This window comes from Oncorhynchus keta, chromosome 2 (genome assembly GCF_023373465.1).
Source record: "Oncorhynchus keta strain PuntledgeMale-10-30-2019 chromosome 2, Oket_V2, whole genome shotgun sequence".
Taxonomy (NCBI): Eukaryota; Metazoa; Chordata; class Actinopteri; order Salmoniformes; family Salmonidae; genus Oncorhynchus; species Oncorhynchus keta.
This window is the reverse complement of record NC_068422.1, coordinates 12027207-12156382: the sequence shown is the minus strand read 5'-3', so window position 1 is coordinate 12156382 and position 129176 is coordinate 12027207. Positions and strand designations below refer to the sequence as shown.

Sequence of the window (129176 nt, the reverse complement as noted above, 5' to 3'; positions counted from 1 at the left end):
GTGATTGATTTTACATAATGAGAGTTATACTTTTTGTTGTTGTTGCTGAAATGCAACCTTAGTGTCTTTTCAGAGATATAGGAGCAGGCCAAAACTGTTGAGAGGTATTCAGTTGAGCCGGTCCAACTGGGTTGATCAGTCTTATGAGATGAAGTTCAAGTTAGCAAGGTGTCTCATAGTGGGTCTGCCATGTGGGCAGTTCCATGGCTGCTCTATCTCCCCCATATGAATAACTGCAGTGGCACTGCCCTCTTCTGTACACAGACTGGTTCGTCCACCTTAGATCCAGAGGATCCCTCAGAGCCCGCTGAATGTGTGATCTTTGTACACAGACTGGGGCATCCAAGTTAGACCCAGAGGATCCCTCAGAGCCCGCTGAATGTGTGATCTTCTGTACACAGACTGGTTCGTCCACCTTAGATCCAGAGGATCCCTCAGAGCCCGCTGAATGTGTGATCTTCTGTACACAGACTGGGGCGTCCAGGTTAGACCCAGAGGATCCCTCAGAGCCCGCTGAATGTGTGGTGTTGTTCTCTAAGAAACCACCATCCTCTAGTTAGGCCTTCTTGACGTTGGGACAGAGGCTCATCTCCTCAGACGTCTCTGAAAGATGTGGTTCAATTTGCCGGTCAAAGTGCCAAACTGTGAGTTCCTTGTCCAAAGGTTCATTGAGCGCCTCGTTTTTTATACTGGGTTCGCTGTCAACTGTGATGTCTGGCGTGTTGAACCCTGTAGTAGCAGAGGTTCTCTGGGGGAGCTGTGCTCCGAGATCATCTGGGACTTGGAATCACAGGTTCAAAATAATATCCAGGTTTGCGAGGCGTTGTCTCAGATGGAACCACCTGAACCTTCCATGTCAGACGGAGGCTCTGCTGGTCTGTAGGAACCAAGTGAAAAGGTCAAACTCAACATCCATTCAAACCGATGAAACATAGCAGCATCAAATCAAATGTTATTTGTCAAATGCGCCAAATGCAACAGGTGTAGACCTTACAGTGAAATGTTTACTTTACAAGCCCTTAACCAACAATGCAGTTAAGAAATATACCTACAAAAAAGAAAGAAATAAAAGTAACAAATAATTCAAGCGCAGCAGTAAAATAACAATAGCGAGGCTATATACAGGTGGTACCGGTACAGAGTCAATGTGCAGGGGCACCGGTTAGTCAAGGTAATTGAGGTAATATGTACATGTAGGTAGAGTTATTAAAGTGACTATGCATAGATAGTAACAGAGAGTAGCAGCAGCGTAAAAGAGGGGTGGAAATGCAAATAGCCTGGGTAGCCATTTGATTTGATGTTCAGTAGTCTTCTGGCTAGGGGGTAGAAGCTGTTTAGAACCTAGACTTGGACCTAGACTTGGCACTCTGGTACTGCTTGCCGTGCGGTAGCAGAGAGAACAGTCTATGACTAGGGTGGCTGGAGTCTTTGACAATTTTTAGGGCCCTCCTCTGACACCGCCTGGTATAGAGATCCTGGACAGCAGGAAGCTTGGCCCCAGTGATGTACTGGGCCGTACGCACTACCCTCTGTAGTTGTCACGCCCTGACCATAAAGAGCTATTGTTTCTCTATGGTATAGTAGGTCAGGGCGTGAATAGGGGGTGATCTACTATTTCTATGTTTATCTTGCGTTCTCGTCTCTTTTCTATGTATGATTCCCAATTAGAGGCAGCTGGTAATCGTTGTCTCTAATTGGGGATCATATTTAAGTCGTTATTTTTCCCACCTGTGTTTGTGGGATCTTGTTTATGTTTAATTGCCTGTTAGTACTTCATTGACTTCACGTTTCGCTCTTTCTTTATTGTTTTTTTGTGCGTTTTCACTAAATAAATATGTGGAAACCATATCAAGCTGCAACTTGGTCCGATGATTCTAACGACGATTGTGACAGAAGATTGCACCAAACCAGGACCAAGCAGCTTGTTCACCAGGTGAGGGAGTTTTGGACATGGGAAGAAGTCATTGGAGGATGCAAAACCCTTCCTTGGCGGCAGACGGAAGTTAAGGAGGGAGGACAATGACGACGCCGGGGTTCGCGGCCACAGAAAGCCCAAGGACAACCCCAAGATTTTTGGGGGGACTAGTAACCGAAAGGTTGCAAGTTCGAATCCCCAAGCTGACAAGGTACAAATCTGTCGTTCTGCCCCTGAACAGGCAGTTAACCCACTGTTCCTAGGCCGTCATTGAAAATACTGACTTGCCTAGTTAAATAAAGGTTAAAAAAATAAATGAATAAATGAAAACCTTCAGCGAGGGTCCACAGTCCGGAACCTCCAATGACAGTCCACAGTCCGGAACCTCCAGGAACGGTCCACGGTCCAGAACCTCCAGGAACGGTCCACGGTCCAGAACCTCCAGGAACGGTCCACGGTCCAGAACCTCCAGGAACGGTCCACGGTCCGGAACCTCGAGATGGTCCACGGTCCGGAACATCGAGATGGTCCACGGTCCGAACATCGTTCAGAACGTCCGAGCTTCCAAACACGGCGCCCAGTTCAGCTCCATGGCAGGAGCCCTCCATGGCAGGGAGCCCTTCGCGCCGATGCCCGGTCCAGACACGGCTCCATGGCAGGAGCCCTTCTCTCTGCCGATGCCCGGTCCAGACACGGCGTCCAGTTCAGCTCCATGGCAGGAGCCCTTCTCTGCGCCGATGCCCGGTCCAGACACGGCGTCCAGTTCAGCTCCATGGCAGGAGCCCTTCTCTGCGCCGATGCCCGGTCCAGACACGACGTCCAGTTCAGCTCCATGGCGGTGCCGGTCCAGACACGGCGTCCAGTTCGCTCCATGGCAGGGCCCTCAACGGTCCAGTTCAGCTCCATGGCTTCCAGCCCGGTCCAGACACGGCGTCCAGTTCAGCTCCATGGCAGGAGCCCTTCTCTGCGCCGATGCCCGGTCGACACGGCGTCAGTTCAGCTCCATGGCAGGAGCCCTTCTCTGCGCCGATGCCCGGTCCAGACACGGCGTCCAGTTCAGCTCCATGGCAGGAGCCCTTCTCTGCGCCGATGCCCGGTCCAGACACGGCGTCCAGTTCAGCTCCATGGCAGGAGCCCTTCTCTGCGCCGATGCCCGGTCCAGACACGGCGTCCAGTTCAGCTCCATGGCAGGAGCCCTTCTCTGCGCCGATGCCCGGTCCAGACACGGCGTCCAGTTCAGCTCCATGGCAGGAGCCCTTCTCTGCGCCGATGCCCGGTCCAGACACGGCGTCCAGTTCAGCTCCATGGCAGGAGCCCTTCTCTGCGCCGATGCCCGGTCCAGACACGGCGTCTTCAGCTCCATGGCAGGAGCCCTTCTCTGCGCCGATGCCCGGTCCAGACACGGCGTCCAGTTCAGCTCCATGGCAGGAGCCCTTCTCTGCGCCGATGCCCGGTCCAGACACGGCGTCCAGTTCAGCTCCATGGCAGGAGCCCTTCTCTGCGCCGATGCCCGGTCCAGGGCGTCCAGACAGCTCCATGGCAGGAGCCCTCTCTGCGCCGATGTTCCAGTTCAGCTCCATGGCAGGAGCCCTTCTCTGCGCCACGGCGTCCAGTTCAGCTCCATGGCAGGAGCCCTTCTCTGCCCGATGCCCGGTCCAGACACGGCGTCCAGTTCAGCTCCATGGCAGGAGCCCTTCTCTGCGCCGATGCCCGGTCCAGACACGGCGTGCCTCGGCAGGAGCCCTTCTCTGCGCCGATGCCCGGTCCAGACACGGCGTCCAGACACGGCGTCCAGTTCCTCCACACGGCGTCCCAGACACGGCGTCCAGTTCAGCTCCATGGCAGGAGCCCTTCTCTGCGCCGATGCCCGGTCCAGACACGGCGTCCAGTCCCACCCACTCCATGACAGGAGCCTTCCTCGGCACCGATGGTTGGAGCCAGGATCGCCCGGATGGATTCCAACTAGTCAATTAGCCCAGTTGAACGGCTGGCGACTTGTCACCACGTAAGCTAAATTCTAGTGAATTTTTAAAGCCTTTGATACCGTAATTTGTAAAGCCTTTGATACCGTAATTGATTGATATTAGATATATTTAATGTGCAACCTAGCTAGATAAAGGGATCTCTAGTTAATAGCCCCTATGTGACATGAGATGGACTTTTACAGAATGTTCATTAGGACTATAACTTTTCCCAAAGTTGGTTTAAAATCCTTTTTTAATGATGCAATGTTACCAAATGAAAAAGTTTGGGTGCCTTCTGCTCTGATGAAGGTTGGCTGGTCTTCTCCAGGTACCCTTGTTGTTCAAGACAGTTACAGTCACTCACACTCATTAAATTCTTATTGGAATCACTTACACTCTTAGCAAAAAGGGTTCCAAAAGTGTCCTTCTGCCTGGACCCCTTTGGGGAAAAGGTTATACATGGAACCAAATAGGGTTCTACTTGGAACCAAAAGGGTACTAACTAGAACCAAAAGTTTTTTTTTCTCCTATGAGGACAGCCGGAGAACCCTTTTAGGTTCTAGATAGCACCTTTTTTTCTAAGAGTTGGCCTGGGCTACAGTTTATTGATATAGTCATAGACTGAATTGTACTGTTTCAAGGCATTGTTAATGATGGTTGATGAGTATTACAATATAATTAGAAGAGCATAATAAACGGTAATGAGGTAGGTATATTAACTAGATAGAATATGTCGGTGGAATTTCAAGTTACACACAATATTGATAATTATTTTGAATTATTTTTCAGATTCTTGGCGACAAGGGACTCTTACAGGACCATTGGATTCAGCTTCCTAGTTGGATGGTCCACGGTGGCAGGCATTGTCCCCTCTGTGGCACAAGCCATTTGGGACTGTTTGGTTGATGAATACATGCCTGTCCCCAAGGAGGAAGACTGGAGGGCCATTGCTGCAGAGTTCCTGGAGAGGTGGAATTTCCCCAATTGTCTTGGCTCCATTGATGGGAAACATGTAATAATCCAGGCTCCACCGTGCTCAGGTTCGCAATTCTACAACTACAAGGGTACATATTCAGTTGTACACTTGGCTGTTGAAGATGTCTTCTACTGTTTCCGTGTCATTGATGCTGGTGCTTACGGCAAGGTAAGATATGGCGGGACCCTCCGGGGACTCTGCCTTCGGCCAGGCACTTCAGAATGGCACATTGGAGAGTCCACCACCTGCATCAATCCCTGGGGCTGAAGACCTGGGACCCGTTCTTCATGTCTTCGTCGGCGACGAGGCCTTCCTTTGAGACCCAACCTCATGAGGCCCTACGCTGGACGCCGTCTGCCATTGCCAAAGCCTGTAAGGCTCTTTAGCAAATGACTATCCAGGGCAAGGTTGGTTGTTGAATGCGCCTTTGGGATTCTGGCAGCTGGTAGAGAATGTATCAGTGTGCTTGGAATCAGCCCTCAAATGTCACTGCCTGCATGAAGGCCAAGTATGTTCTCCACAACTACCTGCAGAGGTCATTCCAGGAGCCGTTCCGGATGGAGACGGCACACCAAATGGTCGCCTACCTGATGTCACCAGGGCAGGTGCCAACAACGCCCCCAGACAGGCACTCCAGGTGAGGGAGAAGCTGACCATCTACTTCTCACCCCTAGAAGGTGAAGTCCCATGGCAGTATGCCGTGGAGTGAAACGTCTCTTTTAATGCCCCCTAACACCAAGGTTATTTGAAGAACCATCCACATTTGTCCATAAAATATAATTTCCCCCCCAGATTTTATGTCTCCTTGTCTCTCTTCAATTGGAAGTTATATTTAAGTGAAATTTGGGAGTAAAGACCACACCTTAACCCCTACCCCTCTCCCATTAACATCAGTATTATACACACCTGACATGGTACATCAGGTGAGCAGGACCTCTAAGGTTATACGACATACAGTTAGTATGAGAACAATGGGAAAAGGTAACCTAGGGTCCATACAAATAGTATAGTTTTCCACCATCTTCACTGGTCTGACAAAATGCAGGTGGAAAAAAACAATTATTAGGAAGAGAATGTGTTTTTATTTTCATCTTGTCTTAGATCTGCAAAGGTGTTGGGAAGAAATAAGCAGATGAATTCTAAATGAGATATTAATAAAACAAATGAAACAACTGACAATGAAAACATAATTTAATAAGTATTCAAGTACAGGAAAGAACATGACAGGTATGCGTTATAAAAACTATTGAGAGGTGTGTGTACTGTATGTGCCTGTAAAAATATAAAAATGAATGTGTAATCTGTAATCTGTAAGAGAACAACAAGAGCATGTATTTTTTGCATAACTGCAGACAGATACAGGGACTACACATAAAGCCTAGACATAGTAGGGGAACTTCAGACATGGCCATAAAGAGAGAGGGCAGGGCACTGGAGATCTGAGGTACATAGAGGAGTGGAGGAGGTGTGTGTGTCTGAAAACTAAAAGTGAATGTGGAGCCACAATACAGGTAAACACATATTTCACCTTTAGTCTTGTAAAAGAACAACAAGAGCATCTGAATTCTCTGGTGTGTCAGTTTCAATTCAGTCAATTTTAATGCAATCTATGTACAACTAATAATGAATGCTATCCTAAGTATTGAGAAACTACTAACAAGGACAAGGACATAGTAAGCGCAATAAGAACAGTTACAACATCTCAGTTGAGGACAGTGGGAAAATCTCAGTTGCAGTTCCTTGATTCCTCGCGTCCTTTCCTTACCTCCCGCTCAAAACCCATGGAGGAGAAGGTCAAAACAACAACCAGACAATCTCCTCTTCCTGTCCTTCCTATGAGCTGGTCTGACTCCATCTCTGGAAGGGATGAGGAAAACAACACTTACAAGCATTACATAATATAACACCATAAAAGGTGAGATATATGTTAACTAAATACTGCTTGTATAGTGTAGTTAGTGGCATAAATATTTGAACAGTGTTGTAAAGTTGGTAATTCTTGCTGTTTACTAGTGGAATTTATATTTCAGATCAAAAGATGAATATGACAGGCAAATATTTAGACAGCAAACTGTTTTAGGATATTTTCTAACGTAGAAACAACAGCTATACATTTGCCTCATATTAATCTGACATACCAATTAGCCTACATGAGTATACTGTAAAACTTACCTACTTCACTGTCGCAATACTTATGACACCACCTGTGTTGTGGAGAAGAAGAAAAAAGCATACCATTGAACTCGGCATAGAAAAGCAGCTGATGAATTTGAACCTTGAATGCTGCTTTTCTTTGCTGAGGCAGCCTCTTCAGGGTTAACACCAGGCTCATGGCAAAGAGGGTCTCTTCATCCTCCTTCCTGTGAGCATCAGGTTGGGCTGCATCCCTCTCGATGGCTTGGAGGAGACTCTGCTGAAATGAGTTGAGTGGATCTGGGGGCTGGTACCGCCGGTGGCGCCTGGTGTGACGTTGGTCCTCTTGGTTTCTCTCCACGGCCACATCCTGTTCAACAAGGTCCTCAGTGGTCACTTCCCGTGAGGGTCTTAATAATCTCAGGTGGTCATAGATCCAGAGGTGCTTCCTCCATTTCATCATCTTCCATGGCTGCACCGGTGGTGGTCATATTTGTGGATGATGTAGAGGGTCCAGAAAAGAAAGAATGTGGAAGAAGCGCCAAGGCTGCTAGCATGAAGCTGCTGACCCAGACCTCTTCTCTTTCTCTGCCCTTCTCTCTCTGATACTTGTCCCTGAGTCCTATCCACTTCTTCATACAGTCTTCTTCTACATAGACATGAACATGATAAGCCAAAACATCACCTAGCATAACTATAGTTATTAGATAGCTATCATTGACATGTCACCTACTATACACACACGGTTATCTGACCAAATTATTAGGGGTACAGTAGTATCTACCATTTCTATTTATCTGACATACACACTCACACTTTTTCAAGCATGATTATTTGGGCAAGTTATCAGGGGTAGTAACCAGCATAATTTATATTACTATTTCTTTGTCACACACACACACACACACACACACACACACACACACACACACACAGTTGGCTCGGGAAGCTAGCTAGCTAGCTAACTAACTAGCCACATATAGCACAAGCTCACTACTAAACTGACCGGGCAATGGTACTATCGTGGACACTTGTCTCCAAGCAGCATTTTTTGTGGTTATGTCCCTGTAGCTGTCAGCAGTTGTGTCAAAAAGACACGGTTTTGAGGATACTGAACAGGATTCTCTCCTCCATGTGTCCAACCGCATGAGACCGTCCGCAAAAGATACCTGCATCAGTATAGTTGCATAGCCGCGCAAAATGTTATGCAGGGTTGATGCATTTAACATTCGGTGTGTTCGAACCGTTAAAGTAGTCCTCCGCCTCCTCATGTTGACGCATGCGTCTCTCCGGCCTCGCGCTCTTGTTGAGATTGTTCGCGAGTGATTCTGTGTAGAAAGCGCAAGTCTGCCACTCACCTTTGAAAAGAAAAGCCTGTGTCAGTCAGTGATGGGCTACGATGACGATACATTATCAACATGGTATATATACAAGACAATAACATTTACACATTTATTCTTGACACCACACATCAGAAAGAATACGCATTTTAGAGATGGGCTCAAACGAAAAAGTACTCACTTTTTCAATGATTCACCCCAAAGTTATATATTTCGTCTATATTGTATTGCTTCTGGTTCACCCTATTTTTAAAAAAATATCTCAAGTTTGTAATTGTATGTCACCAATAAACATTTGTAGCGTTTCATCGTCATCATTTGCTAGGATCACATGATAAGGAACGAAGTGAGATGAAACGCTACAGGGACTATCTGACGTGTCCCACAAAATAATAAAACGAACAAGATCGAGTTAAATGTATTGCATAAATGGATAGAGTTACTAAATGTGATACAATCTCATCAATATATGATGGTACAAAAGAAATCAGACTTAATTCGTAAGCTTCTCACAGTGGACATGAAATTATTCAACTGAATTTATGTTCAGCTCGTGGTGTTTTAAGACAAGACTTCACTCCCTTCATGTGTGTATTGTTCGGCAATGCTGAAACTAGACCGTATGGGGCTCTTCTGACGTGATTCTTTTTGAATAACCTTAACTAGTTATGATTCATGCGGAATGGAAAATATTAACGCCTAAGTATTCTAAAAGTTAGGTCATATTTAATAGGTTAACAAGCTGAATCTTCCTAAATCGCCATGTTTAGCTCTCTGAACGGGCAACGAGGGGTAAGTTCAAATAGCAGCAGCGTGATCAACCGAAATCTAACCACCACCACAACCGGACATGAGTGCAGTGTGTTTAATTTGACCAACAGTGAAGATGACGACGAGGTTATATTTGACAGTAAGTTGACAGACACCAGACACTGTACAAATATGTTCATGCTAACTCGCTCGGCAGAATTGAGAAATCATGTGTGGGGCTGTGGGCGCAGTCTTCCTGTCAGCAAACCTCTCAACCTACCTGGACAGTTTTGGGGGCTGCTTTTGATCCACACCACCTTCACATCACCACGGGGCAGATAGATAGCTAGTACATCACAGCTGTGGCTACATCCCTCCTCACATTTTTGACAAATAACTAATTTAGCTATGACCAATCAGCTAAGTGAGAGATTTTTCTATAATGTTGTTTATAGCCATGTCTTTCCTTCACTCCTATTGGCTTCATGACCAATTCTGCAGCCCTAAAAAGATAACCTTCTGAGTCATAACCCTCTCACCTGATGCAACCAGGTGCTAAAGGAGCATCTTAAACTTGACCCTAAAAAAACATCTGGGTCAGACGGTTTACACCCTTTCTTCTAGCCTATCTCTGACCTTTTTAACCTCTCTCTCCTCTCTGGGGAGATTCCCATTACTTGGAAGGTAACCCCGGTTCATCCTTTATTTAAAGGGGAGATCAAGCTGATCCTAACTGTTATAGGTCTATTTCTATTTTGCCCTATTTATCAAAAGTGTTGGAAAAACTTGTCAATAATCAACTGACTGGCTTTCTTGATGTTTTAGTGTTCTCTCTGGTATGCAATCTGGTTTCTACTCAGGTTATGGATGTGTCACTGCAACCTTAAAAAAGGTCTTCAATGATGTCACCATTGCCCTTGATTCTAAGCAATATTGTGCTGCTATTGTTATTGACTTGGCCAAAGCTTTTGATACGGTAGACTATTCCATTCTTGTGGGCCGGCTAAGGAGCATTGGTGTCTCTGAGGGGTCTTTGGCCTGGTTTGCTAACTACCTCTCTGAGTGCAGTGTATAAAGTCAGAATATCTGCTGCCTCAGCCACTGCCTGTCACCAAGGGACTAGCCCAAGGCTCGATCCTAGGCCCCACGCCCTTCTCAATTTACATCAACAACATAGCTCAGGCAGTAGGAAGCTCTCTCATCCATTTATACACAGATGATAGTTTTATACTTAGCTGGCCCTTCTCTAGATGTTGTGTTAAATGCTCTACAACAAAGCTTTCTTAGTGTCCAACAAGCTTCCTCTGCTCTTAACATTGTTCTGAACACCTCTAAGGTCATGTGGTTTGGTAAGAATAATGCCCCTCTCCCCACAGGTGTGATTACTACCTCAGAGGGTTTAGAGCTTGAGGTAGTCACCTCATACATGTACTTGGGAGTATGTCTAGACGGTACACTGTTTTTCTCTCAGCACATATCAAAGCTGCATGCTAAAGTTAAATCGAGACTTGGTTTCCTCAATCGTAATCACTCCTCTTTCACCCCAGCTACCAAACTAACCCTGATTCAGATGATCATCCTACCCATGCGGATACCCAATTATAGATCGGCAGGAAAGGGTGCTCTCGAGCGGCTAGGTGTTCTTTACCATTCGGCCATCAGATTTGCCACTAATGCTCCTTATTGGACACATCACTGCACTCTATACTCTTCTGTAAATTGGTCGTCTCTGTATGCCTTCGCAAGACCCACTGGTTGATTGCTTATTTATAAAAGCTTCTTAGGCCTCATTCCCCCCTCCCCCTATCTGAGATACCTGCTGCAGCCCTCATCCTCCACATACAGTGGGGAGAACAAGTATTTGATACACTGCCGATTTTGCAGGTTTTCCTACTTAACAAAGCATGTAGAGGTCTTTTTTTTAATCACAGGTAAACTTCAACTGTGAGAGACGGAATCTAAAACAAAAATCCAGAAAATCACATTGTATGATTTAAGTAATTAATTTGCATTTTATTGCATGACATAAGTATTTGATCACCTACCAACCAGTAAGAATTCCAGCTCTCACAGACCTGTTAGTTTTTCTTTAAGAAGCCCTCCTGTTCTCTACTCATTACCTGTATTAACTGCACCTGTTTGAACTCGTTATCTGTATAAAAGACACCTGTCCATACACTCAATCAAACAGACTCCAACGTCTCCACAATGGCCAAGACCAGAGGGCTGTGTAAAGACATCAGGGACGTCATTCTTTGGGGATGCTTTTCTGCAAAGGGGACGGGACGACTGCACCGTATTGAGGGGAGGATGGATGGGGCCATGTATCGCGAGATCTTGGCCAACAACCTCCTTCCCTCAGTAAGAGCATTGAAGATGGGTCGTGGCTGGGACTTCCAGCATGACAACGACCTGAAACACACCGCCAGAGCAACTAAGGAGTGGCTCCGTAAGAAGCATCTCAAGGTCCTGGAAAGGCCTAGCCAGTCTCCAGGCCTGAACCCAATAGATCATCTTTGGAGGGAGCTGGGGCAACAGCCCCGAAAGCTGAAGGATCTGGAGAAGGTCTGTATGGAGGAGTAGGCCAAAATCCCTGCTGCACACACTGCAAACCTGGTCAAGAACTACAGGAAACTTATGATCTCTGTAATTGCAAACAAAGGTTTCTGTACCAAATATTAGGTTCTGCTTTTCTGATGTATCAAATATTTATGTCATGCAATAAAATGCAAATTAATTACTTTAAAAAATCATACAATGTGATTTTCGGGATTTTTGTTTTAGATTCCCTCTCTGACAGTTGAATGATAAAAATTACAGACCTCTACATGCTTTGTAAGTAGGAAACCCTGCAAAATCGGCAGTGTATCAAATACTTGTTCTCCCCACTGTACAACACCTGTTCTGCCAGTCACATTCTGTTAATGGTCCCCAAAGCGCACACATCCCTGGGTTGCTCGTCTTTTCAGTTCGCTGCAGCTAGCGACTGGAACGAGCTTCAACAAACACTCAAACTGGACAGTTTTATCTCAATCTCTTCATTCAAAGAACCAATCATGGACATTCTTACTGAAAGTTGTGGCTGCTTTGCGTGATGTATTATCTCTACCTTATTGCCCTTTGTGCTGTTGTCTGTGCCCAATAATGTGATATCAGATTTTATTTGTCACATACACATGGTTAGCAGATGTTAATGCGAGTAGCGAAATGCTTTTGCTTCTGGTTCTGACATATCATATATACATATGATATGAGTAAGGTATGTAAACACTAAAGTGGCATTGTTTGAAGTGACTAGTGATCAATTTTAAGTGGCCAGTGATTGGGTCTCCATGTAGGGAGCAGCCTCTCTGACACAACACTCCGAGTGTCCTCACCTCCTCCCTGTAGGCTGTCTTGTTGTTGGTAATCAAGCCCATTACTGTTGTGTTGTCTGCTATCTTGATGATTGAGCTGAAGGTGTGCATGGCCACACAGTCGCGGGTGAACAGGTTGTACAGTAGGGGGCTGAGCACGCACCCTTGTGGGGTGTTAAGGGTCAGCGAGGTGGAGATGTTGTTTCCTACCTTCTCCTCCTGGTGGCGGCCCGTCAAAGTTCAGGACCCAATTGCACAGGGTGGGGTACTATGGTGTTGAATGCTGAGCTGTAGTCAGTGAACAGCATTCTTACATAGGTATTCCTTTTGTCCAGATGTGATTGTGCAGTGTCATGCCTATTGCATCGTCTGTGGACCTGTTAGGGTGGTATGCAAATTGAAGTGGGTCTAGGGTGGCTGGTAAGGTGGAGGTAATATTATCCTTGACTAGTCTGTCAAAGCACTTCATGATGACAGAAGTGAGTGCTACAGGGCGGTAGTCATTTTAGTTAATCTCTTTGCCTTCTTGGGTACAAGAACAATGGTGGCCATCTTGAAGCATGTGGTGACAGCAGACTGGGATAAGGAGAGATTGAATATGTCCGTAAACACACCAGCCAGCTGGTCTGCGCATGCTCTGAGGACACGGCTAGGGATGCCGTCTGGGCCAGCAGCCTTGCGAGGATTAACTTGTTTAAAGGTTTTACTCGCATCGGCCACGGAGAAGGGAGGGCGCAGTTCTTGTTAGCGGGCCGCGATGGTGGCACTGTATTATCCTCAAAGCAGGCAAAGAAGGTGTTTAGTTTGTCTGGAAGCGTGATGTCTGTGACGTGGCTGGTTTTCTAGACCCTGCCACATACGTCTCGTGTCTGAGCCTTTGAATTGCGTCGCCACTTTGTCCCTGTACTGACATTTCACTTGTTTGATTGCCTTGCGGAGGGAATAACTACACTGTTTATATTCAGCCATATTCCCAGACCTGTTTCCATGGTTAAATTCGGTGGTTCACGCTTTCAGTTTTGAGCGAAGGCCGCTATCCATCAACAGTTTTTGGTTACGGTAGGTTTTAATAGTCCCAGCGGGTACAACATCTCCAATGCACTTCCGTATAAATTCACTCAGAGCCAGTGTATAGGTCAATGTTATTCTGTGAAGCTGACCGGAACATATCCCAGTCCGCGTGATCAAAACAATCTGGAAACATGAATTCCGATTGGTCAGACCAGCGTTGAATGGTTCTAGTCACTCTTATTTTATTTTTTTATTTTATTTATTTAACCTTTATTTAACTAGGAAGGGCTCATTGAGATTAACATCTCTTTTTCAAGAGCGCCCTTGCCAAAATGGGCAGCACCAAGTCATTACAAAAACATTACAGACAGACAACATGAAAAACAAATGAGTATTTTGTAAGGTGTTCCAAGACGATGGAGCAGAGTACATAAAAGCCTTTTTACCAAATTCAGTTCGGACATTAGCAGGATAAAGTCCAGCGGACGAAGAGAGTACCCACCACATTTCTGAACAATAAAAATGCACAAATAAAAAGGTAGTAAACCCAAAAGGCTTTGTAAATAAAAGTATACCAGTAACTGAGCCTACGAGTGACTAGAGAAGGCCAGCCAACCCTGGTATACAAAGTGCAGTGGTGCGTAAGAGTTTTGCAGTTTAAAATAAATCTCAAAGTGCCATGGTAAAGAGTGTCAATTGATCTCAAACACTGAGCGGAAGCATTCATATATAAAATACCCCCATAGTCTAGTAAAGGCATAAATGTAGCTGATACTAGCCTCCTGGCTTCAAAAGAAAAACAGGCCTTATTCCTAAAATAAAATCCCAATTTCAGCTTCAATTTTTTTGTAAGTTGTTGAATATGTAATTTAAAAGATAGGCCGTCATCAATTAAAATTCCACGATATTTATGAGGTTATTACCTCAATCTCCTTGCCCTGACAGGTAGTAATAGGTGAAAGGTTCAGAGGTCTATTTCTTGCATTATAAAACACCATTAGTTTAGTTTTGTCAGTATTGAGGATAAGCTTCAGTTGACACAAGGTATGTTGAACAGTATAAAAAGCAGTTTGCATGTTCTGGAAAGCTTTTGTAAGAGACGAGGCACAACAGTAAATAACAGTATCATCAGCATAAAAATGAAGTTGTGCATTTTGGACATTTTTGTCTAAAACATTTATATAAATAGTGAATAAGAGAGGACCAAGTACAGAGCCTTGGGGCACACCATTCAAGACAGACAATTTAACAGACATAAGCCCATCAAATTGAGTGCACTATCAGACAGATAGTTAGCAAACCATGCAACTGCATGCTCTGAAAGACCTACACTCGACAATCTCTGCCTTATTATAGCATGATCAACTGTATCAAAAGCCTTCGAGAGATCAATAAAAAGTGAGACACAGTGCTGTTTTTTGTCAATGGCTTCAGTGATATCATTTAAAACCTTCATGGCTGCTGTAATTTTGCTGTGCTTCTTCCAGGAAGCCCGATTGGTACATTTATCAAATAGAGTTAGTAAATAACTATCTTAGCTGTTCACGTACAAGGGTTAAGTATTTTCACCAGGGGTGACATCTTTGATATTGGCCTATAATTAAGAGTTGAATCTCCCCCTTTTAAAAGTGGTAGGACAAATGCTGATTTCCAGATCTTTGGAATTTCATTACATTCCAGGGTTAGAATGAACAGAGATGTAAGTGGTTCAGCTATGAAATCAGCTGCCAGATTTAAAAAGCAGGGATCCAAAAGATCAGGACCTGCAGGCTTTCTCTGATTTAAGGATTTCAGGGCATTATGTACCACCTGCACTGAGAATGGCAAAAAGCTAAAAGTTTGACCAGCTCTCACTGGTTCATCCACACAGGGTTGTACAGAGACAGAGGACACTGAATCAAACAGCCTACCAGATGATACAAAGTGTTCATTTAAACAATTCAGCATTTCAGGTTTGTCATATATAGCAAAACTGAAATGCTGAATTGTTTCAATGAGTCACTGGCCATCCTGTTTGAGTTTCTGCCTATAGTGGCAGACCAGGGGATTTGGTCATGACGTTTACACAGATCGGACATGGACAGTAGGATTAGCTCGGTTTCAAGGGTGTTTATTTAAATAATAAATCAAAAGGATCGGTCTCCTCCGGGATACCGTCTTCTGGGCTCTGGGTCTTGCTGTAATCCTGTCGGGCACAAAAACTGAACTCCCTCCTTTTAGCTCGGGAACCGTCTCCAACTATACGGAAGTCACCTTTCTTCCCTCATTCCCTCTCCTTGTGTGCTGCCCTTCTGGCAACTTTATGGGACTCGTACAGCTGGTGAGCAATCAGCCCTTGATTACCCACCAACCACAATCAGCCTCAATTAGTCCTGGCCGGAGAGCCTGTCGAGACCTGGCACATCCAGCAGAGGGAGCCATCGCCTCGTGATGTTGACTCCGTCTGCCACCAGGCCTCGACGAGTCTCCCCCTGGTGGCTGACCTGCTGTACGCCACACAATACATTAAGATGGTAGGAGCAAGATGGCATCGTGGTCGGATTTTCTCAAGGGTTGGTGGGGGAGGGCTTTGTATGCTAAAAAAAGAGAGTAGTAGAGTAGCAGTGGTCGAGTGTATTACCCCTACGCGTAGGGTAATGTATCAAAATAGATTTTATATTTGAGATTCTTCAAAGTAGCTACCCTTTGCCTTGATGACAGCGTTGCACACTCTTGGCATTCTCTCAACCAGCTTCACCTGGAATGCTTTTCCAACAGTCTTGAAGGAGTTCCCACAAATGCTGAGCACTTGTTGGCTGCTTTTCTTTCACTTTGCGGTCCAACTCATCCCAAACCATCTCAATTGGGTTGAGGTCTTGTGATTGTGGAGGCCAGGTCATCTGATGCAGCACTCCATCACTCTCCTTGGTCAAATAGCCCATACACATCCTGGAGGTGTGTTGGGTCATTGTCTTGTTGAAAAACAAATGATAGTCCCACTAAGCGCAATCCAGATGGGATGGCGTATCGCTGGAGAATGCTGTGGTAGTTATGTTAAGTGTGCCTTGAATTTTAAATAAATCACAGACTGTGTCACCAGTAAAGCACCATCACACCTCCTCGTCCATGCTTCATGGTGGGAGCCACACATGCAGAGATCATCCGTTCACCCACTCTGCATTTCACAAGACACGGAGGTTGAAACCAAACATCTCAAATTTGGACTCATCAGACCAAAGGACAGATTTCCACCGGTATAATGTCCATTGCTCGTGTTTCTGGGCCCAAGCAAGTCTCTTATTATTATTGGTGTCCTTTAGTAGTGGTTTATTTGCAGCAATTTGACCATGAAGGCCTGATTCACGCAGTCTCCTCTAAACAGTTGATGTAGTCTGTGACTTGAACTCTGTGAAGCATTTGTTTTCCTGTGGTGGTCTTCATGAGAGCCAGTTTCATCATAGCGCTTGTTGGTTTTTGCAACTGGACTTGAAAGCTCTTGAATTTTCCAGATTGACTGACCTTCATGTCTTAAAGTAATGATGGACAAACTTGGTCTTTTACCAAATAGAGCTGTCTTCTGTATACCACCCATACCTTGTCACAACACAACTGATTGGCTCAAATGCATTAAGAAGGAAAGAAATTCCACAAATTCACTTTTAACAAGGCACATCTGTTAATTGAAATGCATTCCAGGTGACTACCTCATGAAGCTGTTTGAGAGAATGCCAAGAGTGGGCAGAGCTGTCATCAAGGCAAAGGGTGGCTACTTTGAAGAATCTCAAATATAAAATCTATTTTGATTTGTTTAACACTTTTCTGGTTACTACATGATTCCCTATGTGTTATTTCATAGTTTTGATGTATTCACTATTATTCTACAATGTAGAAAATAGTAAAATAAAGAAAAACCCTTGACTGAGTAGGTGTCCAAACTTTTGACTGGTACTGTACATAAACTGTTGCCAAATCCAATGAGTACAGTATAAACCAACAGTCATTACATTACATAGCGTTTTTGGCATGTTTCTCACACCTCTTCTTCCCTTATATTTTCCTCCACGTTAGCGACCTTGGGTGGAGGGTCCTGTGTGTACTGTTGTAGACAGATAAGCCCTACTACTGAGCACACCCCAGCATGCATAAACATGATGGGCTGGCTGACTTTGAAGTGGTTAGGTTAATCTTGCATTAGTGTTGGAAGTGTTTCATATTGAGCTAATATCACACATACCGTTAGACAAAATGGACCTAGGGGAGAAAGAAATTGCAGCGCTAATTGCCAAAGTTATTGCCGAAGGTAAGATACATTTGCTCTTTCAACTGTTAACTATAAATCTTATTTTCTTCATAAAAGCGGTTCTAAAGTGATCACACACATGTTGGTGATTATTTTTTATGCAATGTTGGCCATCTGGCTACAGGAAGTTTTGGAGGGGGCTGTTCGCCATTGAGACACACAACTTAGCTTTCTCCCATTTATTACATAATCAATAATCTTGTTACAAACACTTACCACTCACTTCTCTGTCCTGTTTCTCATTCTCCTCTATGTAAACACAGCGTCCGACTTGGATAACAACTGTGAGGTTCTGATAGCTGGCAAGCAGTACCTGTCCACCCAGGAGTTTGCCTCCGCCATCCCCAACCACCTTCTGCTTGGGTCCCTGCTGGAACACCTGTGCTTTGTCTACGAGAGCGACCCGACCCGCTCACGTATGCTGTTCAAAGGTAAAGAGGATCAACTAAACTCTTTCTCGGTCAATAGAATATTAACATTCTCTGGTTGTTGTGTAGAGGGAGGTTAGGATATGATTTTTTTTTAAACATCACTGACTTCTGTAAAAAAAATATTTTGTTGTGTGAAAAATCATGAGAAGAAAAAAAGAACTTGTGAACAACAAACACTACAGTGAATAACTGCCCTCTACAGTCATTGGTCAGCGTTTAGCAGCGATGAACCTCCTCTCCCCATTGGCCATCAGTGAGGAGTTCAGTTCAGTCAGACTCCAGCACAACAGAGCCTTCATTGAACTACTGGATGCTGCCAGCACCTCCCTGTTCCCACAGGTAACACTTGATGTGGCCATTTAGTGATAATGTAGTGTGGGACATGCGTGGTCAAGTTTCTTGTTTATCATTGATATTCACTCAATGACAGTTTCTTTTCCTGCCATTTCAGGGTCAAAGATTATGTAATACAGATAGCCAGAGCCTTACGCTAAGGTAAGATTAGTACAGAAAAAAAATGGCACTTGTCTTTTTCTACTAGTGTTGACTTGTCTCACTAAGCTACTAGTGTTGTCTCACCTAGCTATCTTAAGATAAATGCACTAATTGTAAGTTTCTCTGGATAAGAGCGTCTGCTAAATGACTAAAATGTCAAAATAAATGAAATGTACTGCTGTGTACGTTGTGTTGTGAAAGGATCTTGAGGATCTGTCTCTGCTTATTATCCTCCTCACCGTAGACCAACAGAAGGTCTGTTCCAGGCACAGGCGTCGCGCTACCTCAGCGAGTTTGAAGAGCTCTCTAGACTTGGAAAAGGATCCTATGGCAAAGTCTTTAAGGTATCGTCTAGTCAAAATAAAAATGATACCAGTGCATTAATATAACCTACAGTGGAATAATTTCTCCCTCTTCGTTTTGGTCATGTGCTTTCCAGGTAACAAACAAGCTGGATGGCCAGAAGTATGCTGTGAAGAAAATTCTCATCAAGAATGTTTCACGGGAAGACTGCATGAAGGTATGTTTTATTTATATATATATACACACACACACACAATTAATTTAAAATGTATTGTGTTTTAATGATCCAAAAATGCAGTATACTTCAGTGCACTATTCGATAACGGACACAAGTGAGTTTGTCATTGAGTATTTTCCTGTCTTTGTTTCAGGTTCTCAGAGAAGTTAAAGTGTTATCCAGTCTTCAGCACATCAATGTAGTGGGCTACCACACTGCCTGGATGGAGCATGTCGCACCTGCTTTTATCAGTGACTTCCGTTACTTCTCTCCTCTGACGTGTTCGAAATTCAAATTATTTCATTTATTCATAGCTAACCTCTCTTCATTATTGTTTGTTTTTTCATTTACATTTCTCTATTTCAGACCCTGCATCAATACTGCCAGCACTGGAAACGCCTGCGCAGCCAGAACGGTACCATTATTATCTCATATAACTGAATTACAAGACCAGTTATGATTGAATATCATATTAGATTCTGAAACATGTATTTTCCCACTCTCACAGCACTGAGGAGAGTACCGGCAGTAGCAACAGCTCCTCAATAGTCTTTGAGAACTCAGATCACTCGAAGGAGCCAGTGGCCATTGCAAAAGTACCAGAGATCCTCCGGGTGAAAGCCCTGGCCCCTAAAGAGGAGAAGAGCACACAGGCGGTGTGTCCTAAAACCATGCGCCACACCCGTGTCTCCGAGAACTTTGTCCCCTGTGTGTTCCTGGGACGGCGTGGCCTGACACCGGACGGTTGCCCTGTGGTCAGCTGGGATGGCTCGGCCCTGTCAGAGGAGGCCTCAGGAACCAGGAACAAGATGGAGCTGAACAACAACTCCTACATCGACGTGGGGAGCGAGGAATGGGACACGAAATGCTCCACCAAGGAGGTATTGATACTGTGTAACCTGTATAATGTAGCTCGGTAGGGCCTCTTATCCTGTTGTTTTAACACAATCCTCTAACCTTCCAACTCTGACATCTACAAATGTCCCCTGTATATACACTACCAGTCAAAAGTTTTAGAACACCTACTCATTCAAGGGTTTTTCTTTATTTTTTACTATTTTCTACATTATAGAATAATAGTGAAGACATCAAAGCTATGAAATAACACATAGGGAATCATGTAGTAACCAGAAAAGTATTAAACAAATCAAAATATATTTTATATTTGAGATTCTTCAAAGTAGCCACCCTTTGCCTTGATGACAGCTTTGCACACTCTTGGCATTCTCTCAACCAGCTTCAACTGGAATGCTTTTCCAACAGTCTTGAAGGACTTCCCACATATGCTGAGCATAACATATCACACTGCGGTCCAACTCATCCCAAACGATCTCAATTGGGTTGAGATCTGGTCATCTGATGCAGCACTCCACCACTCTCCTTGGTAAAATAGCCCTTATACACCCTGGAGGTGTTTTGGGTCATTGTCCTGTTGAAAAACAAATGATAGTCCCACTAAGCCGAAACCAGATGGGATGGCGTATCGCTGCAGAATTCTGTGGTAGCCATGCTGGTTAAGTGTGCCTTGAGTTCTAAATAAATCATAGACAGTGTCACCAGCAAAGCACCACCACCCCTCCTACATGCTTTATGGTGGAAAATACACATGCGGAGATCATCCGATCATCCGTTCACCCACACCGTGTCTCACAAAGATCCAAAAAGACTCATCAGACCAAAGGACAAATTTCTAACTGTCTAATGTCCATTGCTCGTGTTTCTTGGCCCAAGCAAGTCTTCTTCTCATTGGTGTCCTTTTAGTAGTTTTTTTTGCAGCAATTCAACCATAAAGGCCTGATTCACACAGTCTCCTCTGAACAGTTGATGTTGAGATGTGCCTGTTACTTGAACTCTGAAGCATTTATTTGCGTTACAATTTCTGAGGCTGGCAACTCTAATGAACTTATCTGCAGCAGAGGTAACTGGGTCTTCCATTCTTGGGAGAGACAGTTTCATTATAGCGCTTGAGGGTTTTTGCGACTGCACTTGAAATGTTCCATATTGACAGACCTTCATGTCTTAAAGTAATGATGTACTGCTGTTTCTCTTTGCTAATTTGAGCTGTTCTTGCCATAATATGGGCTTGGTCTTTTACCAAATAGGGCTTTCGTCTGTATACTAACCATACCTTGTCACAACACAACTGATTGGCTCAAACACATTAAGAAGGAAAGAAATTCCACAAATTAACAAGGCACACCTGTTAATTGAAATGTATTCCAGGTGACTATCTCATGAAGCTGGTTGAGAGAATGCCAAGAGTGCAAAGCTGTCATTAAGGCTAAGGGTGGCTATTTGAAGAATCTCAAATGTATAATTTTTGGGGGGGGATTACTACGTGATTCCATATGTGTTATTTCATAGTTTTGTTCTCTTCACTATTATTCTACAATGGAGGAAATAATAAAAAATAAAGAAAAACCCTTGAATGAGTAGGTGTTCTAAAACTTTTGTCTGGTAGTTTATAGATTCTCTTTTTGTCAAACTGATTTTACTGGACACTATTCTATGGCTACCTCAGGTGCAGTTCCACCTCATGCTGTATATTCAGATGCAGTTGTGTGAACGTTCACTCAAAGACTGGATCTCCGAGAGAACCACCGAACACATCTCACAAAGTGAGCATATATAACTTGCACAATAAGATGCACCCCTTTGTTGCTTTCACTCTTCATTCAACATTATCAATGTTTTGATTGTTTCTATTCTGCAGAATTTGTTAAGAGTATGTTTTGGCTTTTGTTTTACAGATCCTTATGGGTCTGTGGACATCAAACAAACCCTTAGCATTCTACATAAAATACTTGAAGGAGTGGAATACATTCACTCTAGAAGTATCATGCACAGAGACCTGAAGGTATGTTCTTTACAAGTGTATTATTTAAGTGTATATTATTTAATTTCACAAGAATAGAAGTACACAATCAAATGGTCACAAAGGAGGTTTTGCCTCAGGTAGATCACATGAGGTAATGCGTGTTAAAATGTAAAAGTAACATGCTTTCACCTTAATGGACAGGGGGAGTTAGACTCTTTTGAGGCATTGTGAAGTCCTCCATATTGGGAAAGCGGGGGAACCGAGGTGGGACTTCATCACCCTCCTTAACAAATGTGACATTCTGGTCGAAGTACAATTTGCTGCAGAGCACCCTGAGGCACTTTACAAACCATAATATAACTGCCTCAATGGGCACTTTGGAAATCAAGTTAACTAAGTAACATGGCTATTATGCATCAGTTACAGTGGCTTGTGAAAGTATTCACCCCCTTGGCATTTTTACTATTTTGTTGCCTTATAACCTGGAATTAAAATGGATCTTTGGGGGGTTGTATCATTTGATTTACACAACATGCCTACCACTTTGAAGATGCAAAATATTTTTTATTGTGAAACAAACCACAAATAACACAAACTAAACTTGAGAATGCATAACTATTCCCCCCCCCCCCAAAAAAAAAAAGTCAATACTTTGTTGAGCCACCTTTTGCAGCAATTACAGCTGCAAGTCTCATGGGGTATGTCTCGAAACTTGGCACATCTAGCAACTGGGATTTTTGCCCATTCTTCAAGGCAAAACTGCTCCATCTCCTTCAAGATGGATGGGGTCTGCTGGTGGACAGCAATCTTTAAGTCATAGCACAGATTCTCAATTGGATTGAGGTCTGGGCTTTGACTAGGCCATTCCAAGACATTTAAATGTTTCCCCTAAAACCACAAGTTTTGCTTTAGCAGTAAGCTTAGGGTCATTGTCCTGCTGGAAGGTGAACCTACATCCCAGTCTCAAATCTCTGCAAGACTGAAACAGGTTTCCCTCAAGAATTTCCCTGCATTTAGTGCCATCCATCAATCCTTCAATTCTGACCAGTTTCTCAGTCCCTGCCGATGGAATAACATCCCCACAGCATGATGCTGCCACCACCATGGTTCACTGTAGGGATGGGGTGATGAGAGGTGTTGGGTTTGGACCGGACATAGCATTTCCTTGATGGCCAAAAAGCTCAATTTTAGTTTCATCTGACCAGAGTACCTTCTTCCATATGTTTGGGGAGTCTCCCACATGCCTTTTGGCGAACACCAAATGTGTTTGCTTATTTCTTTTCTTTAAGCAATGGCTTTTTTTCTGGCCACTCTTCCATAAAGCCCAGGTCTGTGGAGTGTATGGCTTAAAGTGGTCCTAAGGACAGATACTCCAATCTCTGGTGTGGTGCTTTGCAGCTCCTTCAGGGTCATCTTTGGTCTCTTTGTTGCCTCTCTGATTAATGCCCTCCTTGCCTGGTCTGTGAGTTTTGGTGGGCGGCCCTCTGTTGGCAGGTTTTTTGTGATGCCATATTCTTTAAAACATTTTAAATAATGGATTTAATGGTGCTCTGTGGGATGTTCAAAGTTTCAGATATTTGATCTGTACTTCTCCACAACTTTGTCCCTGACCTGTTTGGAGAGCTTCTTGGTCTTCATAATGCCGCTTGCTTGGTGGTGCCCCTTGCTTAGTTGTGTTGCAGATTCTGGGGCCTTTCAGAACAGGTGTATATATACTGAGAACATGTGACACTTAGATTGCACAGAGGTGGACTTTATTTAACTAATTATGTGACTTCTGAAGGTAATTGGTTGCACCAGATCTTATTTAGGGGCTTCATAGCAAGAGGGGGAATACATACCACTTTTCAGTTTTTTTTCCCATTTCACTTCACCAATTTGGACTATTTTGTGTATGTCCATTTACATGAAATCCAAATAAAATATCTACTTAAATTACAGGTTGTAACGCAATAAAATAGACAACTCCAAGGGGGTGAATACTTTTGCAAGGCATTGTATATCTACAGAAGATAAAGTTTGCTTCTGTTTCCTGTTAGTGTTTGTTTAATAGCCTACTGATTCTGTGAGCACCAAGCCTCATGCAATGGCAAAATGTCGGATTCGGCAGTTTTTAATCTTTGCTATGCTGTAATAAAGGCTTTACTATTTTTTTGTCATTAGAATAGGCTGGTATTACTTAATTACAGTTGTTTACAACTGTTCCAAACAGGCAGATAAATAATATTGTAATCTAACAGCACCTGTTTGTCACACATAATATGCACACAGCTCTCGTTCCTATACACTCCTTTTTCTTGATCTCCTTCTGATTGTTATTATTACAATTATTATTATAATCATCACTATAACAATAAGTAATGTCGTTTTCATTAGTAGGCTTAATATAGCAGCGTTGTATAACCACCATCAAGCTGTAGGCCAAAGAGTACATCCTGTTTAGTCTTAATACCGTAACTTACTTAGGCCTGTATTTCAATACTTTATATAGGCTACTGTATCATTTATTCATTCATGTCATCACACAGCATACGAGTCATTCATGATTTGAAATGCAATCAAGCATTTTAGTTTTAAAATTAAATAATAAAAAGTGAGCTTTGAATAATTAGCCGAAACAATAAATAAACCACAATTCATGAATGCATGCAACTGTTTTTAGTCTGCTGTAATAAAGGCTTTATATTATATTTTCTCCTCGTTAGAACAGACTCTCTGGTACACACATTTCCATATCATAATATTGTAATCTAACCGCAACTGTTTGGCACACACAATACTTATGTAACACTTACTCCTTTACCCTCCTTTTTCTTGATTTCCAATAGTTTCCACAACTAAGTGAAATTTCTTCCAAAGATCTAACTTCCCCAACCCTCCTGAACAACCTGTAAACATTGTCCCGTTTCGAGTTTCTTTTTCATGTCCTCTGCATCCATTTTGCCATTGACATTACTGCGTTCGGAGTTTGTTATAACCAATTTATTGATGTAATTATGATAATATGCATGTGTCACGTAAAGAGAGAAAGGGTTGAGGGAAGAGGGAATCTCCTAAACAAATGAGGGATATCGGTAACAAGTTTTCAGTCAGAAACAAGTAAGAAACTAAATGGCTGAAATGTTGCTGCTTCAGCACGGACAGCGCAATAAACACTTGCTGTGTGTGCTGTGGTGCCTTTTCGCTGCAGTAGGTAGGAGAGCGAGACAACGTGCGGGCACTCACTGTCTTTTTTTTTTTAACACAATGTGACCATCGTGCTCTTTCTTGAGTAATTTGTGTGTCTTAATTAGTTAATCAAAGGTGTGCTTAAAGCATCAAACAAGCTCAGTTTATATGTAGTTGGGTTTTATTCAAACACACAGGTTGTGTCTATCCTATATATGGAAAAATAAGTTTAAACATTTCGAACAATCGATCGGTTGACCAATATTTTTTTGTTTTCAGGGACAGCCCTAAATTTAGCATCTGAAACATTTACGTTCGTTTCGAAGAAGATCCTACTAAAGCATTTGTCGCTTTGCTTTACAAATCAGTGTTTTACAAACTAGGGGTCGATTTTAAAATGGGGTCCCGAGAGGAGAAAATCCTAAAAATAATATTTTAAAAAATGCGCTTGTTTCATAGTTCCCGGGGTTATGTCAGTAACCTCCGGTAGCCGCTAGATGCGGTTGTAATAAACAGAATGTTTTTTGTTTTCTTCCTACCAATGTGGCTCTATCACGTGTATATGTCTTCTGTTTCCCGCTACAATTTTTACAAGTCTTATTAGAACAGAATGGACAAGACCAGGCGCTAAATTAGACTGGGGGAAAAAGATCATCATTGATGATGTTCTAGTCTACACAAAAGATCATAAAAAAGTATTGCCTGAGGATCTTCTGAATTTCCCAATACCTTTCTGATGCATTTCAGCAGGGGCGCAACTTTCACTGGGGACATGTCCCTCCCACCCCCACATTCTGAAATAAAGATGTTGCCCCCCCCCCCCAGTTTTATCATTGGAATGTGATACAAAATGAGGCAAAGGTGTGCTTTAGGACCATGCGGACACCTCCGAGCGGTCGGATAGGCTGTTTTGGAGTGTTTATCCAACTGTTTGTCCGACTTCTAAAACCAAAGTTGCGCCCATGCATTTGTCACTTCAAACCATACTTTACGTTTTAAATACTGTCAAAAGTACTGTCTGACTGATTTGTAATAGACTTTCATAGCCAAAATTTTTTTACATGGTGGGGTTGCACAATTTTTTAAAATATCAAAATGGGGTCGTGGCCCAAAAACGTTTGGGAACCCCTGCTCTACATTATTGAAAAGTTGCGTGTTTGGTTATCGTGAAATCCTGGTTTTCAGCCTCAAAAGTAGCCTCGGAACAGCCAATTCCAGCGCTGTACTCTGTCAGTGCTCTGATGCTGTTTCTGAAGAATTGGCAAGTTTGGAAACATCAACATTCTTCATTGCTGGTGACGTCGATATGAATTAGATTTTGGTGACGACCCGTATTTTCTATTAGATTTAGGCCTATCCTACCTGAGCTATATTATTTTAATAATAATAATCACTTGAGTTGTAAAGTGCTTTTTAAACATAACACATAGATGCATTGCATTTGTGCAGCTGATATTTAGAGCGTTTTGAGGGGCCAAGGAAAGGGGTCACCGCAGTCAGGGTATCAGACCCTGTGACTGATAACGCACTGGCAGATATTTAGAGCGTTTTTGAGGGGCCAAGGAAAGGGGTCACCGCAGTCAGGGTATCAGACCCTGTGACTGATAACGCACTGGCAGATATTTAGAGCGTTTTGAGGGGCCAAGGAAAGGGGTCAGGATATCAGACCCTGTGACTGATAACGCACTGGCAGATATTTAGAGCGTTTTGAGGGGCCAAGGAAAGGGGTCAGGGTATCAGACCCTGTGACTTATAACGCACTGGCAGATATTTAGAGCGTTTTGAGGGGCCAAGGAAAGGGGTCAGGGTATCAGACCCTGTAACTGATAAAGCACTGGCAGATATTTAGAGCTTTTTGAGGGGCCAAGGAAAGGGGTCAGGGTTTCAGACCCTGTGACTGATAACGCATTGGCAGATATTTAGAGCTTTTTGAGTGGCCAAGGAAAGGGGTCAGGGTATCAGACCCTGTGACTGATAACGCACTGGCAGATATTTAGAGCTTTTTGAGTGGCCAAGTAAAGGGGTCAGGGTATCAGACCCTGTGACTGATAACGCACTGGCAGATATTTAGAGCTTTTTGAGTGGCCAAGTAAAGGGGTCAGGGTATCAGACCCTGTGACTGATAACGCACTGGCAGATATTTAGAGCTTTTTGAGGGGCCTAGTAAAGGGGTCACCGCAGTCAGGGTATCAGACCCTGTGACTGATAACGCACTGGCAGATATTTAGAGCTTTTTGAGGGGCCAAGTAAAGGGGTCAGGTTATCAGACCATGTGACTGATAACGCACTGGCAGATATTTCAGCTAGAAAAAATGACATGTTTTTAAACACTTGCCTGTCTTTGAAGTGTAGAAAAAACAGTACGGTATTTCCAAATCTGAACAGGTTCGTTGACGGGTGAGATTTAAAAATGTGATAATACTAGACACATCTCCTTTAACTATTGCTTCATTAATTTTAAACGGCATATCATCAAATTGAGTTCCACCCCCTTTTGCCCTTAGAAAAGACTAAATTCGTCAGGGCATGGACTCTAAAAGTTGTCGAAAGCGTTCCACATTGTGTTTGGCCCATGTTGACTCCAATGCTTCCCACAGTTGTGTCAAGTTGGCTGAATATCCTTTGGGTAGTGGACCTTTCTTGATACACATGGGAAACTGTTGCATTTCTTGACACACTCAAACCGGTGCGCCTGGCAGCTGCTACTACATCCCGTTCAAAGGCACTTGAATCTTTTGTCTTGCCCATTCACCCTCTGAATGGAACAAATACACAATCCACGTCTCAATTCTCTTAAGCAAGGCTTTAAAAAAATCCTTCTTTGACCTCTCCCCTTCATCTACACTGATTGAAGTGGATTTAACAGGTGACATCAATAAGGGATCATAGCTTTCAACTGGATTAGCCTGGTTGGTCTGTCATGGAAAGAGCATGTGTTCCTAATGTTTTGTACACTCTGTGTACACCGCATGCATTAGGGGTTAAGACATGGTTTGTTACTAATATTACACATTTGAAATTACATTTAAAAAAATTAAAAAGTTTAACAATATACTAAAGCATTAATGTGGCCTAGTGGTAATGACAAAATAGAATTGCATTTTAGAGTAGAATCCTTCTTTTAGAATCTCCTATAGCATTATGACCTCACACTCACCATACAAATATGATATATAAATGTTTTACATTTTGTATGCTTTTGTTTTATAGCCCAGAAATATTTTCCTGCATGGACTTGACTGCCATGTGAGGATTGGAGACTTTGGGCTGGCTTGCAGGGATATAATAATGGATGACGAGGCAAAGCCACCCTCCACCTCACAGAACACCGGTGAGAAACAGATTTAATCCATTTTTCTAATGTGTCTATCAGCACAAGCTCAGTGGTTGTAACAGTTGTTACGATATATATATATATATGTGTGTATGTAAACATTCAACATCTCAAAGATGTATACAGTGTATCAAATCAAAGTGGACACTTGTAGGTATAGGTGTAATTCCTCTAATCGCCAGTAGATGGGGCTATGGCTCTGCATCCAAATCCCATTCTATGACAACATTTTGCCTGGTTGGTTCTGGTACTGTATATTTTTGACACTGCTTGAAATCTTTCTGCAGGTTCCTCACACACCACTGGAGTGGGGACATTTGTTTATGCTGCACCTGAACAACTGGAGGGCTCCCACTATGATTCAAAGGTAAATCATCTCCATTTCAGAAATATTTGACATACCAAAATTACTTGGCACAATTATTTATTTAACCTTTTATTTAACCAGGTAGGCAAGTTGAGAACACGTTCTCATTTACAATTGCGACCTGGCCAAGATAAAGCAGTTCGACACATACAACAACACATGGAGTAAAACAAACATACAGTCAATAATACAGTGGAAAAATGTCTATATACAATATGAGCAAATGAGGTGAGAAGGGAGGTAAAGGCAAGAAGGAAAAACAGGCCATGGTGGCGAAGTAAATACAATATAACAAGTAAAACACTGGAATGGTAGAATGCAGTGGAAGAATGTGCAAGGTAGAGAGAGAAATAATGGGGAGCAAAATAAATAAATACAGTAGGGGGAGAGGTAGTTGTTTGAGCTAAATGTATAGATGGGCTATGCACAGGTGCAGTAATCTGTGAGCTGCTCTGACAGCTGGTGAGGGAGATAAGTGTTTCCAATTTCAGAGATTTTTGTAGTTCGTTCCAGTCATTGGCAGCAGAGAACTGGAAGGAGAGGCGGCCAAAGGAAGAATTAGTTTTGGGGGTTGTCACGATCCGGCTCAAAGCCCGTAACAAAGGGAGACAACGTGGAGATAAGGAGTAGCAAAATATGTATTTATTAACTAAAGCAACTAAGTATAATATACAATGGTGTGTGTAATCAGTAGTGTAAGTGAGTGTTTTGCATGCATGAATGTGATAATGCAGGGTGATGAAAGGTGCCAAAGCAAACAAACAAACAAAAGGCCACCAAGAACCACAACACAAAAGGAGAGAGTCTCCTCCATGAATGGGGAAGTGGTGTATTTATCCTGGGAGACACCGGGCCCAGGTGTTTCCCATGTAGCTGACGACCCTCCCAACTCCGCCCACCAGCATCCTAATAAGGAAATAACAGAGAGAATACGGCAGACAGAGTGGGAGGGTCGTCACAGGGTGACCAGAGAGATATACCTGCTGGAGCGCATGCTACAGGTGGGTGCTGCTATGGTGACCAGCGAGCTGAGATAAGGGGGGACTTTACCTGCCAGGTTCTTGTAGATGACCTGGAGCCAGTGGGTTTGGCGACGAGTATGAAGCGAGGGCCAGCCAATGAGAGCGTACAGGTCTCAGTGGTGGGTAGTATTTGGGGCTTTGGTGACAAAATGGATGGCACTGGGATAGACTGCATCCAATTTATTGAGTAGGGTATTGGAGGCTATTTTGTAAATGACATCGCCGAAGACGAGGATCGGTAAGATGGTCAGTTTTACAAGGGTATGTTTGGCAGCATGAGTGAAGGATGCTTTGTTGCGAAATAGGAAGCCAATTCTAGATTTAACTTTGGATTGGAGATGTTTGATGTGAGTCTAGAAGGAGAGTTTACAGTCTAGCCAGACACCTAGGTATTTGTAGTTGTCCACATATTCTAAGTCAGAACCGTCTAGAGTAGTGATGTTGGACAGGCGGGCAGGTGCATGCAGCGATCGGTTGAAGAGCATGGATTTAGTTTTACTTGTATTTAAGAGCAATTGGAGGCCACGGAAGGAGAGTTGTATGGCATTGAAGCTCGCCTGGAGGGTTGTTAACACAGTGTCGAAAGAAGGGCCAGAAGTATACAGAATGGTGTCGTCTGCGTGGATCAGAGACTCACCAGCAGCAAGAGCGACATCATTGATGTATGCAGAGAAGAGTCGGTCCAAGAATTGAACCCTGTGGCACCCCCATAGAGATTGCCAGAGGCCTGGACAACAGGCCCTCCGATTTAACACACTGAACCCTATCAGAGAAGTAGTTTGTGAACCAGGCGAGGCAATCATTTGAGAAACCAAGGCTATCGAGTCTGCCGATGACGATGTGGTGATTGACAGAGTTGAAAGCCTTGGCCAGGTCAATGAATACGGCTTTCTTATCGATGGCGGCAGCGTAGCCTAGTGGTTAGAGCGTTGGACTAGTAACCGGAAGGTTGCAAGTTCAAACCCCCGAGCTGACAAGGTACAAATCTGTCGTTCTGCCCCTGAACAGGCAGTTAACCCACTGTTCCCAGGCCGTCATTGAAAATAAGAATATGTTCTTAAAGGTAAAATTTAAAAAATATATATATATCGTTTAGGACCTTCAGCGTGGCTGAGGTGCACCCATGACCAGCTCTGAAACCAGATTGCATAGTGAAGAAGGTATGGTGGGATTCGAAATGGTCGGTAATCTGTTTGTTTACTTGGCTTTCGAAGACCTTAGAAAGGCATGGTAGGATAGATATAGGTCTGTGGCAGTTTGGGTCAAAAGTGTCCCCCCCTTTGAAAAGGGGGATGACCGCAGCTGCTTTCCAATCTTTGGGAATCTCAGATGACACGAGAGGTTGAACAGGCTAGTAATAGGGGTTGCAACAATTTCGGCAGATCATTTTAGAAAGAAAGGGTCCAGATTGTCTAGCCTGGCTGATTTGTAGGGGTCCAGATTTTTCTGCTCTTTCAGAACATCAGGTGAATTAGTGTGAGTTGTCTACATAAAACAAAAGTATATAGAATTATAATACGGACAATATAAAATGTGTATTTATAAACCAATTGATACACAGTATATCAATACATAAAACATATTTACACATCAAGGACAACAACCACCCGAGCCACTGCCTGTTCACCCCACTATCATCCAGAAGGCGAGGTCAGTACAGGTGCATCAAATCTGGGAGAGAAGCTGTTTTTCAGTCTCTCGATCTCAAGGCCATCAGACTGTTAAATAGCCATCACTAGCACATAGAGCCTGCTGCCTACATACATAGACTTGAAATCACTGGCCACTAATAAATGGAACACTAGTCACTTTAATAATGTCTACATATCTAGCATTACTCATCTCATATGTATATACTGTATCTTATTCTATGCCGCTCTGACATTTCTCATCCATATGTATATATTCTTTATTCCATTAATTTACTTAGATTTGTGTGTATTGGGTATATGTTGTGTAATTGTTAGATATTACTGCACTTTCAGAGCTAGAAGCACAAGCATTTTGCTACACATTTTGCAATAATATGTGCTGATTTGATTTGGATCACTATGCCTTTTCTTCTGGCCTGCAGTCAGACATGTACAGTGTAGGAGTGGTGGCCCTGGAGCTGTTCCAGCCCTTTGGGACAGAGATGGAGCGCGTGCGTACACTAGGAGACCTCCGTGAGGGGAAGGTCCCAGACTCCTTCTCCCAGTGCTGGCCTGTTCTGGCCAAGTACATTACACTGCTGACCAGCAGAGACCCCTCATTACGACCCAGCGCCACACAGCTGCTGCAGAGCGAGCTGTTCAGCAGCAAAGACATGGTATGGATGAACAGGCTGGCTGGGAACGAGACTACCATTTTGATAGATATGTGCTTGATGTACTTCTTGAATTTCAGCTTGCCATATTTACGCTGCTATTGATCAAGTTCAAACAGACATGAGCCAAATGCTAGTAGCATTGCTTGGCTATAAATATTTGCCCTAGGTCACTTTGACACTGCAACCAGGTTCAATCTGGTGCCAAACTACTAAAAGTAAATATCAGGAGAAGAGTGTTAAACATTTATCACAGATCAAACATCTCCAATGGCCCTCTTCTCTTTCCAGGTTATCCATGGCTTGCAGAGAAGGGTTGAAGAGCAGGAAGAGGAGATAGTTAGACTCAGGAGACAGATCAGTCAGCTACAGACTCAGAGCACGCAACAGGCATCCCATCCAACCGACAAGACCTGACATCAACCACCTCTGCCCATCTTCAAACCCAATATATTCAAACCCTTTACCTTACCACATTAATAATTTGGTGCACATGGTTGAATGTGTGTGTGGATCTAACACTGTGACATTAACGTTTTAAAACTGTACAATAAATCTTATTTAATTTACTCCTCTCTCATTGTAGACAATATTTTTTATCCGGTCAAGATTAATTTACATAATTTGTGGTTACGACTAATATACTCATATGATGAAGGTAATCAAGCCAACAAGGCTTGTATTTGTTTCACCACTTGAATTCCAGGAAATGAATTAGACACACTCACTAATTGTTGTTCTGCATGCCTCAAACAGTCAAGAATCGTCTGGGAGCACAGTTGTTGTTTTTAGCTTTGCTTAAGAACGATCCAAATCCAATATAATGCACAAAAACAATCATTTAACGGTTTACCCGTTGCATCTCATCATAAAGGTCAAGGCGTGTAAGTGCTTTCTACGACTCCCGTGAACACGTTTCACACTGAGCCTCAGCGAATCAAGAGTTCCTTTCATCCGTAGTACCCGGATTTACCCGTAGGGAAATTAGCTACGTCATTGTTCACGGACTGACTACAGCTGGAAATAATACATGGACATGCACGTATAATAATATATTTATTAAAAAAATACAGGTAAGAGCATTTATGATGTATTAAATACTGAGCATTGTATTCGTCTAGTTGGAGAAATCCAAATGATTTAACCCATTGGGTTTTTCTGTAGTTAGCCTATACCGGGCGGCTCACTGGGTGTCATGTCGGAGGCGAGCGCTCAACCACCGGTGAATTTTAAATCTTGAGCCCCTCTTTAGAACGTAGTTAGCCTAGCAGCTAGCTAGCCATCTTTCCCATAGATAAACATGTGAATGCTAAAATGGTTCGGCGTTAAAGTCTCAGGTTTATCAAGGAACCATACATAAACACCACATGTATTGTTTGACCACCGAAAAGGTCAGCTACCTTGCATTGTACCAATGATTGCTAACCAACGTAGATCGTTATTGTTGCACATAGCCCAATTTGGGCAGTATTGTTAGCTACGTTTTGCCGTTACCATGGCGTTTGTGGTTACCATACGTGCACACCTCAGAATAAGACATTCTGAACGTGTTCATAAGAAATACGACATTATTTACTTTCCTAACATTTATTTCAAAAACAGGGTAAGAAAGTTTGAAATTATATTTTCTGATCTTTTGAATTACGTGTTAGAGGCCTATCGCGTTCGCTAAAGCCTCAGCCAGCCAGACTGCCAGGCAGAGGTGGGACTTGGGAGGAACAGTTGTCGTAAACGTGCGTGTAAAAAGTCAACCTTAATGGTTAACATTATTTGTTTGAAACGAGTGTCGCTTGAAAGTCCTAGGAATACTACTTTGATTTATTGATAACTTAAAATCCATGTAGCTAATTTTGCTTTTGATTTGTAATCATTAGCTAGTTTGCTACCGCAATTTGGGAATTTGCGTATCTGCTAGGTAAAAATGGGGAAATAGTGTCCCTGCTAGGTACTGTACTAACGTCAGAACGCTTTCAACTAACGTTAGTTAGTAGCTATGTGCTAAAAAATGCTAGCTAAGTCAGCTTCTTGCACAGACAGCAGAGCGGTACAGTATATTAGAAAGCAGGATCAGTTACATGTGATAAACAACAGATTAGTTTCTGTTTCATTAAGAAAGCAAAACATATGTTTGGTTGTTGAGTCATGTTTTTTTCAAAAAACTAAAATGCCTCATGAGCTTAGTTCAACTGTCATACTCCATCAGAACCCAAACTATAAGCATGTTTTACTCCAATGTTTGTAAACAAACACTATATAGCCTCAATTGTTGAAACTATAATTGTGATATCATGGATGGTCTGGTCTTGCATTCATAGCGCTGTTTACCGAAACAGGGTCGGGGGTTTTGTTATTGTTTCGAATGCTGATTGCCCCTTTAAGATCAAAGCTTCCCTATTCTGATTTTGGAGAAAGATGGTTTCTTTCCCTGGAAATCTTTCACCAAAGATGGTGCATAAATTAAAATGTCTTACTCAGGTCTTTTACCATTGAAATAATTCTCAGTTTTGGTCTGCTTAGTTGTATGACTATATGAACCAGAAAAAATGAGGGCGTGAGATTGTCTCGCTTCCTCATCCGTCTCTGGTTTCACTTTAGTGTTTGTTCCTGTATGTCACGTGTAATTACTGCTAGCTACAATGTTGTCCATACCCTGCTCTATCCCTATTTGTAACTGATCAAACCAGCAAGGATATCAACAAAACTTTCCTAGACTTTATATGGAAAAATAAACAACACGCATGTAAGAAGTCTGTAATATCAAACCAAAGAGCTGATGGTGGGCTTGAAGTACCAGATTTCTTTGATATCAACAATACCTTTTAAAGTGAACTTGATAAAAAGATGTACGATTAGCTCAGAATCTATATGGTACTTCATTCCCTGTCATATTTTATTGTGGGCTCTTCAATTTTTGTGGAAGTGCATTTATTCTCCAGCTGAATTACCCATCAAACTGTCCAAATTTCATGAACATGCCCTTTTAGCCTGGAAACTGTCATGTCCTCCCCACACCAGGCACTTCTGTAGAACAACAAAGATATTGTTGTTAAAAACAAGTCTTAGTTCTTTCCTAAGTGGGTCGCAATAAATATTATATTTGTGCTTGATTTATTTGATAAAGAAGAAAATATACTCTCTTATAGAAAGTTCTTAGAAACATAACTTCCCAATCCATTATAAATAATTGTACTCTATATGCAAAGCAATACCTGCAGGACTGATTCAATTAATGAAATCTCATTTGTGTTTTGGTGAACATGTCATGATAGATGCACAACTTATGTTAGGTATCCCCCTGCTGGATAAGAAATGTAATACATCCATAAAGAACTTTTTCACTCCAAGAACAAGATCTCTTGTGGGATATTCTTCTGGAACGCACATAGTACTGAAATTGAATGGAAGAAAGCTTGGTTGCTTCCTCACAAATTCTGTATATCAAATAAAGTAAAATAAATTAACTTTAAAATCTTGCACAAAGTATATCCTTGCAATAACCTGTCTAAATTAATTGTTTTAGAGGACAAGAGGATATGTATTTTATTTGATAAAGAAGGAGAAACTATAATACACATTTTGACTCTGAAGTAATTTTGGAGCGAGTTAAGTATTTACATTTTTAATTTCATCAATAAGACCCATGAATTTACAATGAAAGATGTGATATGTTATTATTCAAATGAAAACAAAACCACTGAATTAGTAGTTAATTTCTTCGGTAAATTTTATATACACAAACTAATATTTGAAATCTGTCTCTAAATCCAATATCCAATAAAATCCCTAGAATTAGTCAATAACAACAAAAAAAACATTTTTACAGCTCTATCATATATAAAACTGTAACCCCTGGTTTTGTTATCCTTTTTTTTAGGAACTTAAACTTTTGAAAGTCAATCCTTGTGATTTTTGTTTATTCAGAAAAAATATACATGTAGAGATGTCGTATGTTTGTATTGTAATTTGAAATGTTATATAAAAATCAAATGTTGTCCATGTGACTTCAGTAGTAGATAACTACACTGAACAAAACTAAACGCTACATGCAACGATTTCAAAGATTTTACTAAGTTTATATAAGGAAATCAGTCAATTGAAATAAATTCATTAGGCCATAATCTATGAATTTCTCATGACTGGGAATACAGATATGCATCGGTTGGTCACAGATACCTTAAAAAAAACTTAGGGGCGTGGATCAGAAAACCAGTCCGTATCTGGTGTTACCACAATTTACGTCATGCAGCGTGACATCTCCTTCGCATACAGTTGATCAGGATGTTGATTGTGACCTGTCGAATGTTGTCCCACTCCTCCAATGACTGTGTGAAGTTGTGGGAATTGGTGGAAACTGGAACACACTGTTGTACACGTCGATCCAGAGCATCCCAAACATGCTCAATGGATGACGTCTGCTGGCTATGCAGGCCATGGAAGAACTGTGACATTTTCAGCTTCCGGTATCTTTGTGTATTAAAATGTAATTGATCTAAAATGAAATTGTGTTCATTGCCCATAGCGTATGCCTGCCCATACCATAACCCCACCGCCACCATGGGGCACTCTGTTCACAACATTGACATAAGCAAACCGCTTGCCCACACAATGCCATACACACTTTCTGCCATCTGCCCGGTACAGTCGAAACTGTGATTCTTCCGTGAAGAGCACACTTCTCCAGCGTGCCAGTGGCCATCAAAGGTGAGCATTTGCCCACAGAAGTCAGTTACAATGCTGAACTGCAGAAATTCTTGGGTTCTCCAAACCCACAGTTTCATCAGCTGTCCGGGTGGCTGGTTTCAGATGATTCCGCAGGTGAAGAAGCTGGATGTGGAGATCCTGGGCTGGCGTGGGTACATGTGGTCTGCGGTTGTGAGTTCGGTTGGACGTACTGCCAAATTCTCTAAAACGAGGTTAAAGGTAATTTATGGTAGAAAAATTAACATTCAGCTCTGGTGGACATACCTGCCAATTGCACATGCCCTCAACTTGAGACATCTGTGGCATTGTGTGACAAAACTGCACATTTTAGTGCCCTTTTATTGTCCCCAGCACAAGGTGTACCTGTGTAATGATCATGCTGTTTATTCAGCAGCTTGATTTGCCACACCTGTCAGGTGGTACGGATATCTTGGCAAGGAGAAATGCTCACTAACAGGGATATAAACAAATTTGTGCACAACATTTTAGAAAGATGTTTTTTGAGATGTTATTTCAGATCAGGAAAAATGGGACTAACACTTGTTGTATTTATATTTTTGTTCAGTATAATAACATTATACAGTGCTAGCTGTGCCACCAGAGACTCTGGGCTCGAGCGGCGCACAATTTTTTTATTTTTTATTTCACCTTTATTTAACCAGGTAGGCTAGTTGAGAACAAGTTCTCATTTGCAACTGCGACCTGGCCAAGATAAAGCATAGCAGTGTGAACAGACAACACAGAGTGAACAGACAACACAGAGTTACACTTGGAGTAAACAATTAACAAGTCAATAACACAGTAGGAAAAAAAAGTCTACATACATTGTGTGCAAAAGGCATGAGGTAGGCGAATAATTACAATTTTGCAGATTAACACTGGAGTGATAAATGATCAGATGGTCATGTACAGGTAGAGATATTGGTGTGCAAAAGAGCAGAAAAGTAAATAAATAAAAACAGTATGGGGATGAGGTAGGTAAAAATGGGTGGGCTATTTGCCGATAGACTATGTACAGCTGCAGCGATCGGTTAGCTGCTCAGATAGCAGATGTTTGAAGTTGGTGAGGGAGATAAAAGTCTCCAACTTCAGCGATTTTTGCAATTCGTTCCAGTCACAGGCAGCAGAGAACTGGAACGAAAGGCGGCCAAATGAGGTGTTGGCTTTAGGGATGATCAGTGAGATACACCTGCTGGAGCGCGTGCTACGGATGGGTGTTGCCATCGTGACCAGTGAACTGAGATAAGGCGGAGCTTTACCTAGCTACCTAGCATGGACTTGTAGATGACCTGGAGCCAGTGGGTCTGGCGACGAATATGTAGCGAGGGCCAGCCGACTAGAGCATACAAGTCGCAGTGGTGGGTGGTATAAGGTGCTTTAGTGACAAAACGGATGGCACTGTGATAAACTGCATCCAGGTTGCTGAGTAGAGTGTTGGAAGCAATTTTGTAGATGACATCGCCGAAGTCGAGGATTGGTAGGATAGTCAGTTTTACTAGGGTAAGTTTGGCGGCGTGAGTGAAGGAGGCTTTGTTGCGGAATAGAAAGCCGACTCTTGATTTGATTTTCGATTGGAGATGTTTGATATATGAGTCTGGAAGGAGAGTTTGCAGTCTAGCCAGACACCTAGATACTTATAAATGTCCACATATTCAAGGTTGGAACCATCCAGGGTGGTGATGCTGGTCAGGCGTGCGGGTGCAGGCAGCGAACGGTTGAAAAGCATGCATTTGGTTTTACTAGCGTTTAAGAGCAGTTGGAGGCCACGGAAGGAGTGTTGTATAGCATTGAAGCTCGTTTGGAGGTTAGATAGCACAGTGTCCAAGGACGGGCCAGAAGTATATAGAATGGTGTCGTCTGCGTAGAGGTGGATCAGTAAATCGCCCGCAGCAAGAGCAACATCATTGATATATACAGAAAAAAAAGAGTCGGCCTGAGGATTGAACCCTGTGGCACCCCCATAGAGACTTCCAGAGGACCGGACAGCATGCCCTCCGATTTGACACACTGAACTCTGTCTGCAAAGTAATTGGTGAACCAGGCAAGGCAGTCATCCGAAAAACCGAGGCTACTGAGTCTGACGATAAGAATATGGTGATTGACCGAGTCGAAAGCCTTGGCAAGGTCGATGAAGACGGCTGCACAGTACTGTCTTTTATCGATGGCGGTTATGATATCGTTTAGTACCTTGAGCGTGGCTGAGGTGCACCCGTGACCGGCTCGGAAACCAGATTGCACAGCGGAGAAGGTACGGTGGGATTCGAGATGGTCAGTGACCTGTTTGTTGACTTGGCTTTCGAAGACCTTAGATAGGCAGGGCAGGATGGATATAGGTCTGTAACAGTTTGGGTCCAGGGTGTCTCCCCCTTTGAAGAGGGGGATGACTGCGGCAGCTTTCCAATCCTTGGGGATCTCAGACGATATGAAAGAGAGGTTGAACAGGCTGGTAATAGGGGTTGCGACAATGGCGGCGGATAGTTTCAGAAATAGAGGGTCCAGATTGTCAAGCCCAGCTGATTTGTACAGGTCCAGGTTTTGCAGCTCTTTCAGAACATCTGATATCTGGATTTGGGTAAAGGAGAACCTGGAGAGGCTTGGGCAAGTAGCTGTGGGGGGGGGGGGAGCTGTTGGCCGAGGTTGGAGTAGCCAGGCGGAAGGCATGGCCAGCCGTTGAGAAATGCTTGTTGAAGTTTTCGATAATCATGGATTTATAGGGGGTGACCGTGTTACCTAGCCTCAGTGCAGTGGGCAGCTGGGAGGAGGTGCTCTTGTTCTCCATGGACTTCAGTGTCCCAGAACTTTTTGGAGTTGGAGATACAGGATGCAAACTTCTGCCTGAAGAAGCTGGCCTTAGATTTCCTGACTGACTGCGTGTATTGGTTCCTGACTTCCCTGAACAGTTGCATATCGCGGGGACTATTCGATGCTATTGCAGTCCGCCACAGGATGTTTTTGTGCTGGTCGAGGGCAGTCGGGTCTGGAGTGAACCAAGGGCTATATCTGTTCTTAGTTCTGCATTTTTTGAACGGAGCATGCTTATCTAAAATGGTGAGGAAGTTACTTTTAAAGAATGACCAGGCATCCTCAACTGACGGGATGAGGTCAATGTCCTTCCAGCATACCCGGGCCAGGTCGATTAGAAAGGCCTGCTCACAGAAGTGTTTTAGAGAGCGTTTGACAGTGATGAGGGGTGGTCGTTTGACTGCGGCTCTGTAGCGGATACAGGCAATGAGGCAGTGATCGCTGAGATCCTGGTTGAAGACAGCGGAGGTGTATTTGGAGGGCCAGTTGGTCAGGATGACGTCTATGAGGGTGCCCTTGTAATTGGCCTAGCATCGTCCGGGTTGGGGAGGGTTTGGCCGGCAGGGATATCCTTGTCTCATCATGCACAAGCGACTCCTGTGGCAAGCCGGGCGCAGTGCACCCTGACCAGGTCGCTAGTTGTACGGTGTTTTCTCCGAAACATTGGTGCGGCTGGCTTCCGGGTTGGATGTGTGTTGTGTTAAGAAGCAGTGCGTCTTGGTTGGGTTGTGTTTTTGAGGACGCAATAGATCTCGACCTACGCCTCTCCCGAGTCTGTGCGGGAGTTGTAGCGATGAGACAAGACACTAACTACTAACAATTGGATACCACGAAATTGGGGAGAAAAAGGGGGTTAAAAAAATAAATTAAAAATAGTTTAGACTACTGACCTGTAGTGATAATGTGATGTAATTTGGCGGCGTTTTAGTAAAGTTGTGTGTGTGTGTGTCTCAGAAACGCATTTACTATATATGCAACCCAGATGCCAGGTGTCGAAGATGCAACTCAAACGCTGAACCAAAGACCCCTAGACTCACTCGGGTAGGACGCTAGATTCAGCCGCGGGCCGATTTTAGTTGGAGCGGATGGTCGAAGCATATTAATTTCCACTGCAAATTGACCACAACTAAGCCATAAAAGAGATGTTTTTTTCAAATACAATAATTTCATACCTAGATTACCTTGAAACACGATCACATACTTTTGTATATATAGTGTATGTTGACACCCCTTCAAATTAGTGGATTCGGCTATTTCAGCCACATCCGTTGCTGACAGGTGTATAAAATCGAGCACACAGCTATGCAATTTCCATAGACAAACATTGGCAGTAGAATGGCCTTACTAAAGAACTGTGACTTTCAATGTGGCACCATCATAGGATGCCACCTTTCCAACAAGTCAGTTTGTCACATTCCTGCCCTGCTAAAGCTGCCCTGGTCATCTGTAAGTGCTATTATTGCTTAAAAATTGTCTGTCCTCAGTTGCAACACTCACTACCGAATTCCAAACTGCCTCTGGAAGCAACGTCAGCACAAGAACTGTTCGTCAGGAGCTTCATGAAATGGGTTTCCATGACCGAGCAGCCGCACACAAGCCTAAGATCACCATGTTCAATGCCAAACGTCGGCTGGAGTGGTGTAAAGCTCGCCGCCATTGGACTCTGGAGCAGTGGAAACGCATTCTCTGGAGTGATGAATCACTACACCATCTGGCAGTCCGACGGATTAATCTGGGGTTGACGGATTAATCAGGGTTTGGCTGATGCCCGAATGCATATTACCAACTGTGAAGTTTTTTGGAGGAGAAATAATGGTCTGGGGCTGTTTTTCATGGTTTGGGCTAGGCCCCCTAGTTCCAGTGAAGGGCAACCTTAACGCTATAGCATAAAATGACATTCTAGATGAATCTGTGCTTCCAACTTTTTGGCCACTGTTTAGGGAATGCTCTTTCCTGTTTCTGCATGACAATGCCCCTGTGCACAAAGTAAGGTCCATACAGAACTGGTTTGTCGAGATCAGTGTCGAAGTACTTGACTGTCCTGCACAGAGCCCTGACCTCAACTCCACCGAACACCTTTGGGATGAATTAGAACGCCGACTGCTAGCCAGGCCTAATTGCCCAACATCAGTACCTGACCTCACTAATGCTTGTTGCTAAATGGAAGCAAGTCCCCGCTGCAATGTTACATTGCCTTCCCAGAAGAGTGTAGGCTGTAATTACAGCCCATGATTTTGGAATGAGATGTTCGACGAGCATGTGTCCACATACTTTTGCTCATCTACTGTATGTCTTTTTATTTTTGCGAACACTTGAACATATTTCCTAAATCATGTTTTTTTGTTTGTTGCTGAATTCCTGGATTTTAGTCTTGACTAAGGCAAAAATCATACATTTCCTGTCATTCTTTCAGATCTCCACTGGGGCATAGGATCCATTTAGGATTGCTGTTCACTTTGTTGTAATGTTCTTCTATAACTTGCAGTCACTAAATGTGTCACTAAACCAAACTTCAAAGCTTTGTCTCTATGTTGCATGTACATTCAATGCAAAACCTAAGCAAAGCATGCCTTTGGGGCTTCTACACTGTCTGCAGAACTTGTTTTCTCACTCTGAGAAATACTTTTGCTTTTATATCCATTGGGTTGTCTGCATGACTTTTATATGACCCATTTACACCACCAGACAGACCACCTGCTGGTAATTGAGCAGGTCAATCCTGGTTGATGCTCTGTGTGATTGAGGCTACTTACATAGTGAAATCCTACCCAGGATAACAATCACTGAAAATGTTAGTCACATTGTGACACTCAGAACATAAATGTTTATGACAATCATAATCTTAACTGTTGCTGTGTAAGATAGGTTCTAGGAATACATTTAATTTTTGTACGGTGCACTGAATTTGCCACAATCTGCATCTTCAAAGTGGATGGTAGCACTTAGAGGTCGACCGATTAATCGGAATGGCCAATTTAATTTTTATTTATTTATTTATTTACTTTTCTGCTCTTTTGCACACCAATATCTCTACCTGTACATGACCATCTGATCATTTATCACTCCAGTGTTAATCTGCAAAATTGTAATTATTCGCCTACCTCCTCATGCCTTTTGCACACATTGTATATAGACTGCCCATTTTTTTTCTACTGTGTTATTGACTTGTTAATTGTTTACTCCATGTGTAACTCTGTGTTGTTTGTTCACACTGCTATGCTTTATCTTGGCCAGGTCGCAGTTGCAAATGAGAACTTGTTCTCAACTAGCCTACCTGGTTAAATAAAGGTGAAATAAAAAATAAAAAAATTAGGGCCAATTTCAAGTTTTTATTTATTATTTATTTATCTAACCAGGTAGGCAAGTTCTCATTAACAATTGCGACCTGGCCAAGATAAAGCAAAGCAGTTCGACACATACAACGACACAGAGTTACACATGGAGTAAAACAAACATACAGTCAATAATACAGTATAAACAAGTCTATATACGATGTGAGCAAATGAGGTGAAATAAGGGAGGTAAAGGGGGAAAAAAAGGCCATGGTGGCAAAGTAAATACAATATAGCAAGGAAAACACTGGAATGGTAGATTTGCAGTAGAAGAATGTGCAAAGAAGAAAAAATAATGGGGTGCAAAATAAAATAAATACAAAAATACAGTAGGGAAAGAGGTAGTTGTTTGGGCTAAATTATAGGTGGGCTATGTACAGGTGCAGTAATCTGTGAGCTGCTCTGACCGTTGGTGCTTAAAGCTAGTGAGGGAGATAAGTGTTTCGAGTTTCAGAGATTTTTGTAGTTCGTTCCAGTCATTGCCAGCAGAGAAATGGAAGGAGAGGCGGCCAAAGAAAGAATTGGTTTTGGGGGTGACCAGAGATATACCTGCTGGAGCGCGTGCTACAGGTGGGTGATGCTATGGTGACCAGCGAGCTGAGATAAGGGGGGACTTTACCTAGCAGGGTCTTGTAGATGACATGTAGCCAGTGGGTTTGGCGACGAGTATGAAGCGAGGGCCAGCCAACGAGAGCGTACAGGTCGCAATGGTGGGTAGTGTGTGGGGCTTTGGTGACAAAACGGATGGCACTGTGATAGACTGCATCCAATTTGTTGAGTAGGGTATTGGAGGCTATTTTGTAAATGACATCGCCGAAGTCGAGGATTGGTAGGATGGTCAGTTTTACAAGGGTATGTTTGGCAGCATGAGTGAAGGATGCTTTGTTGCGAAATAGGAAGCCAATTCTAGATTTAACTTTGGATTGGAGATGTTTGATGTGGGTCTGGAAGGAGAGTTTACAGTCTAACCAGACACCTAGGTATTTGTAGTTGTCCACATATTCGAAGTCAGAGCCGTCCAGAGTAGTGATGGCGGGCAGGTGCAGGCAGCGATCAGTTGAAGAGCATGCACTTAGTTTCACTTGTATTTAAGAGCAATTGGAGGCCACGGAAGGAGAGTTGTATGGCATTGAAGCTTGCCTGGAGGGTTGTTAACACAGTGTACAAAGAAGGGCCAGAAGTATACAGAGTATACAGTATTCATAACAATCGGAAATGTGTATTTTTGGGAGCCGATTTGCCGATTTAAAAAAAAATAATAATAATAATAATAAATAAAAAAAAATGCCAAGTCAGTTAAAAGAACACATTCTTATTTTCAATGACGGCCTAGGAACGGTGGGTTAACTGCCTCTTTCAGGGGCAGAATGACAGATTTTTCTCATTGTCAGCTCGGGGGATCCAATCTTGCATTTAACTAGTCCAATGCAATAACGACCTGCCTCTCCTCTCTCTGGTTGCACTCCACAAGGAAGACTGCCTGTTACACGAATGCAGTAAGCCAAGGTAAGTTGCTAGCTGGCATTAAACTTTTCTTATAAAAAAACAATCAATCATAATCACTAGTTAACTACACATGATTGATGATATTACTAGATATTATCTAGCGTGTCCTGCGTTGTATATAATCTGACTGAGCATACAAGTATCTGACTGAGCGATGGGAGGCAGAAGCAGGCGCGTAAACATTCATTCAAACAGCACTTTCGTGCGTTTTGCCAGCAGCTCTTCGTTGTGCGTCAAGCATTGCACTGTTTATGACTTCAAGCCTATCAACTCCCAAGATGAGGCTGGTGTAACCGAAGTGAAATAGCTAGTTAGCGCGCGCTAATAGTGTTTCAAACGTCACTCGCTCTGAGCCTTCTAGTAGTTGTTCCCCTTACTCTGCATGGGTAACGCTGCTTCGATGGTGGCTGTTGTCGTTGTGTTGCTGGTTCGAGCCCAGGGAGGAGCGGGACGGAAGCTATACTGTTACACTGGCACTACTAAAGTGCCTATAAGAACATCCAATAGTCAAAGGTTAATGAAATACAAATGGTATAGAGAGAAATAGTCCCATAATTCCTATAATAACTACAACCTAAAACTTCTTACCTGGGAATATTGAAGACTCATGTTAAAAGGAACCACCAGCTTTCATATGTTCTCATGTTCTGAGCAAGGAACTGAAACGTCAGCCTTCTTACATTAGCACATATTTCACTTTTACTTTCTTCTCCAACACTTTGTTTTTGCATTATTTAAACCAAATTGAACATGTTTCATTATTTACTTGAGGCTAAATTGATTTTGATGTATTATATTACGTTAAAATAAGTATTCATTCAGTATTGTTGTAATTGTCATTATTACAAATAAATAAATACAAATCGGCCGATTTAATCGGCATCGGCGTTGAAAAATCATAATTGGTCGACCTCTAGTAGCACTGACCCATTAGAGTTCCAGGAAATAATGTGAGTTTGAAATGGAAAGTAGGATGCTTTTGGGTGGTTTATGGGCGGTTACAGTTTCTGTAAAGCTCTTTCATCCTCTTCTAGAGCTACAGAGCTAGTCTTGTTCAAGATGTTTACTTTTATATTCCTAGGTGTTACTTCATGTGTTCTACCTCCAGGGTGATTTTTGACACAGTTCAGTACTCCCAACTAGGCCTAGGTTAGTATCTAAAGAAACATTGCCTAACATCACCCTCTCTATTTGTATTTTTTTGTCCAACAGCAATGAACAATGACCATAGTTGACAGATCTTCAGAGAAATCTGACCTAGAGTCAGTCGGGTGCAAGCGCTCAGGATCGCTGAACTTTCCCGGCGGTGACGGGAACGGGATGGACAGTGGCTGCTCCAGCTGGGGGGCGGGGGGGCCCTCGTCCTCCGACGCCCCCAGGGTGAAGACGGGGGGCTGCATGGGTCCCACTCCTGGAGCCACAGTCAACAGCAGCAGTGCAGACAGGCCCAAGGAACAAGGTGTGGAGGGTTGGTGTGCTCAACTCAAATATTTTAACTCATAACAGATATAGTAGACAATGTATCTTTGGTTGCAGGATTCCCAAGTGTATAAAATTAATCCCGGAACATATTCCAGTCTGTGCTAGCAAAACAGTCCTGCAGTTTAGCATCGGCTTCATCTGACCACTTTTTATAGACCGAGTCACTTGTGCTTTCTGCTTTAATGTTTGCTTTTAAAAAAGAATCAGGAGGATAGAATTATGGTCAGATTTGCACGAGTCTCTGTGTATGGACTAAAGGTGGTCTGGATTTTGTCCCTCTCTGGTTGCAAATTTAACATGCTGATAGAAAATAGGTAAAACGGATTTAAGTTAGTCTGCATTAAAGTCCACAGCCACTTGGAGCGCTGCCTCTGAATGAGCATTTTCCTGTTTGCTTATGGCAGTATACAACTCATTGAGTGCGGTTTTAGTGTCAGCATCGGTCTGTGGTGGTATGTTGACAGCTACAAAAAATACAAATTCAAATAAACCAAATGTTATTGGTCACATACACATGGTAATGCGAGTGTAGTGAAATGCTTGTGCTTCTAGTTCCGACCATGCAGTAATATCTAACAAGTAATCTAACAATTTCACAACAACTACTTTATACACGCAAGTGTAAAGGAATTAATAAGAATATGTACATAAGTATATGGATGAGCGATGGCCGAACGGCATAGGCAAGATGCAGTAGATGGTATAGAGTACAGTATATACATATGAGATGAGTAATGTAGGGTATGTAAACATTATTTAAAGTGGCATTGTTTAAAGTGACTAGTGATACATTTATTACATCCAATTATTAAATTGGCTAGAGATTTGAGTCAGTATGTTGGCAGCAGCCACTCAATGTTAGTGATGGCTTTTTAACAGTCTGATGGCCTTGAGTTAGAAGCTGTTTTTCAGTCTCTCGGTCCCAGCTTTGATGCACCTGTACTGACCTCGCCTTCTGGATGATAGCGGGGTGAACAGGCAGTGGCTCGGGTGGTTAATATAATAATAATATATGCCATTTAGCAGACGCTTTTATCCAAAGCGACTTACAGTCATGTGTGCATACATTCTACGTATGGGTGGTCCCGGGAATCGAACCCACTACCCTGGTGTTACAAGCGCCATGCTCTACCAACTGAGCTACAGAAGGACCAGGTTGTTGTCCTTGATTATCTTTTTGGCCTTCCTATGATATCGGGTGGTGTAGGTGTCCTGGAGGGCAGGTAGTTTGCCCCCGGTGATGCGTTGTGCAGACCTCACTACCCTCTGGAGAGCCTTTCGGTTGTGGGCGGAGCAGTTGCTGTACCAGGCGGTGTGCATCTGTAAAAGTTTGATGTGTACGCCAAATAACTTTCTACCTTCTCCACTACTGTCCCGTCGATGTGGCTAGGGGGGTGCTCCCTCTGCTGTTTCCTGAAGTCCACGATAATCTCATTTGTTTTGTTGACGTTGAGTGTGAGGTTATTTTCCTGACACCACACTCCGAGGGCCCTCACCTCCTCCCTGTAGGCCGTCTCGTCGTTGTTGGTAATCAAGCCTACCACTGTCTTGTCGTCTGCAAACTTGATGATTGAGTTGGAGGCGTGGGTGAACAGGGAGTACAGGAGAGGGCTGAGAAAGCACCCTTGTGGGACCCCAGTGTTGAGGATCAGCGGGGTGGAGATGTTGTTTCCTACTCTCACTACCTGGGGGCGGCTCGTCAGAAAGTCCAGGACTCAGTTGCATGGGGTGGGGTCGAGACCGATGGTCTCAAGCTTAATGACGAGTTTGGAGGGTACTATGGTGTTAAATCCTGAGCTGTAGTCGATGAACAGCATTCTTACATAGGTATTCCTCTTCAGATGGGTTAGGGTAGTGTGCAGCGTTATTGCGATTGCATCGTCTGTGGACCTATTGGGTGGTAAGCAAATTGGAGTGGGTCTAGGGTGTCGGTTAGGGTGGAGGTGATATGATCCTTGACTAGACTCTCAAAGCACTTCATGATGATGGAACTGAGTGCTACGGGGCGGGCGATAGTCATTTAGCTCAGTTACCTTAGCTTTCTTGGGAACAGGAACAATGTTGGCCCTCTTGAAGCATGTGGGAACAGCAGACTGCGATAGGGATTGATTGAATATGTCCGTAAACACACCAGCCAGCTGGTCTGCACATGCTCTGAGGATGCGGCTAGGGATGCCGTCTGGGCCGACAGCCTTGCGAGGGTAAACGCGTTATGTTTTACTCACGTTGGCTCCGGTGAAGGAGAGTCCGCAGATGAACACTCTCTAGGTAGATAGTGTGATCTACAGCTTATCATGAGATACTCTACCTCAGGTGAGCAAAACCTTGAGACTTCCTTAGATATCGTGCACCAGCTGTTAACATATATGCATAGGCCCCCGCCCTGTGTCTTACCAGAGGCTGCTGTTCTATCCTGACGATAGATATTGTATAACCCACCAGCTGTATGTTCTTAATGTCGTCGTTTAGCCACGACTCAGTGAAACATAAGATATTATAGTTTGTAATGTCTCGTTGGTAGGATATACGTGCTTTCAGATTGTCCCATTTTCCAGCGATTGAACGTTAGCTAGCAGGACGGAAGGCAAAGGCAGATTAGCCACTCGTCACATGATCCTCACAAGGCACCCTGATTTTTTTCTCCTGCGCCATCTTCATATCTTTTTCCACATTTTGTTACGTTACAGACTTATTCTCAAATGGATTATACATTTTTTTCCCTCATCAATATATACACACAATAACCCATAATTACAAAGCTAAAACAGGTTTGTAGAATTTTTTTGCACATTTATTAAAAATATAAAACAGATCCCTTATTTACATTAGTATTCAGACCCTTTGCTATGAGACTGGAAATTGAGCTCTGGTGCATCCTGTTTACATTGGTCATCCTTGATGTTTCTACAACTTGATTGGCATGATTTGGAAAGGCTCACACACCTGTCTATACAAGGTCCCACAGTTGACAAGAATTGTCCATAGAGCTCCGGGACAGGATTGTAATCGAGGCACAGATCTGGGGAAGGGTACCAAAAAGTTCTGCAGCATTGACGGTCCCCAAGAACAGTGGCCTCCATCATTCTTGAATGGAACCACCAAGTTTCTTCCTAGAGCTGGCCACCCAGCCAATCGGAAGAGAAGGGCCTTGGTCAGGGAGGTGACCAAGAACCCGATGGTCACTCTGACAGAGCTCTAGAGTACCTCTGTGGGAGAACCTTCCAGAAGGACAACCATCTCTGCAGCACTCCACCAATCAGGCCTTTATGGTAGCTTGGCCAGACGGAACCACTCCTCAGTAAAAGGCACATGACAGCCTGATTGGAGTTTGCCAAAGGGTACCTAAAGGACTCTGACCATGAGAATCAAGATTCTCTGTTCTGATGAAACCAGGATTGAACTATTTAGCCTGAATGCCAAGCGTTACGTCTGTAGGAAACCTGTCACCATCCCTACGGTGAAGTATGTGGGTGGCAGCATCGTGTTGTGGGGGTGTTTTTCAGCAACAGGGAATGGGAGACTAGTCAGGATCGAGGCAAAGATGAATGGCACAAAGTACAGGGAGATCCTTGATGAAAACCTGCTCAGGACCTCAGACTGGGCCAACGGTTCACCTTCTAACAGGACAACGGCCTTAAACACACAACCAAGACAACGCAGTAGTGGCTTCAGGACAAGTCTCTGAATATCTTTGAGTGGCCCAGCCAGAGCCCGGGCTTGAACCGGATCGAACATCTCTGGTGCGACCTGAAAATAGCTGTGCAGCGACGCTCCCCATCCAACCTGACAGAGCTTGAGAGGATCTGCAGAGAAGAATGGGAGAAACTCTCCGAATACAGGTGTGCCAAGCTTGTAGCATAATATCCAAGAAGACTCGAGGCTGTAATTGCTGCCAAAGGTGCTTCAAAAGTACTGAGTAAAGGGTCTGTATACTTATGTAAATGTCATGAGTTAGATTTTTTAAAATATACATTTGCCAAAAAATCTAAACCTATTTTTGCTTTGTCATTATGGAGTTGTGTGTGGATTGATGAGGGGGAAAATAATTGTATCCATTTTAGAATAAGGCTGTAACGTAACAAATTGGAAAAAGTCAAGGGATCTGAATACTTTCTAAATGCACTGTATTTCAAGCCTCTCCACACAGAGAGTGCTGAGTTGAGTAGCTGTAGTTTCCCACATCTCTTCTCATAAGTGACTGCCTGAACCGGTTCTCATAGGTGTTTTATGTTGCGGTCTTTTATAATGGCCCAGTTATGTAAACATATTGTTCTGAGGGGGTTTAAATCAATAGCCTGATGTACCCTGAACCATAGATCCGGTGGCACCACATGTTATGTCAGTAAACAAGAAACACATGATTTTCCTGCCGTCCCCCACCCATCAAATATGCCCTAGCTTTGAATTGAAGTCTTTTCAGATTCTCTCAAAAATTGATTGTCAATTTCATCGTGCCTTCAAGTTGGACGCAGTCAAAAACAACTTTTCCTTAGACGACCTTCAGAGATTTATTCCCACTGGGTTATCTATCAGGCAACACTCCTTTTGTCATGTATTTGACCATTTCTTTCCCCTTCCCCTTTGCAGTGGTGCTGACCAGTGGGGACGGCATCGCCCTGCCCCAGAAGGTGCTGTTCCCAGCCGAGCAGCTCAGCCTGAAGTGGAACCAGGTCCACCGCATCGGATCAGGTCTCCAGAACCTGGGAAACACCTGCTTCCTCAACTCTGCTCTGCAGTGTCTCACCTATACCGCTCCCCTCACTAACTACATGCTGTCCCGGGAGCACTCTAAAACATGTATGTGGGTAATAGAACCAGGGGCTCTGTTACATTTTCATAGCAGGAGAAGGTTAGAAAGAGAAAGAAAATAAGTTATATTCGACAAACTGAGACTTCAGAAAGTATTCATACCACTTGATTTATTGCACGTTGTGTTACAGCCTGAATTCAAAATGGATTCATACATAAGGTACCACAGTTAACATGCATGTCAGAGCAGAAACTATACCATTAAGTCCAAGGAACTGTCTGTAGATCTGACATAGAATTGTGATGAGGCATACAGTACCAGTCAAAAGTTTGGGAACCTACTCATTCAAGGGTTTTTCTTTATTTTTACTATTTTCTACATTGTAGAATAATAGGGAAGACCTCAAAACTATGAATGCTGTGGTAGCCATGCTGGTTAAGTGTGCATTGAATTTTAAATAAATCACTGAGTGTCACCAGCAATGCACCATCACACCACCTCCATGCTTCATGGTGGGAACCACACATGTGGAGATCATCCGTTCACCTACGTCTCAAAGACACGACAGTTGGAGTTAAAAATCGCAAATTTGGACTCATCAGACCAAAGGACAGATTTCCACGTGTTTAATGTCCATTGCTCGTGTTTCTTGGCCCAAGCAAGTCTCTTCTTCCCATTAATGCCCTTTTAGTGGTTTCTTTTCAGCAATTCGACCATGAAGGCTTGATTCACGCAGTCTCCTCTGAACAGTTGATGTTGAGATGTGTGTGTTACTGAGCTCTGTGAAACATTTTATTTGGGCTGCAATCTGAGGTGCAGTTAACTCTAATAAACTTATCCTCTGCAGCAGAGGCAACTCTGGGTCTTCCTTTTCTGTGGGGGTCCTCATGAGACCCAGTTTCATCATAGCGCTTGATGGCTTTTGTGGCTGCATTTGAAGTAACTTTCAAAGTTCTTGAAATTTTCCAGATTGACTGACCTTAAAGTAATGTAATGATGGACTGTCATTTCTCTTTGCTTATTTGAGCTGTTCTTGCCATAATATGGGCTTGGTCTTTTACCAAATAGGGATATCTTCTGTATACAAACCCTACCTTGTCACACCACAACTGACTCATGCATTAAGAAGGAAAGGCACACCTGTTAATTGAAATGCATTCCAGGTGACTACCTTGAAGCTGGTTGAGAGAATGCCAAGAGTGTGCAAAGCTGTTAAGGCAAAGGGTGGCTATTTGAATAATCTCAAATGTATAATATTTTATTTGTTTAACACTTTTTTGGTTACGATATGATTCCATATGTGTTATTTCATAGTTGAGGTCTTCACTATTATTCTACAATGTAAAGAAAGAAAAACCCTTGAATGAGCAGGTGTGTCCAAACTTTTGACGGGTACTATATATCTGGGGAAGGGTATAAAACAATTTGAGTGTTGAATGTTTCCAAGAGCACAGTGGTCTCCATCATTGGGAATTTAAAAAAATATGGAACTATACAGACTCTGCCTAGAGCTGGCCGTCCGGCCGAACTGAGCAACCAGGCAAGAAGGACCTTGGTCAGGGAGGTGACCAAGAACCCAATGACCACTCTGACAAAATTACATTTACATTTAAACTACACAGTTCCTTGGCTGAGATGGGAGAACCTGCCAGAAGGACAACAGTCTCTACATGACAACACACCTGGAGTGTGCAACCGAGATCATAAGACAAAAGATTCTGTGGTCTGATGAGACAAAAATTGAACTATTTGGCCTGAATACAAAGCGCTATGTCTGGAGAAAACCAGGCACAGCTCATCACCTGTCTAACACCATCCCTACTATGAAGCATGGTGGTGGCAGCATCATGCTATGGTGATGCTATTCAGTGACTGGGAGACTGGTAAGGATAGCGGGAACAATGAATGGCGCCAAATACAGGCAAATCCTTTACTGAGAACCTGCTTCAGAGTGCAAACGACCTCAGACTGGGGGCGAAGATTTACATTCCAACAGTACAATAACCACAAGCAGACAGCCAAAGCAATGCTCAAATGTTTTCAGAACAAGAGTTTGAAAATCATTGATTGGCCCAGCCAAAGCGTAGACTTGAATCCTATTAAATCTGGAAAGACTTGAGGGTTGCCGTTCCCCATCTAACTTAACATAGCTTGAGAACATTTGCGAGAAAATCCCAAAAGTTGATCAACATATTCAAGATGACTCAAAGCTGTAATCGCCACCAAAGGTGCTTCTCCAAAGTATTGACTCAGGGGTGCGAAGATTTATGTAAATTCAAAATTTTTTCTATTTAATTTTCAATAAATTTGCTACAAATTCAAGAACCATGTTAACTTTTTATTATGGAGTATTGTGTGTAAATGAGAGAAATCAAATGAATCCATTTTGAATTCGGGCTGTAACATAATGAGGAGTAAGTCAAGGGGTGTGAATACTTTCTGGGCACTGTATGTTGGTTGTTTGCTTAAAGAGATACTTGGGGTTTTGGAAATTTGTGATGGGGTAAAAAAAAAAAAAAATACATATCGGGATATTATTTTTACGATATATTTGACATATTTTCGCTAGTTGGCTGTACCTGCACCAAGACTCTATGGTATAAACTTTAATTGCGCTAATGATAGTTCGCATCGGCTCACAAAACTACTTCTAACTTCCTTCATGCCGTTTATCTGACTCCGGGGAAGTAGATAAAAGGGCTTCATTGCCAAAATCCCAAAGTATCCCTTTAAAGGCCAAGTGCAGTCAACTATTTATGTGTTTTATATACATTTCCACCCTAAAAGTTGGAATAATACTGTGAAAATTATGATATTGCCCTTTAAGTCTAAGAGCTGTTTGAAAAGACTGCCTGAAATTTCAGCCTGTTTTGGTGGGATGGAGTTTTGGCCTGCCTGGTGACAACACCAGGTGGTAAATTAGTTAATAGACCAATAAGAAAGAGTTCCAAACCTCTTTGCCAGTAACAGCTAGTTTTTCTCTCCCCACTCAGATCACTCCCAGACAATCCTAGCAAAATTCTTGCTTGAGAAATAGATTTTTGTTAAGCTATTTTGATTGTTTTCAATTAAACTGGTAAAGAAAAATCACATTAAGGTACTTAATTGTTACCCAGAAATGATAAATGATTTAATATTGAGACCTTTAAATGCGTTGTACCTTTTAATACCTATTACCTGATTGACCGTCATCTGTGTTGATGTTCAGGTCATGAGCCTGGGTTCTGTATGATGTGCACAATGCAGAATCACATCACCCAGGTCTTCGCCAACTCTGGGAATGTCATCAAGCCCATCGGAGTCCTCAACGAGCTCAAACGTAAGTAGTGTTTACTTGGAATCAGAGGGGGAAACCCTTTAGCACAAAGTTGAAAGGAAAGTCTTTGTTCAGGCGTGTTGAAAGCCATTACAACTAAATAACATGTCCGGAAAATACTTTTTCCCTTCAAAAATGGAAGGAGAGTTGGGACTGCATCACAGGTGCAGAATTCTGGGAAACCTAGTCAGCAAAATAGTTTTCCCTCCAAAAAAAAGAGTTGATGCTGTCATTTTTGTAGGGAAAACTGACAGGGTCAAAGTCTATTTATTGAGTCTTCCTCCCCACCTCTGTATAACACCTGTGCAGGGATTGCAAAGCATTTCCGCTTTGGCAGCCAAGAGGATGCCCATGAGTTCCTGCGGTACACAGTGGACGCTATGCAAAAGTCCTGCCTGCCTCTAAACAAGTAGGTGTTACACTGAAATCAGTGTTCAGCCACTAGGAAGCACTGTTCTGGACTTGCATCTGACCCACATTCACATATAGCACAGAGCGAGACATGATCAATATATCATGTTTTAGTGACCATCTCCTATACACCAGGGACCCCTAACTGACTTTACGATCCCCCTCCCGTGTAGTGGAAGGCTATTCTGCCCCTCAACAGGTTGCCTCTACCCTTAGCAATTACCTTTGCTCTATTTCCTCAGATGTCTGTTGCTCCTCAAAGGGCTGTCCCAATGACAAATTAAATTAAGGCTATCTTGATTTATATGATCCTGTGTATACGCATAAAGGTAATTTCCCTTAAGGCTATTGGGAGTCACTGATAAGCATCTTTAACCATTTTATGTTTACTTTTACAACAGATTGGACAGGCAAACGCAAGCAACCAGTTTCATCCATCAAGTCTTTGGAGGGTATTTACGGTCCAGAGGTAGGCTTATTGGTGTAATCTTTAAATGTCTCACTTACTGAAGCTGATATGAGAGTTGCTTGCCCTTTGAGGTATTAGACTAGGTTCAGTTGAAGTCAGAGGTTTACATACACCTTAGCCAAATACATTTAAACTCAAATTTTCACAATTCCTGACATTTAATCCTTGTAAAAGATTCCCTGTCTTAGGATCACCACTTTCTTTTAAGAATGTGATTATTATTTTTTTTTTCACCTTCGTTTAACCAGGTAGGCTAGTTGAGAACAAGTTCTCATTTGCAACTGCGACCTGGCCAAGATAAAGCATAGCAGTGTGAACAGACAACAGAGTTACACATGGAGTAAACAATTAACAAGTCAATAACACAGTAGAGAAAAAATGGGCAGTCTATATACAATGTGTGCAAAAGGCATGAGGAGGTAGGCGAATAATTACAATTTTGCAGATTAACACTGGAGTGATAAATGATCAGATGATCATGTACAGGTAGAGATATTGGTGTGCAAAAGAGCAGAAAAGTAAATAAATAAAAACTGTGGGGATGAGGTAGGTGAAAATGGGTGGGCTATTTACCAATAGACTATGTACAGCTGCAGCGATCGGTTAGCTGCTCAGATAGCTGATGTTTGAAGTTGGTGAGGGAGATAAGTCTCCAACTTCAGCGATTTTTGCAATTCGTTCCAGTCACAGGCAGCAGAGTACTGGAACGAAAGGCGGCCGAATGAGTTGTTGGCTTTAGGGATGATCAGTGAGATACACCTGCTGGAGCGCGTGCTACGTATGGGTGTTGCCATCGTGACCAGTGAACTGAGATAAGGCGGAGCTTTACCTAGCATGGCCTTGTAGATGACCTGGAGCCAGTGGGTCTGGCGACGAATATGTAGCGAGGGCCAGCCGACTAGAGCATACAAGTCGCAGTGGTGGGTGGTATAAGGTGCTTTAGTGACGAAACGGATGGCACTGTGATAAACTGCATCCAGTTTACTGAGTAGAGTGTTGGAAGCAATTTTGTAGATGACATCGCCGAAGTCGAGGATCAGTAGGATAGTCAGTTTTACTAGGGTAAGCTTGGCAGCGTGAGTGAATGAGGCTTTGTTGCGGAATAGAAAGCCGACTCTTGATTTGATTTTCGATTGGAGATGTTTGATATGAGTCTGGAAGGAGAGTTTACAGTCTAGCCAGACACCTAGATACTTATAAATGTCCACATATTCAAGGTTGGAACCATCCAGGGTGGTGATGCGGAAGGCATGGCCAGCCGTTGAGAAATGCTTGTTGAAGTTTTCGATAATCATGGATTTATCGGTGGTGACCGTGTTACCTAGCCTCAGTGCAGTGGGCAGCTGGGAGGAGGTGCTCTTGTTCTCCATGGACTTCAATGTCCCAGAACTTTTTGGAGTTGGAGCTACAGGATGCAAACTTCTGCCTGAAGAAGCTGGCCTTAGCTTTCCTGACTATTGGTTCCTGACTTCCTGAACAGTTGCATATCGCGGGGACTATTCGATGCTATTGCAGTCCGCCACAGGATGTTTTTGTGCTGGTCGAGGGCAGTCAGGTCTGGAGTGAACCAAGGGCTGTATCTGTTCTTAGTTCTGCATTTTTTGAACGGAGCATGCTTATCTAAATTGGTGAGGAAGTTACTTTTAAAGAATGACCAGGCATCCTCAACTGACGGGATGAGGTCAATGTCCTTCAAGGATACCCGGGCCAGGTCGATTAGAAAGGCCTGCTCACAGAAGTGTTTTAGGGAGCGTTTGACAGTGATGAGGGGTGGTCGTTTGACTGCGGCTCCGTAGCAGATACAGGCAATGAGGCAGTGATCGCTGAGATCCTGGTTGAAGACAGCGGAGGTGTATTTGGAGGGCCAGTTGGTCAGGATGACGTCTGAGGGTGCCCTTGCTTACAGAGTTAGGGTTGTACCTGGTGGGTTCCTTGATGATTTGTGTGAGATTGAGGGCATCTTGCTTAGATTGTAGGACTGCCGGGGTGTTAAGCATATCCCAGTTTAGGTCACCTAACAGAACAAACTCTGAAGCTAGATGGGGGAAATCAATTCACAAATGGTGTTCAGGGCACAGCTGGGAGCTGAGGGGGGTTCGGTAGCAGGCGGCAACAGTGAGAGACTTTTTTCTGGAGAGAGTCATTTTCAAAATTAGTAGTGAAATGTCAGAATAATAGTAGTGATTTATTTGAGCTTTTATTTATTTCATCACATTCCCAGTGGGTCAGAAGTTTACATACTCAATTAGTATTTGGTAGCATTGCCTTTAAATTGTTGAACTTGGGTCAAATGTTTTGGGTAGCCTTCCACAAGCTTCCCACAATAAGTTGGGTGAATTGACTCATTCCTCCTGACAGAGCTGGTGTAACTGAGTCAGGTTTGTAAGGCCTCCTTGCTCACACACGCAGTTCTGCCCACATATCTTTTATAGCATTGAGGTCAGGGCTTTGTGATGGCCACTCCAATACCTTGACTTTGTTGTCCTTAAGCCATCTTTCCACAACTTTAAAAGTATGCTTGGGGTCATTTTCCTTTTGTAAGACCCATTTGCGACCAAGCTTTAACTTCCTGACTGATGTCTTGAGATGTTGCTTCAATATATTCACATAATTTTCCTTCCTCATGATGCCATTTATTTTGTGAAGTGCACCAGTCCCTCCTGCAGAAAAGCACCCCACAACATGATACTGCCACCCCCGTGCTTCATGGTTGGGAGGGTGTTCTTCAGCGTGCAAGTGTCCCCCTTTTCCCTTGTTCTACTGTGGATATAGATACTTTTGTACCCGTTTCCTCCAGAATCTTCACAAGGTCCTTTGCTGTTGTTCTGGGATTGATTTGCACTTTTCGCACCAAAGTACATTCATCTCTAGGAGACCGAACACGTCTCCTTCCTGAGCGGTATGACGGCTGCGTGGTCCCATGGTGTTTATACTTGCGTACTATTGTTTGTACAGATGAACGTGGTACCTTCAGGCGTTTGGAAATTGCTCCCGAGGATGAACCAGACTTGTGAAGGTCTACCATTTTTTCTGAGGTCTTTGCTGATTTCTTTCGATTTTCCCATGATGTCAAGCAAAGAGGCACTGAGTTTGAAGGTAGGCCTTGAATAACATCCACAGGTACACCTCCAATTGACTCAATTAGCTTATCAGAAGCCTCTATATCCATGACATAATTTTATGGAATTGTCCAAGCTGTTTAAAGGCACAGTCAACTTAGTGTATGTAAACTTCTGACCCACTAGAATTGTGATACAGTGAATTAATAAGTGAAATAATCCGTCTGTAAACAATTGTTGGAAAAATGACTTGTCATGCACAAAGTAGATATCCTAACCAACTTGCCAAACTATAGTTTGTTATCAAGAAATTTGTGGAGTGGTTGAAAAGCGAGTTAATGACTCCAACCTAAGTGTATGTAAACTTCAACTGTATCTGTAAAGCACTGTGACAACTGCTGAATAAGTTTGATTTCTATACTTTCTCGCTGTGTCTTGTACACCATTAAAACATTCGATGACTGCCATTTGTTAATAGGTAAGATGATCTAATTGTGTATGTTTTTTTACAGTAAAATGTTTCAACTGCAAAGCAGTCTCTGACACGTTTGACCCTTATTTGGATGTTGCTTTGGAAATAAAGGTAACGGTGAACTGCCTTTCATGCTGCACAAAGGGGGAACCTGTCAAACCATTGTGTCTTGCTAAGAATGCATCATTGACAACTGTCACCCGTGTTACCTTTCAGACTGCTCCCAGTATCACAAAGGCTCTGGAACAGTTTGTTAAGCCTGAGCAGCTAGATGGAGAGAATGCCTACAGATGCGCTAAGTGAGTAGATCTGGATTAATTTATTGTTCATCTCAGCAAAATGCTGCCTAAACCAGTGTTGTTATTGTTCATCTCAGTAGAGCTGCCTAAACCAGTGTTATTATTGTTCATCTCAGTATAGAGCTGCCTAAACCAGTGTTATTATTGTTCATCTCAGTATAGAGCTGCCTAAACCAGTGTTGTTATTGTTCATCTCAGTATAGAGCTGCCTAAACCAGTGTTATTATTGTTCATCTCAGTATAGAGCTGCCTAAACCAGTGTTATTATTGTTCATCTCAGTATAGAGCTGCCTAAACCAGTGTTATTATTGTTCATCTCAGTATAGAGCTGCCTAAACCAGTGTTATTATTGTTCATCTCAGTATAGAGCTGCCTAAACCAGTGTTATTATTGTTCATCTCAGTATAGAGCTGCCTAAACCAGTGTTATTATTGTTAATCTCATTATAGAGCTGCCTAAACCAGTGTTATTGTTGTTCATCTCAGTATAGAGCTGCCTAAACCAGTGTTATTGTTGTTCATCTCAGTATAGAGCTGCCTAAACCAGTGTTATTATTGTTCATCTCAGTATAGAGCTGCCTAAACCAGTGTTATTATTGTTCATCTCAGTATAGAGCTGCCTAAACCAGTGTTATTATTGTTCATCTCAGTATAGAGCTGCCTAAACCAGTGTTATTATTGTTCATCTCAGTATAGAGCTGCCTAAACCAGTGTTGTTATTGTTCATCTCAGTATAGAGCTGCCTAAACCAGTGTTGTTATTGTTCATCTCAGTATAGAGCTGCCTAAACCAGTGTTATTATTGTTCATCTCAGTATAGAGCTGCCTAAACCAGTGTTGTTATTGTTCATCTCAGTATAGAGCTGCCTAAACCAGTGTTGTTATTGTTCATCTCAGTATAGAGCTGCCTAAACCAGTGTTATTATTGTTCATCTCAGTATAGAGCTGCCTAAACCAGTGTTGTTATTGTTCATCTCAGTATAGAGCTGCCTAAACCAGTGTTGTTATTGTTCATCTCAGTATAGAGCTGCCTAAACCAGTGTTGTTATTGTTCATCTCAGTATAGAGCTGCCTAAACCAGTGTTGTTATTGTTCATCTCAGTATAGAGCTGCCTAAACCAGTGTTATTATTGTTCATCTCAGTATAGAGCTGCCTAAACCAGTGTTGTTATTGTTCATCTCAGTATAGAGCTGCCTAAACCAGTGTTGTTATTGTTCATCTCAGTATAGAGCTGCCTAAACCAGTGTTGTTATTGTTCATCTCAGTATAGAGCTGCCTAAACCAGTGTTGTTATTGTTCATCTCAGTATAGAGCTGCCTAAACCAGTGTTGTTATTGTTCATCTCAGTATAGAGCTGCCTAAACCAGTGTTGTTATTGTTCATCTCAGTATAGAGCTGCCTAAACCAGTGTTATTGTTGTTCATCTCAGTATAGAGCTGCCTAAACCAGTGTTATTGTTGTTCATCTCAGTATAGAGCTGCCTAAACCAGTGTTATTGTTGTTCATCTCAGTATAGAGCTGCCTAAACCAGTGTTATTGTTGTTCATCTCAGTATAGAGCTGCCTAAACCAGTGTTATTGTTGTTCATCTCAGTATAGAGCTGCCTAAACCAGTGTTATTGTTGTTCATCTCAGTATAGAGCTGCCTAAACCAGTGTTGTTATTGTTCATCTCAGTATAGAGCTGCCTAAACCAGTGTTATTATTGTTCATCTCAGTATAGAGCTGCCTAAACCAGTGTTGTTATTGTTCATCTCAGTATAGAGCTGCCTAAACCAGTGTTATTATTGTTCATCTCAGTATAGAGCTGCCTAAACCAGTGTTGTTATTGTTCATCTCAGTATAGAGCTGCCTAAACCAGTGTTGTTATTGTTCATCTCAGTATAGAGAGCTGCCTAAACCAGTGTTATTATTGTTCATCTCAGTATAGAGCTGCCTAAACCAGTGTTGTTATTGTTCATCTCAGTATAGAGCTGCCTAAACCAGTGTTGTTATTGTTCATCTCAGTATAGAGCTGCCTAAACCAGTGTTGTTATTGTTCATCTCAGTATAGAGCTGCCTAAACCAGTGTTGTTATTGTTCATCTCAGTATAGAGCTGCCTAAACCAGTGTTGTTATTGTTCATCTCAGTATAGAGCTGCCTAAACCAGTGTTATTGTTGTTCATCTCAGTATAGAGCTGCCTAAACCAGTGTTATTGTTGTTCATCTCAGTATAGAGCTGCCTAAACCAGTGTTGTTATTGTTCATCTCAGTATAGAGCTGCCTAAACCAGTGTTGTTATTGTTCATCTCAGTATAGAGCTGCCTAAACCAGTGTTATTGTTGTTCATCTCAGTATAGAGCTGCCTAAACCAGTGTTATTGTTGTTCATCTCAGTATAGAGCTGCCTAAACCAGTGTTATTGTTGTTCATCTCAGTATAGAGCTGCCTAAACCAGTGTTATTGTTGTTCATCTCAGTATAGTATAGAGCTGCCTAAACCAGTGTTATTGTTGTTCATCTCAGTATAGAGCTGCCTAAACCAGTGTTATTGTTGTTCATCTCAGTATAGAGCTGCCTAAACCAGTGTTATTGTTGTTCATCTCAGTATAGAGCTGCCTAAACCAGTGTTATTGTTGTTCATCTCAGTATAGAGCTGCCTAAACCAGTGTTGTTGTTGTTCATCTCAGTATAGAGCTGCCTAAACCAGTGTTATTGTTGTTCATCTCAGTATAGAGCTGCCTAAACCAGTGTTGTTATTGTTCATCTCAGTATAGAGCTGCCTAAACCAGTGTTATTGTTGTTCATCTCAGTATAGAGCTGCCTAAACCAGTGTTGTTATTGTTCATCTCAGTATAGAGCTGCCTAAACCAGTGTTATTGTTGTTCATCTCAGTATAGAGCTGCCTAAACCAGTGTTGTTATTGTTCATCTCAGTATAGAGCTGCCTAAACCAGTGTTGTTATTGTTCATCTCAGTATAGAGCTGCCTAAACCAGTGTTGTTATTGTTCATCTCAGTATAGAGCTGCCTAAACCAGTGTTGTTATTGTTCATCTCAGTATAGAGCTGCCTAAACCAGTGTTGTTATTGTTCATCTCAGTATAGAGCTGCCTAAACCAGTGTTGTTATTGTTCATCTCAGTATAGAGCTGCCTAAACCAGTGTTGTTATTGTTCATCTCAGTATAGAGCTGCCTAAACCAGTGTTGTTATTGTTCATCTCAGTATAGAGCTGCCTAAACCAGTGTTGTTATTGTTCATCTCAGTATAGAGCTGCCTAAACCAGTGTTGTTATTGTTCATCTCAGTATAGAGCTGCCTAAACCAGAGTTGTTATTGTTCATCTCAGTATAGAGCTGCCTAAACCAGTGTTGTTATTGTTCATCTCAGTATAGAGCTGCCTAAACCAGTGTTGTTATTGTTCATCTCAGTATAGAGCTGCCTAAACCAGTGTTGTTATTGTTCATCTCAGTATAGAGCTGCCTAAACCAGTGTTATTGTTGTTCATCTCAGTATAGAGCTGCCTAAACCAGTGTTATTGCGACCCAATTCTGCATGTTTTGTTTTTGGTATTTCTAACTGATCTGTCTGTGCAGGTGTAAGAAGATGGTTCCAGCCTCTAAGAGATTCACCATCCACCGCAGCGCTAATGTGCTCACCATCTCACTGAAGCGATTCGCCAACTACAACGGGGGCAAGATCGCTAAGGTAAGACATCAGGAAACATGGTCAGTGACAGCAAAATGTACATGGAAATCCTTTTTTTTTTTTTACAGATCTTTATCTAGATTTCCACTGCCATTGCCTGTTTCTCTCCTTTAGGACGTAAGGTATGCTGAGTGCCTAGACCTGCGTCCCTTCATGTCGCAGTCCCTCGGCGAGCCCCAGGTCTACGTGCTCTATGCTGTCCTGGTGCACTCTGGCTTCAGCTGCCACGCTGGACACTACTACTGCTACGTCAAAGTAAGCACTAATATACAGTGCATTCCGAAAGTATTCAGACCCCTGGACTTTTCCCACATTTTATTACGTTACAGCCCTTTTCCAAAATAGATTTTTACTCCATCTACATACAATAATGACAAAGCAAAAAAATCTGTTTTTATTTGTAACACCTTTATCTACATAATTATTCAGAACCTTTGCTATGAGACTCGAAGTTGAGCTCTGGTGCATCCTGTTTCCATTGATCATTTTATTTTATCTTTATTTAACTAGGCAAGTCATTAAGAACACATTCTTATTTAAAATGACGGCCCACAACGGCCAAAGACGCTAGGCCAATTGTGCGCTGCCCTATAGGACTCCCAATCACGGCTGGTTGTGATACAACCTGTATTTGAACCAGTGTAGTTACACTTCTAGGAGCCCCATCATCCTTGATGTTTCTACAACTTCGTTGGAGCCCACCTGGGGTAAGTTCAATTGATTGGACATGATTTGGAAAGGCACACACCTGTCCATATAAGCTCCCACAGTTGACAGTGCATGTCAGAGCAAAAACAAAGGCATGAGGTCGAAGGATTGTGTTGAGGCACTGATCTGGGAAAGGTTAACAAAACATTTCTGCAGCATTGAAGGTCCCCAAGAACACAGTGGCCTCATCATTCTTAGATGGAAAAAGTTTGTAACCACCAAGACCCTTTCTAAAGCTGGCCGCCCGGCCAAACTGCGCAATCGGGGGAGAAGGGACTTGGTCAGGGGAGGTGACCAAGAACCCGATGGTCACCCTGACAGAGCTCCAGAGTTCCTCTGTGAAGATGGGGGAACCTTCCCGATGGACAACCATCTCTGCAGCACTCCACCAATCAGGCCTTTATGGTAGAGTGGCCAGATGGAAGCCACTCCTCATTAAAGGGCACATGACAGCCTGCTTGGAGTTTGCCAAAAGGCACCGAAAAGACTCAGACAATGAGAAACAAGATTCTCTGGTCTGATGAAACCAAGATTGAACTCTTTGGCCTGAATGCCAAGCGTCACATCTGGAGGAAACCTGGCAACATCCCTACGGTGAAGCATGGTGGTGGCAGCATCATGCTGTGGGGATGTTTTTCAGCAGCAGGGACTGGGAGACTAGTCAGGATCAAGGGAAAGATGAACAGAGCAAAGTACAGAGAGATCCTTGATGAAAACCTGCTATAGAGCGCTCAGGACCTCAGACTGGGGCGATGGTTCACCTTCCAACAAGACAACGACCCTAAGCACACAGACAAGACGATGCAGGAATGACTTCAGGACAAGTCTCTGAATGTCCTTGAGTGACCCAGCCAGAGCCCGGATCGAACATCTCTGGAGAGGCCTGAAAATAGAGTAAGGCTGTAACGTAACAAAGATGAAAAAGGGAATTGGTTTGAATACTTTCCCGAATGCACTGTATTTTAGGGCTTCCTAAAATACACCATGTTGGGGTAAGCCCTAACATCTAACCTAATATATTACTACTGCTACTTCAAGATAAGCTCCAATATTGACAGAAATCACTAGTGGGACGGTTCTCGAACAATCAATGAAAGAAAGCTTAACGACGACAACCCAAACCCCCATGTGAATAATCCTCTCACCCTTTCTATGTAAGCCAGATGTTTGATTAGTCGTCTATAAAGGATTATGTTCATACTTACGTATGTCAGTGTGATGCATGTTTTATAAATCTCTCTCTTTCAGGCTAGCAATGGCCAGTGGTACCAGTTGAATGACTCCTCTGTGTTGGTCAGTGACATCAGGTCAGTCCTCAACCAGCAGGCTTATGTTCTCTTCTACATCAGGTGAGTAGCTCCCATTCATGTCAACCAAGGGGAGCCTTGTTTGAATGGTGTAAAATATTGGCATGTTAAAGTATTGTGTTGGACCACGCAACAGTTCTGTGCAGGTTGTTTTCCCTTTGTGGTTGAGCTTTTTGATCTGTGATGGGTGCTGCCTGTTCTGGCCACCAGGTCACCTGATCTGAAGAATGGAGGGGACTACAATCACACGTGCCGGACCGCGGGGCCCCTCGGCCAGTTGTCCCCCCGCCCCATTCTCACACCCCGGGTCAACATTGGGCCACGACACACCAGCACTGGTTTCATAGGGCCACAGCTGCCCCCACACATGGCCAAGGTACAGCCTAAACACACCAGCTTTTGCACAATCATCTGTTCAGAGGCAAGATGTTTAGTAAGAGCCTGTAACCAATGTGTCCCCTCCCCTCACAGAACATCTTTCACGTCAATGGGAACAGCTCGCTAAGGGACTACCCCTCTGGCTCTAAGCCCAGCACCAGCAGTGACAACAGCATGGGCAAGACTAGCTACAGCCCGCTCGCCACCTCTTCCTCCCATCCTCTCAACCGTCCCACAGGCATCCCTGACCCTGCCAAGCGCCAGAAGCTCTCCTTCTTCATCGGTCAGGGCAAACAGATCCGCCCCTCATCATCCTCTTATGCCCAGCCGCCCTCTTCGTCACAGTCTACATCAGACATGTCTACGCCCCGGGATCCTCGCATTAATGGCACTCCCTCCGTTAACAGAAACGGTCACGGGGCGTCGTTCCTGGTGCCGTACGGCCAGGAGTCGTCTGAGGAGTCGGACCAGGAGGGAGGCAGTGGTCTGGGGAACGGCACGGCTCAGCCTCACGTTAACGGGAGGAAGGGAGAGACAGTCTACGGCCCCGTCCCCAGAGTGCTGACCCTCAAGACCAACGGCATCGGTAATGGCCAGGCTACCATGCACCGTAACGGGACCAACAGCTTCTCCAAACTCAGTCAGAACGGACACCACAACATCAAACACCCTGAGAAGGTACCTATACTCAGTCGACACACATTTTAAATACTTTACTGAACTCCACAAATCACATCACCTGTGTACTCATTATGTGTGTCTGTTGTTGTGCAGATCCACGGTAACGGTCATGCGATGTCGCCCGGTTTGGGTTCCAGCATGTCTAATGGGGCGGAGGCTCACCACAGTGGCCCAAGGTGAGCGTGATCAAATTCTCTTCTTTTGATCCACGTTGCTTGATGATTTGAAGATCCAGTAATTCATGAAAATGTCATATTTTTCTACAGCAAAGAGGTGTATTGCACCACCGCTAGCCAGGCCAGCACCTCTCAAGCCCTGCACAGTGCCGACATCGACAGCCGCCTCTCCCTCACCCCAGAGAAAAAGGCTAAAACTCACTCTGGCCCCCTCCCTCACCACGCACCATCAACCACTGCTAAACCTCCATCCACATTGGCTGATGTTGGAGCTAAACCACTTACCGATGCCTTGAGGGAATCCAGCTCCAACCCTGGGGTCTTATTCCTCCAGCCCACCCCCCGCTGCCTCAGTACCCCAGTCCTCTCCGGACCTGGCCTGGGAGCCACAAAAGATCTTGGAGCCCCACACAGGGGATCTGGGGAGGACGTCAGGGAGACCCAGAACAGCCCAGCTGTAGGGCTGGATGGAAAGCCCAGCTCCAGAGATGGAAGAGACCAGATGTACTCTTCCGATCGGGATAAGGAGAAAGGCGGGTTGAACTCTTCCGATCGGGATAAGGAGAAAGGCGGGTTGGACTCTTCCGATCGGGATAAGGAGAAAGGCGGGTTGGACTCTTCCGATCGGGATAAGGAGAAAGGCGGGTTGGACTCTTCCGATCGGGATAAGGAGAAAGGCGGGTTGGACTCTTCCGATCGGGATAAGGAGAAAGGCGGGTTGGACTCTTCCGATCGGGATAAGGAGAAAGGCGGGTTGGACTCTTCCGATCGGGATAAGGAGAAAGGCGGGTTGGACTCTTCCGATCGGGATAAGGAGAAAGGCGGGTTGGACTCTTCCGATCGGGATAAGGAGAAAGGCGGGTTGGACTCTTCCGATCGGGATAAGGAGAAAGGCGGGTTGGACTCTTCCGATCGGGATAAGGAGAAAGGCGGGTTGGACTCTTCCGATCGGGATAAGGAGAAAGGCAGACTACATTCTTCGGACTGCGATAGGGATCGAGACCGGCTGTACTCTTCTGACCGGGATAAAGACGGAGAAGGGGATAGGTACCACTGGGACAGGAGCCGTGAACGCAACCGGGACCATGACTCAGACCACTACCGGCACCGGCGAGACCACCGAGACAGAGACCACCATCGGTCATACCGGGACCGCTCGCTCAGCCGGGACAGACACCGGAACTGGGAGTCTGAGGCATTCCTCTCACAGCGACGCTATCACCCCAGAGAGAGGGACAGGGACCGCTGTCACCACCATTACCACCACAGAACGAGTAAGGACAGGAATAGGGACAGGAGGGAGCACAGCCACCACAGCCTCCCACACAGAGAGGAGCCTCATGGACGCTCAAGGTGGAGGGATGAAGGTAAAGAGAGGTGTTACTACCCTTCACAGGAGACCCCTCTGCCCACCCCACTGAGCTCCAGCACTAAGCCCAGTCAGCCCCTCCCAGCCCTTTCCCCAGCCCTGGTGAAACGATCCGAGCCTCACAGAGAGGAGAGAAAGGACAGCTCTGAGGAGCGTCAGGCCAAGAAACCCAAGAAGAGCAAGAAGAAGAAGTCCAAGGACAGAGAGAGGCACAGAGATAATAGGTAAGGCAGTCTTTAAGCCTCCACAATGAGACACTGTCAGATAAAGTAACAACTGATCTATATTACCTCTGACCTGGGTGTTCTTTCTTCCAGGACCTTTGACGTGAATTCCTCTGACAGGGCAGCCGACGGCAGCAGTTCCTCCAAACACAACAAAAGTAGGAGGTACGACACTGACACGGAGGATGAGAAGTCAGGGGGTGAGATCCACTCTACCCAGAGTCCCGAGGGGCACCGTGACCCCAATGCCCCCCTGGAGGGTCGCAGGGCAAGCAGCAGCGACGATGAGAGGGCGAGCAAGAAGCGACGTTACCAGGACAACAGATACCCTAAGAAACGCCATCGCGCTGATGACAACGACCGCTCCTTCTCCTCTCGTGATGGATCACCAACAGCAGCTCCTCAAAACGCATCGCACTGCCACTTCAACGAACACACAGGTAATAAAACAAGCAGATGTGGTTTCTATAGGTGGTTGTTTCTCAGTTTGTCACTCTATCATTTTGACCATAATGTTTTGTTGTAGGTAATGGCTTAGGTCAACCCAATGGAAACTCCCACGAATGTTCTACTAATGGACTGTACAATGACCTTAGACAGTAGATTTTCTCTGTTCGACCAGAGACGCAGAACAATGTAAGTATCTTTCCTTTGCCTCTGTCTTACTCTCAGAATCTCTATGCTGGACTGTGCATGGTTATGAGTGGAAAACCAGGAGCCGGTTTCAACTCATCTTGATTGTGTAAAGAATGATGGGACTGTCTGCAAACCTGACATCTTTCCCTCTCATTGCAGACTTGGAATACTTTAAATATCAACCTTTATATAAAAGTGAAATTCAACAGCAACAGGAATGTCATCCCGAATATTTGAACGTGGTGCTGTATTATTGGGAATATACTGTATTTTTACCACATGAGAAATTAACATTCTACTAGATTCTTTTTTTAAATAGATTTTTTTCAACTTCACTCGTCACTCAATGTACATTTGTGATAAATAATTAACAAAAGAATAAGCTGCACAGTGGAAGACTCAGGACTTTGTTCAAACGAGACGTATTCCTCCTCGGAGAACTGATCAACTGGTTAAATAATCCAAAAAGAGGAAGACGAATAGTTTTCTTGCCTAGGAGATGACCTGTTTGGTATGACATCAGTTGGCTGCAAGTTTGTCACCATTATCTGTATAGGTGGAGGTATAAAACCTCTCTCTGATGGAGGGAAATGTTATTGAGTGAGTAGTGTCTGAAGGAGCTGGCCTGGTGTGACTACGTGTGCACTTAACACAACTCCACCTTCCCTGGAGACTTCTGGACAGCTCTTTGTTACTTTCGAAAGCCTAAGATAGTCTCCCTCCCTCTGCATCTTGCTCTCACTGAGATGTCCAATTATTTTAACTTGTTATTCAAGCATTAAAAAAAGCTGAAAAATAATCATGTTCTCTTATGGCTTTGGACCTGTGTTTCTGCTTTAAAAAAAAGTTTTCTAGCGTCCATAAGAAATACTGTGAATTACATTTTGAACTGTACTATCAGTTTACATAAGTCCTGTATCAGGAATAGTTTTGTTTTAGAGAATTACCACGATGTAATTTAGACCTTGTTCTAAATTGACTCAAGTCAGTGAAATAGTTAGAATGGTTTGCTTGGTTTTTTTTTACCTAAAAAGACAAAATGGTCATGTTAACATATTTTTAGTTCTACAATAAGCATGTCAAATGTATACATTGTACAGGGTATATAAAAAGGCGTAAATACATTTGCTAATGTCAAAGTAACTCATCTTACTTTGTTTACACACATTGTTGGAGAGAAAGCTGTTGATTGACTGGGCATGTACACACCGATGGGAATAGTGTCCGCCTTTGTATTGGACAGATGAAGTCCGTTCTCTGAATTTTGGTAAAAGATTTAGCATATGAGCGATTGTTTAATTGATTGCTTTTAAGATCGTCAGATACGACTGTTAGCCTTGAATCCAGAGTGTTTCAACAGTCTTAAGGTCATTTTTCTTATTGTTTCCAGGTTACACAATGACAGTGAGGGAGTTCAAACCAGGACGTGGGTACATGTCAGTGACACAGGAGAATATCTGAACATTTTATCTTGTTTAAAATCCTCAACAGTTCAAAGGCTCCTGCAACGCTGAGAATCATGTGAACTTTTACCCAACTTGGATCTGTCAGTCTCACCCTGGGGCGTTGTAGATCCAAACCTTGAGGCGCTCTTCAGTCTGGATTACTGAAGTGTTACAGATTGCACGATAGAAATGGAAAAGGTCATTTCCGATTGAGCCGATATACGTGTTCACCGTACATGCAGTCACCACTAACGCAGGAACGTTGCCTTTAAATTTCAATCATGACGCTGAACTAGAGTCAGAGCCCCAAGTGAGGAGTTGTTTCACCTTGTCACCTTCCCATGTGAAACCCAGCTGGCTTGGCTGTTACGTCATTTTCTGTTTACCTTAGAAATATGAAGAATCTTTTTTTCCCTCCATTTGCTCTGAGGAGTTGGATTTCAGGGTTTCTTCCACTGCAGTATGTACTCTTAAATGCTCAACTTTAAGCAGGTATAGGCTAGCCATACAACTTTTACATGCTACAGAAACACAAATTATAAACATGTACAGTGTACACACAATGTAAAGATGAAAAAAACATTTTTGTAATTAGAGAAAATATGGAGAGAAAAAAAAGATTTATAGCGGTGGACTTTGAATCAATACATAAACTAGCTTTAGAAAACTGTCCCACAAACATGACAATGTATTATAGCTCTAAGACAAAATGCATCCTTCACCATAGAGATATCTATCTGGCATGGGCATCTCATTGTTAAACAGAAATTGAAAAAAAAAAAAAAAAAACATCCCTATTGTATTAGTGTCAATCGTTTCAGGGGTGGAAAATCAGACCAGCCGATTCATAAATTTAGGGTCTTCTGACATTGAAATCACTCAACTCACCCACTAGAGGGCAACAATATCCATGTTTCTTTGAGCATGCTGATGTGGCTGACGAAAGCTCAGTCTGTGTGGGGACATTGGGTAAGCACAGACCATGCGATTTCTCATTGTGTCCTCAATACTGTACATTCACACTTCATAGAATTTACAGTTGTGTGAATTGTATTCACACATACAACATGTCCTTCTGTAGCACAGTTGGTAGAGCATGGCGCTTGTAACGCCAGGGTTCGATTCCCGGGACCACCCATACGTAGAATGTATGCACACATGACTGTAAGTCGCTTTGGATAAAAGCGTCTGCTAAATGGCATATATATTTGAAAAGAAACTGATGACCAAAATATCAAGTGCCCTTCCCCATCTTGTCCTTTATCCATGCTGATGAAGTGGAGAGGTGTAGCATCCAAAGTCAATTCCCCACGACATCTGGATCCCCTTACCCTGGTCTCTGCCGTGGCCGCGCAGCCATGTGTCCTGTCCCTGGGCTGAGTGAAAGAGGTCTCCTGGACAGACTGGGGTCTATGCTGGTGTCACTGATGATGGGGAGGATGTGGCCAGGCACTCCTCCTCACTTCTTATTGGCTATTCTCCGCTTCCTGGTTGCCAGCATGTCATAGAAAGGATCCCTGCTGATGCTTGCTCTGCAGAAAGAAGAGATTGGTTATGAAAAATAGACAATGGTTGTGTATTACAGTAGCCTATGTACGTCTTCATGAGCAGGCGGGGGAATCCCAGCTTTACTACATTCAGTATCAGCACAGTTCACATTTTAACCTACATTGTTGTCAAAGAAAAACATGGCATTGCAGCATTCTGCTCTGACAGAGGACCTCAAAAGAGCTGTAACACAATCAAGTGGTTTCTTATTTGTATTTATTATGGATCCCCATTAGTTCCTGCCAAGACAGCAGATACTCCTCCTGGGGTTTATTATGGATGCCCATTAGTTCCTGCCAAGACAGCAGCTACTATTCTTGGAGTCCAGCAAAATGAAAGCTGGTTATACATTCACAACACACTAAGTGTGTGCCCCCAGGCCCCTACTCTACTACCACATATCTACAAAATCCATGGGTACGTGTATAGTGCGTATGTTATCGTGTGATGGTATGCATGTGTCTATGTTTGTGTTGCTTCACAGTTCCCGCTGTTCCAAAAGGTGTATTTGTATCTGTTATTTTTTAAATCTAATTTTACTGCTGGCATGAGTTACTTGATGTGGAATAGAGTTCCATGTAGTCATGGCTCTATGTAGTACTGTGCACCTCCCAAATTCAGTTCTGGACATGGGAACTGTGAAGAGCCCTCCTGTGGCATGTCTTGTGGGGTATGCATGGGTGTCCGAGCTGTGCGCCAGTAGTTCAAACAGACCTCGGTGTATTCAACATGACAATACCTCACATAAATACAAGTTAATTCAATCCCTCCTTCACTTTGAGCCAAGAGAGATTGACATGCATATTATTCATGTTAGCTCTCTGTGTACATCCAAGGGCCAGCCGTGCTGCCCTGTTCTGAGCCAATTGACATTTTCCCAAGTCTCTCTTTGTGGCACCTGACCAGTTGTCACAAAATAAGAGTCTGTAGGACCTGCCTTGTTGATAGTGAGTAGTGTTTTATTATAGACAGACTGCTCCCTATCTTAGCTACTGTTGTATCAATAGGACCATGACAGTTTACCATCCAGGGTTACTCCAAGCAGTTTAGTCATCTCAACTTGCTCAATCACCACCTTATTCATTACACGATTTAGTCAAGGTTTAGGGTTAGTGAATGATTTGTCCCAAATATAAAGCTTTTAGTTTTTGAAATTAGTAGGAGTAACTTATTATTTTTTCACCCATTCTGAAACTAACTGCAGCTCTTTGTTAAGTGTTGCAGTGATTTCAGTCGCTGTAGTAGCTGACGTATAGTGTTGAGTCATCCGCATACATAGACACACTCAAAGCAAGTGGCATGTCATTAGTAAAAATTGAAAAAAGTTGACAGGGCAACAGGTGTGTTCTTTGGTACATTAGTGCAGACTGTCTAGACTATAATACACCCATATTGTCTCTTGGAGACTGCAGAGGGGAAACCCATAGAGGTCCAAGCCTTGCATCCAATGGGACTGTAATAGGGCTAAGTAATTCACTGCTTTCCTGGCAGTAGGAACACAGGACATGCTGGGATGGCCTTTCGGTGTGTGTATCATGCTGACCACAGGGGAGACTGAAGCTGACTCAGAGTACAGAGAGGGTGTATGTATGTGAGGTAAAGCAACCCAGGTCTGGCCTCTTCTGCACAGTCTGACAGCTACAACACAATGAAGAGGCCTATAAAGTTGACCTACAGCTGAGATTTCATACAGGGCTGGTATGGACTAGGATTGGCACTGGTTTCCCAATTCTCCCACTGTAAACTCATTTTCCAACACCCCATCTAAAGTTATGATAATTGCAGAACTAAAGTTGACATAATCATCATGTTCCCCTGTGTATTGCATCCACTTCATCCAAACAAGGTTGCCAGTAAGGTTGTGGCACGAGCAGAAAAATCTATTCTGTTGGTTCTAATGGCAACCCAGCGTTCAATCCTAATGGTGTTTCTATATCTTCATGCCTGATGAGAGCATCATCTAATATGATTTCACAGCAGATATTGATCATTGGAAAGCTGAGCTGAGAGGAGCAATGATCAATCACCCTTTGGGTCCAATTTAACAGAGCACTTTCATCATTCCTTCTCTCCTTAACTAAACAGCAGTAGTGCCTGATAAATAGTGTGGATTTTGCGAAAACACGAAGAGAAACAAATTGAGACTGAATGCTAGAAAGAGAGAGTGTAGCATGTGTGTTCTAGCGCTCCTGCCTACAGGACACTACAGGGCTTTATCAAACAAACACATTTAACCTCCAGAGAGCTCAGATCAACTCTGAGCCCAGTCTTGTCTACCGCACACTGAGAAAGTGAGCCTCTCAGCCATATGGGTTAGTCTGTCACACAGTTACATCAAAGAGTTCACACATGGTCATGGTGCTTTGTGTGAAGACCAACCCATCTTCAAAGAAGTGTCAGTAGATACATACATATTGGTTTAATCCTAGCTTTGCCATTGAATCGTTGAGATTCACTGGTGTCTCCTAGCAGATGACTATGGGCTTTGGACCCTGGTGAGTAATATCTGTTGTGTTTACATAGGGGTAAAACTCCCAAAACCTTAGGTGGGTTACAGACAAAAACATACTTGATGGATTTGATCCACTCCTCCTTCTCCTCTGTGGTGGGCGCTGATATCCTGTACACTGTGTGGTTGCCCTCGACGACCCGGCCGTCCGCCTCAGTCTTACACGCCTTGATCAACAAACCCTTGTGGTTGGGGTTGTAGAGCTCGAAACAGTTCTGATTGGACGACAGCGTCCAAAAGAGAGAGAGGTGAGTACAGAACTAGTTACAGTGAAGACAAATAATCAGTTACGTTGAAGAGGGACAGTTAGTCCTGTTGAAGAGTGTTACGTTGAAGAGGGACAGTTAGTCCTGTTGAAGAGTGTTACGTTGAAGAGGGACAGTTAGTCATGTTGAAGAGTGTTACGTTGAAGAGGGACAGTTAGTCCTGTTGAAGAGTGTTACAGTGAAGAAGAACAGTTAGTCCTGTTGAAGAGTGTTACAGTGAAGCGGAACAGTTAGTCCTGTTGAAGAGTGTTACAGTGAAGCGGAACAGTTAGTCCTGTTGAAGAGTGTTACAGTGAAGCGGAACAGTTAGTCCTGTTGAAGAGTGTTACAGTGAAGCGGAACAGTTAGTCCTGTTGAAGAGTGTTACAGTGAAGCGGAACAGTTAGTCCTGTTGAAGAGTGTTACAGTGAAGCGGAACAGTTAGTCCTGTTGAAGAGTTACAGTGAAGCGGAACAGTTAGTCCCGTTGAAGAGGGACAGTTCGTCCTGTTGAAGAGTGTTACAGTGAAGAGGGACAGTTAGTCCCGGTGAAGAGGGACTAGAAGTGTTCAGTGCTTATTAGTCCTTTCTTAGAAAGTGTTTCAGTATATTTTGAGGAACTTACAGGTTTCCTGGGCTCATCCACCTCTCTTATACTGAGGTTCTCCAAAGGAATGATCCCACGAGGTTCCTTGTCCTGCAGACGTGAAGAACACATTCATTTATTTAATATGTAGCCACACAGCATATACTTACAGGCCAATTGTTTTGTGCTGCTGGTTGAATAACTAAAACACACATTTGTAATGTGTGTTTTATTCACACAAGTGTGTATAAATCAGCAATATTCGGATAATATTATATTGTATGAGGAAGTTACTGAAGGGAGAAGTAACCCAATCCTACAGTGGGTTTCTATTGTGTCTGGGGGCTGAGTAGACCTTGAACAGAACAGCCCGTTCTTTCTCTTAATGAGAGAACACAGCAGGGAGGGGACACGTCCAGGGACTGGGTTCAATCCTGGTAGTGGGCTCTAAGCTGTGATGTGTTGGGGCTGTACTCTCATCAGTGTGTATAGGATAATGGGGGGGGTCTGGGCTAGGCCAGATGTGCAGCAGACCTCCCAGATGGTTCCATGCATCGTGTTAATTGCTGGACCATGGTGCATTTAGGTCAAAGGGCCAGGCTGCATCTGCTCTCATTGATAAAACCACACTAACTTACCGTTGTGTATTCAAAGTAGTACAGGCAGTTGTCAGTCAGAATGAACCACCGTCTCTTCCAGGTCTTCACTCTTCCACCTGTAGAGAAATATACCAGACATGTTGAGTAACAAGAGTTACATCCTCAAAGAGAGACATGTTGTGTAACAAACCACAGACAGAGAAGAGCCAATGGCCATGCAAGCGATGCAGTGCTGTCGGCTACACAGCCAATGAGGTGATACATTTCTATCTGCAATACTAACTGTAATGTATAGAGTTGACCTGATTCTCTATATTCTACATGACAATGATATCTGTTCTAGGCAAATCTATTTCACCCTCCTGAATAGACCCTAGCATGGCATGTGGATGTGAAACTCTTGGGCCTATACAATATTATGGGAAAGGCTTTAGATGGAGGTTGCTTAATGTCAACCTTTCAGCAACCAGCAAAGCCTTTCTCAGACTCATTTTAGTGCAAACTGCAACAGCAATTATGAAAATTTCCTTTGAGACTCAATGTTGAGACAGACAGACTAGCCTATAGCAAAGCCCTCAGACCTTAGGGTACTCTTCCTATCTGATTGGCAGTCTGTCCATTAGGCTGATTTAATCAGGGGCCCAATATCCCCCCTCCCGCCCCTCAGCCTCCCTAGAGGTCCCAAAGCAGTGCAGGTATTGCTTGTGAACAGTCAAAATGTGGGTTCAATTTAGGGAGAAATCCCAGAAATGAGGCCGGAGCTGGGGAGCATGGTTCATTGGTCAGGGGTGGCAATGCATTCAGACTGACATCACTGTATACCCAGCCCACTGCATAATAAAGACATTTGCCTCTTAAAAGTGATACATCTTAATTTTATTTCATTATTTTGCAGATATAAAGTGAAAAGAGAGGAACAATTACTCATTCTGCATTTCTGTAACACTAAGCGAGTTCACTGCAATGAGTTTACTTGTTTAAATTCCTGTTCAAGTACAAACAATCAATACAAAATGGGGATGTGGATACACTTCATGGAAGCATTCATCATAGTCAGAACTCAGTTATTTTCACTTGGCCAAATCTCTCTGTACCGGGAAGCCAGTCTGTCCGACCAACCAGGGAGTGTGAGGAACAGAATGAGTAACAAGATACAATTCTCAGACGCTGCATTTTTTTCAGGAAGAATATCTCCTCACGATATGGAGTTAGCATTAACTCTTCTCTCCTTGAGTCGAGCCTTTGTCAGCAGATAAATGCAGATAATTCTCTACAGTTGTCCAGATTAAGGATTATGAGTTTGTTAATTAAACCAAAATGATGCAAGCAGTCAATAATCCATGTAATTGTAAGTAATATTATTATGATTACTATTGTATTACTATACTTTAGGGGGTAGATCAGGGCCAAGAAACACGAGCAATGGACATTAGACCGGTGGGAATCTGTCCTTTGGTCTGATGAGTCCAAATTTGAGATGTTTGGTTCCAACCGCCGTGTCTTGTGAAATGCAGAGTGGGTGAACGGATGATCTCCACATGTATGGTTCCAACTGTGAAGTATGGAGGTGGTGGTGTGATGGTGCTTTGCTGGTGACACGGTCTGTGATTTATTTAAAATTCAAGGCACACTTAACCAGCATGACTACCACAGCATTCTGCAGAGATACACCATCCCTTCGGGTTTGCACTTAGTGGGACCATCATTTATTTTTCAACAGGCCAATGACCACAAAAAGGCTGTGTAAGGGCTATTTGACCAAGAAGGACAGTGATGGAACGCTGCATCAGGTGACCTGGCCTCCACAATCACCCGACATCATCCTAAACCATCTCAAATTGGGTTGAATTGGACTGCAGACTGAAGGAAAAGCAACCAACAAGTGCTCAGCATGTGGGAACTCCTTCAAAACTGTTGGAAAAGCATTCCTCATGAAGCTGGTTGAGTGTGCAAAGATGTCAAGGCATTCACTATTATTCTACAATGTAGAAAATAGTAAAAATAAAGAAAAACCCTTGAATGAGTAGGTTCCCAAACTTTTGACTGGTACTGTATATACAGTACCTTTGGTAAGTATTCAGACCCCTTGACTTTTCCCACATTTTATGTTACAGCCTTATCCTAATTAGATTAAATTTTAAAAAATCCTCAGCAATCTACACATAATACCTCATAATGACAAAGCGAAGTATTTCAGACCCTTCGCTATGAGACTCGAAATTGAGCTCAGGTGCATCCTGTTTCCATTGATCATCCTTGAGATGTTTCTACAACTTGATTGTAGTCCACCTGTAGTAAATTCAATTGATTGGACATGATTTGGAAAGACAAACACCTGTCTATACAAGGTGCTACAGTTGCCAGTGCATGTCAGAGCAAAAACCAAGTCATGAGGTCGAAGGAATTGTCTGTGGCGTTCCGAGACGGGATTGTGTCAAGGCACAGATCTGGGGAAGGATACCAAAACATTTCTGCAGCATTAAAGGTCCCCAAGAACACAGTGGCCTCGTCATTCTTAAATGCAAGAAGTTTGGAACCATCAACTCTTCCTAGAGCTGGCCGCCCGGCCAAACTGAGCAATCGGGGTAGAAGGGCCTTGGTCAGGGAGGTGAAGAACCCGATGGTCACTCTAACAGAGCTCTAGAGTTCCTCTGTGGAGATGGGAGAACCTTCCAGAAGGACAACCATCTATGCAGCACTCCGCCAATCAGGCCTTTATGGTAGAGTGGCCAGACGGAAGACACTCCTCAGGAAAAGGCACATGACAGCCAGCTTGGAGTTTGCCAAAAGGCACCTAAAGACTCTCAGGCCATGAGAAACAAGAATCTCTGGTCTGATGAAACCAAGATTGAATTCTTTGGCCTGAATGCCAAGCGTCACATATGTAGGAAACCTGGCACCATCCCTACGGTGAAGCATGGTGGTGGCAGCATCATTCTGTGGGGATGTTTTTCAGCAGCAGGGACTGGGAGACTAGACAGGATTGAGGGAAATATGAACAGAGCAAAAGTACAGAAAGATCCTTGATGAAAACCTGAGCGCTCAGGTCCTCAGACTGGGGTGAAGGTTCAGCTTCCACCAACAGGACAACAACCCTAAGCACACAGCCAAGACAATGCAAGAGTGCCTTCAGGACAAGTCTCATTGTCCTTGAATGGCCCAGCCAGAGCCCGGATTTAAACCTGATCGAACAGCTGTGCAGCGACGCTCCCCATCCAACCTGACAGAACTGCAGAGAAGAATGGGAGAAATTCCCCAAATACAGGTGTGTCAAGCTTGTAGCGTCATACCCAAGAAGACTTGAGGCTGTAATTGCTGCCAGAGGTACTTCAACAAAGTACTGAGTAAAGGATCTGAATAATTATGTAAATGTAATATCAGTTTACACATTTATGAATTAGCACAAATTTCTAAAACAACCTGGTTTTGCTTTGTCATTATTAATGAGCGAAAAAAAAAATCTAATTTATAATAATAACCTAACAAAATGTGAAAAAGTTCAAGGGGTCTGAACACTTTCCGAAGGCACTGTAACTACCTGACAGGCTGCAGTAATGACCCATGTAACTACCTGACCGGCTGCAGTAATGACCCATTTAACTACCTGACCGGCTGCAGTAATGACCCATGTAACTACCTGACCGGCTGCAGTAATGACCCATGTAACTACCTGACCGGCTGCAGTAATGACCCATGTAACTACCTGACCGGCTGCAGTAATGACCCATGTAACTACCTGACCGGCTGCAGTAAAGACCCATGTAACTACCTGACCGGCTGCAGTAAAGACCCATGTAACTAACTGACAGGCTGCAGTAATGACCCATGTAACTACCTGACCGGCTGCAGTAATGACCCATGTAACTACCTGACCGGCTGCAGTAATGACCCATGTAACTACCTGACAGGCTGCAGTAATGACCCATGTAACTACCTGACAGGCTGCAGTAATGACCCATTTAACTACCTGACAGGCTGCAGTAATGACCCATTTAACTACCTGACAGGCTGCAGTAATGACCCATGTAACTACCTGACAGGCTGCAGTAATGACCCATTTAACTACCTGACAGGCTGCAGTAATGACCCATTTAACTACCTGACAGGCTGCAGTAATGACCCATTTAACTACCTGACCGGCTGCAGTAATGACCCATGTAACTACCTGACCGGCTGCAGTAATGACCCATTTAACTACCTGACAGGCTGCAGTAATGACCCATGTAACTACCTGACAGGCAGCTCCTTCTAAAAGGATGCTAAAATAAGCATACAGATGTAATGCATGCAACTCTGAGTGGAAAACAAACTAAAATTATCTGGCAAGCGCAGCCGGTGGGATGGAAAGAGGGGGATCCCAATGGATAGATAGAGGTTTAATCCCAAATGGCACTCTGTTCTCTACAATATAGTGCACTATTTTCACCAGTAGTGCACTATATAGGAGGCCGTTTGAGACACACCCAGATAGGAGGAAGTAGGAAGCAGCAGGATGTGTTTGAGGCCTGGAGGGCAGCAGCAGTAGCATATGTGTTTGAGGCCTGGAGGGCAGCAGCAGTATGTGTTTCAGGCCTGGAGGGCAGCAGCAGCAGTATGTGGTTGAGGCCTGGAGGGCAGCAGCAGCATATGTGTTTCAGGCCTGGAGGGCAGCAGCAGCATATGTGTTTCAGGCCTGGAGGGCAGCAGCAGCATATGTGTTTCAGGCCTGGAGGGCAGCAGCAGCATATGTGTTTCAGGCCTGGAGGGCAGCATGTGGCTGAGGCCTGGAGGGCAGCAGCAGCATGTGTTTCAGGCCTGGAGGGCAGCAGCAGCAGTATGTGGTTGAGGCCTGGAGGGCAGCAGCAGCATATGTGTTTCAGGCCTGGAGGGCAGCAGCAGCAGTATGTGGTTGAGGCCTGGAGGGCAGCAGCAGCATATGTGTTTCAGGCCTGGAGGGCAGCAGCAGCATATGTGTTTCAGGCCTGGAGGGCAGCAGCAGCATATGTGTTTCAGGCCTGGAGGGCAGCAGCAGCATATGTGTTTCAGGCCTGGAGGGCAGCAGCAGCATATGTGTTTCAGGCCTGGAGGGCAGCAGCAGCATATGTGGTTGAGGCCTGGAGGGCAGCAGCAGCATATGTGGTTGAGGCCTGGAGGGCAGCAGCAGCATATGTGTTTCAGGCCTGGAGGGCAGCAGCAGCAGTATGTGGTTGAGGCCTGGAGGGCAGCAGCAGCATATGTGTTTCAGGCCTGGAGGGCAGCAGCAGCATATGTGTTTCAGGCCTGGAGGGCAGCAGCAGCAGTATGTGGTTGAGGCCTGGAGGGCAGCAGCAGCATATGTGTTTCAGGCCTGGAGGGCAGCAGCAGCATATGTGTTTCAGGCCTGGAGGGCAGCAGCAGCAGTATGTGGTTGAGGCCTGGAGGGCAGCAGCAGCATATGTGTTTCAGGCCTGGAGGGCAGCAGCAGGAAGAACTCAGAACACCACAAGATCAGCACATACTGTAGCATACAGAACACATTCTCCAAGTGCAAACCCATGACCAAAATTAAATAAATGCACCCCTTCCTTGGGCCTTATTTAAGCTTGATGCTATTATAACTAGGGCCCTGAGTTTTTCCTGGTCAGGTCACATGGGCTGGAAAAACAAACAGACTAACCAGCTAGCAGCTAATACATCTGTTGACTAAGAAGATTAACCGCTTGGTCTACATGTTAGCATGGGTTGAGGGAGGGAAGGTTGGGAGAAGATGTTGTCCCTAACCACAGATCTAGGTTCAGTTTACGTCCACCCTCAATCCTAACCGTAACCAATATATTTGACCTTGTATCAGTAGTTAGGGGCAACTTCTACTGGGATCGAGGAGAGGTACCTACCTCCTAGTGCAGAGTAAGAAGAAACAACCAGTCACAGAACAGAAAGGTGACAAGTCAAAGGGGGTGAGTGAAAACAAGAGGGCACATTTAACAGTAAGGGCAAAAACCAAGGACAGAGAGAGAAGCAGCTGAATCACACAGACCATGCTTGGAGTGAGAGAGAAAAGACAGGTTGAGACAGTAGTGCAGAAATAATACGAGTTGTTTTTCACATTGCTAACATTAGATCATAGCCATCTGCACAAAAATGTAGTGAAAAAGGATAGGATATAGAAAGAATACTTGGAGTTATGTTGGTGAACCAAGATGTGGATTCTTTGATCGTCACTCACCTAATTTCAGTAGCCATCCTTCTCTGTCAGGGTTGAAGAATGTATGTGTCAGATCATTGCCATCGTCCTCTGGGATTTTGAAGGGCTCATTTTTTATGCTGTCAAATAAATTCTGTCAAATAGAATACAAAAAGGTTGAGTAATGGAAAAAACATTTGCTCTACACACGCACGCAAACACACGCACACTCTCACCCTGAGTAGTTCCTCTGGCAGGTCTCCTCCCTCATTGATACCTCTGTTCATGGAGATGAATCTCTCTACAGAGGGCTTGTCTCTGACATTGGGGTTGTGCAGGCTGGTGTTCAACATAATGATGGCAAACGACAGCACATAACAGGTGTCTACAGGAGGGAGAGAAGTAATGAATATTTAGTACTGATACACACCTCAGACATCTCTCTGCCTTTCACTGAGGTTAACCAAGGACGCCATACACAAGGCAATTCATGAGTTTTGGGAAGAATTTTGTGGTTAATATCAATTATATCTGAATATTGATCTAATAACAATAAACAACTTTTCTTCTCCTCTGCCCCCCTGCATGCATGACACTACTACTAGTAGAGACTCACTACAGTAGATCAACCTGGTGGCCCAGCAGGGAGTAGTCTACTGTTACTACTAGTAGAGACTCACTACAGTAGATCAACCTGGTGGCCCAGCAGGGAGTAGTCTACTGTTACGACTAGTAGAGACTCACTACAGTAGATCAACCTGGTGGCCCAGCAGGGAGTAGTCTAATGTTACTACTAGTAGAGACTCACTACTACAGTAGATCAACCTGGTGGCCCAGCAGGGAGTAGTCTACTGTTACGACTAGTAGAGACTCACTACAGTAGATCAACCTGGTGGCCCAGCAGGGAGTAGTCTACTGTTACTACTAGTAGAGACTCACTACAGTAGATCAACCTGGTGGCCCAGCAGGGAGTAGTCTACTGTTACTAGTATGAGACTCACTACAGTAGAGACTCACTGTTACTACTAGTAGAGACTCAACCAACCTGGTGGCCCAGCAGGAGTAGTCTACTGTTACTACTAGTAGAGACTCACTACAGTAGATCAACCTGGTGGCCCAGCAGGGAGTAGTCTACTGTTACTACTAGTAGAGACTCACTACAGTAGATCAACCTGGTGGCCCAGCAGGGAGTAGTCTACTGTTACTACTAGTAGAGACTCACTACAGTAGATCAACCTGGTGGCCCAGCAGGGAGTAGTCTACTGTTACTACTAGTAGAGACTCACTACAGTAGATCAACCTGGTGGCCCAGCAGGGAGTAGTCTACTGTTACTACTAGTAGAGACTCACTACAGTAGATCAACCTGGTGGCCCAGCAGGGAGTAGTCTACTGTTACTACTAGTAGAGACTCACTACAGTAGATCAACCTGGTGACCCAGCAGGGTGTCTACTGTTACTACTAATGTAGATACTAGCTAGTAGAGACTAGTACTACTACAGTAGATCAACCTGGTGGCCCAGTAGGGAGTAGTCTACTGTTACTACTAGTAGAGACTCACTACAGTAGATCAACCTGGTGGACCCAGCAGGAGTAGTCTACTGTTACTACTAGTAGAGACTCACTACAGTAGATCAACCTGGTGGCCCAGCAGGGAGTAGTCTACTGTTACTAGATCTAGTAGAGACTCACTACAGTAGATCAACCTGGTGGCCCAGCAGGGAGTAGTCTACTGTTACTACTAGTAGAGACTCACTACAGTAGATCAACCTGGTGGCCCAGCAGGAGTAGTCTACTGTTACTACTAGTAGAGACTCACTACAGTAGATCAACCTGGTGGCCCAGCAGGGAGTAGTCTACTGTTACTACTAGTAGAGACTCACTACAGTAGATCAACCTGGTGACCCAGCAGGGAGTAGTCTACTGTTACTACTAGTAGAGACCTAATACAGTAGATCAACCTGGTGACCCAGCAGGGAGTAAGTAGTCTACTGTTACTACTAGTAGAGACTCACTACAGTAGCTCAACCTGGTGGCCCAGCAGGGAGTAGTCTACTGTTACTACTAGTAGAGACTCACTACAGTAGATCAACCTGGTGACCCAGCAGGGAGTAGTCTACTGTTACTACTAGTAGAGACCTAATACAGTAGATCAACCTGGTGACCCAGCAGGGAGTAGTGTACTGTTACTACTAGTAGAGACTCACTACAGTAGATCAACCTGGTGACCCAGCAGGGAGTAGTCTACTGTTACTACTAGTAGAGACTCACTACAGTAGATCAACCTGGTGACCCAGCAGGGAGTAGTCTACTGTTACTACTAGTAGAGACTCACTACAGTAGATCAACCTGGTGGCCCAGCAGGGAGTAGTCTACTGTTACTATCTTTAAGTAATATATCCCCATAGAGTCAATTGACACACCGTAAAAAAATAAATAATAATCCCCATGAAAATCTGTACATTTTAGCTCAACATTTTTTTCTCTAAGACCCCCCACAAGGGTCACGGGACTCGTCTGAAGGTAACCGGTACTGGTTTTTAAAAAGTATGAAGGTAGTTTTTACCCCATAAAAGGGTTAAATATGTATAAAAATAAATATATATTTCATGAGCTTTCTTGTCTCCTAGACACTTGAAAAACATATTTTTTGACTGTGTTTTGCTACTTGAATGTGTTATTCAATGTGTTTCTATGGGCTATAGTAGTAAAGGCCAAAATCGGTGTACTATGAGTTCTGGTACTGTTGTTCTGCTCTGTACATGACAGACTGTCTGTTCAGAGATGTGTCCATTGTGAACAGAGTACAGATAAACGGCACAGTCCAGCCCCTCTCTGAATGAACCCATGACTAGCATAGAAAATTAACTATTTACTACCTATTGTGGAAATAATATCCTTTCTCTGGCTCTTTATCATAAATAATTCCAGATTGTTTGGGGATAAGAAGTTGTGTGTCGAAATCCGCCTTCACCGTGCGCTGCCACTTTAAGAGTGCACCAGCTGTCAGGAAACAGGATGTAGATATGGCTCTTCTGTCCCTTTGTGAGAGAGGTCGGGCAGCAGTTCATGTATGTGCCACTCATTACAGAAGCCTTGGTCATTTTCTATGTGCTTACATTATAAAAGTTATAAATTAGCCTGTTTTTTCGTTCTACTCCCAATGTGTTTTGAACAGGTTGGGGCTGTTCAAACTTATGATTTACTAGAAACATTGTGGAGGACCGAGCACGCCCCCATTCTCATTGACGGGGCTGTAGTGGAGCAGGTTGAGAGCTTCAAGTTCCTTGGTGTCCACATCAACAACAAACTAGAATGGTCCAAAACACACCAAGTCAGTCGTGAAGAGGGCACGACAAAGCCTCTTCCCCCCTCAGGAAACTAAAACGATTTGGCATGGGTCCTGAGATCCTCAAAAGTTTCTACAGCTGCAACATCGAGAGCATCTTGACTGGTACGGCAATTGCTCAGCCTCCAACCGCAAGGCACTACAGAGGGTAGTGCATCACTGGGGCTAAGCTGCCTGCCATTATCCAATATATATATATATATATATATATATATATATATATATATATATATATATATATATATGATATAGGCCACTGCACATTACGCACGAGAGAAAAACAAAAACCCATAGATATAGCTAACTATATGCCCTGTTGCGTAAATAAATTAAACTACCTCCAGTTGGCTAATCTTTGAGTGTGAACTGTATTATATAGACTGGAATTACACACATCAATTCCAATCATGATAAAGCAGAAGAGAACGTGATTTTGGTGCAGCACATGCGGCCTACAAAGTTACAATTATAGGCTAGCGGATTTGATTTCAATTTTGAAATATAATAGTGCCCATTTGTATAATTAGTAGACTGATGCAACTTTGGAAGACCCTGTCTTCCAAAGATAATCTAAATAACTTCACAGATCTTCATTGTAAAGGGTTTAAACACAGTTTCCTATGCCTGTTCAATGAACCATAAACAATTAATGAACATGCATGGAATGTTCTTTAAGACACTAACAGCTTACAGATGGTCGGCAATTAAAGTCACAGTAAGGGCAATAAAGAGGCCTTTCTACGGACTCTGGAAAACACCAAAAGATAGCTGCCCAGGGTCCCTGCTCATCTGCGTGAACATGCCTTAGGTATGCTGCAAGGAGGCATGAAGACTGCAGCTGTGGCCAGGGAAATAAATTGCAATGTCCGTATTGTGAGACACCCAAGACAGCGTTACAGGGTGACAGGACGGACACAGTGGCAGACCACGTGTAACAACACCTGCACAGGATCGGTACATCCGAACATCACACCTGCGGGACAGGTACAGGATGGCAACAACAACTGCCTGGGTAACACCTGGAATGCACAATCCCTCCATCAGTGCTCAGACTCCCTAGAAATAGGCTGAGAGAGGCTGGACTTAGGGCTTGTAGGTTGTTGTGAGGCATGTCCTCACCAGACATCACCAGCAACAAACCCACCATCGCTGGACTGTGGACAAGACTCTTCTCTGTGCTCTTCACGGACAAGTCGCGGTTTTGTCTCACCAGGAGTCGGATTTGCGTTTATGGTCAAAGGAATGAGCGTTACACAGAGGCCTGTACTCTGGAGCGGGATTGATTTGGAGGTGGAGGGTCCGTCATGGTCTGGGGCGGTGTGTCACAGCATCATCGGACTGAGCTTGTTGTCATTGCAGGCAATCTCAACGCTGTGCGTTACAGGGAAGACAACCTCCTCCCTCATGTGGTACCCTTCCTGCAGGCTCATCCTGACATGACACTCCAGCATGACAATTCCACCAGCCATACTGCTCGTTCTGTGCGTGATTTCCTGCAAGACAGGAATGTCAGTGTTCTGCCATGGTCAGCGAGGGCTAGGGCCATTCCCCCAGAAATGTCTGGGACCTGTTGGATCGGAGGGTGAGGGCTAGGGCCATTCCCCCAGAAATGTCTGGGAACTTGCAGGTGCCTTGGTGGAAGAGTTGGGTAACAACGCCACTATTTCACCACACAGGTGGATGTTCATGAATTGTTTATGGTTCATTGAACAAGCATAGGAAACAGTGTTCAAACCCTTTACAATGAAGATCTGTGAAATTACTTGGATTTTTACAAATTGTCTTTCAAAGACAGGGTCCTGAAAAAGGGACTTCTTTTTTTGCTGAGATTGTGAACCAGACTTGTGGAGGTCTACCATTTTATTTCTGAGGTCTTGGCTGATTTCTTTCTATTTTCCCATGATGTCAAGCAAAGAGGTGCTGCGTTTGAAGGTAGGCCTTGAAATACATCCACAGGTACACCTCCAATTTTTTATTTTTTTATTTCACCTTTATTTAACCAGGTAGGCTAGTTGAGAACAAGTTCTCATTTGCAACTGCGACCTGGCCAAGATAAAGCATAGCAGTGTGAACAGACAACAGAGTTACACATGGAGTAAACAATTAACAAGTCAATAACACAGTAGAAAAAAAGGGGAGTCTATATACAATGTGTGCAAAGGGCATGAGGAGGTAGGCGAATAATTACAATTTTGCAGATTAACACTGGAGTGATAAATGATCAGATGATCATGTACAGGTAGAGATATTGGTGTGCAAAAGAGCAGAAAAGTAAATAAATAAAAACAGTATAAAAACAGTATGGGAATGAGGTAGGTGAAAATGGGTGGGCTATTTACCAATAGACTATGTACAGCTGCAGCGATCGGTTAGCTGCTCAGATAGCAGATGTTTGAAGTTGGTGAGGGAGATAAGTCTCCAACTTCAGCGATTTTTGCAGTTCGTTCCAGTCACAGGCAGCAGAGTACTGGAACGAAAGGCGGCCGAATGAGGTGTTGGCTTTAGGGATGATCAGTGAGATACACCTGCTGGAGCGCGTGCTACGGATGGGTGTTGCCATCGTGACCAGTGAACTGAGATAAGGCGGAGCTTTACCTAGCATGGCCTTGTAGATGACCTGGAGCCAGTGGGTCTGGCGACGAATATGTAGCGAGGGCCAGCCGACTAGAGCATACAAGTCGCAGTGGTGGGTGGTATAAGGTGCTTTAGTGACAAAACGGATGGCACTGTGATAGACTGCATCCAGTTTGCTGAGTAGAGTGTTGGAAGCCATTTTGTAGATGACATCGCCGAAGTCGAGGATTGGTAGGATAGTCAGTTTTACTAGGGTAAGCTTGGCAGCGTGAGTGAAGGAGGCTTTGTTGCGGAATAGAAAGCAGACTCTTGATTTGATTTTCGATTGGAGATGTTTGATATGAGTCTGGAAGGAGAGTTTGCAGTCTAGCCAGACACCTAGGTACTTATAGATGTCCACATATTCAAGGTCGGAACCATCCAGGGTGGTGATGCTAGTTGGGCATGCGGGTGCAGGCAGCGATCGGTTGAAAAGCATGCATTTGGTTTTACTAGCGTTTAAGAGCAGTTGGAGGCCACGGAAGGAGTGTTGTATGGCATTGAAGCTCGTTTGGAGGTTAGATAGCACAGTGTCCAATTGACTCAAATAAGGTCAATTAGCCCATCAGAAGCTTCTAAAGCCATGACATAATTTTCTGGAATTTTCCAAGCTGTTAAAAGGCACAGTCAACTTAGTGTATCTAAACTTCTGACCCACTGGAATTGTGATACAGTGAATTATAGAAGTGAAATAATCTGTCTGTAAACAATTGTTGGAAAAAATTACTTGCGTCATGCACAAAGTAGATGTCCTAACAGACTTGCCAAAACTATAGTTTGTTAAAACATTTGTGGGGTGGTTGAAAAACAAGTTAATGACTCTAACCTAAGTGCATGAGTTATTGGCTGCTGCACTTAACAATCAGAAAAAAAAGGAACCTGCGTCCCTCTTCCAAGTCTATTGGTATAAGAAATGCAAAAAAAAATAGAATGTCCAGCTAGCTATTCTAGTCTAAAGAGCGGCCAGCAGAGCACAGGTGCCTGTGTATTGCGCAAGATACAGAGGTTAGAAACTTATATTTAGCTAATTAATTATGTGTTATGCATACAGTGGCTTGCGAAAGTATTCACCCCCTTGGCATTTTTCCTATTTTGTTGCCTTACAACCTGGAATTAAAATAGATTTTTGGGGGTTTGTATCATTTCATTTACACAACATGCCTACCACTTTGAAGATGCAAAATATTTATTGTGAAACAAACAAGACAAAAAAATGGAAAACTTGAGTGTGCGTAAATATTCACCCCCCAAGTCAATACTTTGTAGAGCAACCTTTTGCAGCTATTACAGCCTCTTGGGTTATTTCTCTATATGCTTGGCACATCTAGCCACTGGGATTTTTGCCCTTTCTTCAAGGCAAAACCAAAACCTCTCCAGCGCCTTCAAGTTGGATGGGGTCCGCTGGTGTACAGCAATCTTTAAGTCATAGCACAGATTCTCAATTGGATTGAGGTCTGGGCTTTGACTAGGCCATTCCAAGACATTTCAATGGTATCCCTTAAACCACTCGAGTGTTGCATTAGCAGTATGCTTAGAGTCATTGTCCTGAAGGAAGGTGAACCTCTGTCCCAGTCTCAAATCGCTGGAAGACTGAAACAGGTTTCCCTCAAGAATGTCCCTGTATTTAGCACCATCCATCATTCTGACCAGTTTCCCCAGTCCCTGCTGATGAAAAACATCCTCACAGCATAATGCTGCCGCCAACATGCTTCACTGTGGGGATGGGTGTTCGGGGTGATGAGAGGTGTTGGGTTTACGCCAGACATAGCATTTTCCTTGATGGCCAAAAAGCTCAATTATAGTCTCATCTGACCAGAGTACCTAATTCCATATGTTTGGGGGAGTCTCCCACATGCCTTTTGGCGAACACCAAACGTGTTTGCTTATTTTTTTCTTTAAGCAATGGCTTTTTTTGTGGCCACTCTTCCGTAAAGCCCAGGTCTGTGGAGTGTATGGCTTAAAGTGGTTCTATGGACAGATACTCCAATCTCCGCTGGGGAGCTTTGCAGCTCCTTCAGTCAACTTTGGTCTCTTTGCTGCCTCTGATTAATGACCTCATTGCCTGGTCCGTGAGTTTTGGTGGGTGGCCCTCTCTTGGCAGGTTTGTTGTGGTGCCATATTATTTCCATATTTTTTTTAAATAATGTATTTAATGGTGCTCTGTGGGATGTTCAAAGTTTCTGATATTTTCTTTTTATAACCCAACCCTGATCTATACTTCTCCACAACTTTGTCCCTGACCTGTTTGGAGAGCTCCTTGGTCTTCATGGTGGTGCCCCTTGCTTAGTGGTGTTGCAGACTCTGGGGCCTTTCAGAACAGATGTGTATATATACACTGAGATCATGTGACACTTAAATAAAGTCCACCTGTGTGCAATATAACTAACTATGTGACTTCTGAAGGTAATTGGTTGCACCAGATCTTATTTAGAGGTTTCATAGAAAAGGGGGTGAATACATACGCACGCACCACTTTATTTTTTTTTTTTTAAATAAGTTATTTTTCATTTCACTTCAACAATTTGGACTATTTTGTGTGTGTGTCCATTACATGAAATCCAAATAAACATCCACTTAAATTACAGGTTGTAATGCAACAAAATAGGACAAATGCATAGGGGGATGAATACTTTTGCAAGGCACCGTAATAAGGCTAATACGGCATTGAATTTATTACCTGAAAGAGGTAGGCTAGGAAATCTAGAGTTGAGAGAGAGCGAGAGCGAGTGCTCACACATGCACCACTTTAAAGCAACGATATTCAAGCGATAGGTTGTTGTTGTTTTTTAAACTCTGCAGAGGCAATAAAAAAAAGCCAGATGGAGATGGGTAAATTAGACGCGCATCAGGTCTTTATATTACTGTAGCATAGGCTATGCTGCAACAAATGTAGGCCTTCATGTCACAAGAAAAAAAAAGTGACCATGATGAGATGATAGCTCTACATGCATGGTGAACTGTGCTCCATACTGAGATGGGTCTGTCCCCACCCTGAGCATTGATTCATCATGCAGAGGCTGTAGAGAAGTCAGATTTAGACATTGCATAGGCTATAATTGAACGATTCTAGTTCAAGCCACTGTTCATATAAATCATTTATTATAATTTACCGGTTTCTCGCAGTTATCCCAGGGAAAGGTAGTGGTTTTGGGCAGTAAATCTCAGTAACCAGGTTCCTGCTATTTAACACACACACACACACACACACACACACACACACACACACACACACACACACACACACACACACACAGAATGGATACAGATATTGCAAATCTAATAATGTTGATGACTAGGTTCTTTAACAGCACTACAGTAGTCTCATCCAATGCTGGTGCTTGTTGTTCAGTCCCCATGTGAACTTTTGACCCAGGACAGATGGCAATGGTCTCCAATCAATATCAGGAAGTATTCATTAGTGATAATTGGATAACAAGGCTGAGGGTGTCATAGACCCACAGCAGTCAAAACACTGCTACATTAAAACACATATGAACTATCTGTAAGTCCCAAATGGCACCCTATTCCCTATATAGTATACGACTATGGGCCCTGGTCAAAAGTACCATTTGGATGGTAGACAGTGTTGAATGCTGAGAATCAGACCTGTTGACTGGAACACCCCAGGGTTACAGCCGCAGTACCGCGAGGCAAACGCCTCCATCATCCGGTCAATTTTCTGAGCCTCACCAGGTAGACGAAAACTCCACAGGAACTGCCTGCAACAGACAGAGCAGAAACATTGACACTTTGCACCTCATTGAACACCATTTTTAATATCAGTATTGTGTGTGTCCCATATAGAAGAATAAACGTCTCCATTTCCTTATAATGCCAGTTTTGTGCAGTTTGTTCCCTGTTAGATGAGAGAAACACATAGCTCACCTTAAGGCCTGGACGAGGTTGAGGTCAGCAAACTCATGAAGCTCTACGAATGCCTGTAGTACATCGAGGTTAAACTCATCTCTGGGGACACAAGGACATGTAATCCCATCAGGAACTGCTTTTTCCTCAAGGCATTTTTCCAGAGCAAGGAATGGGAATATTATCAAGGGAATATAAAGTGTCCTGGAGAAGAGATGGAATAGTTGCACACACAGGTTGAGCCCAGAAGGGGAAAACAATATTTCCACTGTGAATGTTCTTTTGTCCAAGCAGATGCTTTTTCCTTTGAATTCCAGACATATGTCTGCCTTCATTGACATACAAAGCAACGCTGCAAGAGTCTGGAATCTAATAGCTGGCCTACTGAAATGGATCCCAATACCTCGAGGAGCTGGCCTAATGAAATGGATCCCAATACCTCGAGGAGCTGGCCTAATGAAATGGATCCCAATACCTCGAGGAGCTGGCCTAATGAAATGGATCCCAATACCTCGAGGAGCTGGCCTAATGAAATGGATCCCAATACCTCGAGGAGCTGGCCTAATGAAATGGATCCCAATACCTCGAGGAGCTGGCCTAATGAAATGGATCCCAATACCTCGAGGAGCTGGCCTACTGAAATGGATCCCAATACCTCGAGCTGCTGGCCTAATGAAATGGATCCCAATACCTCGAGCTGCTGGCCTACTGAAATGGATCCCAATACCTCGAGCTGCTGGCCTACTGAAATGGATCCCAATACCTCGAGCTGCTGGCCTACTGAAATGGATCCCAATACCTCGAGGAGCTGGCATGGTCCAGGGTGCATTTGATTGATGAAAAACAAGACACAGAATCCAGACACAGGAGCCTTCTGTGCGAAAGATTTGTTGCAGCTCCAAAGGGGAGTTTGAAAGTCAACATCACCTTTGAAGTTATGTGGCCTGTGGTTCTCTGATGTTGTTTATGTAACATCCATTTGAATGTGCGAGCTTGAACACTCATTGCGTTATATACTGCTCAAAAAAAATAAAGGGAACACTTAAACAACACAATGTATCTCCAAGTCAATCACACTTCTGTGAAATCAAACTGTCCACTTAGGAAGCAACACTGATTGACAATACATTTTGCATGCTGTTGTGCAAATGGAATAGACAACAGGTGGAAATTATAAGCAATTAGCAAGACACCCCAATAAATGAGTGGTTCTGCAGGTGGCAACCACAGACCACTTCTCAGTTCCTATGCTTCCTGGCTGATGTTTTGGTCACTTTTGAATGCTGGCGGTGCTTTCACTCTAGTGGTAGCATGAGACGGAGTCTACAACCCACACAAGTGGCTCAGGTAGTGCAGCTCATCCAGGATGGCACATCAATGGGAGCTGTGGCAAGAAGGTTTGCTGTGTCTGTCAGCGTAGTGTGCAGAGCATGGAGGCGCTACCAGGAGACAGGCCAGTACATCAGGAGACGTGGAATAGGCCGTAGGAGGGCAACAACCCAGCAGCAGGACCGCTACCTCCACCTTTGTGCAAGGAAGAGCAGGAGGAGCACTGCCAGAGCCCTGCAAAATGACCTCCAGCAGGCCACAAATGTGCATGTGTCTGCTCAAACGGTCAGAAACAGACTCCATGAGGGTGGTATGAGGGCCCGACGTCCACAGGTGGGGGTTGTGCTTACAGCCCAACACCGTGCAGGACGTTTGGCATTTGCCAGAGAACACCAAGATTGGCAAATTCGCCACTGGCGCCCTGTGCTCTTCACAGATGAAAGCAGGTTCACACTGAGCACGTGACAGACGTGACAGAGTCTGGAGACGCCGTGGAGAACGTTAAGCTGCCTGCAACATCCTCCAGCATGACCGGTTTGGCGGTGGGTCAGTCATGGTGTGGGGTAGCATTTATTTGGGGGGCCGCACAGCCCTCCATGTGCTCGCCAGAGGTAGCCTGACTGCCATTAGGTACCGAGATGAGATCCTCAGACCCCTTGTGAGACCATATGCTGGTGCGGTTGGCCCTGGGTTCCTCCTAATGCAAGACAATGCTAGAACTCATGTGGCTGGAGTGTGTCAGCAGTTCCTGCAAGAGGAAGGCATTGATGCTATGGACTGGCCCGCCCGTTCCCCAGACCTGAATCCAATTGAGCACATCTGGGATATCATGTCTCGCTCCATCCACCAATGCCACGTTGCACCACAGACTGTCCAGGAGTTGGCGGATGCTTTGGTCCAGGTCTGGGAGGAGATCCCTCAGGAGACCATCCGCCACCTCATCAGGAGCATGCCCAGGCGTTGTAGAGAGGTCATACAGGCACGTGGAGGCCACACACACTACCGAGCCTCATTTTGACTTGTTTTAAGGACATTACATCAAAGTTGGATCAGCCTGTAGTTTTCCACTTTAATTTTGAGTGTGACTCCAAATCCAGGCCTCCATGGGTTGATACATTTGATTTCCATTGATTATTTTTTTGTGATTTTGTTGTCAGCACATTCAACTATGTAAAGAAAAAAGTATTTAATAAGAATATTTCATTCATTCAGATCTAGGATGTGTTATTGTAGTGTTCCCTTTATTTTTTTGGAGCAGTGTATATATATATACAAATAAAATCACTCAAACTTCAGAAGGCAACCAAACAAAGTTAAGTAAATAGAGAAATATCTAAGAAAGAATCTCTTCTAAAGAACCAATCATACTAATAAAAACAGTTGTATTATTGATGTACTACAGAATTTTGTCAATATCTCACTTAAAACATTCATCTGAGAAAATCTAAACTTGTATTGTATCAACAGGAGTTAAGAAAAGTGTGGAAATCAGGACAAGATTACTAAAACATTGATCAAAGAACCCATCTGATTGGGTCATTCAAGACAGAATCGCCCACTCCCTCACGGAAAAACATTTGAAATTCACATGTGTTTCACATGACAACATGAAAAAGCAACATGTGATAATGTGAAACTACACGTGAAAACATTAACTCGCAAAATACAATTAACGTTTTTCACATGTAAAACAGAGTCCGATGTTCACGTGTGAAAATCCAATTTCACATGTGAATCTTCAATTCTTCAATGTGAGGTGAAAACATGTTATTGTCCTCACATGTGAAACTAAATTTAATACATATGATTATATTCAATTAGCATTGTCATGTGTTTTTTTTGTAAGGGAAGAAATGAAATGGTATGGATGTTAAGGGAAGTGGAATGCTGTGTAAAAAAAAAAAGTTTTTTAATTAATGACATGAATTTCAATATTACCCCACCTGGGATTTGGGGTATGCTAATCTTTGTTGCACCAGAAATCTGTAGCATTCTCAGAAGTCCCCTACACATTCATGACCTACAGTTCATCTCTACACTGAGCAGCAGAGTGCCATCTGACTGCTATTTTAGTTATCAGTTAGTTATCAGTTAATCTGATTATTCTCTCAACATAACTGAGGGTTTTCTGTATAGTTGTCTAATGTTGGTGGGGCATATTATTCTGGATTAATGATACTCCTGTATCACTATGACAAATATAGTTTTTCTTCAGAGTATTTTCAACAACACAGATTTACTTTGATGTCCAAAGTGTAGGAATACAGGTGAAAAATCAGTCAACAGACATTGTGGCATAGCAGGAAGATCGGAATGCCATGAACCAAGAGGTTGTGGGTTCAAATCCCAGGTGACGACATGTTGAATAATAGTTACTGTATAAATAAACATACAGTGTAATCATATGGTAAAGTGTGTCAAATACAGGGCATTCGGAAATTATTCAGACCCCTTGATATTTTCCACATTGTTACATTACATTCTACAATGGATTAGGATTGTTTTCTCCCCCTCAATCTACACACAATACTGTAACTATTTTGTGATGTTCCGGTGACATCCTATCCACTGTTCAGGGAATCACCATTAATCCACGTGATAAATTATGTGATCACATATGAAATACCATTACATGTGAAATGTTCCAAAACCACATGTTTTTACATGTGCAAAACCTGAAAATCAGTTACCTTCCATAAGGGTTTCTCGCACACACATCTGTAATTACAATGTGACAGACAGACAATGTGGACACCCCTTCAAATTAGTGGATTCGGCTATTTCAGCCACACCCGTTGCTGACAGGTGTATAAAATCGAACACACAGCCATGCAATCTCTGTAGACAAACGTTGTCAGTAGAATGGCCTTACTAAAGAGCTCAGTGACTTTCAACATGCCACCTTTCCAATAAGTCAGTTGGTCAAATTTCTGCCCTACTAGAGCTGCCCCAGCCAACTGTAAGTGGTGTGAAGTGGAAACGTCTAGGAGAAACAACGGCTCAGCTGCAAAGTGGTAGGCCACACAAGTTCACAGAATGGGACTGCCGAGTGCTGAAGCGCGTAGCGCATAAAAATAGCCTGTCCTCAGTTGCAGCACTCACTACAGAGTTCCAAACTGCCTCTGGAAGCAACGTAAGCACAAGAACTGTTCGTCGTGAGCTTCATGAAAGCACTATGCACAATGCCAAGTGTCGGCTGGAGTGGTGTAAAGCTCACAGCCATTGGACTCTGGAGCAGTGGAAACCTGTTCTCTGAAGTGATGAAACACGCATTCCCATCGAGCAGTCCAACGGACAAATCTGGGTTTGGCGGATGCAAGGAGAATGCTACATGCCCGGATGCACAATGCAAACTGTAAAGTTTGGTGGAGGAGGAATAACGTTCTGGGGCTATTTTTCCTGATTCGGGCTAGGCCCCTTAGTTCCAGTGATAGGGAAACCTTAACACTATAGCAAGACAATGCCCTCGTGCACAAAGCGAGGTCCATGTAAAAATGGTTTGTCGAGATCAGTGTGGAAAAACTTGACTGTCCTGCAAAAAGCTCTAACCTCAACCCCATCGAACACCTTTGGGATGAATTGGAACGTCGACTGCGAGCCAGGCCTAATCGCCTAACATCAGTGCCTCACCTAACTAATTCTCGTGGCTGAATGATCGCAAGTCCCCGCTGCAATGTTCCAACATCTAGTGGAAAGCCTTCCAAAAAGAGTGGATGCTGTTATAGCAGCAAAGGGGGGACCAATTCCATCACCCTCATCCTACTCCTCCTCTGTTCCTCGGGTGATGTGGAGGTAAACCCAGGCACTGCATGTCCCCAGGCACCCTCATTTGTTGACTTCTGTGATCAAAAAAGCCTTGGTTTCATGCATGTCAACATCAGAAGCCTCCACCCTAAGTTAGTTTTACTCACTGCTTTAGCACACTCTGCCAACCCTGATGTCCTTGCAGTGTCTGAATCCTGGCTTAGGAAGGCCACCAAAAATTCTGAGATTTCCATACCCAACTATAACACTTTCCGTCAAGATAGAACTGCCAAAGGGGGAGGAGTTGCAATCTACTGCAGAGATAGAGAGTTCTGTCATACTTTCCAGGTCTATGCCCAAACAGTTCGAACTTCTAATTTTAAAAATGAATCTCTCCAGAAATAAGTCTCTCACTGTTGCTGCCTGCTACCGACCCAGCTGTGCCCTGGACACCATCTGTGAATTGATCGCCCCCATCTAGCTTCAGAGTTTGTTCAGTTAGGTGACCTAAACTGGGATATGCTTAACACCCCGGCAGTCCTACAATCTAAGCTAGATGCCCTCAATCTCACACAAATCATCAAGGAACCCACCAGGTACAACCCTAAATCTGTAAACATGGGCACCCTAATTGACATTATCCTGACCAACTTGCCCTCCAAATACACCTCTGCTGTCTTCAATCAGGATCTCAGCAATCACTGCCTCATTGCCTGTATCCGCTACGGGTCCGCGGTCAAACGACCACCCCTCATCACTGTCAAACGCTCCCTAAAACACTTCTGCGAGTAGGCCTTTCTAATCGACCTGGCCCGGGTATCCTGGACGGATATTGACCTCATCCCGTCAGTTGAGGATGCCTGGTCATTCTTTAAAAAGTAACTTCCTCACCATCTTAGACAAGCATGCTCCGTTCAAAAAATGCAGAACTAAGAACAGATATAGCACTTGGTTCACTCCAGACCTGACTGCCCTCGACCAGCACAAAAATATCCTGTGGCGGACTGCTATAGCATCGAATAGTCCCCGCGATATGCAACTGTTCAGGGAAGTCAGGAACCAATACACACAGTCAGCTTTTTCAAGCAGAAATTTGCATCCTGTAGCTCTAACTCCAAAAAGTTCTGGGACACTGTAAAGTCCATGGAGAACAAGAGCACCTACTCCCAGCTGCCCACTGCACTGAGGCTAGGTAACACAGTCACCACCGATAAATCCGTGATAATCGAAAACTTCAATAAGCATTTCTCAACGGCTGGCCGTGCCTTCCTCCTGGCTACAACAACCTCGGCCAACAGCTCCGCCCCCCCCCGCAGCTACTCGCCCACACCTCCCCAGCTTCTCCTTTACCCAAATCCAGATAGCAGATGTTCTGAAAGAGCTGCAAAACCTGGACCCATACAAATCAGCTGGGCTTGACAATCTGGACCCTCTATTTCTGAAACTGTCCGCCGCCATTGTCGCAACCCCTATTACCAGCCTGTTCAACCTCTCCTTTGTATCATCTGAGATCCCCTAGGATTGGAAAGCTACCGCGGTCATCCCCCTCTTCAAAGGGGGAGACCCAGGACCCAAACTGTTACAGACCTATATCCATCCTGCCCTGCCTATCTAAGGTCTCCGAAAGCTAAGCAAAGTCAACAAACAGATCACTGACCATCTCGAATCCCACCGTACCTTCTCTGCTGTGCAATCCGGTTTCCGAGCTGGTCAAGGGTGCACCTCAGCCACGCTCAAGGTACTAAACGATATCATAACCGCCACCGCCGCTATCGCAGTGCCATCCGTTTTGTTACTAAAGCACCCTATACCACCCACCACTGTGACCTGTATGCTCTAGTCGGCTGGCCCTCGCTACATGTTCGTCGCCAGACCCACTGGCTCCAGGTCATCTACAAGTCTGTGCTAGGTAAAGCTCCGCCTTATCTCAGTTCACTGGTCACGATGGCAACACCCACCCGTAGCACGCACTCCAGCAAGTGTATCTCACTGATCATCCCTAAAGCCAAAACCTAATTTGGCCGCCTTTCCTTCCAGTTCTCCGCTGCCTGCGACTGGAACGAAATGCAAAAATCTCTAAGTTGGAGACTTATCTCCCTCACCAACTTTAAACATCTGCTATCTGAGCAGCGAACCGATCGCTGCAGCTGTACATAGTCCATCAGTGTATAGCCCACCCAATTTACCTACCTCATCCCCATACTGTTTTTTATTTTATTGACTTTTCTGCTCTTTTGCACACCAGTATCTCTACCTGCACATGTTCATCTGATCATTTATCACTCGTATTAATCTGCTAAGTTGTCATTATTCGCTCCTATGGCCTATTTATTGCCTACCTCCTTATGCCTTTTTTACACAATGTACAGTATATAGATTATTTTTTCCCCTACTATGTGATTGACTTGTTTATTGTTCACTCCATGTGTAACTCTGTTGTTGTCTGTTCACACTGCTATGCTTTATCTTGGCCAGGTCGCAGTTGCAAACGAGAACTTGTTCTCAACTAGCCTACCTGGTTAAATAAAGGTGAAATAAAAATTATTGCCCATGGTTTTGGAATGAGATGTTTGACAAGCAGGTGTACACATACTTTTGGTCGTGTAGTGAGTTATCTGTAGCTGCCAGCAGTGTTGTCTTTAAGTCATATAAACTGCTGTATCTCCAGTCCCAAGCCGGCCCCCGACTTCTTACCTGAGAGTGTGTTTCTGCGCTGAGTTAAATGGGGAAATTAAGTATTTTTTTATATGGCTAGTCAGGTGTTCAAAGTGGGGTGGCGAGACACCCACGACAAATCGTTACTAAGGTGATTTGTATTCTGAGGGAACCAGGTGGCCACTTTCATCAATAAATCCAGACCATAATAACCATTTGAGATGGCCTCAGAATCAGGGAACAAATGGACTAATCAAGAGGTGGACATAAATCTGCAGCACGGGTTTATAAGTATGACAGGGAGGGAAAACAGTATCTCTACCAGGCAGATACAGAGCCTTGCAAAAGTATTCACCCCCTTGTGTTTTTCCTATTTTGTTACCTTACCAGCTGTAATTTAAAAGGCATTTTATTTGGATTTCATGTAAATGGACATACACAAAATAGTTCAAATTGATGAAGTGAAAATAAATGACTGTTGTAAAAAAATAAAAACTGAAAAGTGGTGCGTGCGTATGTATTCACCCCCTTTTCTATGAAACCTCTAAATAAGATCTGGTGCAACTAATTACCTTCAGAAGTCACATAATTAGTTAAAAAAAACAGACCACCTGTGTGCAATCTAAGTGCCACATGATCTCAGTTATATATATATATATATATACACACACACACACACACCTGTTCTGAAAGGCTCCAGAGTCTGTAACACCACTAAGCAAGGGGCACTATGAAGACCAAGGAGCTCTCCAAACAGGTCAAGGACAAAGTTGTGAAGTACAGATCAGGGTTGGGTTATAAAAAAATATCCGAAACTTTGGACATTCCACGGAGCACCATTAAATCCATTATTCAAAAATGTAAAGAATACAGTACCACAACAAACCTGCCAAGAGAGGGCCGACCACCAAAACTCACAGGCCAGGCAAGGAGGGCATTAATCAGAGAGGCAACAAAGAGACCAAAGATGACCCTGAAGGAGCTGCAAAGCACCACACCAGAGATTGGAGTATCTGTCCATAGGACCACTTTAAGCCATACACTCCACAGAGCTGGGCTTTACGGAAGAGTGGCCACAAAAAAAGCCATTGATTAAAGAAACAAACACATTTAGTGTTCGTCAAAAGGCATGTGGGAGACTCCCCCAAACATATGGAAGAAGGTACTCTGGTCAGATGAGACTAAAAATTGAGCTTCTTGGCCATCAAGGAAAACACTATGTCTGGTGCAAACCTAACACCTCATCACCCTGAGAACACCATCCCCACAGTGAAGCATGGTGGTGACAGCATCATGCTGTGGGGATATTTTTCATCAGCAGGGACTGGAGAAACTGGTCAGAATGGAAGGAATGATGGATGGTGCTATATACAGGGAAATTCTTGAGGGAAACCTGTTTCAGTCCTCCAGAGATTTGAGACTGGGACAGAGGTTCACCTTCCTTCAGGACAATGACCCTAAGCATACTGCTAAAGCAACGCTCGAGTGGTCTAAGGGAAAACATTTAAATGTCTTGGAATGGCCGAGTCAAAGCCCAGACCTCAATCCAATTGAGAATCTGTGCTATGACTTAAAGATTGCATTACACCAGCAGAACCCATCCAACTTGAAGGAGCTGGAGCAGTTTTTCCTTGAAGAAAGGGCAAAAATCCCAGTGACTAGATGTGCCAAGCTTAGAGACATACCCCAAGAGACTTGCAGCTGTAATTGCTGCAAAAGTTGGCTCTACAAAGTATTGACTTTGAGGGGGGGGATAGTTATGCACGCTCAAATTCTGTTTTTTTGTTTTTATTTCTTGTTTGTTTCACAATAAAAACATATTTTGTGTGGCATGTTGTGTAAATCAAATGATACAACCCCCCCCAAAATCTATTTTAATTCCAGGTTGTGAGGCAACATAATAGGAAAAATGCCATGGGGGTGAATAATTGCACAAACCAATGTAGATGGGATGGCTTACCGCTCCCCTAAGTAATCTCCGATGACAGTCTTGTTCAGGCCCTCACCCTTGTAGAGGAACTGAGAGATGTCTTCTGGGGTGTGCTGCAGAAGGTTGTTTTCCAGGAGAAACTGGATCCCCTGGAACACAAGATGGATGACAGACAGTGGACTGTTTATCTCAATCATTGGTGAATGATTCTATCAGAGCTGCAGTATATGACAGGGGTCCATTACTAGACAACACCCACAAAAGCCATTCCAGGAATGAAATAAAAGAGGACACCAAAGAAGCCTGGGCCATATGTACAAACGTAAACATAGCTTTTATATCACTGGGGTACATTACTGGACACAACCCTGCCAAAAGCTATCCCAGAGCTGAAATAAAAGACTGAAAATGTGGCCATCCCTGAACCCTGAGGCTCTGGTCATAAACATTTCAACCAGAAAATACCTTCTTAGGATCCATGTTGAATTTCTTCCTCCCCATGGCAATCTGTTTGTTCCTCTGTGTCATTTTGCTGTGAGACATGACATGGAAGAAAACCCATGAATAACCTTCTATTACAACCAACCAACTTAAAAAAACAGCAACTTTACATGTAAAAAGGTACCGTTTCAACCTTCAGCTGTTCAGACAGACCCATTAGTGCTGTATACATTGAGCCAGATTGAATCAACTAATGATAGGAAACTGAGCAGGCTGGTAGATGACATTATAAAATACACTGCTCAAAAAAATAAAGGGAACACTTAAACAACACAATGTAACTCCAAGTCAATCACACTTCTGTGAAATCAAACTGTCCACTTAGGAAGCAACACTGATTGACAATACATTTCACATGCTGTTGTGCAAATGGAATAGACAACAGGTGGAAATTATAGGCAATAAGCAAGACACCCCCAATAAAGGAGTGGTTCTGCAAGGGGTGACCACAGACCACTTCTCAGTTCCTATGCTTCCTGGCTGATGTTTTGGTCACTTTTGAATGCTGGCGGTGCTTTCACTCTAGTGGTAGCATGAGACGGAGTCTACAACCCACACAAGTGGCTCAGGTAGTGCAGCTCATCCAGGATGGCACATCAATGCGAGCTGTGGCAAGAAGGTTTGCTGTGTCTGTCAGCGTAGTGTCCAGAGCATGCAGGTGCTACCAGGAGACAGGCCAGTACACCAGGAGACGTGGAGGAGGCCGTAGGAGGGCAACAACCCAGCAGTAGGACCGCTACCTCCGCCTTTGTGCAAGGAGGAGCAGGAGGAGCACTGCCAGAGCCCTGCAAAATGACCTCCAGCAGGCCACAAATGTGCATGTGTCTGCTCAAACGGTCAGAAACAGACTCCATGAGGGTGGTATGAGGGCCCAACATCCACAGGTGGGGGTTGTGCTTACAGCCCAACGCCGTGCAGGACGTTTGGCATTTGCCAGAGAACACCAAGATTGGCAAATTCGCCACTGGCGCCCTGTGCTCTTCACAGACGAAAGCAGGTTCACACTGAGCACGTGACAGACGTGACAGAGTCTGGAGACCCCGTGGAGAACGTTCTGCTGCCTGCAACATCCTCCAGCATGACCAGTTTGGTGGTGGGTCAGTCATGGTGTGGGGTGGCATTTCTTTGGGGGGCCGCACAGCACTCCATGTGCTCGCCAGAGGTAGCCTGACTGCCATTAGGTACCGAGATGAGATCCTCAGACCCCTTGTGAGACCATATGCTGGTGCGGTTGGCCCTGGGTTCCTCCTAATGCAAGACAATGCTAGACCTCATGTGGCTGGAGTGTATCAGCAGTTCCTGCAAGAGGAAGGCATTGATGCTATGGACTGGCCCGCCCGTTCCCCAGACCTGAATCCAATTGAGCACCTCTAGGATATCATGTCTCGCTCCATCTACCAACGCCACTGACTGTCCAGGAGTTGGCGGATGCTTTAGCCCAGGTCTGGGAGGAGATCCCTCAGGAGACCTTCCGCCACCTCATCAGGAGCATGCCCAAGCGTTGTAGGGAGGTCATACAGGCACGTGGAGGCCACACACACTACTGAGCCTCATTTTGACTTGTTTTAAGGACATTACATCAAAGTTGGATCCGCCTGTAGTGTGGTTTTCCACTTTAATTTTGTGTGTGACTCCAAATCCAGACCTCCATGGGTTGATACATTTGATTTCCATTGATCATTTTTTTGTGATTTTGTTGTCAGCACATTCAACTATGTAAAGAAAAAAGTATTTAATAAGAATAGTTCATTCATTCAGATCTAGGATGTGTTATTTTAGTGTTCCCTTTATTCTTTGAGCAGTGTAGTTTAGTCACATTTTGGGCAAGGACATTAGATATGGTACACCTGCTAAGACTGATTGAAATCACTGCATCGGCACAGATCACCTGATTGAAAGCACTGCACACCACATACTTGTTCAGTCTTGCAGTTAGAACAGTGAAAAGCAAATGCGAGCACCAATGAATGAGACCATGGGCTGTTCACCCACCTCTCTCCTACACACGTTAGTTGCTCGATCTCAGTCATGACTTCAGCTATCTCAAACTTCAAGCGCTGAGAGGGGAAGAAAAGGTCATATAATTGGTATCTTGGAATAAGCTCATTCAGAGAAAATTATTCAACCTAATGAACAGAGACAGACAGGGATTAGACATTCTGAGAAAATGATACAAGCTACACGAGCATATCAGAAAAACAACACTCTTCTTTAAAGCTTTTCCAGCTACGAAGCCGAGCCACAGCAACTTCAAGGCTACCCACCTCAATATCATCCAGCAGCTCTCTCTTCCTCCGCCGGATGTTTGACAGCTCATCCCTCTCTTCCAGTGAGAGATCCTCAGGTACTGAAGAGAGATCAGAGAGAGAAACCTTCTTAGTTTTACTGCTGATACATCTTCTTACACTGCATGACACCACACACTATCTAAGCCTGCTACAGTACAAGGACCGTTACACTAACTAAGCCTGCTACAGTACGAGGACCGTTACACTAACTAAGCCTGCTACAGTACAAGAACTGTTACACACACTAACTAAGCCTGCTGCAGTACGAGGACCGTTACACTAACTAAGCCTGCTACAGTACGAGGACCGTTACTCACACTAACTATGCCTGCTCCAGTACGATGACCGTTATATACTAACTAAGCCTGCTAGAGTACGATGACAGTTAACGTTACACTAACTAACTAAGCCTGCAAGAGTACGATGACCGTTACACTAACTAACTAAGCCTGCTACAGTACGAGGACCATTATACTAACTAATTAACTAAGCCTGCTACAGTAACATAACCGTTATACTAACTAGTTAACTAAGCCTGCTAGAGTAACATAACCATTATACTAACTAGTTAACTAAGCCTGCTAGAGTAACATAACCGTTATACTAACGAATTAACTAAGCCTGCTACAGTAACATAACCGTTATACTAACTAAGCCTGCTACAGTAACATAACCATTACACTAACTAAGCTTGCTACAGTAACAGTGATACTAACTAAGCCTGCTACAGTAATATAACAGTTATACTAACTAAGCCTGCTACAGTAACATAACCGTTATACTAACTAAGCCTGCTACACAGTATGATGACCATTATACTAACTACGCCTGCTACAGTAACATAACCGTTATACTAACTAAGCCTGCTACAGTAACATAACCGTTATACTAACTAAGCCTGCTACAGTAACATAACAGTTATACTAACTAAGCCTGCTACAGTAACATAACCGTTATACTAATTAAGCCTGCTACAGTAATATAACCGTTATACTAACTAATTAACTAAGCCTGCTACAGTACGAGGACCGTTACACTAACTAATTAACTAAGCCTGCTACAGTAACATAACCGTTATACTAACTAAGCCTGCTACAGTAACATAACCGTTATACTAACTAAGCCTGCTACAGTAACATAAGTTATACTAACTAAGCCTGCTAATATGACATAACCGTTATACTAACTAAGCCTGCTACAGTACGAGGACCGTTACACTAACTAATTAACTAAGCCTGCTACAGTACGAGGACCGTTACACTAACTAATTAACTAAGCATGCTACAGTAACATAACCGTTATACTAACTAAGCTTGCTACAGTAACAACCGTTATACTAACTAAGCCTGCTAATATGACATAACCGTTATACTAACTAAGCCTGCTAATATGACATAACCGTTATACTAACTAAGCCTGCTACAGTAACATAACCGTTATACTAACTAAGCCTGCTAATATGACATAACCGTTATACTAACTAAGCCTGCTACAGTAACATAACCGTTATACTAACTTAGCCTGCTAATATGACATAACCGTTATACTAACTAAGCCTGCTAATATGATGTAACCGTTATACTAACTAAGCCTGCTAATATGACATAACCGTTATACTAACTAAGCCTGCTACAGTAACATAACCGTTATACTAACTTAGCCTGCTAATATGACATAACCGTTACACTAACTAAGCCTGCTAATATGACATAACCGTTATACTAACTAAGCCTGCTAATATGACATAACCGTTATACTAACTAAGCCTGCTAATATGACATAACCGTTATACTAACTAAGCCTGCTACAGTAACATAACCGTTATACTAACTAAGCCTGCTACAGTAACATAACAGTTATACTAACTAAGCCTGCTACAGTAACATAACCGTTATACTAATTAAGCCTGCTACAGTAATATAACCGTTATACTAACTAATTAACTAAGCCTGCTACAGTACGAGGACCGTTACACTAACTAATTAACTAAGCCTGCTACAGTAACATAACCGTTATACTAACTAAGCCTGCTACAGTAACATAACCGTTATACTAACTAAGCCTGCTAATATGACATAACCGTTATACTAACTAAGCCTGCTACAGTAACATAACCATTATACTAACTTAGCCTGCTAATATGACATAACCGTTATACTAACTAAGCCTGCTAATATGACATAACCGTTATACTAACTAAGCCTGCTACAGTAACATAACCGTTATACTAACTTAGCCTGCTAATATGACATAACCGTTATACTAACTAAGCCTGCTAATATGACATAACCGTTATACTAACTAAGCCTGCTAATATGACATAACCGTTATACTAACTAAGCCTGCTACAGTAACATAACCGTTATACTAACTAAGCCTGCTACAGTAACATAACCGTTAAACTAACTAATTAACTAAGCCTGCTACAGTAAGAGGACCGTTATACTAACTAATTAACTAAGTCTGATACAAAGTATGATGACCGTTATACTAACTAAGCCTGCTACAGTAACATAACCGTTATACTAACTAAGCCTGCTACAGTAACATAACCATTACACTAACTAAGCTTGCTACAGTAACAGTGATACTAACTAAGCCTGCTACAGTAACATAACCGTTATACTAACTAAGCCTGCTACACAGTATGATGACCATTATACTAACTAAGCCTGCTACAGTAACATAACCGTTATACTAACTAAGCCTGCTACAGTAACATAACCGTTATACTAACTAAGCCTGCTAATATGACATAACCGTTATACTAACTAAGCCTGCTACAGTAACATAACCATTATACTAACTTAGCCTGCTAATATGACATAACCGTTATACTAACTAAGCCTGCTAATATGACATAACCGTTATACTAACTAAGCCTGCTAATATGACATAACCGTTATACTAACTAAGCCTGCTAAACAACCGTTATATGACATAACCATAACCGTTATACTAACTAAGCCTGCTACAGTAACAAACTGTTATACTAACTTAGCCTGCTAATATGACATAACCGTTATACTAACTAAGCCTGCTACAGTAACATAACTGTTATACTAACTTAGCCTGCTAATATGACATAACCTAACTAAGCCTTATAACTAACTTATAGCCTGCTAATATGACATAACCGTTATACTAACTAAGCCTGCTAATATGACATAACCGTTATTCTAACTAAGCCTGCTACAGTAACATAACCGTTATACTAACTAAGCCTGCTAATATGACATAACCGTTATACTAACTAAGCCTGCTAATATGACATAACCGTTATACTAACTAAGCCTGCTAATATGACATAACCGTTTACTAACTAAGCCTGCTACAGTACGATGACCATTTCACTAACTATCAACCGTTACAGTACGATGACTGTTACACTAACTAACTAAGCCTGCTACAGTACGATGACTGTTACACTAACTAACTAAACCTGCTGCACAGTATGATGACTGTTACACTAACTAACTAAACCTGCTGCACAGTATGATGACTGTTACACTAACTAACTAAACCTGCTGCACAGTATGATGACTGTTACACTAACTAAGCTTGCTACAGTAATATAACCGTTATACTAACTAATTAACTAAGCCTGCTACAGTAGCATAACCGTTATACTAACTGAGCCTGCTACAGTAACATAACCATTACACTAACTAATTAACTGAGCCTGCTACAGTAGCATAACCGTTATACTAACTAAGCCTGCTACAGTAACATAAGTTATACTAACTAAGCCTGCTACACAGTATGATGACCGTTACACTAACTAAGCCTGCTACACAGTATGATGACCGTTACACTAACTAACTAAGCCTGCTACACAGTATGATGACAGTTACACTAACTAACTAAGCCTGCTACACAGTATGATGACAGTTACACTAACTAACTAAGCCTGCTGCACAGTATGATGACTGTTACACTAACTAAGCCTGCTACACAGTATGATGACCGTTACACTAATTAACTCTGCTTCAGTACTATAACCATTTCACTCAGTTTATCAGAGTCACACGCATCAAAGATACAAGTTTACAGTTTTATTAGTCGTATGTACAGGATACACATGGTATTCACCATCCAACTAAATGCTTACTGGCAGTTTCCTTATGGACAAAGCAACAATATGAAATAATAAAATCTAATACGTCTTAATTAGTGGGAAAAAAGGCTAACAGTCTTAATTATTCCACATGAAAGTGTTTTCCAACCCTTTATAAATGCGCGGGGGTATATTCTATTAATAAAACCAATCCAGATTCATTTATCTTTTTTCATTAACGCAACCTTCGCCCTCAACTCTACCCGCCCAGGGGCTTAGAGCTGGAGTGAAACATATCTCACTGTGTGTGTAACTACCAGAGAGGGGTCTCTGTGATCCGACTTCATTAACCCAGCTGAGAGGCAGATATTTAGTGTGCGTGTAGCCTCTTCATAAAGCAGGAACATGACAAGCCTGATATCACAGCCAAGCCTCTGCATATACGAGCTGTGGAAACATACAGTCTTTACTTCAGAGCTTCCCTTTAGACAGAATTTAAGCAATGTCTTGCCATTTAAAAGTGCACCAGGAAGCCTAGCTCAAGAGAGGCCTCGAACTCATTTGGCACGAGGTTGTACACGGCTAAGGGGTCCAAACAGTGATTGCCGCCGCGATATTAATAACAATAACACAAAAGCCTGTGAAACGTCTAAATGACTGTTCCTAACTAGCATATGTAGTCCTGTGTCCGGGCTGGATGGGGGTAAAGGGTTCTGCTTTTCAGGGAGTGTGACAGACAGTAAAGGGACTTCCTTCTGGTCCATGATAGTAGACTACGTGCTGCTGTATGACAACAGAAGGGAAGTAGAGCGACAATAATCACTGACTGGAGTTCAACATCAAAATAGAGCCATTAATTAGCTGGCTAACCTCAGGGTTAACCTCTTCGGTTATACAACCTACTGGAACTGTGACTGATGCAATTTGTTTCCATTTAAGTTTCAAGTTGACACACAGCAGGCAGCGCTCAATTGAGAAATTAGACATTTGAAGCGGCACAATGTTATCTATGATAGAAATGACATGTTCCATTTCACCACTCTACTGTATGTGTCTTACTGTTCCCAAGATCACAGGAAATCTGTTTCCCCAGAAACCCACTCGTGTCTATTTTGATCATAATGTGGATCATCCAATGCAAATTTCATTATTGCCTTTAACCGCAAATATTTTAGACTCATGTTATTTCTCATCATTTGCTTGTTGGATGGATGACATTCTGCATGGAGAGAATGTAGTCTGGTTTTGTCTGAGGCCTGAGGAGGTCTGTATTCAGGTTAATATGACCGTCTGGGAAGACTCATCTCTGACTGATCGAATTCATCGTGGATGTTAATGAGACAGTGAATCGGATATAGCCTGGTTAAACCAGACTGAATGCTACAGACTGAGCAGACCATGCGAGTACAGCATTCAGTTTGGTTTAACCAGGCTAGATGAGAGGCTGAGCTGCCTTCAGAAGCCTCCCTACATCACATCTGCTCTGACCATTACGTCACCCTACAAAACACACCTTCATTTATCAGATCAACAAGCAAGGCAAAAGGTCAGGAAGGTACATTTAAATGGGTAATAAAATGGACCCTTCTAGTCCAGTGGTAGTGGACATTAAACATGACAATAGGGGTCTACAAATTATATTTCTAATTCAATCCCTCCTGACAACTGCCCTCCGGCTCAGCCAAAGAATGAGTTTAGTTGTCTCCAGTCGACAGACAGAGGAGTCCTTTTCTTTTTTAACTGGCATCGTCCAGATCTCTGACAGTCACAACAACTGACACTAGCAGGGTCCAGATCTCTGACAGTCACAACAACTGACACTAGCAGGGTCCAGATCTCTGACAGTCACAACAACTGACACACTAGCAGGGTCCAGATCTCTGACAGTCACAACAACTGACACTAGCAGGGTCCAGATCTCTGACAGTCACAACAACTGTGACACTAGCAGGGTCCAGATCTCTGACAGTCACAACAACTGACACTAGCAGGGTCCAGATCTCTGACAGTCACAACAACTGTGACACTAGCAGGGTCCAGATCTCTGACAGTCACAACAACTGTGACACTAGCAGGGTCCAGATCTCTGACAGTCACAACAACTGTGACACTAGCAGGGTCCAGATCTCTGACAGTCACAACAACTGTGACACTAGCAGGGTCCAGATCTCTGACAGTCACAACAACTGTGACACTAGCAGGGTCCAGATCTCTGACAGTCACAACAACTGTGACACTAGCAGGGTCCAGAGCCCTGATGGTCACAACAACTGAATGGTTCCTTTATCAACAAACCGGTTGTCCTTTTATCGGTTCATGTCTCTTCATCTTCTGCACGGTCTAGCTGCCACAGGTATGTCAAAGTTGTATCTGAATTGGATTTCATTTGAGTTTCATCTGAGTACCACTGAAAGAGCTACACAGTGAATGAGATCTACTCCAGTGTGTGGAGCGATGGCTTGGGTTGGGTGGGTGCAAAGCAGGGGGCAAAATATATTTCAACATGTGCACCACAGAGCAGAGCCTCATTTACCCCCCCAAAAAAAAATTTCAAAATCCCAACAATGAGGTCCTCACACACAAAAATGACCAACTGTTCACTACCCTCCCTCTGCCACTAGGGTAACTGATGACACAGAAACAAATTCTGACTGAGCACCAAACATAATCTCAGATGGGATGATGATACATTTGGGGGCAGAAAGCCCCCCTCAAAACATTATGTTAAATCAACCCAAAAGTGTACATTTCATCACATTCTTGCCACTTTTTGGACTGGACAGTGTAGTAAATCATAAATCAGACCCTTAGTGACACTAAAACCCCCACTCATCCCAGCTTGACCAGTGGAACTGAGTGGGACTTAGACCAAATCCCATTCTCACTTACGGACTGTACATGAGCCAACTTCCCATGTTAAGAGCTAAACTGGGTAATGGTCACAGTCTGGTCTGTTACTGTGTTGGGGCATGAGAAAACCCCGTCACCCAAACATAAGGTGGAATGGGTCCGCAATCAAAAACATGTTGCATAAAGCTGATTTCATTATTATTGGTTTTTCCCCACTGCATCAGGGATCGCGTACACCGACGTTTCAGCTTTGCAGTCTTCTTCAGTGTGTAAGTGCAATTTTCTTTGAATTCAAAACAGCATTTATAAAGAACAACTGAAGACAGCAGGTACTTTTAATCAGGAATGTGGCTTTTCTGGTCTACAATTTAGTCACAAAGAAATACAGAATTATAGGGTGTGGGAGTGGGCACGAAGAGCAATTCATGAATCAATTGGCTTAGGTGTCTCCTCATTTGGATAAATTATATCAATTCCTGAGATAGCTTACCAAAAAAGGACATCAGGCACAGTCGTTCATAAATAGTTGGACTGACTCATCAATGATATGCAAAATCTGGTATGGACAGTGTTCTTGTATAACAGCCTAAATGTGGCCTTATAAAAGGAGGAGGTGAAGTCTAGTTCTGTGTTCACACCATGTGGAGATACAGAAATTAATTGATCTACCTACATGGCTTCTCTTTTAAGTCATTTGTTGTCGTAATCACATCCTGCCTGGTGGATTAACTTTTTAGATCCAAAGCAATTCATTAATATACGGATTTTGTTCTATAAAGTGTCTCGCAACTGGCGAGGTGATATCTTGATGTCTGATAGTGGATTTATGTTCTCCGAGGCGTACTTTTAAGATGCAGAATGTTTTTCCAATATACATCTTATTACAAGAACACTAACATATAAATAACTCTATTAGTAGTGCAAGTTCTACATGGCCTTATCTCATAGGTCCTAGAAGTCTGAGGGCATACTAAGTTAAAAGGATGTTCTATGAATGCCTCTTCTCTCTGACCACATCTGATTTAACCAATATGTTTGATAGATTTCTTGATCATTTATAGGTGATACGGGTGGATTCTGGAAGTCAGAGGAGTCTGAGGATAGTATATGTCAGTGTACACTGACATGCATACAGACACATGCACAATGGTGCTGCCAGCTGGCTTTAACCCCCACAGCTCTTAATCCCAATCTGACCATGGGGCTGAAGACCCCAGTGGAAGTGTGATATATACACACAGAGGAGTTGTTGGCAGTGATAACATGGACACAGTAACAAACATCTGTAGTCTTGTTTAGCGGTTCGGTGATGTGACCTGGCAGTATGTCAAGGCACCAGAATGTGGGGAATGATTAGTACAGAACAAGCCAAGGGGTTATGATGAGTGTCTGTATGTTAGTCAGTGCAGCTAATTTAAAGGGGTTTCTTTTCATGATCGTAAGATCTGGCATCTGTATGAACTTTTCAATAGTTGGGAATGTTGCGCCTCACTGCTTTGTGGATCCAGATAAAGTGAATTGTGAGTGTGATCCCTATTCCATTATTTTACAGTAATAGCTCACATCATTGCGTGAGAGGACAGCAAAGATTTTGGGGGGGTAATATCTTGGGGTTTAGCAGCCTCTGTGGGTCAGGACTCAGAAGAGATCTAAGATCTAGTACTGAGGGGTTAAACTAAACTGTCATCCACGGATTACATAGTTTTAATCTGCTGTTTTCGGGAGCGGACCCCTACTAGGGGGTGATGCATCCGTCTGGGTGGTCCCTCTGTCCTGGTCTGTCCGGACGTCATGTCCCCTTATATCCAACATCTGCTCAGGGTCACCTCTATGATGTAAGAATTGGATTTGATGTGCTGGGGGTCTTATCTCCACGACCATAAGCCTGCTGCCAGAGCATTCATAATGGTGCCAGTTTCTGGCACCCACTTCTAATCAGAGGGCTGGATGGGGGTTGAGTGACTGAGAAGACCGAATACGAACCCCTGGCTGGCGATTGCTGCCTGGAGGTCCAGGATGTTGTTGCTTGTCTTGTCTTACCAGGCAGAGTAACATTGTCTTTGGCTGACCTGCTGCAGGCTTAAAAGACTAGACACACAGGCCACTTCAAAATAACAGTCACCGAACACCTACATCGACATCTGTATATATTGTGTAGTTAGGGTGGATGTTTGTAAAAATCTTTACATAATCTGTACATAGTGTAGTTAGTAGCTAAAAACACACCTTTTAGAATCCCTGAAAATACAAGCACAGCACACCTCCTCCTTTTAGAATGTGAATTCCATTCTTGTCTTCTCAGGGTTGAGGGCTCCAGAGAGCAGCACTTACCTAGCATGGCCAAGAAACACAAACCCTGTAGCCTCCAGCATCTATGTAGCCGCTCGCCATCTCCTTAATACTGGATCTGCTTCAATTTAGTTCCCCTACTAGTAGTGAAATAAGATGCATATTACTCAAGGAAAGTGAGGTCTCCATTTCTTTTGATATTTCTCCTTCCCTCTTTTCCTTCTACAGCATCCCGGAGTCGCCTCTTCACTGTCGACGTTGAGACTGGTGTTTGCTGGTACTATTTAATGAAGCTGCCAGTTGAGGACTTGTGAGGTGTCTGTTTTTCAAACTAGACACTAATGTACTTGTCCTCTTGCTCAGTTGTGCACCGGGGCCCCGCACTCCTCTTTCTATTCTGGTGAGAGCCAGTTTGGGCTGTTCTGTGAAGGGAGTAGTACACAGCGTTGTATGAAATCTTCAGTTTCTTGGCAATTTCTAGCATGGAATAGCCTTAATTTCTCAGAACAAGAATAGACTGGGGAGTTTCAGAAGAAAGTTATTCGTTTCTGGCCATTTTGAGCCTGTCGAACCCACAAATGCTGACGCTCCAGACACTCAACTAGCTGAATTAAGGCCAGTTGTATTGCTTCTTTAAGCAGGACAACAGTTTTCAGCTGTGCTAACATAATTGCAAAAGGGTTTTCTAATGATCAATTAGCCTTTTAACATTATAAACTTGGATTAGCTAACAATGTGTCATTGGAACGCGGGAGTGATGGTTGCTGATAATGGGCCTCTGTACACCTACAGTATGTAGATATTCCTTTTTTTTAAAGAAAAATAATTATAGTCATTAAAATCAGCCGTTTCCAGCTACTATAGTCATTTACAAATGTCTACATTGTATTTCTGATCAATTTGATGTATTTCTGATCAATTTGATGCATTTCCGATCAATTTGATGTTATTTTAAATGGACAACAACTTTTCTTTCAAAAACCAGAACATTTCGAAAGTGACCCCAAACTTTTGGACGGTAGTGTATTTTCTACTCTACTCCATCCCGGTCTCGTTCTCCTCATTTTATAACTCATACAGTCGGGGCAATATACTGCACCCAAACAAAAATTCTGTAGTACATGCCAACCCTTCCAGACAGTTGTACGTGCTAGTCTACCCTCTCTTCCATTGCAATGAAACAGTATTTCCCATAATCAATTCCATACATGGTGTTTCTCGACAGATAAGGCAGCAGTACTGGGACACTTTATGAGACCCTCTCAATCCCTCTTTAAACCAAGTCTGCAGTGCCATTGATTACTCTCCCCTTAAGGAGAGTGTGTGTCTACTGTCTAGCCTAATCCTTCAATGTTGTCCCACAATACAATAAAACTCCATATTAAATGGTCCAAATTAGCATAATAATGTTTCTAAATCTCCTGTTAAGCTGTTGAATAAGGCAAGATGGTGGGAGGACCTGAAAAGGCTATTTTAAGGATGAAAAAGAAAAGTTATTCTCATTTTGGTAATCTCAAAAGAATCAAATCAACACCTTTGTGGCTTTAAATATAAAATGTATCAGATGGCCCTCAAAGAAGAAATGTTTGTCTTCTTAAAGATACAGTGTGGAAGGAAGACCGTAAGACACAGGATGGTAAAGAAAACAGGAGTTACTCTAACAAACCAGAAGGGCAGAGAGAGAAAGAGAGAAACAGCTGAGTAGATGGGCTAGTTAGCTGAATGGCTGTATCTGTTGTAGCCATTAGCCTATGGCTGTAGCAACCAGATACTTTGTGCCAGCCAGAAGGTCCTCCAGGCAGGGTTAAAGCTACAGACCAGCTGCCCACAGCATGGCAATAATGACTTCCATTAGGAAGTCCTCCCACACCACTCACCCTACCGCCACAACAAAGACTGCTGGCCAACTCTGTTCTGTAGACTCAGGGCAGGAAACCACTAATGTCTGGATTCATATGAAACTTCATCACCCCAAAGACTCAAGCAGTTTGTATTGATGTTCTTCTCAAAGAACATGTTTCCTTGCCCAGAGGGTGAGATTCATAAATGGCCATGAATTCAACATAAAGGGGTAAAGTAATAACTTACTAAACTAAATCGCACCGGGCAGTTCTGTCAAGTTGCCAATTTCTGATAAGAAAAGCCTTTTGACAGAGTCAACTGACCCTCAACACCTCAAACTATCACCCAAAGAATAAACACATACATTTTCAGGCCATAGAGCATAGAAGGAAAGCAGTTTCCCACTTAGTGTTTCTCACAGTCAGTTAGGGAAAAGTGTGTTGAGAGAGAGGGAGTCACTAAAGTTATCAGGATCCTGACAGAAAATACTGTCAAGACACACAGCACTTAGTAAAAACACCATTCAAACAGAGCACTTTCCTTCTATCCCCCTGATAAAGGCAAAGCTGAAAGTGTCCCTGCAGAGGAACTAGAGGCTCAAAAAATAAAAAATAAAACAGCATCAAGCGAGTGCTGGCCAATTTGTAGCTCTATATTGTAGTGGGTTCTCGTCTTTCCACTTCTGCTTTAACTCTACTAGCCTAACTACACGTCTATAAATAGACTTGGTGCCATAAAACACTTGGGAGTTAGGGTCTGTGTCACATGAGAGCAGACATCTGTCTTGTGGCATGTAAACAGAACAGAGGATTGCACCAAGTGTAGAGAAGCAGGAGTAAACACGCAGTAATTAATTCCATATTCTACTCTACTCACTGCCATAGTTTCTGTGTGTGTGTGTGTGTGTGTGTGTGTGTGTTCTATGCATGAGGCAGTATGCATGCCCATTATCAGCCCATATAAGAAAATGGCCTAATCCTACACCATGGCCTAATCCTACACCATGGCCTAATCCCCCCCCCCATTACTAGCTAGCAGCCAGGCAGTCAACTGATGGAAAACAAATTATGCCCCAATTTTGACCATATGCTGCGCAGTGCAGCTCCATGACATTACACTCTGCACTGCACTAATTTCAGTTGAAGAGGTTTGGCTTGAATTTAAAAAGCATTTTAACCAGCGCTGTTGTACGTGATTAGCTGGGGTAAATTTAGCCAGCCAGCATAAATGCATTGACTTTGTGTGTCTGTGTACAATGTGCGTGTGTTACATCTATACTGTTGTTTTAATTCATGCAGTACAACATGTAATCGTTTCCATGCACTGATCTTCCCAGTGTGAACACAGGACATCAAGCCTCTTTGTTCTGCTACCCCCCGTCGCCATGCCACTACCCCCGGTCGCCATGCCGCTACCCCCCGTCGCCATGCCGCTACCCCCCGTCGCCATGCCGCTACCCCCCGTCGCCATGCCGCTACCCCCCGTCATCCAGTGTCTTCCTATGTCCAAAGACTACTCTGTGCTTTACAGATATTCCCTTTATCTATGGAAACATTTGAATAAATTAATTTGACTACTGCCGCATAGGCAAAGTGTGAGCTTAGTTATTTAAGCATGATCGTGCATAAATTATAAATAAATATAAAGCTGTAAAACCTAAAAACCAGAGGGAACAATGGAAATGACTGGCGTTGGCAATGTCCTTATATGATGCTGTGACAAAGGCTTGTAATTGTACATGTAGATACTGCTTCCCTAAAGACCAAGTTTTACGTTAACAAGCCATTGTTACGCATCCCTTTAAATCTTTCCTCTTCTGTCCATTGAGTTTGAGTGTATACACACATACAGACCAATAGGAATACAAATCTATGGCGAGTAAATCTAATGGTGAATGAGCGGTTGAACAGCACTCCAATTCACTGAAGGGCGGAAACATAACCTTGAAGAACAATTGTGAAATGTCCTTTTATATTCATCATCTCCAGCACCACTTCAACATATGTGAAAATGGCACGTTTCTATGTTCTGCAGTAAAAAACAAGAGGAAGATAAGTGTTTCCAATGATCTCAACCAATTAGTAGGCAATGTCTACAATCACGATACACACCGATGATATCATTGGAAACACTCACCTTTCGCCATCTTCACATTCAGTAGGTTGATGTTGGGCCGGTCCTGGAGATCATTAATATGAAGTTGAAAAATATTGAAACTTTAATTTAAATAGGCAATTAGGTTTCGACAAGGGTTATGTAGAGCGTGAAAAGGGTTAACGCTACAGCAACAGGATGGACCAGTGAGACATGTAGAGGGTCCCCTCTTCAGCGTCTGCTAAACTCTCCCATTTTAACCCCAACAGATATCCTGCTTTTCTTCTCAAGACAAATGTTTACAATACATGACCTTCGCCCCCTGCCTTGGGTTGTCTCTTCTTTCGCATCATGCAAGCAGCATTGAATACCACAGGCTGTGGTTTAGCACTGTCATTTGAATCAATCCATTCGGAACAGGTGTCACTGAAGGTTCTAATGAATGAGCCTGTTTTGAAAGCCTTCCAGCCGAAAAAGTCGACTTTCCTGTTGAAAAAGACGTTTATCTGATATTTTCACCCGTCCAGGGCATTGAGCAGCCTTTTCAATAGAACTGCTTTGTAATGGAAAGATAAGCCTAGCTTAAAGCTCCGGCACGAACTTCAAAGAAAGTCAGCGCAACAGACATATTGACGACGAAGCACATTGCTGCATGCGTTTTTACGCATTCACCACACCGAGTTCAATTAATATGCTGAGTATAGCAAACTTAACACCTTCCTAATAGAGTTGCGCATCCCCCTTACAAGTGATCATAGCTTTCACCTGGTCAGTCTTATGAAAATAGCGGGTGTTCTTAATGTTCTGTGTACTCTATGTATATGCCCTCCTATTTGATGGATACATATCACTTGTTGTCTCACTTGATGATTAAGAAATGTGTCCAGTAACCATCCTCCACTAGACCTCTCAAACTCCAGGCAGCATACTGCCTTCTCCCTTCAGTTTTCCGCCATTAGCTTCGCTCACGACTGCCTCATGTGATCTACAATCCCGATCCTGCGTTAACGTTTACAAAATCGTCAATAATCGCTTGCAGCACGGCTTTCAAAACATATGGCCCTTTCAACCGCGAGAAGAATCATTACAATAAAAAATCTATACACTTACTGTAGCAGTTTTGCACAGATCCATACAACTATGGGTGCTTCCATCCGATGAAACTACACTTCCAGAGTTAAGTTTACACACAGGTGTTCGCCTCTTGTCTTCAGTCTGTCTTCAGCAAACAAGCACTGTAGCGTGGATATATGGCCTTGTGGGAACACTAACCGTACAAAGGTGTGTATCAATTTACCTTTTTTTTACGATTTCTCGCTGAAATAAAAGATACGGTCCTTATGCTTCCAAAACCGTACTGCAAGCAATGCATGTTAAATGTTCAGAGTCTGGGATCATAATTAACAAAATGCCCCACTTCAGAAGCCGCCTTCGCCCAGTGACTTAATAAGTGTAATGGAATGGAACGGAGTCATGATCAAAGGCTATTTTTACCCTACCTATATTTACACCCATTTATGACAACAGTTGACAAAATACCATTGCATTTCTTAATACCTTACTGTTAGAGGGAAACAAATACATTTCTGATTAAATGCATGCAGTGGTTACAACTATTCATTGACTCATGCTTTACGGCGCATAACCTATATCAGTCCATCCACACACCAAAGCAAATTACCATGAAACAGAGAGAGAGAGACGGTGAGTGAATCATCGTGAGTCTTACTTTGATATTCTTCGTCCATCTCTTGAATGCAATGATGAGAGTCCAGAAATCAGATCGGTGGGTCAAGGAAGATGTGTTTTATTACTGGCTATAAACTGTAGATACTTCAATGACAGACCGACGGCTCACACATAGAGCTGAGCTGTGCAGAAATGCAACAGCGGCATGTGTCAATGACAAAATCCCTACATGAGAAATATATGCTGCCACCAAATAAACATCTATGTATTATGTGTAATAAAAATGTCAAAGAATTTGATGTATTTAATCCAACGAGAATAGCTATCCTGCCACTACAGAACCCTCTCGATGATCCTGGTTACTCCAAAGCGATGCAAAGGATAGCGGATTCTTTACTCTGCGATGGCAACGTTTACCATACGTCATCCCTTCGCTCCGCCTTGGGGTTGACAGACAACCCCTCCCTTCATACAAATGTTTAATTAATTCCAAGGAGCCTGCACAGTGAATTCGGAAATTATTCAGACCCCTTGACTTTTTCCACATTTTGTTACGTTACAGGCTTATTCTAAAATTGATTACATCGTTTCCCCCTCAATCTACACAATAGCCCATAATGACAAAGCAAAAACACGTTTTTAGAAATGTTTCCAAATTTCCAAAAAATAATAATAATAATAATAAAATATCACATTCACATAAGTATTCAGAACCTGTACTGGGTACTTTGTTGAAGAACCTTCGGCAGCGATTACAGCCTTGAGTCTTCTTGGGTATGACGCTACAAGCTTGGCACACCTGTATTTGGGGAGCTTCTCCAATTCCTCTCTACAGATCTTCTCAAGCTCTGTCAGGTTGGATGGGTAGCATTGCTGCACAGCTATTTTCAGGTCTCTCCAGAGATGTTAGATTGGGTTCAAGTCTGGGCTCTCGCTGAGCCACTCAAGAACATTCAGAGACTTGTCCCAAAGGGTTGTGTGCTTAGGGTCGTTGTCCTGTTGGAAGGTGAAGCTTCTCCCCAGTCTGAGGTCCTGAGCATTCTGGAGCAGATTTTCATCAAGGATCTCTCTGTACTTTGCTCCGGTCATCTTTTCCTCGATCCTGCCTCGATCCTGCCTCGACCCCGCAGCATGATGCTGCCATCCATGCTGCTGAAAAACATCCCCACGGCATGATGCTGCCACCACCATGCTTCACCATGGGGATGGTGCCAAGTTTCCTCCAGACTGGATGCTTTGCATTCGGGCTAAAGAATTCAATCTTGGTTTCATCAGACCAGAGAAACTTGTTTCTCATGGTCTGAGAGTCTTTAGGTGCCTTAGGGCACACTCCAAGCGGGCTGTCATGAGCCTTTTTACTGCGGAGTGGCTTCTGTCTGACCACTCTACCATAAAGGCCTGATTGGTGGAGTGCTGCAGAGATGGTTGTCCTTCTGGAAGGTTCTCCCATCTCCACAGAGGAACTTTGGAGCTCTGTCAGAGTGACCATCGGGTTCTTGGTCACCTCCCTGACCAGGGCCCTTTTCCCCCGATTGCGCAGTTTGGATGGGCTGCCAGCTCTAGGAAGAGTCTTGGTGGTTCCAAACTTCTTCCATTTAAGAATGACGAGACCACTGTGTTATTGGGGACTTTCAATGCTGCAGAAAGTTTTTGGTACACTTCCCCAGATCTGTGCCTCAACACAATCCTGACGCTACAGACAATTCCTTCAACCTCATAGATTGGTTTTTCCTCTGACATGCACTGTCAACTGTGTGACCTTATATAGACAATGTGTGCCTTTCCAAACCATGTCCAATCAATTGAATTTACCACAGGTGGAATCCAATTAAGTTGTAGAAACATCTCAAGGATGATCAATGGAAACAGGATGCACCTGTTCAATTTCGAGTCTCATAGCAAAGTCACATAATAAATAAGCTATTTCTGTTTTTTATTGTAATACATTTGCAAACATTTCTAAAAGCCTGTTTTCACTTTGTCATTATGGGTTATTGTGTGTAGATTGCCGTGGAACATTTTTTATGTAATCCTTTTTTAGAATAAGGCTGTAACATAACAAAATGTGGAAAAAGTCAAGGGGTCTGAATACTTTCCGAAGGCCCTGTATATATAAAAATGTAGCGTATACTATCCTGTATAAAACATATAGATTTTTACTCCATCTATTCCAAAACTTTTTTTTAAATTCACAGATGTAAGATAAAGAGTCTCTGTTTTGTGCAACAAGCTTAAGCTATCATTTAATGGTGATAATGACATTAATATGAATCTGTCTGGAGGAATATAATTTAAATTTGCCAATCGCATAATGAAATGGCATTCTGTATGACATTAATATTGAATTGCTCTTAGTGTTGGATATCAGGATCAAACTGTTCTTTCCCATTTCTCTGGAGAATGTTAGGTTCCTCCATTTCTCTGGGGAATGTTAGGGGAACAGGTTCTTCCATTTCTCTGGAGAATGTTAGGGGAATAGGTTCCTCCATTCCTCTGGGGAATGTTAGGGGAATAGGTCCCTCCATTTCTCTGGAGAATGTGGAGAATGTTAGGGGAATAGGTCCCTCCATTTCTCTCGGGAATAGGTTCCTCAATTTCTCTGGGGAATGTTAGGGGAATAGGTCCCTCCATTTTTCTGGGGAATAGGTCCCTCCATTTCTCTGGGGAATAGGTTCCTCCATTTCTCTGGGGAATGTTAGGGGAATAGGTCCCTCCATTTCTCTGGGGAATAGGTTCCTCCATTTCTCTGGGGAATGTTAGGGGAACAGGTTCCTCCATTTCTCTGGAGAATATTAGGGGAATTAGGTTCCTCCATTTCTCTGGGGAATGTTAGGGGAATAGGTCCCTCCATTTCTCTGGGGAATGGGTTCCTCCATTTCTCTGGGGAATGTTAGGGGAACAGGTTCCTCCATTTCTCTGGAGAATATTAGGGGAATTAGGTTCCTCCATTTCTTTGGGGAATGTTAGGGGAACAGGTTCCTCCATTTCTCTGGAGAATATTAGGGGAATTAGGTTCCTCCATTTCTCTGGGGAATGTTAGGGGAACAGGTTCCTCCATTTCTCTGGAGAATATTAGGGGAATAGGTTCCTCCATTTCTCTGGGGAATGTTAGGGGAATAGGTCCCTCCATTTCTCTTGGGAATGTTAGGGGAATAGGTTCCTCCATTTCTCTGGGGAATGTTAGGGGAATAGGTCCCTCCATTTCTCTGGGGAATAGGTTCCTCCATTTCTCTGGGGAATGTTAGGGGAATAGGTCCCTCCATTTCTCTGGGGAATATGTTCCTCCATTTCTCTGGGGAATGTTAGGGGAACAGGTTCCTCCATTTCTCTGGGGAATGTTAGGGGAATAGGTTCCTCCATTTCTTTGGGGAATGTTAGGGGAATAGGTCCCTCCATTTCTCTGGGGAATAGGTCCCTCCATTTCTCTGGGGAATAGGTCCCTCCATTTCTCTGGGGAATAGGTCCCTCCATTTCTCTGGGGAATAGGTTCCTCCATTTCTCTGGTGAATGTTAAGGGAACAGGTTCCTCCATTTCTCTGGAGAATATTAGGGGAATTAGGTTGCTCCATTTCTCTGGGGAATGTTAGGGGAATAGGTCCCTCCATTTCTCTGGAGAATGTTAGGGGAATAGGTTCCTCCATTTCTCTTGAGAATGTTAGGGGAATAAGTTGCTCAATTTCTCTGGGGAATGTTAGGGGAATAGATCCCTCCATTTATCTGGAGAATGTTAGGGGAATAGGTCCCTCCATTTCTCTTGGGGAATGTTATGGTAACGGGTTCTTCAGTGCATCCAACGTACATGGAGGAGTGTAACTAACTCACAGGAGTACAGGCACAGTCCACCCACAGGTCCTCCCACAGGGCCACTCACAGGTGCAGAGGACTCATGTCATGGCACAATGGCAGTTGAGGGCAAGAGCCATTGTACAGCAGGGAAGGGGGAGTGGAGGATGCTCTGTTGTCATGGTAAAATAAATCGTTTGCTAATGTTCCTCTCTGTGTCCATTCACTCAGTTTTACGTGAGTGAACCCCTGACTCCCTATAGGGAGGTGTTGGGGTATAGCCCTACTGCTTGAACCCCTGACTCCCTATAGCGAGGTGTTGGGGTATAGACCTACTGCTTGAACCCCTGACTCCCTATAGCGGTGTGTTGGGGTATAGACCTACTGCTTGAACCCCTGACTCCCTAGAGAGGTGTGTTGGGGTATAGACCTACTGCTTGAACCCCTGACTCCCTATAGCGAGGTGTTGGGGTATAGACCTACTGCTTGAACCCCTGACTCCCTATAGCGGTGTGTTGGGGTATAGACCTACTGCTTGAACCCCTGACTCCCAACAGTGGGGTGTTGGGGTTCATCCACCTCTGGCCTGCTCGCCTCCCTACCACTGAGGAAGTACAGTTCCCGCTCAGCCCAGTCAAAACTGTTCGCTGCTCTGGCCCCCCAATGGTGGAACAAACTCCCTCACGACGCCAGGACAGCGGAGTCAATCACCACCTTCCGGAGACACCTGAAACCCCACCTCTTCAAGGAATACCTAGGATAGGGTAAGTAAGGGTAAGTAATCCTTCTCACCCCCTCCCCCCCAACAAGATTTAGATGCAAGTGGCTGTTCCACTGGTTGTCATAAGGTGTATGCACCAATTTGTAAGTCGCTCTGGATAAGAGCGTCTGCTAAATGACTTAAATGTAAATGTATAGCCCTACTGCTTGAACCCCTGACTCCCTATAGCGGTGTGTTGGGGTATAGCCCTACTGCTTGAACCCCTGACTCCCTATAGCGGTGTGTTGGGGTGTAGCCCTACACCTTGAACCTCTGACTGACTCCCTGTTGGGGTGTGGCCCTACTGCTTGAACCTCTGACTGACTCCCTGTTGGGGTTTAGCCCTACTACTTGAACCTCTGACTGACTCCCTGTTGGGGTGTAGCCCTACTACTTGAATCTCTGACTCCCTGTTGGGGTGTAGCCCTACTACTTGAATCTCTGACTGACTCCCTGTTGGGGTGTAGCCCTACTACTTGAACATCTGACTCCCTGTTGGGGTGTAGCCCTACTACTTGAACCTCTGACTCCCTGTTGGGGTGTAGCCCTACTGCTTGAACCTCTGACTCCCTGTTGGGGTGTAGCCCTACTACTTGAACCTCTGACTGACTCCCTGTTGGGGTGTAGCCCTACTACTTGAACCTCTGACTCCCTGTTGGGGTGTAGCCCTACTGCTTGAACCTCTGATTGACTCCCTGTTGGGGTGTAGCCCTACTACTTGAAACTCTGACTCCCTGTTGGGGTGTAGCACTACTGCTTGAACCTCTGACTGACTCCCTGTTGCGGTGTAGCCCTACTACTTGAACCTCTGACTGATCCCTGGTGGGGTGTAGCCCTACTACTTGAACCTCTGACTGACTCCCTGTTGGGGTGTAGCCCTACTGCTTGAACCTCTGACTGACTCCCTGTTGGGGTGTAGCCCTACTTCTTGAACCTCTGACTGACTCCCTGTTGGGGTGTAGCCCTACTGCTTGAACCTCTGACTCCCTGTTGGGGTGTAGCCCTACTGCTTGAACCTCTGACTCCCTGTTGGGGTGTAGCCCTACTGCTTGAACCTCTGACTCCCTGTTGGGGTGTAGGACTACTACTTGAACCTCTGACTGACTCCCTGTTGGGGTGTAGCCCTACTACTTGAACCTCTGACTCCCTGTTGGGGTGTAGCCCTACTGCTTGAACCTCTGACTGACTCCCTGTTGGGGTGTAGCCCTACTACTTGAACCTCTGACTGACTCCCTGTTGGGGTGTAGCCCTACTACTTGAACCTCTGACTGACTCCCTGTTGGGGTGTAGCCCTACTGCTTGAACCTCTGACTCCCTGTTGGGGTGTAGCCCTACTGCTTGAACCTCTGACTCCCTGTTGGGGTGTAGCCCTACTGCTTGAACCTCTGACTCCCTGTTGGGGTGTAGCCCTACTACTTGAACCTCTGACTGACTCCCTGTTGGGGTGTAGCCCTACTACTTGAACCTCTGACTCCCTGTTGGGGTGTAGCCCTACTGCTTGAACCTCTGACTGACTCCCTGTTGGGGTGTAGCCCTACTACTTGAACCTCTGACTCCCTGTTGGGGTGTAGCCCTACTGCTTGAACCTCTGACTGACTCCCTGTTGGGGTGTAGCCCTACTACTTGAACCTCTGACTCCCTGTTGGGGTGTAGCCCTACTGCTTGAACCTCTGACTCCCTGTTGGGGTGTAGCCCTACTGCTTGAACCTCTGACTGACTCCCTGTTGGGGTGTAGCCCTACTACTTGAACCTCTGACTCCCTGTTGGGGTGTAGCCCTACTGCTTGAACCTCAGACTGACTCCCTGTTGGGGTGTAGCCCTACTGCTTGAACCTCTGACTCCCTGTTGGGGTGTAGCCCTACTACTTGAACCTCTGACTGACTCCCTGTTGGGGTGTAGCCCTACTACTTGAACCTCTGACTCCCTGTTGGGGTGTAGCCCTACTGCTTGAACCTCTGACTGACTCCCTGTTGGGGTGTAGCCCTACTACTTGAACCTCTGACTGACTCCCTGTTGGGGTGTAGCCCTACTACTTGAACCTCTGACTGACTCCCTGTTGGGGTGTAGCCCTACTGCTTGAACCTCTGACTCCCTGTTGGGGTGTAGGACTACTACTTGAACATCTGACTGACTCCCTGTTGCGGTGTAGCCCTACTACTTGAACCTCTGACTGATCCCTGGTGGGGTGTAGCCCTACTACTTGAACCTCTGACTGACTCCCTGTTGGGGTGTAGCCCTACTGCTTGAACCTCTGACTGACTCCCTGTTGGGGTGTAGCCCTACTTCTTGAACCTCTGACTGACTCCCTGTTGGGGTGTAGCCCTACTGCTTGAACCTCTGACTCCCTGTTGGGGTGTAGCCCTACTGCTTGAACCTCTGACTCCCTGTTGGGGTGTAGCCCTACTGCTTGAAACTCTGACTGACTCCCTGTTGGGGTGTAGCCCTACTACTTGAACCTCTGACTCCCTGTTGGGGTGTAGCCCTACTGCTTGAACCTCAGACTGACTCCCTGTTGGGGTGTAGCCCTACTGCTTGAACCTCTGACTCCCTGTTGGGGTGTAGCCCTACTACTTGAACCTCTGACTGACTCCCTGTTGGGGTGTAGCCCTACTACTTGAACCTCTGACTCCCTGTTGGGGTGTAGCCCTACTGCTTGAACCTCTGACTGACTCCCTGTTGGGGTGTAGCCCTACTACTTGAACCTCTGACTGACTCCCTGTTGGGGTGTAGCCCTACTACTTGAACCTCTGACTGACTCCCTGTTGGGGTGTAGCCCTACTGCTTGAACCTCTGACTCCCTGTTGGGGTGTAGGACTACTACTTGAACATCTGACTGACTCCCTGTTGGGGTGTAGCCCTACTACTTGAACCTCTGACTCCCTGTTGGGGTGTAGCCCTACTACTTGGACCTCTGACTCCCTGTTGGGGTGTAGCCCTACTACTTGAACCTCTGACTCCCTGTTGGGGTGTAGGCCGGCTGCTTCAGGGTTTGGAGGAAGAGTAGACAGGATGAGAGAAAGCATACAGAGTTAAATGGATTTCTCAAGTGGGACAGATCCACCCCTTAATTCCAATTTGGCCCCATACAGTTGGCTTACACTATTACTTGCCTTTTCCCCTCTCTCCTTAGTTACTGAGAAGTACACAGACTGTGAGGATTGGAATACATTGGATTCTCTTCCGTTTCATGGATGGCCAAAGGATGGGGTCACAATTATGGGAAGCTGACCTCACTTCACCACACCCTTTTTACATAGTTTCCATGTTTTAAACACTGACGCGTGTTAACAGTAGAACAGCCATGACCTAACTATTACAGGAAGTCAGCGGGTATTTATTGATCCTTTACCTTGGATGACCTTTCTTTTACAGTTCCCTTGCACAGTTTTCTCTTTCTCATATCATGATATCAGGCTAAGCCTAGGTAAACAAATGTACATGACATGGATCATGATATCCACACAGTTGAATATAGGATCATTCAGATTATGATGTTCACATGCATTTATGCAATCACTGCCACAGAAGCTAACCAAGAGATTTTTATCTGACCAGAATGAATAATGATGCAACTGCTGTGTGTAATGAACATGCGACAACCGTTTCCTGGAATAGAAGATTAATGGTCCTCTCACGAAGGCTGCAGGGGTAAACAAATGAAGAATCCTCACAGCTAATTCACAGAAAGACCCTAGTTAAGAGTCCAAGTTAAATGCGGAGACCTCGATTAGCTAGAAGCACAAAGCAGTTCATATTACAAAGAAACTTGAAGGTAAGTCGAGTGGAATTCTGAATATTTTTTCTCTCTATTAAACTTTTTTGTGACAGTTGAGAATCTGCAAGGCGTTTAGAGGTTATCTCCTTCGGGCAACTCCTACATTACATGATTTGTTGGAGACAGATGTTTTGGGAGTTTATGATGTTTGTATCTGAGCAGAGGTTAGGCCGATGTAACAACAGCCCGTCCTCCATTACACACTAAATCAAATTTCCAGATTACCCTCGACAATCCTCCTCTTTCTCTCTCCCACTCCTCCTCTCCTCCTGTCTCTCACCCTCTTTCTCTCTCTCTCTTTCTCTCGCTCTCAGAGGTTCAAGCAGTAGGGCTACACCCCAACAGGGAGTCAGTCAGAGGTTCAAGTCTCGCTCCCCCTTATCCCTCTTCCACTGTGACCTCTGTTTTATCTCAGCTACAACAGAAGATGTGATACAGAGAGTAACGCTAGCTGGTTATAATGATGCACTGAGGACCACTCATCAGGGGAGGAGACAGAGAATAGATCTAAAGTTCAATTCAACAACACAGATACAGACGAATACACACAGAGAGATAGAATCCCCATACTTTAATGATGACAGCTTCTCCATCCTAGAGGGAGAGATCAATCCTTTCCAGGCCCAGGGACATGTACTAGTCTGTGGCGACCCAAATGCCAGAACTAGACAACCTGACACCCTCAGCACAAAGAGAGACAAACATCTACCTTGAGGTGACAGTGTTCCCTCCCAAATATGACCCCCTAGACCAGGCCTTGGAAACTCCAGTCCTCAGGGCCTGATTGGTGTCACACTTTTGCCCCAGTCCCATCTAACACACCTGATGACTCCAATAATCACCTAATCATGATCTTCAGTTTAGAATGCAATTTGATTAATCAGCTGTGTTTGCTAGGGATGGAGAAAAAGTGTGACACCAATCAGGGCCTGGAGGACTGGAATTGCCCAACTACTTCAACATACCATAACCAACAAAAATGGGTCACAACTCCTGTAGCTCTGTCGGCTTCGAGGAGATTCCTATGTTAGGTACACCTATAGCTCATCCCTTGGCAGTAGTACTGTAGATTACACTGACCTCAACCCAGAGACTATCAGAGCATTCAGTCAGACCACCAACACCCCTATCAGGTCACAGCAAAATCACAATCTACCTGAACAGAGCAATACTCAATACACAATCATGAGGCATCAAAGCCAAAGGAACTGCACAATATTAAGAAATGCTATAGATTGAAGGAAAGTAGTGTAGAAACCTACTAAAAACAATTAGGCAACAACAAATTCAATCCCTTTTAGACAACTTCCTGGACAAAACATTTCACTGTAATAGTGAAGGTGTAAACTTGGCAGTAGAAAGCCTAAACAGTATATTTCAAATCAAATCAAATGTATTTATATAGCCCTTCGTACATCAGCTGATATCTCAAAGTGCTGTACAGAAACCCAGCCTAAAACCCCAAACAGCAAGCAATGCAGGTGTAGAAGCACGGTGGCTAGGAAAAACTCCCTAGAAAGGCAAAAACCTAGGAAGAAACCTAGAGAGGAACCAGGCTATGTGGGGTGGCCAGTCCTCTTCTGGCTGTGCCGGGTGGAGATTATAACAGAACATGGCCAAGATGTTCAAATGTTCATAAATGACCAGCATGGTCGAATAATAACAAGGCAGAACAGTTGAAACTGGAGCAGCAGCATGGCCAGGTGGACTGGGCTATCCCTATCAAATCTAAAAAGAGTTATATATCCAAAACAGATGTATGGATAAACCACTTCAATTATCTTTTTGACTCTATAACAAAGTACAAACAGCAAAAACATATACATGATCATTTAACAATTCTTAGAATCAGCTATTAAAAACTACCAGAACCCACTGGATTCTCTGATCACATTCAATGAACTACAGGACAAAATAAGAACTCTCAAATCCAAAAAGGCCTGTGGTGTTGATGGTATCAAACATGAAATGATCAAATATACAGACCACAAATTCCGATTGGCTAAACTCTTTAACATCATCCTCAGCTCTGGCATCTTCCCCAATATTTGGAACCAATGACTGATCACCCCAATCCACAAAAGTAGAGACAAATTTGACCCCAATAACTACCGTGGGATATGCGTCAACAGCAACCTTCAGAAAATCCTCTGCATTATCATTAACAGCAGACTTGTACATTTCCTCAGTGAAAACAATGTACTGAGCAAATGTCAAATTGGCTTTTTAACAAATTACCGTACAACAGACCACATATTTTCCCTGCACACCCTAATTGACAACCAAACAAAGGCAAAGTCTTCTCATGCGTTGTTGATTTAAAAAAAGCGTTTGACTCAATTTGGCATGAGGGTCTGCTAAACAAATGGATGGAAAGTGGTGTTGGGGGAAATACATACAACATAAAATCCTTGTACACAAACTAGTGTGCGATTCAAATAGGCAAACAAACACATTTCTTTACACAGGGCCGGGGGGTGAGAAAGGGATGCAGGTTAAGCCCCACCCTCTTCAACATATATATCAACAAATCGGCAAGGGCACTAAAACAGTCTGCAGCACCCGGCCTCACCCTACTAGAATCTGAAGTCAAATGTCTACTGTTTGCTGATAATCTGGTGCTTCTGTCCCAAGCCAAGGAGGGCCTTCAGCAGCACGTAGATCTTCTGCACAGATTCAGTCAGACCTAGGCCCTGACAGTAGATCTCAGTAAGACAAAAATAATGGTGTTCCAAAAAAGGTCCAGTTGT

The 129176-nt window shown here is 43.7% G+C and overlaps 3 protein-coding genes and 1 long non-coding RNA gene across 19 annotated transcripts; 2 read left to right on the top strand and 2 right to left on the bottom strand.

Moving 5' to 3' along the window:
- The first annotated feature begins 8793 nt into the window (after positions 1-8793).
- LOC118372939 (eukaryotic translation initiation factor 2-alpha kinase 1-like) lies at positions 8794-32753 on the top strand. 4 transcript variants are annotated; one of them, XM_035758985.2, is made up of 15 exons: positions 8794-9238; positions 17988-18155; positions 18358-18494; positions 18607-18650; positions 18895-18994; positions 19090-19170; positions 19325-19421; positions 19537-19585; positions 19679-20051; positions 21692-21788; positions 21921-22027; positions 28367-28487; positions 28778-28857; positions 31954-32187; positions 32476-32753. In XM_035758985.2, the coding sequence occupies exons 1-15, from the start codon at positions 9091-9093 to the stop codon at positions 32599-32601; spliced, it is 1962 nt and encodes a 653-aa protein (XP_035614878.1). In that variant the 5' UTR covers positions 8794-9090; the 3' UTR covers positions 32602-32753. The 4 variants fall into 4 exon arrangements, with proteins under 4 accessions (XP_035614878.1, XP_035614876.1, XP_035614879.1 ...); XM_035758983.2 differs by having other exon boundaries at positions 19325-19451; XM_035758986.2 differs by lacking the exon at positions 8794-9238 and adding an exon at positions 17413-17724 and having other exon boundaries at positions 19325-19451.
- A 265-nt stretch (positions 32754-33018) lies between these two features.
- LOC118372938 (ubiquitin carboxyl-terminal hydrolase 42-like) lies at positions 33019-68748 on the top strand. Of its 4 annotated transcripts, none has more exons than XM_052471656.1 (19): positions 33020-33257; positions 44495-44525; positions 45738-45984; positions 50595-50804; positions 53966-54076; positions 54383-54482; positions 54886-54953; positions 58525-58595; positions 58701-58783; positions 62352-62463; positions 62578-62718; positions 64420-64520; positions 64689-64854; positions 64950-65534; positions 65631-65713; positions 65804-67306; positions 67400-67746; positions 67833-67942; positions 68102-68748. In XM_052471656.1, the coding sequence occupies exons 3-18, from the start codon at positions 45747-45749 to the stop codon at positions 67907-67909; spliced, it is 3996 nt and encodes a 1331-aa protein (XP_052327616.1). In that variant the 5' UTR covers positions 33020-33257; positions 44495-44525; positions 45738-45746; the 3' UTR covers positions 67910-67942; positions 68102-68748. The 4 variants fall into 4 exon arrangements, with proteins under 4 accessions (XP_052327626.1, XP_052327616.1, XP_052327610.1 ...); XM_052471650.1 differs by having other exon boundaries at positions 44491-44525; XM_052471666.1 differs by lacking the exon at positions 44495-44525 and having other exon boundaries at positions 33019-33257; positions 64420-64478.
- Positions 68749-68985: 237 nt separating this feature from the next.
- LOC118372940 (cytohesin-3) lies at positions 68986-118501 on the bottom strand. 4 transcript variants are annotated; one of them, XM_035758988.2, is made up of 13 exons: positions 118149-118501; positions 103264-103346; positions 102992-103056; positions 100964-101030; positions 100529-100647; positions 90862-90942; positions 90583-90695; positions 81252-81400; positions 81058-81169; positions 74913-74989; positions 74314-74385; positions 73505-73659; positions 68986-70919 (listed from the first exon to the last, which is right to left on the bottom strand). In XM_035758988.2, exons 1-13 carry the CDS (start codon positions 118165-118167, stop codon positions 70847-70849), a joined length of 1185 nt encoding a protein of 394 aa, XP_035614881.1. In that variant the 5' UTR covers positions 118168-118501; the 3' UTR covers positions 68986-70846. The 4 variants fall into 4 exon arrangements, with proteins under 4 accessions (XP_035614881.1, XP_035614883.1, XP_035614884.1 ...); XM_035758990.2 differs by lacking the exon at positions 118149-118501 and adding an exon at positions 117530-117848; XM_035758991.2 differs by lacking the exon at positions 118149-118501 and adding an exon at positions 117283-117397.
- On the bottom strand, positions 81437-83459 carry LOC127909854 (uncharacterized). Of its 7 annotated transcripts, none has more exons than XR_008072621.1 (5): positions 83044-83459; positions 82848-82911; positions 82721-82784; positions 82124-82443; positions 81437-81840 (listed from the first exon to the last, which is right to left on the bottom strand). It is a non-coding gene; the product is annotated as an uncharacterized LOC127909854 (long non-coding RNA). The 7 variants fall into 7 exon arrangements; XR_008072609.1 differs by having other exon boundaries at positions 81437-81773; XR_008072610.1 differs by having other exon boundaries at positions 81437-81773; positions 82188-82443.
- Positions 118502-129176: the final 10675 nt, after the last annotated feature.

Excerpts from the sequence above, each read along its gene's own strand:
- LOC118372939 (XM_035758983.2), top strand. The coding sequence starts at position 9,091 with ATGTTTAGCTCTCTGAACGGGCAACGAGGGGTAAGTTCAAATAGCAGC. Across the intron at positions 18,156-18,357 it reads CTCACGTATGCTGTTCAAAG|TCATTGGTCAGCGTTTAGCA; the intron begins GTAAAGAGGATC and ends TGCCCTCTACAG. Across the intron at positions 18,651-18,894 it reads AGCCAGAGCCTTACGCTAAG|ACCAACAGAAGGTCTGTTCC; the intron begins GTAAGATTAGTA and ends TCCTCACCGTAG.
- LOC118372940 (XM_035758988.2), bottom strand. Across the intron at positions 81,401-90,582 it reads TGGGGTGTTCCAGTCAACAG|ACACCTGTTATGTGCTGTCG; the intron begins GTCTGATTCTCA and ends TCCCTCCTGTAG. Across the intron at positions 73,660-74,313 it reads TGGATGAGCCCAGGAAACCT|AACTGTTTCGAGCTCTACAA; the intron begins GTAAGTTCCTCA and ends TCGTCCAATCAG.
- LOC118372938 (XM_052471656.1), top strand. The coding sequence starts at position 45,747 with ATGACCATAGTTGACAGATCTTCAGAGAAATCTGACCTAGAGTCAGTC. Across the intron at positions 58,784-62,351 it reads AATGCCTACAGATGCGCTAA|GTGTAAGAAGATGGTTCCAG; the intron begins GTGAGTAGATCT and ends CTGTCTGTGCAG. Across the intron at positions 67,307-67,399 it reads GAGAGGCACAGAGATAATAG|GACCTTTGACGTGAATTCCT; the intron begins GTAAGGCAGTCT and ends TCTTTCTTCCAG.